The sequence below is a fragment of the Saccopteryx bilineata genome, chromosome 5 (genome assembly GCF_036850765.1).
Source record: "Saccopteryx bilineata isolate mSacBil1 chromosome 5, mSacBil1_pri_phased_curated, whole genome shotgun sequence".
Lineage (NCBI taxonomy): Eukaryota > Metazoa > Chordata > Mammalia > Chiroptera > Emballonuridae > Saccopteryx > Saccopteryx bilineata.
Window position 1 is genome coordinate 241,318,940 of NC_089494.1, and position 144,179 is coordinate 241,463,118.

The window sequence follows — 144,179 nt, forward strand, 5'->3', positions numbered from 1 at the left end:
GCCCTGTCAGTAATCAGTTATCTATGAACATCTAAATTTACATCTGGATCTTTATTCTCTCACCCTGATTTATATCTCAGCCTTATGTCAGTACTAAGCTGCCTTGATTTCTGTAGCTTTGTAGTTAGTTTTGAAAACAGAAAGTGTGAGTCCTCCAACTTTTCAAAATTGTTTTGACTATTGGGGGCCCCTTGCAATTCCTTATTAATTTGATGATGAACTGTTCCATGTCTTGAGATACTGTTTAGTCATTTATATTCTTTAAAAAATTACTAGAAAACTTTCCAGAGAAACAAAATTAAGTCATTATCTTTCTTATTTAAACAATGATCAACACTCAGCTACCAGCATTTAAACATCTATCTTTTTACCTTACTGCTGTCAGAGAATATGAGTACCTGTGGTGTCGCAAGAAAAGAATTTCAAAGGGCACACATGTGGGAGAAGTTTAAACGTAGTGGCAAGATATTGGAATGGAAGGAAATAATATATCTTCCAAGAAGTAGAGAGCAGGCAGGCTCTAGTAGCAACTACTCTGAGGTCCTGAATAATCTGCCTTTTTTTTTTTTTGGATTTTAGAAACAAGCAGTCTGTTATTCAAACTATCCAATCTACTTCCTGGGTTTTCCCAGGCGTTGCTGGCCCCTCCTCTTATCCAATTCCTTTCCCTGATCCCCTGGGGTTTCCTGCCCTTATCCTATCAATTCCTTTTTCAGATTTTCCCAGGATGGAATCCTTCTTTTTATGTATTTTGGCTCCTACCGTGAATGCCTCAAGGTTTGGCTTCCTCATTTGGCTTCTACAGTGTATGTGCTTTAGTAGAACCCCCACCACTCCCATGAAATCTTGGTGCCTACTGCACATGTGCTCAGCAAAGGAATTTCCCCACTGTGTCATTTCTCCCCCCAGTAATCCCAGCTAGTGGGCCAGTTGTCCCCGAGGGAGACAGGAAAGCCAGTCTTCCCTGCCTAGTGGAGAAGTAGGGTAGATTAGCATTAGTTTGAGGGTGCATTTTTTTGTCCTTAATTTCCCCCCTTTACAATTATTATAATTTTCTTTTTCATATCACAAGAAACAAAGTTACCAAGTAGATTTAGACATAGGTATTTTTCAGAGGCTTGATGATTAATGATCAATAATAGGCTCTTATACTTACAGATATTAAATGTACCTGATAATATTGTGCAGTTAAAAAAAACTAGCAAGTGAAAATTAAAACAGACTAAACAAAATATATATGAACAGATAGAAAAGGTGATAGATAAAAATTTAACATTGTGTACTCATTACATCACAGACTTTGAGTATTTACATAAGAATTTATCAGTTTTAATAAATTAAATAAAGGGACTAGTGCAGTCAAAATGTTTTCCTGCCTTGAAAGTCCTTGAACTTTCCATTTTACCCATTGTCAATAGGGTTTATCATAGCACTTATTAGACACTGCTTTAATAAACTGTGACATTCAGAAAATCAGAAATTGGTACAACGTGACATAAAACCCTTGATACATGTTTTAGTGGCTAAGTTGTCCCTCAAGAGTTAAAACTAATATCACATAAAATCAGTTTTGTGGCAAAAATACTATATTTAATACCTTTTTATATTTGCTTTCTTTTTCTGAGTCTTATAGGTTAGTTTTTATTTTTTATTCAATTTATTGGGGTACAGGTTTCAAGTGTACTTGCCTGTTTTCTTAATAAAGTAAAGGGTAAGATAAAATGAGGAAACATTTCTCTCTCTTAGCCAACTCTACACCTTTAGTGAATTAGGAACATCCAAAAGTCTACCTAACCACCATCAGCAAAAAAAAAAAAAAAAAAAAAAAAAAATTTAAAAAGAAGACAAAAGTATTCACAGTCAGAGACAATGTTTTTACTATTTTATTTTATTAAAACATTATAATTAGTCACTATGTAATCTGGCAATATCTTCTTATATTAATACATGAAATAAGTGAGTTTTTGAAAGCAGAATTGAAATTCCTGACCTTCAAAAGTCTTGCATAGTGTTAAACACATCTGCTATGATACCTATGTTGCCTCATCTTGCTTTCTACTAGGATAAACAGTCTTTCTTTTACAGCTGTAGTGATTAAACTTTTCTTTGAGGCATGAAATATAACTACAGTAAAATTAGAGAGCATTACTTAACGTGTGTTATAATTGACCATGAAATTAGCAATTTTCTACTAAAAGTACTTACAGTGTTTAATACATTTTTTTATGCATCTTACTGAACTGGGAAGAGTTCAGGTTTGTAGTTTAGATTAAATGATTTTTAAAAAATAATTTTTAAATTTCACACTATTGTGCAATAGTTTTATTCTTTACTAAAGAAAATTAACTGTTAGATGCCAAGTTTAATTATTCCAATTTGTATTAATTACAATCCAGTCTGAAATCCCTAGCTGAAGACTTACTAAAATGTCATCCGTCCTAATGAATATGTATAAAATAAACTATAGCATAAGTCTGACAGAGGATTTTTCACAGTACAGTACTTTGGGCTTCTGTGGAATTGAATGCTCTTTTGCAGTTGATTTCATTGTCAAAGACACAATGTTCATAGTGTCACACTGTCTATTTTAATGGATAAAGCCAGAGGGTGATGATTGTTGAGGAGAACGAATGCAATGGAAAGTTTTATGTAGAGAGGAAATTAAAGATTATTTGTCAACTGTCCTTACTCGCCTTACAATGAAAATTTTACTGACCAGATTAGAAACCTAATAACAGCCTGCTTATACAGAGAACCAATTAAGTCAACATCCTCCTGAATGAGAGTGGAAAAACAATTATCTGCATTTTCACTGCTTCTACCTAAATTGCAGACCTGTATCATTTAAGAACTGGGCTATGGCAATCACTTTCTATACACTGCTTTCTCCAGGTTAGCTCCATCCTAGCCATTCTCTACGCTATCTCCAGAACATATATATCTTTGATCATGTGACTTTCCTAATGAAAATGCAGCAAACAGGAAGTGGCTCATGAGGTCTACTTTACCATGACAGACTGTCAGAGTAAAGGCACCTCCCACTAACAAATGAAGACTGGAGGTAGTTAGGATTAACTAGAGAGGAAGCACCCAAGGGACTCTGGAACCTGGAATCGTATAATCTCGTGGAGGGCTGGGCTACCCAAGTAAGAATAATAAATTTACATGGTCAATGCTCCTTCTTTTTCCATTGAATTCTGAGATCAATGTTTATGTGTGGTAGTTTGCAAATCAAATTATACTTTCTAAACATATTTGGGAGCACAGAAAACTAATATTTCTGACGTCCCCCCCAAATTTCATACATTAAATACCATTTTATTGAAATTCACCGGTTCACCCTGGCCAGATGGCTCAGTGATAGAGTGTTGGGCCAGTGTGTATGCCCTGGGTTTGTTTCCTGGTCAGGGTACACAGGAAAAGTACCCATCTGCTTCTCCACCCCTCACCCTCTCACTTCTGTCTCTCATTCTCTCTCTCTCTCTCCTCCTCCTGCAACCATGACCAGTTGGAGTGAATTGGCCCTGGGTTCTGAGGATGGTTGCAAGGCCTCCACCTGAAGCACTAAGAAGAACTCTTGCTGAACAATGGAACAATGCCCCAGGCAGACAGAGCATCACCTGCAGTGGGCTTGCTGGTTGGATCCCGGTCAGGGTGCATGCGGGAGTCTGTCTCTGCCTCCACTCCTCTAACTGAATTAAAAAAAGAGATTCACCAGGTTCACACGTTTCTCCCACCCGAGAATTACAGATTCCAATTTGCTTTTCATTCTTGTCTTACACCTAAATGTAAGTACAAAACATAAATTCACTTGATATTTAAAGAACATTTCCAACTTGAAAAACTGAGATCAAAACCAAATAAACTTGTAGAAAGCAATGGTAATTCAGGGAAAAAAAGTTAAAAAAATATATATCATACACATCTTCAGAATCCTGAGAGTTAAATAAATCTATTATATTGATGTAATAGTGGAATGCACTTATTTTTATAAGACATCCTGAGAACAATAGTAATATATTCTGTAGTAAAAATGATTGTTTACATTTCCTCTTGAATAACAGGACTCAATTTATATTGCACTGATATTGAAGACTAGATTTTCCAGTGTTTTCTTTAGACAGCTATGCCCATGTAAATACATTTTAACCAAAAAGATGTAGACAGAAGTGGTGCTTTGGGGGCAAGCTGATTTAATGAATTAGTTAAAGTTTAAACAATATTGGTGTTCCAACAATAACAACAAAATATACAACTGTGAGAGGCTATGGAGTCAAAAAAAAAAAAAAGCAAGAATATTTGCTTTGTGTGGAGGAAAAGAGATGAAGCACCATCACCTTTAGTAATTTTAATCCGTGTGCATCTGTTTTCTAACATGTATATTAATTTTCTTAAAATTACAAATGTGACAAGAATTTTCCATTTCTTTTTTTTTACATTTTTTTAGATTCCACATATAAGTAAGAATGCACAGTATTTGTCATTGTCTGCCCAACTTATTTCACTTAGCATAATGCCCTCAAACTCCATCAATGTTGTTGCAAATTGCAAGATTTCCTTCTGTATCATGGATGAGAAATAGTATGTTGCATTGTTTGAGTGTGTGTGTGTATCTCATGTCTTTGATACAGCCATTGGCAGACACCTAGGATGTTCCCATACCATAGTTATTGTGACAAACACTACAGTAACATGGGGAAGCATATATCTATTGCAGATTCTGTTTTTATTTCCTTTGCATATAACCCAGAAGCAGGATCACTGAATTATAGGTTACTTCTATTTTTATTTTTGTGAGGAATTTTCATACTGTTTTCTGTAGTTGCTGAACTATTTTACATTCCCACCATCAGTGCACAAGGATTCCTTTTTTTCTATATCCTCACTAATTTGTTATCTCTTACCTTTTTAATGCTAACTTTCTCACAGGTTTGAGGTGGTATTTCATTTTGGTTTTGATTTGCATTTCTCTGATGATTACTGATTTTGAACATCTTTTCATTCACCTATTTGCTGTTTGTATGTTTTCTTTGGAAAAATGTCTATTCAGTTCCACTGGCCAGTCTTTAATTGGATTATTGGTTTATTTATTGTTTGTTTATATTTTTATTTGTTTGTGGGTGTTTCTTTTTTTTTTTTTTGCTATTATGTTGTTTGAGTTCTTATATAGTTTGGATATTAGTCCTTTATAAAATACATTATTTATAAATATCTTCTATTCTATGGGTTGTCTTTACATTTAATTGTTTCTTTTATGCAGAAGCTTTTAAATTTGATGTTATCCCACTTATTCATTTTTGCTTCTGTTGTTTGTGCTTAGGTGTATTCAAAAAAATTTTTGCCAAGACCAAAGTCAAAGAAATTTTTTCTTTTTTTTTTTCTAGGAGTTTTACACTTTAAGGTCTTACTTATTTAAGTCTTTAATGCATTTTAGTAATTTTTTTTGTGGCTGGTCTAAGCTAGAAATCCAATATTATTCTGGTCTTTTAAGTTACTATCATTGTATGGCCCAGTTTGCCTAGGAAAGTTCCACTTTATGACTGATGTCCCAGCATAATGGTTCCTAGTATCCACTTTCACTTTCAAAATATCATTGTTTGGAAAATAAATTGATTTTTACCTACTTACAGTCCTTAGTCATTGGAAAACCCTTAAAGATTTTTTTTTAAGTGAGAGGATGGGAGATAGACTCTCACATGCACCTCGACTGGGATCTATCTACTGCCAATCCCATCTGGAGCTGTTGCTCTAATTGCCATATACTGTATTTCCCCATGTATCAGACACTACCATGTATAAGACGCACCTTAACATTGGGGCTTGAAATTTGAAAAAAAAAATGTATTACATAAAGTTAATGAATTTAAGATTTATTCATTATAAAATTCAAACAGCTCCTCATCACTGTCAAAACTCCCATCCATTAGCTTGTCCTCATCTGTGTCTGATGATGAATCACTGTCTTCAACAATGAGCCCAAAAATAAGCATGGAAAAGTGGGAAATGCAAGTAAAAATATCTACAACCACTGTATAAGATGCACCCAGTTCTTAGAACTCAATTTTTGGAGGGAAAAGTGCGTCTTATACATCAGAAAATACAGTAACTGGATTCTTTTGAACTGGTATTACTTTGCTTTATTTTTATCTTTTCTTTGAAAATTTAAGGGGAGTCTGTTGGTTCACAACCTCAGGAATTCTCTAGTTAAAATTTGCAATTGGATCCCATACACAAGGACAGCTGAAGAAGGGGCAAACCACTTCTGAATAGGAGGTGGCAAACTTAATAAGCAAGGGAACTTAAACATGAGGCTCTACCTTGGAAGGCTGCAAGACCAGTAGGTCTTCCCACCCACCTTCCAGAATCTTAAAAGTTTATATACAGGCTTTAACAGGTTTAGTCATATATTCAGTTCAGATGGTCTCAACACCAGACTCTTTCAAGGCTATGTGTGGGAATAGTAAACAGAATGGACATTCTAAGGACTTGAGGTGAGGGAATGAAGACCCTCTAATCACAGGGTCCAGCTCACAGGTCACCTGACAGTCATATCTCTCCATGACCTCTCTCAATGAAACCACAACTTCTTGATGTGGGGTAATTAGTAGTAAAATCAGTTGCATAAAACACTCGAATTTGTTCCACATAATAGCAACATGCAGTAAGTGAGTACTGAAGCTGTTTATTATAGTTATCCCACTGAAAGTGCTAACAAAATCAACAAAATTATCCTACTTGATTTTCTTTTTTATTTAAACTGTTCTTTGAAATGCCAGGGTACTGGAATTGTGTTGATCTTCTGATTCCAAATAATTCTACTAAATTTTCCCTATAGTAAGAAAGTATTTTAATATATTTTAACCTAAGCCTATGAGCTATTTAAAATTTTCTTTTACCCCTAACCAGAATAGGAATGCTAAATAAAGAACAAATTATCAAATTTCTAGTTTTGAGCTCTATTTAAGAATTAATAAATATTTAACAAAAGCATTAGCCTGAAAACCAAAGGGCTTTTCAAGCCCAAACACTTGAGTGAATCAAAGACTTTGGAATCCTTAAAGTATGGTTTTCCATATAAAAGACCAAAGCCAGATTACTTACAGTAGTGTTTTTCAAACACTGGTCCACCAGAAATTTTGTGCCAGTCCATGAAAGAGTTAACCACCCGGATGTTGTATGAAGATTATAGACCCAATGGTTATTCTTGCCAGAAATGAAACCAGAAATATTGAAGTTTATACTGTTTTAAAAATTCTTGTGGCACACCAGTATGCCTACTGCAGCATACCTGTTGAAAATCACTGTCATATGCCAAAGATGAGAAAGAAATGTCCAAGAATTTAAGAAATTAAGAATTTATAGGTTTTCTCTATAAGGTAAGAATACAAAATTGGGCTAGCAAAAAAAGTGGGAGTCTGAAGGAATATGTGGAAGTTTTGATGTTGGTAAAATATTAAGAAGTGGCCCAGCACAGCAAGCGTCACCCACGTCTGGGTGACAGTGGGTTTTCTAATTGCCTAGTTCTGCAGTGAAGCTTGGATCGCCCTGACCTTTGTAGAGTAGTTCTGTCCCTCACGGTACCTGATTAGCTGGGGCTAAAGGAGATGCCTGTGATAATAGGCCAGAAAGAACAGTTTGCAGACCACTACCCCAAATCTGCTATGAGAAGTTTGCCCAGGCTGTCAGAGAATTAGCCTGAGCTTGGAAAGAAAGAACAACACAGAGCATGGAGCTAACATTTGAGAGGGGAGTATAGACATAGACATCACCAGATGATAAAGTAAGAGTCCACTGGTCAAGGGAAGCTGTACCTCAGGGCCCGAGACACTCTAGAAAGGAACAGCTGTGCCTAGACAGAGTCCAGTAACAATAGATAATATCATGTGATGGTCAGCATGGGGGAAGCACAGGTAAGTCTGCTGGAAAATTTGAATATTCTGAAGAAATTTCTGATCCACCCAACACTATCAAAGTGTGAGTTTTCAATTTTAAGTGACTAGATTTCTTGTACACTGTTTTCTTTTTCTGCCATCAATGATTTGTTTACTTGTATTAAGAAGGAAGGTTGTTGGCCCTGGACAGTTGGCTCAGCGGTAGAGCGTCGGCCTGGCGTGTGGGGGACCCGGGTTCGATTCCCGGCCAGGGCACATAGGAGAAGCGCCCATTTGCTTCTCCACCCCCATTGGAGCAAAGATGGCCCGGGCGCTGGGGATGGCTCCTTGGCCTCTGCCCCAGGCGCTGGAGTGGCTCTGGTCATGGCAGAGCGACGCCCCGGAGGGGCAGAGCATCGCCCCCTGGTGGGCAGAGCATAGCCCCTGGTGGGCGTGCCGGGTGGATCCCGGTCGGGCGCATGCGGGAGTCTGTCTGTCTCTCCCCGTTTCCAGCTTCAGAAAAAATACAAAAAAAAAAAAAAAAAAGAAGGAAGGTTGTTAAATATATGCAAATCTGTTGAAACTGTGCCTGCTCTACATACTGCTTTTGTTCCTAATAACGATGGAGAAAAATATTAGACTCCTTTTCAGATGTTTGTAGATCTTTTTAAGTTATCAGCAAATGCATTGAATTTATGCCCCTGGTACTTAAAATATATATTGTGTCTTTTGTGATTTCTAATACTTACAGTGAGTGTTCCTTGTGAGAAGTTTTCTGATACTTACAATAAAGGAAATAAATGAATCCTGAGATTTCCCTTTGCCCTGTGGGGAAAACAAACCCACTGAAAGAGCAATACAACTTATTTTTACTTGTTTGAAGAAAACAATCATTGTCATTTTAATAAAGGTTTAAATATAATTGTCTCAAAATTATGAAAACATATTTTTTAAAAGTAAAAAAGTATGAAACAGGCAAAAACGATTACTGGCAGGCATTTCTATAAAATGTGTACATAGTCTAATAGAGCCTTAAGGAACTCTTATTCTATGGGGGGTCTGTGAATTTCATTGGTTTGATCTACTCTGTACTCTGTAGAGATAGAATATAATTTATGGAGAGAGAATGAAGTCTATTATGTTTTTTCATTGAGGTAATGTAAATGGTTTCTACCATATTGATTGTCTTTTAAACTAACTTTAACTTTTTACTGCATCCCTCATTAGGTAATTATTTAAATAATAATTTTAGCATGCTTACACTTTATATCAGACAAGTGATTTTACCTTTTCTTTTTTATTATATTTTACTGTATTAAAATATTATCAGGAAAGAGAAATGTCATTTTTTCCTGGAAATAAGTATGACTCAAGATCAATCTTTGATTCCATAATATATGCACACTTAAGTATGCATAATTTTATCATGGAAAAAGCACAGAGTTCAAAACCATCACTTCATATAAGTTTTAATTTGGGTTTAACTGATGTGCCACTCAGAACTTTTCTTTAGCTTCAGGTCTTTCTTTTTAGCTTTTACAAAGCTATTAACACTGGATAGTTCAACAATTTACCTATTATGCTTGTGACACTATGGATTGATAAATTCTGCTCTTACTGACAAAAAAATGAGTTGGAATGGGTCAAAGAAACTGAAATGAACTTTAACAGGGTTTATTTCTCTATCATGAGGACTATTAAAGGTGTTATCAATAGTTCAAGAACCATATACTTTCTTCAAATTATAAAGTCAGTTGTAATCACTGGATTTAGATATGTATTCATGTGTATGTGTGTATGTGTGTGTGTACAATTATATATATGTATGTTTACATTGTATGTATATTATATCTATATATAACATACACATGATATACACAGATATATTTGTATGTATGTCTTATGTAGAAATATATATACATGTAATAAATATATATATATTTATATCTGATAGTCTCTGAACAAAACAAACTTTAGTGAGTTTTAAAAAACTTATCAACTTACGAGGTGATAAGATTGAATTCATGGATAGGAAGGAATAAGACTTTGAAATGTTATTTAACTTTGACTTTTATATAATGCATAGTGATATGCATAATATTTTGAAATGATAATAATTTTTCTCTGATTTTATTTATATTGTAATATACTTCTTCATTTTCGTTTCTCAATGGAACTTTATTCTCATTTGAGTAAGTTTAGAAATCACCCTTCTTCATTTAGTTCTCCAGAGAAAGGATTAGGAGCTTCCTTATTTATGCCAGTAGAGCCTTGTAGACAATTTTAATGTTTTTCTTTCCATACAGTACTGCACTTATTTATATATTTGTCCTCATTGAAATATTAGTTCTTTCAAGGTAGAAACAGTCCTACTTATATCTCTTACTATTACCTTTTAAATTTTATTTAAAAAATTAAATGTAATGGGGTGACATTGATCAATGAGTACATAGGTTTCAGGTAAACATTTCTATAACATTTGAACTGTTGATTATGTTGATGTCTCTTACTATCATTAACACATTATCTAGCACATATTGAGGGGTAGCCAATGGCTAATATAAATAGCCCCAAAACATTAAGACTAGTAAGTAAAATAATTTCTTTTGTTTTGTGGGATTTTCTTTTTATTATTAATATGGTTTCTTTTCCTAGAAAAGAAAGTGGTATTTTTTATGACGATATTATTTGTATCTGCATGAAAACAAAATGTGTGCTTAAACATCATATGGTTCAGAAATCAAAAAACAGCTGTTCAGCCTCTCAGAGTTTATTTACCCCTGGTTTGTTAACATCTAGAATAGCTGCACATGGTCAGGAAAGAGCTTAGGCAGTTGGAGGCATTCACTTTGGGCCATGGGACCTGCAAAAAAGAAGAAGGATCAGAGAGATTTTAAAAGAGCAAGACTGCAGGCAAGCCTAAAGCTAACATGTTAATCAAATAAGCAGAAAGATTTGAGAAATAATAGTAAACAGACAATGTTTTGTATAGGCGGGAGTGAGAAAAAAATCACCAGGTTGCTTCAGGGCTTAAATATCTAACCAAGACTTTAAGGAAGTGAAATATCTGATGTCAATGATCTAAGAACAGCACTCATATGGCCTTTAGTTTCCATGCTCATAAAGTTTTTAGGAATTAATTTATTTTTAATGTTTACTTTGTTTAATTTAGTTGTCCCCGGGGGCAGCTAATGAGAGCTAAAGACAGCTGCTGAAGCATTAATAACCAACCATTCAAGAGTACGGTTGTTTCCTTTAGACAGAGATGGCACTTGGTTTGTTGGTGGTCTGTAGCTTCAATGAATTTTGACCGTTCTGTGTCACGGAAGGGGTCTATTTACTTATGGCAGCATGCTACAAAGGAAAAACACAGTCTATGCCCCAAAGCATTCTTCTACCGAGATCCTGGCTCTGCTCCTCACGGTCTCTGTGGTCAATGAGCAAGAAGAGAATCTCAACTTCAGTATCTTCACTGACATAGTGAACAACATGTCATATCCTTGAATCATATTATTGATTAAGGTAGGGTAGGAAAATCCACAGACAAAGCAGATAATGTATTTCAAAACTGGTAATTTCTCTATGCTCTAAAGTTAATCACTCTGCCTAATGTGCTGCTAGACATTGTGCCGCCCACTATTATAAGAATTTTGTTTTCAGTACCAACAGAGATAACCAGCAAACACATGTTCTTGTGGAAGATTTTGAAGTGATGTTTTTTAGTTGGACAGCTTATCATGTGGTTTTCTTTGGCTAATAAATAGATGATGCTAAAACATGACACAAGAAGATACTTTTAAACAGTATGTGCATTGAAATTTGTCCTCCGTTACTGCTGGAGGAACTCTGCAGATTTCATGTGAAATAGCCTGGGCTCACATGTTTAACGATAAGAAAAAGATGACCCAACAATTTTCATCTCCAGATTGACAGCCAGATGTAATCCAGACAGGTGAATGTGGTTACCTGGCAAGACAGCCTCCAGCCATCTTGTCAACTGATTACAGAAACATAAATGCCAGTTGAGTCTGACCCAGATGAGAAATAGCACTCGGATGAGTCCAGACCAGCACCAACCTGCAGAATTATGAGGTGAATAAATGTTTGATCATTTAGCCTTTAAACTTTGGTGGTTTGTTACACTGGAACAGGTAAATGATAAATCTTTTAACACATTTTTAAAAATAATTACTTGACTGGCTAAAGGCAAAATTATGGAGAAAAAAAAGAGGCAAAAGAAAAAAGAATGAAGCAAAGAAGAGAGGGAGAGAGAAAAGATGAATGAGACAAAGGGAAGATTTGTATCCTGGATCTTGACATTATCCCAAGAAAGAGCAAAAGAACACTTATTTGCCTTCATTTTGTGCTTGCTTAATCAAATTAGCATTCCGATATGGAAATGTCAGATATGTTAATATAGGAGATTTCAGGTGAGAGTTATGAGAGAAAGAAACACTCCAAAAGCCCCCGGGAAAGGCTTTTTTTCTTACATGAGGAATGTGATTTAACATTTACGAGCATTTTACTATCATTAATTAGCATAAATAACTTATTCCATCCATCTAAGAACTCATTGGCAAAACTGAATGTCACAGTAATAATGAAAAGAGCAGTTTGCCAATTGGTGCAAACTTACCCTTGAGGAGAACAGGGAAGTTAGGATAGGGAAGATGAACTGTAATGGGACGCTAGTGTATATATATTCCTGAATTAGTATGAGGTATATTTCAACCTTTTCTAGGACGACATGGAATTAGACAAAGATAAAAAGGAATTCATGATAACTCCATTGTAGCAATTGGCTGTTCTTACCTCCTACCAACAAATATATTTTCTGGATATAAATTATGATCTCATATTTGATGTTACGTGTCTTGGTAAATGAAAAGAGAAAGTGAGCACGATACTAAGTTTACAGTGAAAATGAAAAATTGCAAAAAACAAAAACTATACTTTTTTAATAGTGGCTTTTCTTTGAAATAATGGATTGTTGTGGATAGAGTTCAGACATATTTGTAGCACTTAGTTGTCTCTTATAGTCAGCTTATTGTGGAAAAAATATTCAAAATGATATAAAATGTAAACATACTTATACTGATTACATCTAAAACTATTTCATCAACAAATGTGATATGATTTATACATTAAATTAGTATTCACTTTTTATTTTTATTCTTTTTTTCTTTCAATTTTATTTTGTGTTAGTTTCAAGTATACAGCTTAGTGGTTAGACAGTCATATGCTTTCCTTAGTGTTCCCTCAATATTTCCAGTGCCCAACTGGTCCTATAGTTATTGCAACAGAAATAAATGTATTCCCTATACTTCACTAACATCACTTTCACTATTTTTTAACTACCAGTTAGTGGTTAAGGTTATGGACTGCTAGTATCCACTTTTGATACAGTTATACTAAGAGACTATATAACTATTTTAATAATATTGCTGTTATATATAACATTATTTGGAATGGCTTCAAGAGCCCCAAGTTCAAGGTCTGTACTGTTTACCAATTTTTAGAGATGAAATTCTTTCATGCTGCTTAATCCTATGTTAGTAAACATATACTATCTAGATTGATAGGACTGATGTTCACAAATACCATAACAATCACTAATACATATTAAATATGGTGCTGGAGATAACCATTCAGACACTAGTAATATGTGGTTTGCCTCAATGATAGGTCCTCTGGAATGCTTTCCATCTGTAGTAGATAGTCATACTAAAATTGCATACCCATGGTCCCTACTCATCAAACCCAAACCCAAAGCAATGACAGTGGTGAAAGTATGTCTCTGACAAGTCATCACTTAAGTTCCAAACAAGTGTACTTAGATCCTTTGTATTTTGACCACAAATTCATCTGACTGCTTTACCTCTGTGCTCCAGAAAGTAATCTTAGCATGCTTCATCTAGTGCTAGAAACTGTGGAGTCAAAAAGAAAATATGTAATTCTAGTGATGGTAGCAGTCTCATTGATGCTGCCTTTGTAAAACACATGGCTAAAAAAATAAATAAATAAGCAAAGCAAAATATTTTATTCTCATCATAAAAAATGGAGTTCAAAACTTTAATTGTGGCCCTGGTTGGTTGGCTTAGCAGTAGAACATTGGCCCAGCATGTGCAAGTCCCAGGTTCATTCTCGGTCAGAGCGCACAGGAGAAGCAACCATCTGCTTCTCCACTCCGCCCCCCTTTCTCTTTCTATCTCTCCCCCTCTTCTGAAGCCATGGCTCAAATGGCTTGAGCAAATTGGCCCTTGGTGCTGAGGATGGTTTCATGGCTTCGCCTCTGGTGCTGTAATAGCTTTGTTGCCGAGCAACAGAACAGCAGCCCCAGTTAAGCAGAGCATTGCCCTGTAGGGATCTTGCTGTGTTGATACCAGACTGGGCACATACAGAAGTCTGTCTCTCTGCCTCCCTGACTCTCACTTAATTTAAAATTAAAAACAAAAGAACTTTAATTGTAAGGTAGTCATTGAAATGATTAATAGAGATAACAAATAAGAAATGTTATTTTTTAGAGTAACTTATCAATTATTTTTCAAAAATAAACTAATATTTTTTGAATCTTTTCATATTTACTCAACCAAGATTAACTGTGGGCTTGTCTGTTACATAAGGAAAGAAAAAAATGAGAATAAAAATAGAGGAAAAAAGACATCAGCAATCTTGAATCAAGTGACTTAAATGGTTTATCTCAGATGTGCAAATTTTTTTAGACTCAGAAAAAAAATTACTCAAGGCTTGCATATTTAATTACAGCATTCACATCTTTTTACAGTAATGCTGAGTTGAAAATTCTCATATCTGTATGAAAAGTAAATAAATGTGAATATAGTATATATCCAATGGCTAAGTAAAATGGTTCATGTCTATATTATATACACACACAGTGCTATATATGTACATTGTTGATAGATAGAACACTAGCTCGTTATCTTCATATCATTTTCCTAAATGATTATTCTCCAAAAGGAGAAAGAGCTTAAAGTAATTTTGTAACATAGTATTTCTGAGGTGGATGTGAATAAAGGTGATATTTAGAGGTTCAAACTCTGCAAGAACAAGCTGACACTAGATATGTGGTGAGGTTAACATTAAGAATGAATGCACAAGGTGTTCAATAGAGCTTTACCATTAAATGTTTTAGTTATTAAACCACTCTAAGCCTTCATTTCCTTGCCTGTAAGTGTAAACAATAAACTAAATTATCTTTTCTAGAATGTAAAACCTCGGCAAGAGTTACTTTGTTTTATTCAATACTGCAAACCCAGAACTAGAACAGAACTTTGCATACAAGAAATTTTGAAGAAATATTGTTGAATAAATGAATAGAAATCAATGAGTCATTCAATTAATGAGTGCCTTTCCCAGAGAAGTTTGAGTTCATCTTTGCTAATCATTTTTCATAGTGCCTACCATATAGTAAGTACCCACTAAATATAATTTTTATTATAGTTTTTACTATGATCATTAATACTATAGCTTTTCCTGGTCTATATTATAATCAACATAGGCGTTATAAAATTGGAGATCATGCCGCTTTCCTTTATAATCAGTATGTATACCTAAACCAATTATTAAAAGAGTATATCATTGTTTTGGAAATTATTAGTAAATAAAGAAAGAAAAAAATGATAGATCCTAAAGAGGGTTAGAGAATCTAGGAAATGCAAATATTGGGAGAAATTAGAATAGTACAACAATAAAATTTTTAAATTTTTTTTCTGGATACTACATTAATCCTCCTGACTTGTTTCTGCCACTATTAGTTAAGAAGCAGACAGCTAAGTTTCCATGAAAAATTTATCCTCCCATTCCATGGCATGAATTTGTTCTTAGGAAGCCGCTGCTCAGTAAAGGACTATTTCCCAACCATTTCCTTCTGTTGTTCTGAGCTGAGCCACAAACAGAAGAAAGCAATAATTCCCAATCACTATGTCAAGAAAAATCATCTGTTCAGCTTTATTGGTTCTTTTTTTTTTTAATCACTTATTATCTTCTAACAGACTCTGTATTGATGGTTTTTAGCCAGAAGCAATTTTGTCCTCTAGGAGATATCTGATAATACCTGGCAACATTTTTGATTTTTGTAACTGGGAAAGAAGATCTTGTATTTAATGAGTAAAACCAGGAATGCTGCAAAAAACCCTGTAACACAGAGAGGATGGTCCCCACAACAAATAATTGTCTGGGCCAGAATATCAAAAATGCTAAAGCAAGAAACTTTATATTTTACTTATTTATATTGATTAGACTCTATCTTTCATAGACTCTAGGATCTAGAAAAAAGTGTCTTTTGTATCCATAGTTCCTAGAACAGAGTCTGATACATAGTAAAGGGTCAAAAACTAATAGTTAAAAGAATGAATAGATAAATGAATATAGGAAGTTTTAAAGTTTGCATATGATATTTTTAGATAAATTTACTTCATTCCACAGACTAATAGTTATAAATATATTACAAATAAATCTAAAGAAAATATTTTTTCTAGAAAAACTCTTTTAGAATAATATTTTTAATTAATAGCTTTTAATTTTTTTGAATGGGGACATTTTTAAAAATCTTGATATTTATGACAAAATGTAAATGAATAAAAGAGCTATATTAGCAATGGTTAAGATACTTGAGTGGAAATGTTGTGTTGAGATGTTCCTGGGTAGCTCGTTTTATTGCTTTGATAAAAGGTTTGTCCAAATAATCCTTACCTTTTTCTTTTCTGACCCCCTCTAAAACTTTTAGCTACTACCACCCATAATCATCTTACTAGTGTTAGGATATAGTCATGTTTTAAATAATGGCAGCAGGTTTTATTAATACAGCTAGACATTGGGAGACCAATGGTAAGAATTTCTGTTTAATGCACTAAAGACAAAGTATCATATTGGCGACACAGTATTAGCATGACTCAGCTTAATTTTCTATAAAGCACATAAACTTTAAATTTGATCGTCTCTTAGAATTACAATGTGGGTTGCAAACTTAATGTGAGAATCCCATTTCAACTGCATTCAGTATCTTCAGTTCAGAAGTAATTGATTTTTCATCTTCATTTGGAAGCATAAAGCGTGAGAGAAATAGATGTATTGCCATAAAACCAAAGAAGTGTATGGGAACATTTTGAAAAGCTTGATGGAAATTAGGGTAAAAACTTCAAAACATTAGTAACTGCTTTGATTATGAAAAGCATCATTTTGGATTCTATTGTTCACAGTTTACTCTGAGTAGTTGTAAACTTGGCTTTGTTTTTTTTTTATGGCATTTCTTGTACTAGAGCTATAAATTAATTAATTAATTATCCAATAATGAGTCGTTAAGCAATGTTTGTTTCAAATCCCTGTGATAGTTTCTTGGCAGAAGTGACAGGATGCAACAAAATAAATGACATGTAAAAGAGCTTTTGTTCTAATGGGAAAAGCAGACACAGGCGATAGTATATGATGGTATGTGGATTCTTGCATAATCACATATCTACTTTACAACTTGATCCTATTAATGGATTCTGATAATTGCCTAGCACTTTCTATTACACGCAATAAATTGAATTACATGTCAGCATTCTGAGCCATTTTATCTTAATTCTTATAGCCTATATATTTTAAGAAATAGAGGTTGATTTTATTTTCTGGTTTGAGCTTAACACCTGTTTTCAAATCTCTATTTGAACTTACACCTGTTATCAATCCCAATTTTCATTGATTGATTTCTGTATCTGCTCTTACAGTCGAACTCTCATGCCTTTTTTAGATTACATAATCTGAATAACACAATTGTTAAAAATGGGAAAATGTCCTTGAGACAAGTCTGAACAAAGAGCTGAATATGAATGAATGGAAATGTTTTTTGGAAATATAGTGTAGAAGCGGTCAGTTTCTGAAAAATATAATTAATGGTATAATTAAATTTCCTACAAGTAAAATAGATACCAAAAGCTTAGCTCAATGAGAAGGAAATGTAAAAGACAATGTGTGAAAGACAATTTACACTCTTTAAATGAAAAATCACTTGATATTAAAAGAAGTTTTTAATAACTGAATGAAAAGCATAGTTGCACTAGGGAGATATAAAATTGACTTCATTCAAAGTAAAGGAGAGAAGAAAATAAGTGGGAATGTTACACAAAGTAGAAATTACGTCATGTCTCATGGTAAAAGTCCAAGAACTGCTCAATCGTGTAGCATAAGAGAAGATATAGAATATAGAAGATAGGACCATAATAGGAGCGTAGCTCATAGTTGTGTGATACCAACAGGCCACGGATGGAAATTGTGTAATCCCAATAAAATACAAGTCAATATATGTAACACAAACTTAAATATTTTTTATTATTTTTTAGCTTTGTAATTATTTGTACTCTTATTAAATATCATGAATAAATTTTAACCAGGATGTGAATTTGGAAATAGTGAATTAGAAAGAAAAATGAATTAGATTTACTACCAAGCATACCCCAATTCTGACCTACTTCATTTAAGTCAGAACACTTAATCCTTAAAATATTGCCCTATTACTCTGTGAGTCATCATTCAAACCTAACTTTTTATTTTTCTCCCCATATATACTAGACTTTTCTGCTATCAACTTGGATATTGGGATTTATGTTTCCCAGGCTCCCACTCCAGAAGATAGTTGGACAAAAGTGAAAATATGCAATATTTAAGAGACAAAAATAAAGCAGCCGCCATTTTGCTCTGAAGGTCATTGTTGATAATGGGAAATGAGAGACTAATACAGTTGTGCTGTGGGGTACATTTCTTGCTCTTAAGAGCTCTCCTTTCTGAGTGCTGGCTCTGCTGATATAACAGTCACCCTTGGCTCAAAACCAGAATTTTAATTTAGTTGTATTTTATTTTACAAATTTGGAAAGGCAGTTGCCACAAATAGACAAACACAAAGCCAGAATCAATAAAAGTAAATAGAGATAATTGAAAAACTAAAGTACAACAAAATAATAACCATCTTTAGACACATAACAGAAACTATGATAATAGTTAGAAGTGAAATCACAGGCATATAGTGTTCTTCATTCAAAAGCAGGCAGGAGAAGCTGGAAATTTTTGTCTTAAGAGTAAATTTTGACTGATAATGCTCTAGAAGAAAGTAATATTATTTTATTTCACCAGCAGTAAATTTATCTCACTTTTTTTTTTTACTATGTTGGCTGACATTCTTAATATTAGTGTTTATTTCCTGTTTTGTTTTTTGAATTTTGTTTGCACATATAGATAGAATGTATGTGAAGCAGGGTGCTGGATCTCATCAACTGAGGATGGCAGTAGCAACAAAAAGAAAACATTCTGCCATGGAATTGTGCTCTATATTCCTATAATCCTTTTCTAGTAGCTGAATGTACCTAGGCTGTAGATTTCCCTGGAAACCTAGACGGTCACCTGCACATGGGCTAGTTACTGCCCTAACTTGATCTTCCTAATCCCTCTTCAGCTCTTTGTCACCTGCTCTAAAAGTGTGTAACGCTCAGTCCCTTACTTCAACATACCCATAGTTTCTGTGCTTTGCTAATTGAAGTCTAACACAAGTAAACATCATATTCTGTTAAGTTCCATTCACTGACAGTTTCTTATTTTATAACTATCTTATCACCATTTTCTGTTGTTTAAATTAAGTCACACTACTAAAATAATTTTTTCTCTTGCTATCCTACACTAAGATTTGAAAAGAAATAGTATCAAGCATATCTCTGCTTTGTAAATCAAGGTATTCATCAGAATCTCTGGGGTAACTTTCTTAAAAACAGATATTTGGACCTTATTTCTGAACTTTGCAGTAAGAATCACATGATGTAGATTGAAGGAAATAATTTTTTTTAAATACTAATCGGTGAAGTAAAAATCTCAACTCTGTTTACAAACTGCAATAATATAGAATTTTAACTAAATTTATGTTATTTTAATATTTTTATTTTAATATTTTAATAATAGTATTTGAATTGTTTTATCCACTGTATAACTTGTGAATGTTTCTTAATATCTCTAAACTTTATTTTTCTTATATTAAAATATTACTTAACAGAGTAGTAACAATGCCAATTACAATGTAACAGTTATTTTTCCTAACAGATATTATGACAAAATAAGGTAAGGACAATAGAAGTAATTTTATTATAATATAAAAAATGATGCACCATAGTACAATAATAATCAGTCTAAAACACCATGTGACCAATTTACAACTTAATTTACTCTAAGTTATCCCACTCTTACCACTGACAAAAATAAAAGTTACATTATTCTTTTGACAAAAGTAGTAGTTATTCTAGTATTCCTATGCTACCCATGCTAGAAAACTTGACACTACACTAGAATTTTCCATTTCACTAGAATAACCATTTGTTCTGAATGCCAGGGTATCAGTGAGAAAACAAGCAATCACATGCTCTCATGAAACTTATATTTTTATTGAGGAAAAGAGCAAAAATGAACAAAATAATTAAGAAAAAGTAGTTAGAAAGTAATCATTGTTAAGAAGAAATATAAGGAAAAGAAAGTAGGAGTATCAACTATGCTGAGGACAGAGTCAGATGGGATAACAAAGTGGCTGAATGTTGCATTTATGCAGAAAGATCATAAAAATATTATAGGCAATTTTGATTAAGTGATACGCACAGCAAAGTTCATATTACCACTTATTCTATGAAAGGACCAAGTTTTCCTAAGAAATTTGTTAAAAAATACTAAAAATTGACTAATATCTTAACTGAAATTAAAAAATAAATTGGCAGTGTCATTCATGCAACCTGAAATATTGGTCTGGATTGTAGACATAGACATTTGCTGTCATTAAAGTAGGATTCTAAAGAAACATTATTAAGATAATTATATTTTAATACTCCATAATATCTGACAAAACACATTCTAAAAATAAGATACAGATAGCAGAACAAATACTATAAAGCAATGATAAAATTTAGTCCCCCCTTCATGATAAAAACACTAATCAACTTAATAATAGAAAAGAATTTGCTATAGTTGATAAAGAGTATATATAGAAAACATTAAAATGATACTTAATGGTGATCTGCTAGAACTTATTCTTTCAGTTTGAAAGTTAGATAAGAATGCTTATTTTTCACTACATTTATTTAACAATTTACTCAAAAAGTTCTAGCTGTCATTTCCTGTCAAGAATCAATTGACAGAGAACAAGTAAACATGGAGATAAGAAGAAAAGCAACTATAATGAAAAGACAAAAGAGTTTATATCTAAAGAAGATATCACTTTCTCAAGTACTGCCTACACATCTAGTAAAATGAGGACCAAAGATTAAAGTTTAGATTTTGCCTTGTAGAAGTCATTGGTGACTTTGATGGGAGAAGTCTCAATGGAGTGATAAAGCAAAAATCTTGACTGGAGTGGATTGAAGAAAGAACAGAAGAAATTGGAGACTGACTTTAGAAAAAGGTTTTAAGAAGATCAAAATAATAGGACAATAACCATTGTGAGATGTAGAGTCGATATTTTTGTTTCTTTTTAAAGATGAGAGAAATAACTACTTTTTTGTTGACCTCAGTGATTTAGAGGAATTTAAAAATTGCTAGATGAGAAAGAGAATTATTGGATAAATGTCTCTAAGAAAGTAAAAAAAAGAAATCTAGTAATTATATGGAAGGTCTGATTTTAAAAGGACCGTGTATACTTTATTTGTTTTGCATAGTGGAAATAGCTTAAATGGTGAGAAAGGAAGTATAAAGTATGAGGGTGAAAATGCTGATCGAAGAGAGCAAATTCCATGAGAATATAGCCAAGAATCGACAAAATACGGCCTCTGTGTCAAACCGGCCTACCGCCTGACTTTATAAAGAAAGTGTTCATTGAGACAAAGGTAACTCTGTTCACTGACCTATTATCTATGACTGCTTTCCCATTACATACACTACAACAGAAGACAAGTAGTTGTGGTGGAGACTGTCATGGACTGAATAGTCTAAAATATTTACTATCTATTTCTTTACTGGAAAAGTATGCTGACCCCTGGTATAGACTGTTCTTTCCAGAAGAAGAATATGAGAGTGGAAAAAGAAAATTTGACAATAAGAAGGGAAGATACAAGATCTAGAGATTTATTTTTCTTCTTGTGTGCTTTTGATTGTTTTTAAAGGATAATTTTTTGTTTTGGTTAAAAGGCAAGAGGAAGAAATTGAAAAGATGGAATATATAGTTTATGGGAAAAAGGAAAAGAACAAAAACTCTAGAAGCGTCAGCAGTGACAAATTTTAAGAGGAAATAGCAGCAGCAGTTAGGCTTGTCAAAACAGTGGAAGGTAGGAAACCTATGTACTCCTCAATGGAAGTATAAATCTTCTCTCATATCTTTCTGTTATAAAACTGATTACTTTCATGCCATGGACTGAGTTATTGTTTTGAAGCAGAATGTTTATTAGTGTAGTTTATTAGGGTAGTTTTGAAAAATTATGTTTGTTTTATCCATTTGTGTGCACCTTCATCATCCCGCCCCATTTTTTAGGACACGAGTTCACTGTGTTCTATCAATCACCTTTAAGTAGCTTCTTTATAGCTTTTAAATAACATTGAATAGAAATTTGAAAAAAAAAATCTGCTTATGCATTAATAGGAAGTGTCCAGATGACAGGAAAAAAAAGAACAAAACCCCCAAAGAGTGTATGTATTCTCAAATAGAAAAGCACAGCATTTCTTTGAACAAGTCAGATTGATTGACACTGCTTCCCTCCTGAGAAGTCAACACCTGTCCTTTCATCTGCAGTGGATAGCTGTGACACCGGATTACCCCCCTTTGGACCTCTGTCAACCTGCTAATAGATCGCTGACCTTCAGTTCACTCAGAATATCTTCAACTCTCATGTTTACTGAGAACAGATCTGTGGCTTCCAATCAACTTTGTTGACTGTCCTCTGACCTGCTACCTGTGTAGTGATGGTGCTCTGATTATTCATCACCCTGTAAAGTGCATTTCTGCCATTATCTTAGACGCTGGCTGGCATGACCTTTGTACTGGTACTGGCAGAGCACAAAGGTCAGAGCATACCATCTACCAACTCAGAACACCTGATTTAAAAATAATGATATCAATACCCGTGCAATACTCTAAGCAGAGCGGGAAAATGAAGCAATGCTGTGACAGTGTAACACTGGGAGACACAGGGTGTGGAGTATTAATAGCAGTAAAATAGCAAACAATGAGGGAGATAGAAAACAGAGTGATCTATGCAAACAGAACTTTTAGAATCTTATTTGTTAGTTTCTGTTTCTTCCTAAGTATGTTCTTATATTAGTCTGTCACTTTTTAGCAAGTCTCCTTTTGGGGCCATTTCCTTCAGATCCATGATTTTACACTCTCCACCTGTTTCATTTTGAAGACACGTTTAAGGCTCTCACTCTCCACATTCTCTAGTTTAGTTTCTGATCACGACCACTACCCTTAACTCAAACCAGGGTTCCTGGATTTGCTACTTAAAGACTTTTCTTGACTCAAAGCTGAAAAATACTCAAAATTCCTTTGACTATTATCTGAAAATTCTACTTTTTCTAAATTGAAGAAGTTTTATATCCAGGTTTAAACTCTGTTACCACCCATCTTAGAAAATACACATAGCCTAATATTATGTTGACTAGATACTATATTTTTACAGAAATCTTATCATGATAGAAGTTCTTACAGAAATCTTATCATGATAGAAGTTCTTATTAATTCTGGTATAATAAAATTTTGCCCAAGTACATTTTGTTTAACTCTGAATGGGTTGGGCTTGGGTTACACAGTAGGCTGCTTTTTATTATTAACCTAACGTCTTTGTCACAAAGATGTGTGTAAATACAGATTTCTGATTATTTTTGAAAATCTCTCCATTCATCACCATAGGGCTCCCATGCCTTCATAGAAACAAGCTAAAGCCAGAGTGACAGCCTGCTTTAGACTTCTTGTGTTCTATCTAGAGTGCCCAGCATGGGTATTGTTCATCCAACTAGCTAAAATCTCATTTACATTCTCTCCCTGGTTTCTACAGTTTCTTGACAAGAATAACATCTTTCACTGAAAGCTCCTGGAATGCAAGATAGTATTTGACATACTTTCAACAACGATAACAAAATACACAGGCATTGGGAACATTTGATAATATTTAAATGATGCATATTTTGCCTGGTTTTCTATTAATGGATTGTTAATTAAATTCCATCTTCAAATGCCAACATTTTTATTATATTCAATGTTCTGTTAATTGCATGGTATGTCAATAATTAACACATAAATTTTTCTATGTAAATAAAAACCTCACAAAAATAAAATTATTCTTTCTAAATTTAATTGTTGCTTTACTGCATTCCTGTGTGCCTTTTTTTTATTATAAAAGACAAATATTGAAGTCTGTTGACATTTGGGCAGGCAATTAAGAATGGCAGTAAACATAATGATTTTGATTTTTAAACATTTAAGGGAATATTAAAATCAATGATGTATGACATCCATGAACAAAAATTGGTGGGAATACATAAATCACTCCTATGTTTAAATTTAAAATCATTACTATCTCCAAAATCTTTGAATCGGAATTGACAAATATTTTATAAATGGAATTATAAACATTTAAACTTAGAATATATTTTACAGCTCCTAGAGTCCAACACATCTTTATTTTTCAGATGAGGACTTACATTCAAAGAGATTAAGTAACTTGTCTATGGTCAAGTTAAAAAAGCAAGATTTTTTAATTTCCGATCCACCAAGAAACTCTAGTGCTTTATCTTTAAAAATATGAATGAATTAATAGTTCTTAACTGATTTCAAATAAAGTAATCTATAAGTAGACTAATAGCTTGAAGGCTGATATTTATTTAGTTTTCAAATAGTTTTTAATCAGTTTTTACATGTTCTGAGATTTTTAATAAATAAATTTGGAGAAACAATAAACATATCTTGATATTGAAAATAACATCACATCATATTTAATTCTCCTTAATTGATGCATTACTGACTTATAAAACCCACAGTGATTTTGTAACAGTTCATTGGATAAATTGAGCCAGATGGTTTTATTTATTAATTCAATTTTTAGTTTTAAGGCTATAATGTTTCTATAGGGAAAAAATTTTAAACATGTTTAATGAGTCTCTGCTATGTATAAATAATGAATTATTTTGATAATTTGAGCTCTCAAGATAAAGAGTGTAAAAACACACCTATAAAGAGTAAAAGTAGTTTTTAGTACTACTATTATTTATAAATTTAAATTATATATTGCCATTAAGTTACATCATTTCAGCATGTACACCACATGGAAATACACAGATACATTATCTTTTTTCTTTTTATTAATTGAATTTATAGCAGTGACTTTGTTTTATAACACCATACAGGTTTCAAGTGTACAATGCAACAAAACATTATCTGCACAATGCACCATATGCCTATTGCCTCAAACAGAGTCTTTTCTATTCCCTATTTTCCCTGCTTTGACTACCTCTACCTAAACACTGATAATAAGATTTTAGGTATGTGGCCAGTTGTCAGTTGTCTCATGGTCAGTAAAGTGCATTGAAATAAATAAATTGAATTATTTATTTTACATAGTTCATAATATCAATTCTTTATTAACTGTGATTGGAACTAGTTAACCAAAAAATATAAGTCATCATAATTTGAATGTGGATTTGATTGTTGTGTCTTCTTTCATTCTTGCTACATAAGTGTACCTTCCTTTTTATCAGTAATATAAATCTGCTTAAAACGAGGAAGGGAAATTTTTACAAACTACATATATGAAATAAGACTATAATTTTTCCTCTAGTTTTTTCTCTGTTACTTAGGAGCCTTGGTGCCTTACTATGTGTACTTCTGGAATGATGAGAGCAGTGACTTGGATACTGTAGGTCCTCAAGAAATATCCAATGATTTGCTTAGACAGCCAGAGGAACAAGAGCTGCACTTTGTAAATAATGTAGTAACTGCCCACACTGATACGAGGTGTGAATACTCCTTCATAAAGGCTATGAATTTAATTCTGCAACTCTGGAGATTTTATTTCTACAACCTTTTCATTGTTCAAATTATGTGCTGCTGTATATAGCCTTACCTCTCTGGCTTAGCACACATAACACTATTCTAAGTACTAAAACTTATCAAGAAAATGTTTCTGGAAAGCCCTAAATCCTATTCAACAGTCAATGATAATTATATCTAAAAATTTATGGCAAAGAATTTATGCATTAGAACACGTCTAAATGAATAATTTACCAATAATTTAATTTCTCTTTAATAAACTTTTTGGAAGTTAAAATAATATAGAAATATTCAAAATCATGTGTACATGTTGATGAATTACTACAAAGTCAACACCCCCCATGAATCATCATCCAGTCCTGGAAATCAAGCATTACCAGCATCCTGTAAATTGTTCTTTGCCCTTTTCCCAACCACTAACTATTCCTCCTTAGATGGAAACTATCCTTATTTTTAAATGCCTGTGTTAGACTCCACATATAAGTGAAACGTGTATGATTTTGTGAACCAATGTCATCCCAATAAGTTCAATAAAAATACACAATTTGTTTCACACTTTAGCAGGATTAAGGTATTTAAAATTATATTATAATAAAAAGAATGCCTATGTTAGTTTTCCCTCTCTCCGAACTTTATATAATTTAATCTTTTGTATCTGGCTTTTTTTTCAATATTTTATTTGTCAGATCATTAAATCTTTGTGCTATAGTTATATTTTATTAATTTTATATTGCATATTCTTCTAATGTAAATGTAAGTGTACAAGACATTATTTGTAATTATATTGTCATTGGTATTTGAGTTGTTTCTTAGTGCTTGTATATTACCATTATTTCTTCTTTGAACATTCATGAACATATATTTCACTGAATATATCTGCACATGCTAAGTTGATATAAATCAGTAGTAGATTTTGCTGGACACATGCTATGTATAGGGTTATCGTTAGTATCTATTGCCCGCAAATGCTCCAAAACAGTGGTGTCAATTGATAATCCCAAAAGAATTGTATAAAACTTCTCTTTGCTCCACATCCTTAACAACATGTAGTGTGATCAATCTTTTAAATTTTTAGACATTCTGTTGCCTGTGTCGGAGTATATTATTATATGAACACTAATCTTTTGCTGAAATGATCAGCACATTTCTGCCTTTCCTCAAATACTAGAGGCACCAGAAAGCTTTCATTTTCTAATGAATGCTTCATTCAGATGAAGCCTTGTCATTTATAGGTTAGAGCAGGGGTAGTCAACCTTTATATACCTACCACCAACTTTTGTATCTCTGTTAGTAGTAAAATTTTCTAACCACCCACCGGTTTCACAGTAATGGTGATTTATAAAGTAAGGAAGTAACTTTACTCTATAAAATTTATAAAGCAGATTTACAGCAAGTTAAAGCATATAATAATAATTACTTACCAAATACTTTATGTTGGATTTTCACTAAATTTGGCAGAATAAATCTTTATAAAAGAACTTACTATAGTTAAATCTATCTTTTTATTTATACTTTGGTTGCTCTGCTACCGCCCATCATGAAAGCTGAAACGCCCACTAGTGGGTGGTAGGAACCAGGTTGACTACCACTAGGTTAGAGACTATTTCTTAGTTATCCTTAATAATAAGCTAAAATGCTCTCTAAGGATATGTGGACAATCTGTAGATCTAGGAGTCAAAATTAATATTTTGAAAATTTTTGCACTGATAAATAAGAACAGCTAAAGTATCCTTGTGTCCCATCTCATAATATGAGTAGTAATTGCTCAGTAAGGAAAGACCAAGCCAGAAAACAGCTGTCAAAAACCCCACAGGCCACAGTCATTAAGGCAAATCAGAGTGAAAAAATCAGAGAATTCACCTAAGGAAAGAAGTGATTGCAGGAAAAACATATGAAAATAAGCAAGGGTTATTTAAAGAAAATAAGAAAAATTAGAAAGGACTAAGAAGAGAGAGAGCACTAAGAAACTAAAGCCCTAGAATCCAGAACAGAAGAATTTTGGTACCCAAGCATCAAGGTAGCAATTAATATAAATAACATATCAAAAATTGGACCCTGAAACTAAAATATTACTGAATTTGTTTCATTTTTATAGATGAAGGTGCAAATTTTGACAAGTACATTTATCATACTGCAGTTGAGGGTGCAATGGAAAGGAACCTGGCAATAGGTATTCTCAGCCACTGAACAAAATACAGGAAAGAAAACCCATGTTGTAGATATGCACTATTTTAGAAATGGACTGATTTAGTCATCACGGCAGAGCGCATTTCTTCTGCAAATTTATAGAACTCAAGTTTTCTATGTAGGCTTATTATTATTCTTCATCAACGGAATGAGTCAATTAGAAGTTTTAACTTTGCAGAAATTCAAACCCATAGCAAAGTTCCATTTTAAGTATATTGAGCTGCCCTTGAAAGTTTTTTAATTACATAGCAATAGTGTCTCATTCATGGGAATTACAACAGTAAATGACTTTCAATAGGCAACAACAAAGTTAACACTAAAAGGTAAGAAAAGGCTTTCTCCTACATTCACTAACATGTCCACTGGGGTGTATCTGAAATTCTTTTATAGCAAGATTCCTGACTCAGAAAATGGAACAAAACTGAATGCTTATGTTTCAAAAGGCTCCTACAGCATTTCCCAAGTCAGTTCTTAAAAGCCTCCTTTAGAAACTCAAGGGACATTTTTAAGTTTGGAAGGTTTAAATGTGTATTTATTTATTTTAATCTTTTGACTATTACCTCTGCATAAAGGATGTGATGACACTAGAATGTTTTCATTTCCTAAACATCAAAACAAAACCTAATGTTTAAAGAATACACTATCATTCATGGCAAATAGTTGCATTTATATACCAGTTTACAATATTATAATGACAGCCATGTAGACTTTAACATATCTTTCTTTAAAATTATAGTTATGACAGCTTCTCACAGTCACATTTTTTCTAAATTTATATTTTGTCTTTGTATTTTATGTTTAGAATAAATTATTTGGGAATTTTGCAGTTATTTATCTTTACATTTTAATTTCAAGTAATAAAGCATATAAACTATATTTATTTACATGTATACACAGTATATATTATATATGTATACCTCTCACACATACATTTTCAAAAATAATTAAACTTCTTGGCTAATTTGGGTATTAAAAAGAAACGTTTTCTATTTCTTTATAATGTATAGATAGGTGTAATGTAGGCTGGGAATTGCAACACTTCAAGAAGGACTATAACTTCCCTTTCATGCTAGAGCGCAGGTAAACAGTGCACAGTTGGTGTTTTCTCCGCAGCAACAAGGACTCACATGCTTTTCATGTCTTTTTGCTTTGTGTCAATCTCCATCCCCAAGTGGTTCAAAATAGCTTCTCCAGCTTCAGTTGCTAAAACTTCTATTGGTGTTGACAAGAAGACAAAACAGAAAGAAAAAAAGGACCCTCTTGCTAAGACACTTCCGAGAGTTTGCACTCAGAGTTTCCACTGACATTCTTCTTGTCACAATTTAAACTTATGATTATGTCCTGAAAAAGAGTCTGGAAAACACCATCTCTATTCTAAGTGACCATGTGTGTAGATAAGCATGCTATTAATATAAGACAGGGGATTATGATGTTTGAGGAACATTCTGCAGTCTATGATAAACCTGCTGTCAGTAGTGGTAAAGTTGGCTAGTCTGTGTGTTTGAGTGTGTGTGTGTAGTAATAGTATGATAGTGTACTAAGTACAATTGATACATGAATACATATTATATATATGCATACCTCGCTTTGTTTTAGTGTGCTTTGCTTTATTGTGCTTCACTGATATTGTGATTTTACAAATTGAAAATCTGTGGCAAGCCTGCTTTAAACAAGTCAATAGGCACCATTTTTCCGGTAGAATTTGCTCCCTTTGTGTCTCTGTATCACATGATGCCAATATCTGCAAGATTACAAGCTTTCTCATTATTATTATATTTGTTATGGTGATCTGTGATCTCTAATGTTATTGTAATTGTTTACAGAGCCATGAATCGTGCCCATATAAGACAGTGAATTTAATAGATGTTTGTGTGTTCTGACTGCTTCACTAATAAGCCTACCCCCTCTCACTCTCTCTTCCCATGGGATTCCCTGTTCTGAGACACAGCATTGAAATTAGGTGAATTAACAACCCTTCAGTGGCCTCCAAGTGTTCCAGTGTAAGAAAGATTACACTGTATCTGGCTGTAAATCTAAAGCTAGAAATTACTACCTTTACTGAGAAAAGCATATGGAAGACCAAGACAGGTGGAAAGCTAAGTCTCTTTCACCAAACAACTAAGATATTATTGCAAAGGAAATTAAAAGGCTTCTTGCCTGACCTGTGGTGGGACAGTGGATAAAGCATCGACCTGGAATGCTGAGGTCGCCAGTTTGAAACCTGCACTTGTCTGGTCAAGGCAATATGGGAGTTGATGCTTCCTGCTCCTCCTGCCTCTCTCTCTCTCTCTCTCTCTCTCTCTCTCCTCTCTAAAATGAATAAATAAAAAATAAAAAAATAGGCCCTGGCCGGTTGGCTCAGCGGTAGAGCGTCGGCCTGGCTTGCGGGGGACCCGGGTTCAATTCCCGGCCAGGGCACATAGGAGAAACACCCATTTGCTTCTCCACCCCCCTCCCTCCTCTCTGTCTCTCTCTTCCCCTCCCACAGCCAAGGCTCCATTGGAGCAAAGATGGCCCGGGCGCTGGGGATGGCTCCTTGGCTTCTGCCCCAGGCGCTAGAGTGGCTCTGGTTGTGGCAGAGCGATGCCCCGGAAGGGCAGAGCATCACCCCCTGGTGGGCAGAGCGTCGCCCCTGGTGGGCGTGCTGGGTGGATCCCGGTCAGGCGCATGCGGGAGTCTGTCTGACTGTCTCTCCCCGTTTCCAGTTTCAGAAAAATAAATACAAAAAAAAATAAAATAAAATAAAAAAATTAAAATATATATATATATATATTTTTTTTTTAAAAAGGGCTTCTTCATGAATACAAATGATAAGAATTTGAAACAGCCTCATTGCTGATATGGAGAAAGTTTTAGTGGTCTGGCTAGAAAAAGCAAACCATCAAACATTTCTTTAAACCAAAGCACAATCCAGAACAAGGCCCCGACTTTATTTAATTCTACATAGACTGAGAGGAGAAGATCCTGCAAAATAAAAGCCTGACACTAGCAGAGGTTGGTTCATGAGGTTTAAGGAAAGAAGTTGTTTAACATAAAAGTGCAAGGTGAAGCAGCAAGTGCTGATGTAGCTACTCCAGCATTATCCAGGAGATTTCAGTTCATGAATATGGCAACACTAAATCATACTCTTTCAATGTATACAAAACAATCTTCTCTTGGAAGGAGATGCCATCTAGGGCTTTCCTAAGGAGGGAGGAGAATCAGTGATCGGCTTCAAAGCTTCAAAGGACATCCGGACTCTCTCGCTAAGGGATATGCAGCTGGTGACTTTAAGTTAAAACCAGTGTTCATTTACCATTCTGAATATTCTGGCCCTTGAGAATTATGCTAAATCTATTCTGCCTGTGCTCTGTAAATGGAAGAAAAAGCCTGGATGACCACACATTTGTTTACAACATGGTTTACTGAATATTTTAAGCCTACCATTGAGACATAGTGCTCAAAAAAAAAAAAATAGGCCCCTTTCAAAATAGTACTGCTCATTTCAATGTACCTGGGACCGAATGCAGGAGTCTCAGTGTTGAGTACAGCCAGGCAAAATATGGTTATTGATAAAACAAGGGCAGAACCACACTACTTGGGAGATACTGAGAAAACATGTCATTCAGTAGAGTCCCTAATTAAAGGTTGTGGCATTTCAGATAGGCAGTAAATCAGAAGGAAACACACACGTATTCTCTCTCTTTGTTTCTGAATAACTTATTTTTAAAAAATGTTTAAAGTAAGGTGAAAAATTATACCCTAGTCTATGTGTAAGGCAGAGTTATACTATATCTGAGAAAAGAAAAACAATTCTTAATATACCAAAGGTCTTACACACTCAGAGCCGGAGCCAGATTCACTGTTAGCTAAGAGGCTTGAGTGTCAGGCTCCCCACTGTCTGGATGGGTTCCCAGCACCATCCAGGACCCTAGCAGTATGTTCACATGGTCATTCATCTGTGTAAAATAGGCAAAATCAAGATCGCTTTTAATTGCAATCGATAAAACAAAACTGATCCTTTTTGTTCTTATTTCCCCTTGTGCTAGTTGCACTAGAATTGCTGAGGGCAGTTTTGGGATCCAGTTAATAGGAAGTTGAGTTCAGATTTCAATTTCTTTGTGTTTCTTATGGGCCAGAATATTCTCAAGGGCCAGAATATTCAGAATGGTAAATGAACATTGGTTTTAACTTAAAGTCACCAGCTGCATAGCCCTTAGCAAGAGAGTCCGGCTGTCCTTTGAAGCTTTGAAACCGATTCCTGACTCTCTTCCCTCCTTAGGAAAGTCCTAGATGGCATCTCCTTCCAAGAGAAGATTGTTTTGTATACATTGAAAGAGTACGATTTAGTGTAGCCATATTCATGAACTGTCTTAGCTAAATCTCCTGGATAATGCTGAAAGTTTATGTGGGTTATCATTGCTTTGTCAACATCTCTAATGTGGAAATGAATCCCGGAAATATTCCCAACCATCTTGCTGACATTCCCATATTGGTTCATGAAGGTTCAAGGCCAGAAATAATTATATGGCAGTAAAAGCGTATCCCTTGTCAACCAGCACCAGAAGTAGAAGGTAGAGAAATAGAAATATTTTATATTTATTTCTATTTCTCTACCTACTAAAATACAATATAATATAGAGCCAGAAACTACTCTGACAGCAATTCTTATAATTTAAAAGAGAAAAAAATTTGGTATGGGTTTTTCCAAATTTGTCCTAAAATTTATTATGGCATCTCCAATAATGAGTTTAAAAGCTTTTTATAATAAACTACCAAGAAACAAGTTTTTGTTAAATAATACTAGGCTAAATATATCCACTCTACCCTCAAGAACTATTGAACATAATACTTTACCATTGCATATACATGCATTTTATATACTATATTTATATAGTATTTACTAACGATTTAAATGGCTTAGTTGAAAGGATTTTTCCATATAACTAGACTCTCCCAATTCCTGAACTAAATTTACTATTACCAAGGTTATGACTTTATTAGAAGAAAGAACACAGTCATTGCTGTCATGTACAAAAGTATTACCGTTTCTGGCTGAGCAGTATTGAAGAAAGGCTATTTCCCAAAATACTCATGGTCTACTTCGTGACTCTGCCTCAAACCTATTTAATATAAGTAGTTATATCTCTGAATTTGGACTAAATAAATTCCAAACAAAACCAAAGTTAAATTTGTGATATTTCAAACACAAAAGTCTCAATTTTGATAACAAGGATGGACCATTTATGCCATTGGAAGAACTGTCCCACACAAGATGTAAGTTGCATCTTGAAGGATAGGTGTTGATGGAGTACTACTGATTAATTATAGTGTCAAGGAATGAGCTACAATATTATTAGTTTAACTCTGGGTCAATCAGAGCTTTGGGCCAGGTGAGTCATTTGACCCATGCTGCATATCCAATAAAGGTCTCAAATATAGATTTTCAAGTTATATAAAAATTTGTTTTATATATAATGACAGTCCAACAGGATTTAAAAGTATTTTCTTCAATAAATTTTAAATTTAAATATTGTTTCTATATTTACCATGTAGAGTCACAATGAGTTAATTTTATTATAAATTAAATCTAATAACTATAAAGTTAAGGGCAAATTGTACTGTATTTTGTAGTGCATATACATTAGACATTTTTCTAACTGCATAAATTCATAACAGAAATTAGAGAAACCCTAGTTTAAGATAAATAATGATTCATTTCTAAATATCAAAAGACATCAGGCCCTGGTGAGCTGGCTCAGTGGGAGAGGGTTGACCTGGCATGTGGATGTCCTGGGTTCATTCCCAGTTAGGGCGCACAGGAGAAACAATCATCTGCTTTTTCACTCCTTCCCCCTCTCTCTTATCTCTCTTTATCTCTCTCTTCCTCTTCCACAACTTAGTTAAAGCAAGTTGGCACCAGGATGTGGGGATGGCTCCGTGGCCTTGTCTCAGGCGATAAAGTAGCTCAGTTGCCGAGCAACAGAACAACGCCCCAGATGAGCAGAGCGTCACCAGGTAGGGAGCTTGCCAGTTGGATCCTGGTTGAGGCTGGTGGATGTGGAAATCTGTTTTTCTGCCTCCCTGCTTCTCACTTAAGGGAAAAAAAAATAAAAAAGACATTAGGGAAAATTAAGACCACTTCATTGTGTTTTTAATTTGCATTTCTCTAGTGTTGTTGAGCACCTTTTTATATTTGTATTGGCAATCTGTATGCTCTTTGAAGAAGTGTATATTCAGGTCTTTTGCCCATTTTTAAATTGAATTGTTTGTTTTTTTGGTGATAAGTTCTATAAGTGCTTTATAAATTTTGGATATTAAGTCCTTATCATGTATATCACCAAATATGGTCTCCCATTCAGTGAGTTGTGTTTTAATTTTGTTAATAGTTTCTTTTGCTGTGCAAAAATTTTGTAATTTGATGTAGTTCCATTTATATTTTAGAAAATATATTGCTATGAGAAATGTCCAAGATTTTATGCTTATGTTTTCTTCTATGATTTTTATGGTGTTCAGTCTAACATTTAAAGATTTTATCCATTTTGAGTTTATTCTTGAGTATAGTATAAGAAGGTGGTTAGTTTCATTTTTTGCACCTATTCAATTTTCCCAACAGCATTTATTGAAAAGACTATTTTTATCTTATTGTATGTTTTTGCCTATTAATTAACTATAAAAATGTGGGCTCTCTATTCTGTTTCATTGATATATATTTCTGTTTTTATACCAGTACCATGCTGTTTTGATTACTGTAGCCTTACAGTATATTATGATATCAAGTAGCATGATTCCTCCAACTCCGTTCTTATTTCTCAAGATTGCTGTGGTTGGTTGGGTTATTATTATTTTTTTTTTTTGTTTCATGTAAGTTTTTGTAATATTTGTTCTAGTTCTATGAAATATGCCTTTGGTATCTTGATAAGAATTGCATTGAATCTATAGATTGCTTTAGGTGGTATGGACATTTTAATGATGTTAATTCTTTCTATACATGAACACAGTATATGCTTCCACTTATTTCTATCTTCTTCAATTTATTTTTTCTAATTTTCCAAGTATAGGTCTTTTATATCATATTTGTGTTTTTGTGACTTGCTTATTATACTTAGTACCAAGTGTGGTTTTCATATATGATAGAAGATAATTCAACCTTAAAAAGGAAGGAAATCTAGCAATATACTATATTAGTGAGCCTTTTCTTCTATATTAAACTCTAACTATTCTGACTTTACACTGTAATTTTGATATTTTGTGCTGGATTAAATGGACATTGAAATGCTCCCATTTTAAGAAAGAAAAATATAGGACAACCTTACTTGAAATTCAGTGTCACTAATTTTTATATAAGCCATTCTCACAGTTTATTATATATATATATTTCCATATGTAGAACAAATACAGAAATAGAGATAGATAGATAGATAGATAGATAGATAGATATTTTCATTGCTTCTCAGGCATCTTACAAAATTAAAACAGTGTTCTTGATATATTATATACAAATGCAAAATGGATCATTTATCATTCCAACACCCTAACTTCATTTTTTTTTTTTTTTGCTCATAAGCAGGAGGATATCAAACCTAAAAGTAAACAAAGCAGCACCAATGATAATATACATTTTAGTTTAAGTGCAATTTATAAATCTGAGCACAACCCTACTTGGTGAAAGTCATTGAGGGAAATGAATTTTAAGATATACTGTTTCAAAAACACAGCATTTAGCTGATAGTCCATATATTCTTTTTTGGAGCTATTATGGTCTACAGTGGCTTCCACTTAATTGGTACATCTCAGTGGAAATTGAAATATACCAATTAGACCATGATTGTCTCATTTAAATATATAATTGCTCTTATAAACTATCAGATATGTTTTAAATTAAAAAGGATTTTTTAAAATGCAAAACATTGACCAAATTGTGTAGGTACATAAATTAGTCAAATTAGAAATGCAGATGTTGAGCATAATAGAAAGCATTATCATCAAGTCATATTCCCATTTTTTTGTTTAGCAGTTTAATGAGTATTATAATCCATCTGGTCAACACAAACATACAATATACCTAATAACCCCAGTCAAAACCTGAATTTTAAGTCTAAATTAATACTCTAAACCAGGGGTAGTCAACCTTTTTATACCTACCGCCAACTTTTGTTTCTCTGTTAGTAGTAAAATTTTCTAACCGTCCACTAGTTCCACCGTAATGGTAATTCATACAGTAGGGAAGTAACTTTACTTTATAAAATTTATAAAGCAGAGTTACAGCAAGTTAAAGCATATAATAATAATTACTTACCAAGTACTTTATGTTGGATTTTTGCTAAGTTTGGCAGAATAAATCTTTATAAAACAACTTACCATAGTTAAATCTATCTTTTTATTTATACTTCGGTTGCTCTGCTACTGCCCACCATGAAAGCTGGAATGCCCACTAGTGGGCGGTAGGGACCAGGTTGACTACCACTGCTCTAAACTAATATTATTTCAGAAACCCTCCAAAGCCAAAACCATTGCTGCTCTCTCATACTTAAAAGTTATTAAGGCATTGATTTAGAGTGAATTAATTTCTTATTACAAGGACTGAATAATTTTAAAAGTTCAAAAGAGTTTTTAAACTATACAAGTCAATAGGATGCTCTCTGATGTATGCACTGAGATCATTAATACGGGCAAGTGAATTTCATGAAAAATGTCCTATTTGCTAAAATGAATCATTACAACAAATTTATGAAGGAAAAGATAGTGAGAGCTTTTCCTAATTGTCAATAAGACATTAATGATATACCAAGAATATTTCTCTTAATTTACTTCACCCACAACTTAATTTTTATGCCTATATATATTCTATATATCTTTATATACTACATATATTCATATATTATCTGTATCATATATACAATGTAAAAGGACAATGTTCTGGTGTTTTTAAATCAAAAGAATTTTAAACAATAAAACATTGTACTTTTGTGCAGTTACTTAAAATGTAGTGTGTATGTGTTAATTATATTTTGTGCACTAGAGACAAGCTATCATCTTAATATTGTTTAACAAGTAATATTATAATATTGTCAAATTTTAAAATTTAGAAAACAACCAAAACTGTTTAAACAAATGGCTATTAACACTGTCAAATCAATCATTTATCACCATTTTCTTTGCCTAATTAATATCCACATTGCTTACTCTCTTTTTTTTTGTTAGCATTAGTCAAATACTCAAAATATTGAAAACATGATATTCATCACTTCACAGTACTAAAAATCTTTGTAATTAATCACATACCCTGAACAATTTAATTTTTAATCTGATTTTATATCTTATAAAATACTTCAGTGAATAGCATAGCAGATTATTTATTTCTTCAAAATGTGGAATTATTCATCAAATGATGTGAAAATTTATTCCTTTGACCTTTTATCCTTTCTATTTTACCTCCCTAAGCTAAAGAAAAATCCTGATTGAACCCACACATCTGCCTTCTTCACCAGAATGTCCTGTGCTAGGGCAAGTGAACATGGCTGTATCCCATTATACATCTTCAACCCCATCTCTTTTGGTCATATATCCAATGGCCTTTTCATAGTTCTTTCTAAGTATTTCAGTGACTATTTATATTCAATATGTGCATACCTTGTTCATGTTCACACTCCTAACATCTGATCTAATTCTTGTTCTCCCCCACATAGTAAAGGGCATTGTCAGACACCCACTCAGCTGCTCAAGCCAGAAAACTAGTCAGTACTGAAATCTCAAGTTCCTCCGTCCCATAGCCTTTCAATCATCAAGATGTAGTAATATTATCTAACTACTATATGTAAAATAGCCATTCTGTCCAGGAATTGCTATACATTGGAACATCGTAAGAATAAAAGATTAACTTTTGATGTGTCAAGCACAGAAATTCAGAGCTGTTAATACAATAGTTAGTATACCATGAACAATGCAGTGTAGGTTTCTTCAGTAGAATGCCACATTAATAAAGCAAGTTTTATGACATTTAGCTTAATGGAAAGTGATAGTTTCACAAAACAGTAATAAAGAAAGCTTGAATTTTGAAGAACCATTATGCCATGATAATCCTAGGTAAAAAGCAAGCACCCAAAACAAACAAACAAAAAACAAAAAGTGTTTGCCTGTAATAACATGAAAGGTAAAATGCATGCCCGCTGAGTCTATGACTCCAGAGGAAGAGATTAGAAAAGAGAATCATAGAAGTGTGTGTTTAGTCATTATTGACTACATTTTTTTTATAAGGAGTTAGAAGAAAAGGAAGAACTCATGATAGGACTAGATAGTTTGAAAAAAGAAATGAAAAAAAAAACCATAATATTACTTAAAGATGGACCTTGCATATGTGAAAATGTTTCTGCTTCTAGATTGCAATGAATAGGAAACAGGATTGAAGAATGTATAATAACAGAGGCCCATTAAGATGGATTTTACCAGCAAAGATAAAATTAAGCTTGTGACTTTTCTACCTAAGCAATGCTATTAATTTGTAGAGAGGGGCATGGGGCTAAAAAAAAATAATAAGTATTGAGAGTTATATATATATAGCTAATGAGTTTGGTATGATAATTCATGCAATACTGACTGGAGGCAAATGGATCAGAAACATTCAAATACTGATTCTCTGACCTCAAAGAGGTAGAGACTATCTCCCCATTCCTTATGTATGGGATGCTCATAGTCACTTCTAAAAAGTACAGTTGAAAGGGGAGGGGAGGAAAAGTAACTTCACAGTGGGTGAACCTAACACTACTTCAGCCATGTAAAAAAGATCAACATCAACAGTGATGAGTCTTGTTGATTGTATGTACCCTTTATACACTGTGATGAAAATGATACTGGCCTGACCAGGCAGTGGCGCAGTGGATAGAGCATCGGACTAGGACACAGAGGACCCAGGTTCAAGACTCCAAGGCTGCCAGCTTGAGTGTGGGCTCATCTAGTCTGAGCAAAAAAGCTCACCAGCTTGGACCCAAGGTCACTAGCTTAAGCAAGGGGTTACTCGGTCTGCTGCAGCCCCACGGTCAAGGCACATATGAGAAAGCAATCAATGATCAACTAAGGTGTTGCAACAAAAAACTGATGATTGATGCTTCTCATCTCTCTCCATTCTTGTCTGTTTGTCCCTATCTATCCCTCTGTCTCTGTAAAAAAAAAAAAAAAAAAAGATACTTAAGCCCTGGCCAATGGCTCAGTGGATAGAGCATCAGACCGACATATGGATGTCCCAGTTCAATTCATACTCAGGGCACACAGGAGAAGCAGCCATCTGCTTCTTTCCCCTTCTCTCCTCTTCCCTTCCCACAGTCAGTGGCTCAACTGGTTTGAACATGGTCCCGGGTGCTGAGGGTAGCTCCACTGGAGCTCATCAGCCTCAGGTGCTAAATATATCTCAGTACTTGAGCATTGGCCCCACCTGGGACCTGTAGTCCCCTGGCTTGTCCTTCTCATTACTTAAAGACTTGAGCTATAGATCACAAACTTCCTCTTCACTCAACTCCTGTCATCATTCTTTGTGACGTCAGTATTCTGACAGATAATCACCCAATAAGGTAGTGCTTGTTTTGCACAGGTCTAAATGTACAAATTTTAGTTATCACAGTCTAAGTTAAATAACATCAGTTTCCTAACAACATGGTTCAAATTTTAGCTACCACAGTATGTTAACTGTGTGAGTATACCAGCAAAACAACAAATGGCTAATCCAAGCTGAGCTGACCCACAAAATGATGAGCAAATGCATAGCTGTTGTTTTAAGCCGATGAAAATATATATTAACCCGGCTTGTATCATATAAAAATTAATTTGAAATGGATTCTAGACCTAAAAGTAGCACATGACATAATAAAACTTCAAGGTAAAAATACAGTTAAAATTTAAACATGAGTTTTCTTTGATAGGACACAAAAACGTTCAAGAGAAAATTGATGGATTAGGCCAGGCATGGCCAACATAGGGCCCGCAGGCCAAATCCGGCCCACGTAATGAGTTTACGTGGCTCATGATTAAATTTTTAATATTCTCCGCTACTTTAAAATCTCAGCTACTCAGAAGTGGAAGCATCTTTGATTATTGGAAATTGATATAGATATTTAAGAAGATAGTGATATGTGGAAAAGAATTCCACATGTGACTAATCTAGGGTTAATTTCTAATAATTGGTCAAATGGATTCACAATACTTCCTTTTTTTAAAAAAATTTCATTATAAAGATTTACAACTTTTGTACTCATCTGTACTCGATATGAACTGTTTGACATTTAGTGGCAATGTGAAACCCACTTTCTTTTAGGCGGAGTTTGCCAGTGCGCACCCAAGGTCAAACAATTCATTATTTTTGTGATCAACTGTGCTGAATCAAGTGGCATTGTAGCATAGACAATAGCTGCAGCTGATAACTGAACATGTGTCCAGGCTGTTTGTAAAACAAAATAATTGTTTTATTTGTGATATAATCCCTTCAAGCTCATTCTATTAATTAAATATTGGTTTGATTGATTGTGATACAGTTTGAATATTTGTACGGTATGTAATTATATTTTTATTAAAATACATTTTTATTAAAAATTTTCACTCATTTATATTTATTCATAAACAAATTACATAATAAAGTTTTATTTACTTAAACAAATCATTTTTTTATTTAACATATTTTAATTTTAATATTTTTTCTGGTCTGTGAAAAAAGTTTTCTTTCTAATCAGGCCCGGGGCCAAAAACTGTTGGTGATGCCTGGATTAGGCTATATCAGAAATAAAAGCTTTTGCTCATTAAAAGAGATTTTTCAAAGGTAAGCCAAAGACTGGGAGAATATATTTGTAAAATACAGAACTGATAAAGAACTGCTATCCAGAACTCTCATAACTCAGTCATAAGAAGACAACCAACTAAGAAAATGGGCACACTATTTTACAGACAGTTCACTTCAATTAAGATACCCATATGATAAACACGTGAAGGATGATAACCTTTGTTACTAACCTCGTCACTAATAGGTAATGATTAACATTTATTTGTTATTAGTGAAATCCAAAATAAATTATAATATCATACCTTTATAGCATGCACCTATTAAAATCATAACACTAACAGCCTGACCAGGCGGTGGCACAGTGGATAGAGCATCGAACTGGGATTCAGTGGACAGAGCATCGAACTGGGAGCCAGCTTGAGTGCAGGCTCATCTGGTTTGAGCAAAGCTCACCAGCTTGGACCCAAGGTCTCTGGCTAGAGCAAAGAGTTATTCGGTCTGCTGAAGGCCCTCAGTCAAGGCACATATGAAAAAGCAATCAATGAACAACTAAGGTGTCACAACGAAATACTGATGATTGATGCATCTCATCTCTCTCCGTTCCTGTCTGTCTGTCCCTATCTATCCCTCTCTCTGTTTCTATGTAAATAAATAAATAAATAAACAAATAAATAAATAATAACATTAACAATACCAGTGCAGATGAGCAACTGGAACACTCATACATCATCACTGGAAATACAAAGTGACACGGCCACTTTGGAAAACAGTTTTGCAGTTTCTTATGAAGTTAAGCAACATTTACATATCATAGCAAAAACATCTCTTAATATTTATCCAAAATAAATGGAAAGCATATGTACAGTTTTTAGGTTTCATTGAAACTTTAATTATTTGACATTGGGTGACAGGTGCACAACATAACCCACAGTTCAAATGCTACAGAAATGTTTACCTGAAACCTGTGTACTCTTATTGATCAATGTCACCCCCTTCAATGTAATTTTTAAAAATAAAATTTGGAAAAAAGAAATGTTATTTATACTTATCTAAGACTAGAAATAGCTCATATCCATCAAGTGGTGAATTGATAAACTGTTATATCTATGCAATAGAATACATACAAAGAAATAAACATTTCTAAAATTTATTTTTTTCATTGCTGAATCATGTATTTTACTCTTTTTTTTCTATGAACTCTCTTTAGCTACCTGAATTATTTTAAATTTACAAAAATGTATGGATAAAGTTTTGCCACATCTGCAGAGATAAGCATACTAGAACAGATGAAGCTTAATTATTGCTTTATGTTCTTAAATTACTTAATTCTTAAATGAAGTGGGTAAGTAGGAGGATTGGTGTCTTTGTTTTAGTTCCAGAAGCATAAGCTAATTTGTCAAAATCCAACTGCGTATGAGATAGAAGGGGAAAATTTTTCAAAACAGGTAATGAGGTCAAATATCCTATTATGAGATGTACAGAGTTAAGATTAACCAACATTAGTAAATCAGGAATTTATTTAAGACAGTCAAAAATTAATATGGTGAGTATTGTAGTATATTCTCTTCTTTGACTTTTAGCAAATTTTAAAATTTTTATATATGGCATAGCTTATGGTTTGACTTTGTCACTAGATAATTTAGCACTCAGATGTAGAGATAATTTAAATTTTAAACTATTTTTGGATAAGCAATTTGATTAATAGCAGATACTAATTTATTAGTATCTTTCCTGATGTAATTTCTCAGGATAAAAAACTTAGCGTCATTTTGATTCCTCTGTATTTCACCCTCTGTTCAACCTTCAAGTCTTGTTGTCTCTATTGAAACTCATATAGAGTACAATCTCTTGTCTTCACATCTAGTCTGGTCATCACCTTGCCACCCTCCACCATTCACTATCATATAGACTCCAATATGGTTTTTCTGCTTTCACCTTTGACATTCAGACTACCCCCAACGTGACTGCTAGAGGAATACTTTTAATATAGAAGTAAAGTCATGTGATTTTTTCCCACTCAACGTTAATGGCTGTCTGTCTTAAAATCAAAGTCAAAGTTCTAGAAGTGGTCTAAAATATCTGATGTTATCTAATGAAATGCTTATTATTTCTGGGGCTCAACCTCACCCTCCGTTATTTCACTCCAGTCACTCAATCTTTTGGCTGTTTCTGAAACATCCCAAAGATTTTATAGCTCAAAAATTTTCTATTAACCTTGATTGTTTTCCCAGACATAAACAGGAGTGAGCAAAAGTAGGTTTACAGTTATAATACCAATAAGTAATACAGTAATAAATAATAATGAATAAACTGTGTTTCATAAACTCACAACTGTAATCCTATCTTTGCCCACCATGTATAGTCACAGTTCACTTGCTGACCACATTCAAATCATTGTAGTTATGTCACTTTATCCATAGATTAATACTCTATTTGAAATTTAACCCACTCCCTCCCACTAACTCACTAATAATGCCATTCCTCTCTGACTTATTTGTTCTGTTTGGTACTTACCTAAAATACTACATGTTTTACTTATTTGTTTATTAACCCCCTTACTAGAATATCTTCTTCAAGAGGGCTATATTCTTGTGTGTTTTGTTTACTGTATCCTATAGAACAGTCCCTGCCACAATAGATAGATGCTTATTTAATATCCTAATATGAATTCATAAACATAAATCTAAAAAATGTAATTCTTGTTTTTAATTACAAGATTAAAACCAATTTAATATATAATAAATAATCCTTAGTCTATACCTTTTAAATATTGCCTACAGTGTCTAATTAAACCAATATAGTGATGTAAACTAGAGTTAAGGATATCTTACTAGCGATTGTACTTTTAAAAGCCATATAAAGAGAATAAAGTTAACATGAAACTCAGAACCAAGTAATTATTCATTGAATTAATTGGTATATATCAAGTGCATGAATTATGTTCTAATGAAATTCTCATTATTCTCATCATTAGAATGTTTTTTAATCTTTATGGGTGTAGTCCAATATTGTGTTCTCTCTACATCCTTTTATACCATCTCTTCATGTCATGCATAGAAGGTCACCAAGTTAATTGGCTGTTGAGTATTTAGAGTAGTTAATTCCATCTTATAACTTATCTGATTTTCAATTTTAAGTTATTTGGTTAAGGTTAGAAGATTAGCATAAACTCAAATCAAGAACATGTTGCTGGGCACAACAAGCTTCCCTAGTCAGTAGATCAAAGAAATGATCGATTTTGATGTAATTGCATCAAATTCTAGCTGCATTTACCTAAGCAGCTGAGTAAAACATCTGCTTTTCTGTGATTCTTATGTTAGGCTTGTAACACTTTCCAAGGTATTGTGACTGGGGAATCAGGAATCAAAGGATGGTGGTTAAATAAATATCATAAGTTTGGGTTTTTTTAAGTCTTAATTTACATTAGTAAATGTGCATGTTTAGAGCTATTTTGGTTTATTATGCATACCTTCTAAATTAGTTTGTTCAGAATATATTAACTCATTTAATGCTCACACAAATGCTTGAAACATACCTTGTTTTATCTTCATGGTACAGATTAGGGCTCCAAGATTCTGAGTATCACAACAGTTACTGTTAGGAATCTGAAATTAAAAAAAAAAAAATTGAATTAGATACCTTTACTCTTTCTATACATGTTGCAAATTCATTCAGCTCACCAGGTAACAGTAAATCAGTGAATCATACAAGGTGTATAAAAATAGAAAAGTGAATGAAGCAACTTCAATTCAAGAGTATATGCTCACTCAATACGGGTGGCTGATGCTTAAATTCAGTGCACTGTTGCCCTGCAGTATGTAGTAAGCCCAGAAATGCAGAATTTTCCGTATTAGGCCAGATTTCAGATTTTTAAATATTCTACACTTATTCGTAAATGATGTAGCTTATTTCTGACTGTGTATACTCAATGAACTGTTGAGTTGAAAAGTTGCACTGTACCATGTTCTTCTTACTAACAGGTAAGTAGCTGATAATATTATGCTTAAAGCTGTCAGTTTCCAGAGGACTGTGATTATCATAACTCATTATACTCTAGCCTCTTGAGGTCCTCCAGATAAGTGGTTTCCAAACTGAGTTCCACTCCACTCGGGCTCCACAGAAATGGCTGAAACATCAGTGTAAGGAGTGGGAATGCTGAGTAGACAGGATTGGTGATTCCCTGACCTTTCTTCAACCAGTATAGCTTTTCTCTGATTTGGAAAATATGGCTTAAGAAATACTCTGCTGATAAAAATTTGAAAAATTAATGTTCAGTGCTGTGGTTACCAGAACTATAATTACCAAATAAAGTGTTCATTCGTACCAAAATAAAAATTATTAAAGGCATTTAGTGACTTAATTTTCTACTTTTAAATTTGTCATCATATAACCCCAACTAGTTTAATGAGAAGCTTGATTGTATCCCTTTAGCTACTTTTCCTACAGCACGATTTATTGGGGTCAGAGTCTCTGACAGGCAGAGGCTGCTTGATTCCATTTTATTTGGTGGCTTTATACCCCGTGTGATGCAAAGGTGGAATTCTCCCAGGAAGAATAATCTATGCATAGGTGTATGACTTTCCTACTAATTAAACTTGCTTCAGGATAGTTTCTGGCCATGTGACAAATTTTTACTGTGCCTAATATTTATATGTTTTCTGTAAACAATTTGTGTATTCATGGTGTCCCACCTTACTTGTAAGATGCAATAACTGCTTTCTTCCCTATAGAATGATATGAAATTCCTTTGCCTTGACTATTTCTCCATGGCTGAACAGTCTGTATTTTTTCTTAGCTTGAAATACTATATATTTTTTTATTTTGCTTCATTTATATTTTTTAAAAGGATGAAAATAATTTATTTGTCATATTCTATTTACCTAATTAAATAATTAGTTATTTCAATATCTAAATAAACAGTAAGTGTCACATTGTATAAATGAACTCTTCTGGAATTTTTGGTTTGATGGTTTAGTTACAGGTCACAGTAATGAGGTAAAAAGTGTCAATTTAGTATATCAATTGAACACAAGGAACTAAGGAAAACTTGACAAGCTTTGCTCAGGATATGACAAGACAAAGAGATTTAAAAAGTAGTATCATGAAAAAAGACACAAGAATGGTTTCAAAATGAAAAGAAGAAGGGGAGGGATTCTTGCCTTTCTTTTCTTTAAAAAAATGGAAATGACCTAATTTTGCTATGGTTTTTTTTTTGGGGGGTTTATTTCTTTAAGACAAACTGATATCTTCACATCATATCCCAACTGATCTTATAACTACTCTAAACCTATACCCAGGAAATGCCTATGCTTATCTGTTTTGTATTTATCTTAATTATCACTAACAATAGAAATCTTGTTCTTTGCATTTTCTATTTATAGTCATCTTGTTGGTTGTTATATCTCACCTTCTCCTAATAGTTTTCTCCAGTTATCTTTTACTATATCTTGCTGATGCTGCCCAGCTACACTATACACATTTTTTTTATTGAAGAAGAAACTTTAGCCTCATCTGAGCTTTACAGAACCTAATCCTTTATATTTGATCCATATCCTTTCACTCTTACAGTTTAGATAATTTGCTGCAAGTCCATTATTTTGTCCCACCTGACAAGAGGAAATTCACAACATCTTTACCCACTAAACTTGGATAGCATGATGAAATATATAATCAATCTAACCCCATTCATAATTTCTATGAAGACATGGCCTTTTTAATAATGTTCCAATCATTTTCTTGGCAAATTTATTTCATTTTATCAAAGAATTTTTCTGTCTCCCAAAACTATTTTATCACCAACAATCATTGCAAGTTGTATTATGATATTGGAAAATATTATTTGTCCTGGCCAGTGGGTCAGTGGATAGAGTGCTGGCCTAGACCACCAAGGTCATAGGTTTGACTCACAGTTGCCTGGCTCAAGTTTGTGATAGCTGATCCTGAGGTTGCTGGCTTGATTCTGGGTTCTAGACCAAGTCAGGGCACATAGGAGAAGCAATTAATGGCATAGCTAAGTGGAACAACAAGTTGATGCTTCTCTCTCTCTCTCCTTCCCTCCTTCCCTCTCCCACCCTATCTCTCTTCCAAATAAGTAAATAAAATATTGTTTACAACTCCTCCTCTTTGTAGCTACCTGTCCATGAACCACCCCTCATGGTATAATTGTTATGAAGAACTATCAAGCAGACCTGGGGAAAATGCCTACACTACTATGAGTCTATTAGAATGAAATTGAAACTTGCATCCCCATACACTCTTTGCTCATGACCATGTTTTCCTACAACAATTTGCTGCATATACTTCTGCTCTTGAAACACCACTCCACAATAAATACACCTTCTACCAGGCCACGTTTGTGCAACAAAACACCAGTGTTTAATCCGTACCCAGATGATACTGAGTGAAAGCAGTATGTACAAAGAGAGCAGGGCCCCTGACAATATGTTGAGAGAGTTACCTATTATATGCTGATAGAAATTGAATTTTCAGAGATAAAATGTGATTTGCAAATGCCACCTGGCCTTCCACCTGACACATTCATGCCACCTACTTGTGATGAAAATTGAAAGATTGCTTGCTAGGGCTGAGAAAAAATTACCAAGTCAATCAAATCCACAGCCTCCTATCTTCAATTGCCTCAAAAATGCAAATCTTCTTCATCTTTCTCCATTCCATGCTACTCCTAATTCCCCTAGACCCAGTGCTGCCTTCTGTTTTTATCTGCCAACCTCTAACATGGACACAGTAATTAACCTTAGAAATTAGTCATGCCAACTTACCAAGGTTAAAGTCATTTTTCAAGAATGCCCCATCCCTGCCTTTATTCCAACTTGTTTACTATCATCTGCATTCTTTTTTTTTTTTTTTTTGGCTAAGTTTTAAATGCTTGGCACTGTGACTCTGACATTAGTCTCAGATTTAGCATTTTGTATTGTTTGCATTAGGTCTCACTGGTATCTGAATTTTCATTTGGCCTAATTGATTCTGACTTTGCTTTTGGATCTGTTCTAGGTTTAAAAGAACAAATGTCCCTCTTATTCTCAACCTTATTTGCGGAAGAAAAGAGAGATAGTATCATAAACAATTGAATCATTCAGGCACTATAGTAAGAATAAATATGATTTTTATCACTGAGGCCTTAGAGGTGGTACTGTCCCTTCAATCATGTCTATGAGTTATAGACAAATAAAAAATTCTATTTATGGTTTCTGTAAGAATGTGATATTTAAGTTCCATATTTTGAACTGTTTTTATTAAGTATTATAGTTTCACTTTAAAACTGCCTTTTTCAGCTGTGTACAGGAGAGTGTGCAGGGGATGGGGATTTAGGAAACATGCTAGAAATGGCATTTTTTCATGTTTCCCTGGGGCGTTTTTCAAAGAAGACTTCGTTAAAGATGTTGATGTTGATAGTAATCAAGTAGTCTGCTGACTCAGAGGAAGGAAGGAGAATGATTGTATCTCCAGCAGACTTGGACTCTCATCCACATTGACTAGATTGGATGTTGAAGAGGTCAAATTAATTAGGATATAATATCAGTAAGTCAGTTTATGTTTTGTAAATACAAACATTCAGGTTTGCATCCAAAAACATGAGTGACAATTATAGTCTATCAATAAATAATTCATATTTAAGAATATAAGGATGTTAACAGTCTCTTTATTTCTGTTTATATTTCTCCTAGGAATACTGGAAGCGACAGACAAAATATATGACAAATTTATAAAGATCAGATAAAAATTTGCTAATTAATTGAACCTCCCAGGGTGTGAAAACAGCCTTATCCTATTTCTCCTAAGTTTGAGAACTGATTAAATTGAGTAGTTCTCAAAGAGTAGTTTTACCTAAATAATTAATGCAATGATTTTCAAAGTATTTACCTCCAGGATAATGCCTGCCCTATAAGCTTAGGGATACCTGTGTCTTCTTTCGTAGATAAATGTTTGGAGCAGAAATCCATTAAGACTAATCAAACCTGAGGCATTGTTGCAGGACATTAATTTACCTGAACCTATTAATTCTTGTCTGTTTTCACTCCATATTTACTTAAACAGAGGTCTGGAAACTGAGATAAAAACACATTGCATGCACATAAAATGGCAAAAAAATCATCTATATGTGTGTAATAAGAAAATATATATGTGTGCTGTGTTCATATATGTCTATATGCAATTCAAATATTAGGGATTTAGCTCAAATATAATGTAAGTTTATTTGCAAATAATTGTTAAAAAGTATTATGTTATGATCCCAGAAATTAGTAGATTTTTTGTAATCTGTTAAGTGTACATTTGCTCCAAATGGTGAAATGAGATTTTAACCCACTGCTTCATATGGTAACACAGTAAGTGCCACCTAAAGGCGTAGTGCTGTACATAGGTCCAACAATTCTCTACAGCGCCAATTTGCATGCTAAATATGTAATCTAAAAGCCAGCATTTCCCAGACACATTAAGAGCAGCAATGGGCCCTTTAATGATACATGTATTCCAATTTACTTGGCGATACAGAAAATATTAACCATTGGAATACTATCAAGGTCCATGGAATCCAGTGTTAGTTTTTGAGACTTGTTTGGAGGTTCTGGCAGGGGAGCACAGATACTCCTATATCCTTGACCAAAGAACGATCCTCTCCTCTATTGGAGAAGGTCATCCTCTTCGATCAAGCACGCAGCTTCGGGAGGGATGCACATGGAGCGGTGAGAGAGGAAGGGGGACACCCTCCTAGCCAGCCAGATCAGCCAAATCAACCCTGGCGATTAATGGAATGACAGATGTCGCAGCCAGATCACCCTCACATCCCCATGTTAGTTTTTTTTACTTTTGTTTTTTGAGGTCTTAAAGCTCTTTTTAAGGATTCATATTTCATAGCTTTTATTCCTTTAAAATATTTTCTAGAAAAGTAAAGAGCAGAATTTCAAATAAAATATAAAACATTCTATTTAGCAAGTACCATATGCTATCATTGGATATTTTATAAATCTATGCTACATCATAAAGTTTTGATATTGTTTTTCTTATGCATTAGAATATTTTACATTTAATCATACTAGGAATAATTTCTTTATTACTCAGCAATTATCCCATCTATGCTAAAAATGGAAAATAATATGAAAAGGGAAGAGTGATGAAATTGCCCAGAAGATAATATGATGTTGGAATAAATCATAATTTTTTTCATTATTCTTAACTTTTTTTAATATGTTTCTAAAAAGTCTGCCTCAGCTTTCAAAAAAGATATTAAAAGGACTCTGGAGACATTATTTGTAGTACTATGTAATTTTTTTTAGGCTTCATTAAACATAGACGTAGATTCAGAGTTTCCATTTTCTTACATAATAACAAAGAAAAGAAAATTGGCAGAGAAAAATTTATCACAGTTATTAGACAAACTAGAAGATGAATGCAAAAGAACAGGGAACTGTACCCTAGCCTCCAGTGGTGATAAAGAAATTGATCATCTAAGCACAATCTCAGAGTATGAGTCTTCATATGATACTATCTTAATTAGGTTTTTAGTATTAAGAATTAGTAAATGAACAATGCATTTTGTAGAATTTTTTTTTTACCCATTTACTTATGCAATAGGAAACACTTCATACTGTTGGTAAAATTAGTCTGAATCATTATATCATGCCAAAATGATTTATGATAAGTGTATCTTTTGTGATGATCAAAATGTACTTGATACTGTTCATAAGTGGACAAATGCTGTAGGTAGGTGTGTGTAGAAAAGTAATTGCAAATAAACATGATGTAGGAGAGAAAAGTAACAGAATTTATATATATATATATATATATATATATATATATATATATATATATTTTTTTTTTTTTTTTTTTTTTTTTTTTTTTGTATTTTTCTGAAGCTGGAAACGGGGAGGCAGTCAGACTCCCGCATGCACCCTACCAGGATCCACCTGGCATGCCCACCAGGGGGTGATGTTCTGCCCCTCTGGGGCATCACTCTGTTGCAACCAGAGCCACTCTAGCGCCTGGGGCAGAGGCCACGGAGCCATTCCCAGCGCCCAGGCCATCCTTTGCTCCAACGGAGCCTCAGCTGCGGGAGGGGAAGAGAGAGACAGAGAGGAAGGAGAGGGGGAGGGGTGGAGAAGCACATGGGCGCTTCTCCTGTGTGCCCTGGCCGGTAATCGAACCCAGGACTTCCGCACGCCAGGCCGATGCTCTACCACTGAGCCAACCGGCCAGGGCCAATAATTAAAATTGGTTTTGAATTATCTGAAATTAAGTATCTTTTTTTTTTTCAATTATGGAGCAAGAAGCTGGCCATTCTCTCTTCAACAGAATCTTAGACCCTTAAAGTTTTAAAAAGTTTTGCATTTCAATGGTGTAAGTGGAAGAGAAACCTAAGTAATAATAAGCTGGAACGTATCAGAGCTATGTTGGAAACCTATATTCAGTATTTACAGGATGGCTATGTTGCAGTGATATGGATAAGAATTGATTAGCAGTGAATAGCATTCCAAGGATGTTGCCCATTTCAGATATATTTATATATGCTTTTAAACCCAAGAAATTATGAAATATTATTTATGCTTACTATATTTAAATTTATGCTTACTATGTATTAAACTTTCTAGTAAATATGCTTTTCACTATTGATTTACTTTTTTTTTTTAATTATTCATAAACTTAAATTAAAAATTTATTAAAGCATAGTTGGTACACAATATTATATTAGCTTCAGATATACAACATAGTGATTCAGCATTTATATAACATTGATGTAGTAACAATAAGTATACTAGTAAGTGTATTAACCATCAATCACCATACAAAATTATTATAATATTATTGTGCTGTATACTATATCCCTATGGTTTAATTATTTTATCACTGGAAGTTTCTATCTGTTTTTCCCTTCACCTTTTTTGCCCAACCTCATAGCACACCCCTCTTGCAATCATCAGTTTTTTCTCTATAACTATGAGTCTGTTTCTGTTTTATTTTGTTGGTTCTGTTGTTTAGGTTTGTAGCCCACATGTGTGTGTATGTGTGTGCATATACAGTGTGTTCGTAAAGTCATGGTACATTTTTGACTGGTCACAGGAAAGCAACAAAAGATGACAGAAATGTGAAATCTGCACCAAATAAAAGGAAAACTCTCCCAGTTTCATACCTATTCAGTGCAGTTCGATGTGGGCTCACGCACAGATTTTTTAGGGCTCCTTAGGTAGCTATCCCGTATAGCCTCTACAGACTCGTCACTGACTGATGGCTACCAGAATGGGGTTTCTCCACCAAATTGCCGGTTTCCTTCAACTGCTTATCCCACCAAGTAATGTTACTCCTATGTGGTGGCGCTTTGTTATAAACGTGCCAATATTCACGTTACACTTTGGTCATGGATTCGAATTTAGCGAACCACAGAACACACTGAACTTTCCTCTGTACCATCCATATCTCGACTGGCATGGCCGTGGGCTGCTCCGCTGTTTACACAGTGTTACATCATCATCTGTGCATGTGCACATGCTGCCACATCATCCTACAGAAGCTGGGAGGGTTTTCCTTATTTGGTGCAGATTTTACATTTCTATTGTCTTTTGTTGCTTTCCTGTGACTGGTCAAAAGTGCATCATGACTTCATGGGCACACTGTATATGTGTGTGTATGTGTGTGTGTGTGTGTGTGTGTGTGTGTAATGGCTTTTGGTTAGAATGGCTATTATTAAAACATCACCAATTAACTAGTATTGGCAAAGATGTATAGGAAAGGGAACCTTCACACACTGTTGGTGGGAATATGAATTGGTACAGTCAATATAGATAACAATATGGAGGTCTTTCAAAAAATTAAAAATAGACATACCATTGACCTAGCAGTTTTACTTCTGGATATTTATCCAAAGAGAATAAAAACACTCATTTGAAAAGTTATATGCACCCCTATGTCCACTGCAGCATTATTTACAATGGTGAAGACATGAAAGAAACCTACGTGTACAACAGTGAATATTGGATAAATTTGTGTACAATGGAATATTATTAAAATAAAATGACTATTTTTAAATCTAATCCTACTTTGTAATACCTCCACCATACACAACCAAATAATTGTAAGCTTTAACTAATACTGCAATTTAAGAGAAAGAACCAAGTAAAACAAATATACTTAATATTTGCGATTTATTTTAAATTATGATCATTAGTTGCTATCACATCAGGTTGGCTAAATTGTTTATAACTAATATAAATACATTTCAGTAATAAGAGTAGATTAAAATGATAATTTGAGCAACCATATATCAATAGTAATTCAAATAAACTTATATTGGACTTCAAAACTGGAATTCAAAGTACTTTCATTATTAATTTATAATTATTCCAGAATGCCCAGTCATCTCCATTTATTCTGTTATGTTTTTAATATTCTTCAGTCCACTTTTAAGCATCATAATAAAAGCTAAAATACTCATAATCTTAAAAAGAATTTCAGTAAAGGAAAAATGAAGTTGCACGGGAAAAGAATATTTTAAAAATTACCTTGTCAATTCAGATTATGCCATTACTTAAACCACACAGTACTACCTCAGAATATCTTAGTCTAAAAGCAAACTCTCCACAGAATTTTTACCTACATATCTTATCAACTTATATTGATCTAAATCCTTAATTTTACAGTTTTTAAATATATCTACTGAGATAGCTTATAATTTAGCTTTATGATATTTATTTGAGGTTAGTGCTCTTGTTTGATTATGAAGTAATGCATGTCTTCTGAATGAAGCATGGCAGTAATGTCTCATATATTATCTTGTTATCTCTATCTAATAATTAATATATTATTTATTCATTCAGCCAAATGCAAGGCATTATCCAAGGGATGGGAGATAAAGGGGTGGGGGGGGTGGGGGTGGGGTAGAAAAATCCCCAGTCCCCATGAAGCATAGAATTTAATAAGCGAGACAGATGGGGAACAAAAGCAACAAAGATGTATGCTGGCAGCAAGTGACTAGTGTTATAAAAATAATAATGTATGAAAAGAGAGAGTGTCTTGGGTGGATGATTTATGTGGACAGAATTCCTGTCCCTAGCTGTAGTACATGAAAAGGCCCAGGAGGAGGCCATATATACGGTATATCTAGGAACAAAAAGGAAATCATTATGACTGTAATTGAGCAAAACGAAGGACAGTGAGAGGTAATGATTCCAAAGGGACTGGCTTGCGTATTCTTTGTCAGCTTGTAACAGATCTGATGGTTTTCTATGTGTAGAACAATTTGATTGCTCTGATTAATTGCTCTGAGATTTATGTTATGAAATAATAGTATTAACCTTGTAAACATTGGAGTCACTTGAGGTTTTTCAAAATACCACCAAGATTAGTTAAATCCGAATCTCTGGGAATGTTGCTCTATATTGGATTGGTATCCCCAGTTAATTCTAATACACAGCCCAGGCTGAAAAATAAGCTGTTTACAAAAAAACAGGAATAGTGTATGGCATTCATCTCTATAGGACACAAAAACAACTTAATCAGTAACAGAAATTAAAGAACAAATGGATAGCGCCTCAAACTACATTAGCAAAGCTTTAATAAAAATCTAAAAAGTTTTCCGAAGTGACCCCTATGGTTTAGGTACTAAGGAATAATTTCTGACAGGGTTTTCTTTTCTTTCTTTATTCTGCACTTCTTTCTCCTAGTTACACATTCCCTCAGTCTTAATAATCATTGTACTCAGATTTCATGAACATGTACAGGTTAGGGCAAAAGTGGGTTTACAGTTTTGAGAATGTGAAACACCGCTTATTCTTGTATCGTTGTTTATTAGTTATTGTATTATTTTCCATACAAACATCTGTAAATATGGATTTCACCATCTCTTAGTCTGTTTGTTTTATTATAAAAAAATATTTGGACTGGATGGCTTATACACAACAAAAACTAAATTTACATAGTTCTGGAGGCTGGAAAATCCAAGGTCAAGATACCAGCAGCCAGTGTCTGGTGAAAGACTACTTCCTGATTCATAACTAGTCAAATATTTGCTGAACCTCATGTGGCAACAGAGGCAGAGATCTCTCCGAGGTTTCTTTTATAAGGGCCCCGATTCCCATTTATGAATGCTCCAACCTCATGACATACTCATCTCCCAAAGGCCCCACCTACAAATACACTGGGGATTAGGTTTCAATCTATGAATTTAGAGGGGACACAGACATTCATCTATGGCACACTCATATGGGAAGAGAATAAGGTATATGCAATAGGCACATTAATATCCCCCCAGAAAAATTTACCCTAAAACCTTAAATGGCAAAAGGGACTTTGCAGATAAAGTGAAGATTTGGATACTGAGATAGGAAGATTATCCTGGAAGGTCTGTATGTGCTCACTGTAATAACAATGCCATCCGTGGTCATAGAGAGATGTGACTACAGACGAGAGGTATAGGGTTTCAACATGGCTGCTTTTTTAAATGGCAAGAAAAGGGCCATGAGACTAGGCTTGTGTGTGGGCCCTAGAGAACGAAAAAGACAAGGAAATGAATTCTCTCAGACAGCTACCAGACAGGATTGCAGTGCCCCCAAAACATTGATTTTAGCCAAGCGACTGAGTTGATTTAAACCATTATGTTTGTGATAATTTGTTATGCAGCAATAAACATGAAAACACTATATAAAGGTGATTTCCTCAAATCATACTATTTCATGTTTTGCAGTCAAGTAAAATTGAGACTTTATTGATGTAAAAATAAGAGGATACAGCCAGGGCAAAACAATAGAAGAAAATTATTAAGACTATATTCTGATTTCTTAACATAATGAGCCACTACAGCTTTATGTCTGAGCTAGTGATTCCTTGAACGATAAATAGCTCTAAACTGCACTACATATGGAGCATTGTCTTACGCAGTTTTGCATGCTTTTCAGATAGTTTCCCTAAACACATCTGTCCATTTCCAAAACCTCTAAGCTCAGTCTCTAGGTGAAGTCTTTCTGAGTCACAACAGGAAAGAAATTAACAGCATTTTATGTTTATGTCTGTTTTTATAAGCACATTTTGCTTAAATAATGTAGGCATAACCCTTAACCCCTCACTAATTAACCTTTGAACATGATACTGTGGTTCTTCTTTCATATCAAGGATATTCTTCCAAATGTACATTACCTAGATTTTTTCAAGTATTTAAAGCTTGCAGAAAACCAATGTTGAATTTCTTTACAAAAAGGTATATAGCCAACCCATCTGTCAATGTCAGCAATCGCTTTGAAGATAAATATCTGAAGAAAAGTCTGTTGATAATTAGATTACATGATTCATTATAGAAAAATTCTGAGAAAAATAATTGTATTTGTCAAGACCTACATTTCTGGAGATTATACATGACTGAACCCATTTAAAGCCGCTATATAAACTTTTAAGATTTGGGCTGGTGGGTGCAGAGATCTAATTTATCCCGCAGCTCCCTAAGAAAAGACTGTAAGTTCTCTTATTAAACCCACCACCTACCAATAGATGTGGCAGGACTCCGGTTCGTTATTTCTTGCCCTCCACTTACAGGGGACAATCTCAGATTTCACCCACAGAAATTCCCAAGATTTCCAACCAACTGTATATTTTCTGTATATGCATGTACATGTATATTACATATCTGAACCCAAACAATCATTATTCTACTTTTATACATGAGTGACATTGTGAGACAGTCCTCTATGAATAGTTACACATTTCTGCAAGGTTGGCCAAGAGCACTGACCTCAATTTATGAGAAGTAAGTGAAACTGAAAAAAATATCCAAGTTTTAATAAAATGCAAGTATAAATTATTTTAGGTAAAAAAGGAATTGGCTTCAGAAAAGTTGAAATACTAGCATTTGCCATAACATGGATGGATCTTGGGAATGTCATGCTAAGCAAAATAAGTCATATAGAAGAAGTCAGGAATCACATGATTTCACTTATATATGGGGTATAAAACCGAAGGCAACAAACAAACAAGAAAAATAAACCTCAGACACAGAAAACAGTGTGGTGTAAAGGGTAAAGGATGTCAAAATATGGCGACAGAAGATCTAAATTTGGATGCTGAGTACACAATGCAATATACAGATGATGTATCATAGATATGAACACTTGAAACTTATATAATTTTATTGACCAATGTCACTTTGATAAATTTAAATCAAAACAAAAAATATATTTAAAAACAAAGAAAACATTCTAGTCTCTCTTGGGAAATAGATAGCTGATGTGGTTAAAGAATAATAGTAGGAAAAGGGTTATGAGATGAAGTCAGAGGTAGCCAGACCATGGACTATTAACAGAGACACGGCATCAAAATGAAATTTTGTTGTTTGTGCAATGGGAAGTCATTTGATGTTTTAAGCAAGAAAAAAATTCAGTTCGATATTTGTTTTATGGAGAGCTCCCTGGTCACTGTGTAGATATGATTAGAAGGCAGGGATATAGAAGCAGAAATAAAACAAAAGAAAACTAGAAGGCATTTTATTGTAGTCCAGCTTAGGAAGTTTTAAAGTTGTCCTTTTTAACCTGCTAAATATTTTATAACTTTTATGATCAATGTGTATTTTCATTTTTCAAGTTAATTTTCAAGGATTTTGTACAAAAAGAGAATTGCAGTTGTCTTGTCTCTAACCATTATATTTCTGCTCTTTTCTGTGATGTTTCTCAACCTAAATATAATCTGTGATTTGGAAGATGAGAGTTTGTTCCTCATTCCTCATCCTGTTTTTTTCATCTTCTCAGCCAGAGCTAAAACAAGATTTCATGCTTTCTGTCACCCAAACTTACCCCAAAATTGGCTGCAACTTGAAACTCAGATGCAAATAAAGTAGCTAGGTATTCTCACTTCTTTTTTGTTTTTTACATCAATTGGGTTCATTTTCTTCTTAAGCAACTTTATTTGTTTTGGTCTAAATATTTTTATTCTGATAAACAAGTGCTGAAATTATAACAATTTAAAACTGCTCTAAAACCAAGCCTTGCTTATAAGACATGTAATATTTGCATTGAATTCACTATTATTTTATTTTTTAGCATTTTTAAGGGTGATTTATTAGTTCATCCTTCTATTTATGTCTCTTTTGGAAAAATTCATATATATATATATATATATATATATAAAGTGACAGAGGAAAAATGTAGACTCACTTTCTGTGCAGTTTATCTTCAAATTAAATATTTAAACCTTTCTCTCTCTCTCTATATATATATATATGAGATATATCTATATATCATATATATCATATATATATGAGTTGTAATGACCTGTTAAAAATGCCAGATATCACCCATCAGAAAACACTCTGAATGTGAGTTTTCTAATATGGAAATCTGATGGTGATTTTCCCTTTCTTACAAATCTTTATTGATTTTTTATTTCTGTTGCTCATATAGTGGTATCAACATTTTATTCCAATGGGGTAGGGAGGGAAGAAGACTTCCATTATTTGTCTTGTAATTTAAATCTTTAAATTCATCATAAGCAATTTCCAAATCTTCCCTGTGTCCCTGTCACTAATGGATTTAACTTTGAGAATATGCCATGATGTTTTACTCCATGTTTTTGCATATACAAATCATATTGTCTCATATGCTTTCTGACTAGTGAATCCCTATTCAAATATGAAAACTTGATTCAGTAATTCTAACTTGAAAAGCTTTTAATAATATTTCAGAAAAAATTCAGAGTTTCTGTGCCATTGAATATGTTGTATGTGACTTAATTATCACATACAAGATATTATAATTGATATTTCATCTGTTTCCAATCCAGGACTGAATTCCTAGTGGGCAGTTATGAATATATTATATTCACTTTAGTATACCCAGTGCTAGCTCTGACAAAGATTTGATTTCAAGGAAATGTTATTGATGCTAACTAACTAAATGATTAAACAAGTCCTTTTCTTAGGAATACATTTTGTGTAATCTACTTTGCTTCACAAAATAATCATATATAATGAATTAGCAAGAAAATTTAAATGCAGAAAATAAATATTTTTAAAAGATAATTTTAGTTGATTGAAGTACTTAATTTACAACTTTATCTTTCTTCTTTTCTCATCATGTGTCTATATCTGTTTTCCAGTTAGCAAACTATGTTTTGTTTTTTTGTTTTTTTACAGAGACAGAGAGAATCAGAGATAGGGACAGACAGACAGGAATGGAGAGAGATGAGAAGCATCAATCATCAGTTTTTCATTGCAACACCTTAGTTGTTTATTGACTGCTCTCTCATACCTGCCTTGACTGTGGAACTACAGCAGACCAAATAACCCCTTATTCAAGCCAGTGACCTTGGGTCCAACCTGGTGAGCTTTGCTCAAACCAGATGAGCCCGCACTCATGCTGGCAACTTCAGGGTCTCGAACCTGGGTCCTCTGCATCCTAGTCCGACGCTCTATCCACTGTGCAACCTCCTGGTCAGGCCAGTTAGCAACCTATCAAAAGAGTAAAAATCAGATTTTATTTCACTCATCTTTTTAACAAGTTGCTCGCTCTTTAAAACTTTTGTTTCTGTGGTAGAATTTAGTTTTATGTATGAAACCTGAGGCATCTGCTGTGAAAAGGAAAAAAGCACAGGCTTCACTTTTTTCCTTTATCGTCTTCACCTTTGCTTTCAGACCCTTCCATGGACTAATCACTTCAAGGTCAATTGTGCAGTCATTACTCCTCCTGGCAAAACGTCTAGCTGGAGTCAATTAACGAATCAACTGAGAAAGCAGTAGCTTTACTAAGACTCATAGTGCTTAATCAGAAGACAAACCTGCTTTAATTCCATTGCCTTTGATCGGGGGCAGAATCCCAGCGAATATACCAATCTCTGGACACGGTTTGAATCAAATAAGTTTTAACTTGAATTAATTAATTAATTAATTAAACCAGAGAAGAATATAACAAAAACAATAAACAAAGTTGCTTCGGTGATAGGTTTCATAATCGACAGAAGGTGTCCTTCCTGAAGCTGGTAGGAGGCAGGACACTTACCCTTATGTTTCTACTCTCTAATGGCTCCCAGGCAAGACAGTATAACTTTCCTCTTTAAATTTCCCTAACTGTGCCTTAAAAAGAAAGCTGAGATTCCTGATAAGAAGTTAAGTAAATAAAAAATCAACTAAGCAACCAACCAACTAAAAAAAAACAACCATTATATTATTACTATTTGAAATTATATAATACATTGTGTCTTCGCGGAATCACAAATCCAAACATTTCTAGTTAAATATTAAGCTCAAACACCACTTTCACTACTATTAATTATATGATGGTGCAATAAGCCACCCCAAAATTTGAGGCTTAAAATATAAAGTATTAATTTACCTCATAGCCTAAAGGTCAATTGCTGATGGATTCAGCTGCTTGATTTTGATAATCTAGATCAAATTTGGCTGAAGTCAGCAGGTCTCTTTGTGCGTCTAAGTCAAGTTCAGGATAACAAAACCGTGGTGTTTTAGGGTGGTTGGCTGACCAAATCTGGGTGTAGAGGGTTTAGGATTAGGATGGAATCTCTCACCGTTTTGCAGTCTAGCCAAACTATTCACAGGATAGCTTGGCTTGTGACCAAGAAGGAGTGTGAAAGTACTCTAGATACCTTGAGGCCTATAGTCAAAATCAAAATATATTGCTTCTTCCACATTTGATTAACAGACCAGATTACAGATTACAGGAGCAGAGAAAAGAAGTGTTGCAAAATCACATGAAATAAAAAGGCGTGCATATGAGGAAGAATTCAAATTTGTGAGCATTTTTACAATCTATAAACTATTTGATAATTCCAAAGACTTATTGTTATCTGCCTCTTAAGGTCCATATGGCTCATAGCATTGTAATTTCTATGATGCATGTGTGTGTTTCTGTGTGTGTGTGAGTGTGTGTCTGTGTGTAGAGAAAGAGAGAGAGAGAGAGGTCTATTTGTTGAGGAGCTTAAATAGGAGTAGTCAGAACTTTTCCAGCAAAACATTGTGTTGGCTCCTTTGTTCACCTTAGACATTTGACAAATGGCTTGCCCAGAAAAATAAATTACTTTACTCATTCCAAATCAAGAGAAATAAGAATAAAAGGATGTACAAACACAATAGAAAAAAAGAAAAAAGAAAACAATAAAATGGAAGATTATAATTACTTAAAAATCATTTGGAAAAAAATGCTGCCCCCAAGCAGATATAAATTATGACTCGACATATTGGCATGAGTCACAGAAATAAATTAATAAGCAAATTGTATTCAGCCTGCCAGCTTCCACAACATTGTGAGACAATTTCTTGAAATCAATCTCCTCTCTCTCTCTTTATATACATAAAACATGTCAACTACCCCCTCACCACTATAATAAAGCATTATGTTCATGGAAAACAATGGAAAAGCAAGCCAATTCTAATGCTATTTATAGTATCTCAGATCATAGAAAGGTGGAAAAAAATCCACAATTATTTTATTAAGTTGTGAAAACCTAGCCCTAATCAGATGTCATGAAAAATATCTCTTGACCCAAATCACATGTAATATGTTATTTAATGTCTAAATGAATTATCAACAATCAGAATACCTTAAGTCATTAAATGATATATACAAGGCAGATTCATACCAAGAACAAAAGGGGTATGAATCATAATTGGCAAAAAATATACAGTATTGTTTTATGATTATAATTGTTTGTATTGAAAATTCTTGATTTTTTAAGACAATGCGATTACTATAGAGACAAAATTAAGGGTAAAAAAATAAGCATTTTGCACTAGGATTGGGAAAAAGTAGCTAGCCACTTGGGGTAAAAATGTAATGTCTACCGTGCTTCTAAGAAAAATAAATTCGAGAATGAAAAAAGTTTTCAACATTAGATATAAAATCCCAGAAGGATTAGTAGAAAACATGTGAGAATTTTGATGTAATCTACCAGTAGGAAATAATTTTCTGAGGAATTCTCCAAATTCACCCACAAAAAAAGGTATTAATTAATGTGAATATAATAAGTACATGCATATTTATACACATATATACATATATTTGTAGGGGGGGTTGTTTTTGAAATCTTAATTATGATAACAAATAACATTTATTGAGTGCACTGTGTGCCAGACATTTCACATCCATTTTTTTTATTTAATTATAACATTAGGTAGAATGGTATACACCAGGTTTTCACATAGAGAAAGTGACCTTTAAAAAGACTAACTAGCAGTTATTCATGGTGGAACTTAAACCTAGTGCTAATTCTAGAGGTGATGCTATAAGGCTGTTTATGAAGAGACTGTTTTGCTTGAACTTAAATTTGCTGCAGAACTTGACAGTGTAGGAACTTTGAGTAAATGTTTCAAGTGGTTTGAGTTGGAAGAATAATAAATTTCAGAAAAAATGTCTATGTGAGAAAAAGAAACTGGTGAGAGAAACTGACTCTATCTAGGTTACAGATGGAAATTGGGTATTTAGAAGTAATAGGTAAAATCAGAAAAATTTATAATATCTTTGTGGGTAGAGAAAGCAAAGCAAGTTGTCCAGGCTAAAGCTATGTGGAATACCAGGCTGAGGTGCTAGGGAAGAGAAATAATCTGAGAGGAGAGAGAGAAGGTTCTACAAAAGAGGTGAGAACAGACCAAGATAAGAGTCTGTTTTCACTACTTATCAGAAGTATTCAGTAGGTCTCATACTAACGTAGGCAACAAATGAGATTAGATTCCCAAAAGTGCTGCAGTAAACAGTAGTAACTGTGGGAAAGTTTTAAAGGAGAATTTGGGATGGAAAGCAAATTTCTAAGTGTTATAAAAGGATGTACGGGCCTTCAGGCAGTGATTGTCCACAACAGGTGATACCTGTCCACAACGTTTTTACTCGTTTGTGACAAAAGAAGTTCAGAACTTGAAATAACCTTTTCTGAGGCCCTGGCTGGATGGCTCAGTGGTAGAGTATCGGCCCAACATGTGGATATCCTAGGTTTGATTCCTAGTCAGGGCACACAGGAGAAGTGTCCATCAGCTTCTCAACCCTTCCCACTCTCGTCTCGCCCTCTCTCTCCCTCCTTCCTCTTCCTCTCTTCTCTCCTCCAGCAGTCATGGCTCAGAGCACGTTGGCCTCAGTCACTGAGGATGGCTCCATGGCCTCGACCTTAGGCAGTAAAAAAAATGGCTTCAGTTGCAATGAAGCAAGGACCCCAGATGGGCAAAGCATCACCCCCTAGTGGGCTTGCTGAGTGGATCCCGGTAAAGCGCATTAAGGAGTCTGTCTCTGCTTCCCCTCCTGTCACTAAATTTAAATAAATAAATAAACAAACAAACAAACATAACCTTTTTTAGAAAATTATATATAACAACTTCACTTTGCTGTTCTATCCAAAAGTGATATATCTAGGCTTATATATGTGTTCCTATTCCTAATCATTCAGTTTAATGTATTTTACAAAAATGTTAATCTACAAATTATAGATCAGAGCAAACAAAACAAGAAACAAACAAAACCCTTTTGTCTTTCACTGCATGAATTTTGAGAAGCACTGCCTAGGAGATAGCCCCCTTATTGACCATGAGAACACGGAAAGGAGAAAAAAATGGAGAAAATGGATTAAAGAAGAGTATTTTTTATTTGTTTTTGTTTTGTTAAAGAAATATAGGAAAGAAAATAAGGTAGAAGAAGACAATAACAGTATTAGTGGTGTGGAAAGTGTAAATAAGATCAGGGACCACAAAGGATTAGATTTAAAGAAAGCTACTTAGAGCTAACCAGGTTAGGTGATTTTCAACGATATGACAGAATTTTTTTTTAAAGAATACCAAAGAATTTGGATGACCAGTATCAACTTTAACGGAGTTTTAACTGTAGAGCAGCTAGTGGCAAGCAAGTACATTCACTGAGAGTCTGGTGGTGATGATGGTGGGCAGCGTGGAGGACTAAAGAAACCAAGGCTGTCCTGCTGGGCATCATACCATCGTGTGACACTGGCACCCCGGTTGTCTTTCTCCTGGATCCATGTAACCAAAAATCAGATTGTGGTTTCTTTAGTTTCCAACAGCTAAATATCTGCAAAGAGGAAAAGAGGATTAGTAATTGAAGCAAACAGTCCAAATGTGTTATAGGTTAAAAATTTGCTATACCATATCTATGAGCATTAGTTTGGTACGGGAAATAAAACACTGAATTGTTTTTATTGTTTTCATGTGCACTCCCTAATTTTTAAAAATATATTCTAAACAGAAGGTGAGAGTAATTTCTATTTTTACTTATTTTTCTTTTCCCTCATTCCCAAAAGTCTTTTCTTAGACTGTGAATTAATTTTTCTTTTTCGAAAACATTTTATGTACTTCGTGTTTAGTATTGTGTGCGTCTGTATACCTTTTTATTTTAAATTGAATTTATTGGGTGTATATGTGTTTAAGTGTATATATATTTTTTAGTTTGAAACATTTTATGGCAAAAACAGCACAAATAATTTAAAAGACAAAAACGGAAAATTATCTTTGTTAATGGACTGTCTTAAAACTTAAAAACATATATTTATAATTGACCATGTTTTTGTACATTATATAATATATAATATGTGATTTTCAAAACATATGTAACATATAGCAATATATAATGTCATCCATGTATCAACATACTCTGTTTCATATTAAGGGAATCTACATATTTTTAAAAATATATTTTAAACTTAAATATTAAATGGTTTATTTTTTCAGATCCATAATATATTCTCTCATAAATATTGCTTATTAAAATTTACTTGAAAAAGAAACCTACCTCATAGACAAAGAGAACACTACAGAGATTATCAGAGGGGACGGGAGGTAGAAGAGGGTAAAGGGGGATAGATGGTGCTGAAAGGAGACTTGACTATGGGTGATGAGCACACAATACAATGTACAGATGATAGAATTGTACACAGGAAACCTGTATAATTTTGTTAACAAATGTCACCCTAGTAAATTAAGTAATTTAAAATTTATCAGAGAGATAACTCCTTCTAATACTTATGAAATCATAGGGGTAGCTCACTGATTGCTACAAAAATAAATAAAATTTTTTCCCATTTGTTATTTTCACATGGGAAAAATTTATACAAATGTTTATATCTTTAAATATTTTACGATCCTTTAATCATGTGCATAAAGAAAGATTAAAAGCAAATTATTTTGTCTTGACGAGTGGCATAATATTTTTTACTTTATAGAAACATTCCTATTTTAATTCATCTTTTCAACATCTTGATAATTTATCACTGATATGGTGTTATGAACTGTGAAGAAAATCTGATTAAAGTGCAATTCTGTAACCTGATTTTGTTGTAATAAACTATAAATGCTGATAGCTCTTAAAATATTTAATTAAAATTATAAATGATTGATCTACTGAAAAAGAAATTAAGTCAAATATATTTTCTAGCAACAAAGAATCAGTTGAAATACTTCTGGAGGCTCCAAGGATAGATTTTTCTGTCTCTGGTTGAAGATCTTGTTGAAATTTTGGGGAGATTTATCGATATCGCTCCTTATGGCGCCATTTCTCTGACGTCATGAAATACTTCATAAATTGTTATATTTTTCTTTTGTTGTTCTTACTCCTCACTGAAGATTATCTTTTAACAACAAATTTTTTTTTTGGTGTGTGTTTGTGTGTGTGTGTGTGTGACAGAGACAGAGAGAGGGACAGACAAACAGGAAGGGAGAGAGTTGAGAATCTTCGTTGCGGCACCTTAGTTGTTTATTGATTGCTTTCTCATATGTGCCTTGACTGGGAGCTACAACAGAGTGAGTGACCCCTTGCTCAAGCCTGCAACCTTGGGCTGAAACCAGTGACCTTTGGGCTCAAGCCAGCGACCATGGGGTCATTTCTATGATCTCATGCTCAAGCCAGTGACCCTGCACTCTAGCTGGATGAGCCCGTGCTCAAGCCTGTGACCTTGGGGTTTCCATCCTGGTCCTCAGCGTCCCAGTCTGACATTGCACCATCGCCTGGTCAGGCTTAACAACAAATCTTGATCATAGCCACAATGATTTTTCTTTGCTTACTCATCAACAAAATAGTATGGGAAACAAATACAAGTATACCTTGGCACAATCCATCCTTTAGTCAATTTTATTATGAGTTAATTATTAGAAATGTAAATATAAAATAGCCTTCAAAATTGAAAGTTAATCACTTTTGATTGTTTCACCGAGAGGAATAAATAATTTGTAGAATAAAATATATTTAGGCCTAACTTAATACCTTTGCAAAAGAAAAATCTCCTATAATGAGAAGAGTTTCAAATTGAATAGAGGCTACTCTTTGTAATATGACAATGTAGAACACAACATACTTTAATCTATTAGAAATATTATGTTTGGTTGTTAGTATTTGACTTCAATCATACATTTTTGAATTGAGTTAAGTGACCCTCCCCATCATGCAAGAAAAAAAAATACAAGGCTCATAATACCTAAAAAATTATAAAGATTAAAAAGTGACTTCATATATAAAAAATTCACTGCCAATATTAATGAGTTAATATAAATTAAATAAATAGAAATATTTGTGAGATTTTTTAAACAACCAGAAATAAACATCTAAATTCCAACTTGTCTCTGGATCTCCTACCAGTAATAAAAAAAACCCATTTTACTTAAAACAATAGTTTTCACAGAATATAGGTACAGTTTTCATACATCAAAATCATATAAGTAGAAGATTTGAAAAAAGCTTATCCCATGTACTCTGAAGATTACAACAACAACAAACTACATTCGCGATACCAAGAATAGTAGGTACAACTTTCCTGGCGGGAGGGGGGCAGGAAATGAGCTCACCTGGAGTTTTACTGTGCATATTTTATGTCCTTCCCTAATGAAAATAATTAATGTATGCAAAATACTTTAAGAGAAAATGGAAAGCATATATTGATTTTCCAGGCCAAATCTGGTTTCTTACTTTATGATTGAGTACATATTTAAAAATATATTTGAAAACAGAATAAAAACATCAATTTCTATACACTGCACTCTCAATATGAAGATACCATTTACTAAAAGCAATGAAGTTGAATTTCCAGTAATAATGATATTCTTACCCAGAAGCAACATATTTTATGGGGCAGACTTCCTTTTGACAAGTGTTAAATATTTACAAGGGTGCAGCTTTGATAAAATGCTTCTGAATATATATGATGACACTGACCCATACAAGAATGAAATTTTTTGTCTTAGTAACTCATTCTAACCTCAAAACCTAGTTGACTAGTTGATGAGTAAGAATAATTTCTCCTTAAGTTTATATTGTGATTAAATATCATTTTCCAAAAGCATTAGTTAACAATATAAACTATTCTCTTTGAACCACATCTGTAGTCATTGACACTAATTATAAATTATTTATTCCAGACCATGTTCTAAATTGGTTTCAGTCAAAAAAATCACTTATCTGGACACACATACCAGCGTATTCTTATTCAAACTATGTTTAGAAGTGTTTATATATACAAAATGAAGAAAATCATAGTAATTTGATTCTCAAAATAATTTTAAAAGCATGTGTATGTATTTTTGGTAATTGAACTTTATAAAATTAAGAAAGTTTTTTATTTCTAGTTTGCTTACAGTTGTTTTTTAAATCATGAATGGGTGTTGGAGTTTGTTAAATCTCTTTCTACATTTATTGATTAAAATTATACCATTTTTTTTAGCCATGTGATAAATCACATCAATTGATTTTTGAATATTGAACCAGCCTTGCATACTTATAATAATCATTTGGTTAAGATGTATATTTTTATATACTGTTGGATTCTATCTGCTAATAATTTATTGAGGATTTTGCATTTATGTTCATGAGAGCTACTTATCTGTACTTTTTCTTCTACATAATTGTAGACTCAGAGAATGAGTTAGGAATTGTGCCCTCTACTTCTTTCTGAAAGAAATTAGAAAAAATTGGTATTATTTCCTTAAATATTTACTAAAACCATCTGGAACTGGTTCTTTTTATTGTTTAAAGTTTTTAATATTGGTTTAATTTATTTACTAGATATAGGTATATTCGGATTATTAATTATTTTGTGTTTGAGTTTTGGTAGATTATATCTTTAAAAGAATAGGTTCATTTTACCTTATCAAATATGTGACCGTAGATTTATTCACAACATTTGAACTTTTGAAAGAACCAGTTTTTGGTTTCTATATTCAATTTTATTATTTCTCTTATATTTATTATTTATTCTTTCTGCTTACTTTTTCTTAATTTATTTTATATAAGTATAGTTATAATACAAGCTTACATTGGTTATATTAGTATCAAGTATACATAGTGTTTTGACAACTTTATACATTACAATGTGATCACTCACAAATTCTAGTAATCATCTATACTGTGTAAACTTCTCACAATATTATTGAGTATATTACCCTTACTCCTCTCACCCATACCCTCCTCACTTCTGGTAACCATCTGTTTCCATGTCTGCTTTTGTTTCCTTTATATCTTTGCCTTGTTATATTTTTGGACTCCACATATAAGTAAAGTACACATTGTATTTGTCTTTCTCTGTGGTACTTATTTCACTTAGCATAATACCCTCTAAATCCATGCATGTTGTCACAAAAGTCAAGGTTTTAGTCTTTATGTCTATATAATTATTCATTGTGTGTGTGTGTGTGTGTGTGTGTGTGTGTGTGAGAGAGAGAGAGAGAGAGAGAGAGAGAGAGAGAGAGAGAAATATGTTTTTTTTGCAATTAACCATCAATGAACACCTAGGTTGCTTCCATACCTTGGCTATTGTAAATAATGCTGCAATGAACTTAGGGGTGCATCTATCTTTTTCAATTAATATTCTTATTTTCTTTTACTAAAAACCAAAAAATGGAATTACTTAATTTTGATTTACTTTGTTCTTTTTCTAGGTTCCTAAGGAGAAAACTTAAGATTACTGATTTTATTTATTTAATTTAGTTATTTTTATTTATTTATTATTTGTTTTTTAGAGAGAAAGAGAAACAGGAAGGAAAAGAGGGTGTGGGGAGAGAGATGAGAAGGATCTACTTCTAGTTGCTCTGTTTTAGTTGTTTATTGATAGCTTCTCATATGCACTTTGACCAGGAGGGGGTTCAAGTTCAGCCAGTGACCTACTGCTTAAGCCAGTGACTTCAGGATCAAGCCAGTGATTTTAGATCTTTTTTGATGATACACACTTCAAGTGCTATAAATTTACTTCTAAGCACTATTTTTGTTGCACTCAACAAATTTAGGTAGGTGTAATTTTGCTTTTATTTTCTGCAGTGTTTTTTTAATGTCTCTTGATACTTCTTTTTTTATTGAATTTATTGAGGTGACATTGCTTCACAAAGCCATACAGGTTTCAAGTGTACAACTCAATAAAACATAATCTGCACATTGCATCATGTGCCCATTGTCCTGAGCAAAGCCTCTCTCTGTCTCCATTTTCCCTTATGCTCACCTTCAGCTACCCCCACTCCCCTTTTCCTCTGGCTGTCACCACACTGTTTTCTGTGTCTATGTGTTATGTATATGTTTTTTTGGTTAACCCCCCCCCTCATCTTTTTTCATCCAGTCTGGAACAGACTGACAGCTGTCAGAGGATAGAGGGTTTGGGGACTAGATTCTTCTTGTTTGACCCATGTGTTTCTTAATAGTGTGTTGTTTAATCTCCAAATACCTTTGTCTCTTCTAGTTATCTTTTATTACTAGTTTTTTTTTATTTAATTTCATTGTGATCTTGTAGGAGACCCTGTATATTTTTATACTTCAAAATTTAAGGTGTGTTTTATGGCTTAGGACTGGTCTACTTGATGAATTATCCATGTGTACTTTAGAAGAATGTGTATTCTTCTGTTGTTGGATGAAGTATTATATAAATGTCAATTAGATCCAGTTGATAGATAGTGTTGTTGCTCAGTTCAATGATATCCTTACTGAATTTCTGCCTGTTTTACTGTCAATTATTGATAGAAGAGTGTTGAAGTCTCCAGCTATAGTAGTGGATTTGTCTATTTCTCCAGCAGTTCTATCAATATTTGTCTCACATATTTTGATCCTCTGTTTTGGGGTAAATAACACAGTAAGAATCATTATATCTTCAATAAGGGGCCTGTAGAGAGTTGACCTACTTATCATTAGATAGTACCCCTCTTTACCTCTGATAAATTCCCATGCTTTAAAAGATGCTTTATCTGAAGTTAATATAGCTTTTTGTGCTTACTCTTGATTAGTATTAGCATGGTATATTTTTCTTAATCACTCTACTATTTGTTTATGTCATTATTTTTAAAGCATTTTCTATGGGAAACAGAATTTAATCACATTTTAAAATATTTTATTGAAGTAAGAGATACATAAGGAAAACACAGATGAATGGATTTTTATAATTTTAATATACTCATATAATCTTCACCTAGATCGAGAAATAAAATATTAACCCTGTAAGAGGCCTTGTTCTGTCTTCCTCTCTTGTGTCTGCTGACGTCACTGCATTCTTGTCAGCCTCCAACCTGCTCTCTCCTTGAGACCAACAAGCATGATTACCTTTATGTTAGTTCTGATGGGAAGATATTTAAAGTTGATGTTGAAATTGCCAAAAACTTTCTGTCTATCAAGACCATGTTAGAAGATTTGGGAATAAATGATAAAGGCAATGATGACCTCTACTAAATGTTAATGCAGCCATATTAAAGAAGGTTATTCAGTGATGTATCCACCACAAGGATGACCCTCCTCCTCTTAAGGATGATGAGTACAAAGAAGAGTGAACAGGTGACATCCATGTATGGGACCAAGAATTCCTGAAAGTTGACCAAGGAACACTTTTTGAATTTATTCTGACTGCAAACCATTCAGGCATCAAAGGTTTGTTTGATGTTCCATGCAAAACTATTGCCAATATGATCAAGGGAAAAACTGAAGAGATTTGCAAGACCTTCAACATCAAAAATGACTTTACTGAAGAAGAGGAAGGCCAGGTACGCAATGAAAAGCAGTGGTGTGAATGTGCCTGACACTGTAACACTGCAGGGATTGTTCTAGATGCTAGTTGCACCGCTCTGCTTATAATCGTTATCATTAGGCAACAGTAGACAAATGCAGCAGCAAATCAGTTGTAGTAGCAGAATATTATCCTCATTGCATGTGTAGTTTGGGTAGATTCCAAACCTGTGGGTGAGTTTTTTCCACTATGATAAACAGTTTTTTTTTTCTTTGCTCTCAATGAAACTGAATTGTAGGTTCTATAAATAATAAAATAAAATAAAATAAAATAATAAAATAAAAATTACTACCACTCCAGATGCCTCCTCAGACTCTCTTTCAGTCATTACACCTCACTGTGTATAGCTGCCGCTTAGTCTACTCAGGCATCTGTGACAAAATATTACGGACTGGATGACTTAAAAAACAAAAAGTATTTCTCACAGTTCTGGAGGCTAGGAAGGTCCACATGCCAGCCCATCCAGTTGCTAGTAAGGGTTCTCTTCTTGGCTTGCACATATGGCTACTTTCTTGCCGTGTCCTTACACAGACAGGGTTGGGGAAAAGAAAGAGCAAAAGAGAAAGTGCTAGCACATGGGCACAAGCTCTCCGGCCTCTTCTTTTCCTTATAAAAACACTGATGTCATCACAAGGGGACCACCCTTATAAAATCATCTACACCTAATTTTTCTCAAAGGCTGAACCTTCAAATAGTTTCACATTGGGGCTTAGGGCTCCACATATGAATTGGGGAACAGAAACATTCAGTTCATAACAGCCACTATCATGATTCTAAGAGCATGCATTTGATATTCTCTTTTAAATTTTATTTTTTTAAAAATGATCCTATAATAAACCACTCTATCTTCTGTCAGGAAAAATTATTGTAGTAGTTGAAATAAGGGGATAAAAGGAAGAAAACAAAATAACTGTGTGTCCAGGATTACACAATTCCAGGTTTCCCTCAGTTTCCATTTCTCTTGTCTCTATCCCTATTGTGGAAGCAGACAGTTTTGTATCTCTTTCTACATTAATTTCAGCACTCAGTATGTATTGCTTTATCTTTTCTTTTGAACCAGTTGTAACAACTTACCATTCATTCCCTCATTAATTAATGAGTTACATAACACTTTGGCATTTGTTTATTTTATATTTGCCGGAGAAATATGATTCGAATTTTATGGAGATTATCTTTCAACAAATTGGGAGGTTGTTCGCAGAGCTGCCGAGCGGTGTCTGAGCCAAGTAAGCTGGGCGATCCGGAAGAGCGTGGCATGTGCAGCTGGGTCTCCAGCGAGGCTTTTTCTGGCTGCCAGGGAGAAATCTGAGCCAGCAAGAAAACTTTGCTGACCTTCTGTTTATCTAGTCAGTTTCTCTCAACTAATTTTGTGCTTTGCTTTTGTTACTTCTTTGCTGATAGCCAGTAAATTATTCCTCATTGGTAGTAGCAATAGTTTAAAGTTTGGTTTTATGGATGGACCATTTCAACCTCTCTATAAATAAATTAATTGGTAATAGAACTCTATTATCTATTTGGGAGATATGGCAGGGAATATATATAGTTTTTTTATCTTTATCTTTTGTTTCCTACTCTTAGCCCCTTGCAACTAAACACTGTGTATCCACCATGCAGGATGAAGGCTTTCAGATGTCTGGATCTGTGATTTATATATATACTGTTCACAAATATTAGAGGATATTTTATAGCTTCATATTCATTTTGAAATATCCTTTAATTTTTGTGAGTGTTATATATAAATATTTTTATTTTCTGTGGACTTGAGGTTCAACTCGTAAACTTGAAGCTATGAGCTTATCCTCCTATACCTGCACATTTTTCTGTCTGCACTTGAGAAAGCCTTTATGTGTAATTGAGTGTTTGTAATATTTTATATCTCCAAAATATATTAATAAATTAGAATGTAAGTTCTCTTGAATAAAAGGATTTTATTTTTGTCAAGACAAATAAGAGCTTACATAAACTATATATTTATAAAATTTCTACAAAGAATAAAGTTAAATCTTTATAAGTACTAGTCTTAAAGATATCTCATGGAAATAAACTAAAAAAACTATTTAAAAATACAAATTCATAACATTAAGAAAAGAACTGGCAAACAATACTAATTTAATGATATTAATTTAATAGAAACATCTGTTTTCTTTTATTTTCATCAGTGTTAGTATAATAAAAGTATATATTATTTTACTTGGATAATATGGGTTTGCTAGCTAATAAGTTAGAATTGCTCTTACTCCTAATGTTTTTTTAAGAGTAAAATTTATGTTATGTTCAACTAAGTTGAATCATTTTTACTAACACGTTATTTCAAAAATAAATTTGGAAGTATATCAGTTTATAATAATTTCCAAGATCTTCAGGTAACTTAAAACCTAGAACAAATATTAGATTGAATTAAGTCATGAATAACCATGAATATCTAGATAATTTTTAGGAGCAAACACTAAACCTGATTAATAAGTCTAATATTAAAAGTATATTTATATAATTTTTTTCTTATGATTTAGAGAAGCTGTTTCTTTGGGTCATGTTAATAAATGTTTATTTTCTCACTTTAAGACATAAAAAGAATGTCTGCGTTTGTATTATATAAATTAATAATGTTTTGCTAATCTTCTAAAATGTTGGTAAACACAGAAAATTTTCAATTATTCACTCCCATAAATATTCTGTGGAATAGAAGTAATTTATGTTGATTAAAAGTTATCAATTTTTGCCCTGGCCGGTTGGCTCAGCGGTAGAGCGTCGGCCTAGCATGAGGAGGACCCGGGTTCGATTCCCGGCCCGGGCACACAGGAGAAGCGCCCATTTGCTTCTCCACCCCTCCGCCGCGCTTTCCTCTCTGTCTCTCTCGTCCCCTCCCGCAGCCAAGGCTCCATTGGAGCAAAGATGGCCCGGGCGCTGGGGATGGCTCTGTGGCCTCTGCCCCAGGCGCTAGAGTGGCTCTGGTCGCAACATGGCGACGCCCAGGATGGGCAGAGCATCGCCCCCTGGTGGGCAGAGCGTCGCCCCTGGTGGGCGTGCCGGGTGGATCCCGGTCGGGCGCATGCGGGAGTCTGTCTGACTGTCTCTCCCTGTTTCCAGCTTCAGAAAAATGGAAAAAAAAAAAAAAAAAAAAGTTATCAATTTTTAAGGTGTCTAGAGTCTGCTAGGAGCAATAGCAATAGAAAAATACTGTGTATGTGATTTTTATTGATCAAGAAAAAGAGTACTCTTTTCCTAAATGAGTGGTTCTAGGTAGCTTTTCTTTGTGTGAATTTTAGCTATTAATATTTGCCATATTAGAAAAAAATCTAAGAAACTTTTACAACATTTATTGATTTATTTGAAGACAGAATAGATCATTTAATTACATGTTAACATATAGACTATTTAGTAGTAATGTGAAAACAGTGGTGGGATTCACATAACAACTGGTTCTCTGCTCTGATGATGATTTTAAGGATAAAAAATGATATATCAAAAGGTAGTTTATTATTTAATGCATTTAGTACTTAAATAAGAACAATAAAAATGGTACACAAAACTAGATTGTGTTATAAAAAAGAGTTTTAAAATATGATGAAAAATATTAAATAATACCTGATAAAAACAATAAAAAATATTATTTAAGATATTTCCATAATGCTTCTTGATTGGCGTCCTCATTTGCAATTTTTTTCACCAATGGATGGAATGAACATTACTATGGGCACTTAGAATACACTGTTGTACAGATAAACATTAAAAAAGAGTAAGGAATGTAAATTTTTCCACATTGGGCAGCTGCCCAGGCACCCATCTTAGAGAGAACCCTAATTACAAGTGCCATTTTAACAACCAGTTCACCAATATCCAACAAAATAAATTGATATCAGTTCTGTCGAACCGGTGCGACATGCACTGTTAGTGGGAATGCAGATTGGTGAAGCCACTGTAGAAAACAGTATTGAGTTCCCTCAAAAAATTAAAAATAGAATTGCCTTTTTTTGACCCAGCAATACCATATCTGGGAATATATCTGAAGAAACCTGAAACACTAATTCAAAAGAGTATTTGCACTCCTATGTTCATTGCAGCACTGTTTATAAAAGTCTCAAGATTCAAAGCAGCCCCAGTACCCATCAGTAGATGAGTGGATAAAACAACGGTGGTACATGTATGCAGTAGAATAGTACTTGGCCATTAAAAAAAATTAAGAAGAAAATTTCACCATTTGCGACAGCATGGATTGACCTGAAAAGTATAATGCTAAGTGAAATATGACCAGCTAGAGGTTTCTTCTTAAGGAAAAAAAAAAAAAGATAAAATTGCAAATAATACGAAACTACTGAAGCTTTCTATTCCTGTTAGAACAAATATTTCAGTACGTTTTTACCCTTTGTCAACCTGCCCACTGTTAAAATGTTTCTCTGGGTGCTTTTGACTAGGGAACCCGAGTTTCTTGTTTCCTTTCTTCTTAATTTATGGTTCTGTTGTCTCGGTCATCAGGTAGCCAATTATCTCTTACTAAAAAGACTTCTAAAAAAAAAAATGGGAATCATTGCTGACTTTTCCTTTCCTGGAAGTATTCTTTCAACTCCTGATTTTCCCTCATAACAGTTCATTCCTTCTTTTCTATCGTGGAATCTTCACCATGGCATATGACTTATCACCAAAATTGTAGACCTGAAGGGGAAAGGAGGAGCAGATACAAGCTTTATTTTCTGCGCAGGCAAACATTTCCTTCTGGGCCGTAATCAACCTTAAAACTAGATACGGAAAAAAAAAAAAATCAATAACCTAAAGAATGTGGGGCTGCTGTAAAAACACACCAATGGAATTGTGAAATGTTAAATGGCAAAATGGTGGCAGCAGTAATCAAATCAATGCTTGCTGGGGGTTCAGGTATGGGGGAGGGGTAAATACACGCAATGCAAGCTATTTTCAGGTGAGTGACGCTGTGCTGTGATACTGCAATAACAGATAACGAGACATTGTGATTTTTCAAAACTCATTGAACTATATAAACCCAAAGTATGAAACTGTAATGTGAACTGGCTACTTTAGTTATTCATGATATATAAATGAATTTTGGCTGATCAAGTACAACAAATGTAGCACACTAATGCAAGATGTTAGTAGGAGGGCAATTTGGTAAGGGAGGGGAGATATGGAAACTCCCTGAACTTTCTGTAACCCTAAAAACACTTTAAAAGTAAAATACATTTAAAATATATTACATTGTCTCAATCATATGCAGAAAATGGACTGTTTGCCAGGTACTGAGGTTTAGCCAACTTTACTGACATTAAGAAAATATTTTTAGACTTGTTTTACTCAATAGCTATTAAAATGGTAGATTTCTGTTTGTTTATTTTAGCTATTTATATTCTATAATAATATGTTTAATTTCTTTACTAATTTATATCTGCTATTTTAGTTACTGTTGATTATATTGATGATCTACAAAATGTATATGTAGGAAGATATTAGGCATTATACTATCAAAGTTTTATTTTTTGTAATGAAAACAAGTTAAATGTTCAATGTTATTTAAGAAAACTTAACTCCATTGTACAATGATAGAAAAATAGCTTCTATCATTTAATACATATATAAGTAGAGAAGAAGATAGGGCTCAAATGATCAAATTACTCAAAAGCACTTTCTTATTGGAAATATGATATAAAGTACTTTTTATTGAGCTTAGTTGAAAAGCCAGAAAAAAGAAATGATCACAAATAATTCACTGATATCTGATTTCATCCAACTGTCAAAAAAGCAAAAGTATTTGGCTTTTTCACTTGAAACTTAACTGTAAAATTGCTTGCTGCTTAAATTGGTTGAGAAAATAGAGCAAGTAGATTCTCTAAACTTGAAATGTGATAGACATTCCTCTTTGGGTTGAAGTAAGCAGATTTTATCTTTAAATTACTTAGTTGCACAGCATGCTCAACTTCTGTCTTTTCTACAAGTTGAATCTAATGACACTTATAAATATGTAAGATGTTATTTCTAGAAATAATACTATAGAAGCAGGACAATAGTTACTTCATGAGAAGTTTTCCTGGGACTTCACTACACTATAGAAACACAATGTCCCATAGTATACAGAGGCTTCTCAGTACCTAGGTAGCCATCTCTCTGAACTCTGATTACCAATGAAGATAACACCCCTAATGCCCAATTTCTGTGGGAGAATAGGAGCTTAACTTGCCTTTGTGTCCTGCTCCAAGTTGCATCACTATCTTCCGCCATAAGAGATATGAGAATTTTACTTTTCCTTTGGAGAAGGCCAATTAGCAAACATAGTTCCTCCAGTACTTTTTTGCTAGTTCACTACAGTGCTTACAAATCCTCTTGCCCTATATTTCAATGGAGTTGAGTTTAGACTAAGATAATGGTACCTCTTCTTTATTGCAATCACTTTGAATGTTCTTCCTTGATGGTTAATCTTTGGCTTTGTTGAATCAGTTATAAGAACCGTAGCTTTTATCAAGTGGGATGGGAAGAAATTTAAGAATTTTGAGCAAATAAGTGACATCATATGCTTTGTGTTCATTGAATCACCCTGGTCCCTATGTGGAAAATTCATGGGAAGAATGAAAAGGCATGAGTAGTTAGAAGAGTTGGGAAATTATTACAATCTGATCTAGATGTGACATTGTTTGAGTGAAGAAAGTAACAAAGGAAGTAAATGCTCAAATATAGATATATTTTAAAATTATAGACATAAAGATTTATTGGTGGAATATATAGGTTGTATGGCTGAGAGAAAGAGGGATAAAAAATGTGAAAGAGAGAAAGCAGAGAGAGAGAGAGAAGGAGAGACCAGTCTGGGATGACTCAAAGTTATTCTTTCTGAGTTTAATAAGATGAGAAGATTGCAGAAGGGACACATTGGGTGGAGAAGAGAAGTCCATTACTTCACATAATAAATTTAGGTGCCTCAGAAATAATGAGTATTATTTGGATGTTACGAATTTAAATTAAATGACAAGGACATGGTGAGGAATATAAATACGGCAGATAGTATTATATAAAAGTTATTAAAGAGAAGAGATTCAATGAAATCACCAACTAAGAAGCATAAGTACTTATATCTATAATCTATATAGATAGATGAATATATCTGTATATATAGAGAGATATAATAGATGTATCTGTATTGATATAGATATAGATACATACATATATAATGTCCAAGAATTAATCTTGGAGCATTTCAGCAGATAATTACAGAAGAAATAGCAAAGGCATTTTCTGGAAGACAATTAAAATGTGTCAATTATGAGAACATAAATGTTATCAAAGACTTATTAGAGGTTAAATTTAAAAAGGTCTAAAAAAATGGTCTTCAGATATGGTAAATTGGAAGTCACTAGTTTCCTTGATCTGAGTAGCTATAATGAAATTCTGGTGACAAAGACTGAAATGAATGCATTGAAGAAAATATGAGAATATGGGTTATAGAGATCAATTTTATGAAAACTTTTAGTAAGTTTTACAGTAAATAGAAGGAAAAAAATGATCCAAAACTCTCATAAAAATTGGGTTAAAAAAGAATTTATAATGAGACTTTAACATCTGGTCCTGTAGAGAGGATATTGAAATTACAAGAATAAAACAGTGGGATCTCAGGAGAAAATTCTTATGTTCTCACATGGTTGAGATATGATGAAGTATAGTGCAAAATGGAAAATCTGCCCTTTGCTAGAAGGGCAAACAGGTCATTCGTTTTGACATAAACTCACAGTAGATATGGGCTCAGGTGCAGGTGAGTGGATACTGCAGTAAAGTAGCAGGAACTTTTGGATTTCCTCTTATGATTCTCTTCCGTCTGAGGAGAGGGTGAGGATAAAGAAAGATGTGTGGGTTAGAGAAAAAGAAAATCACTAAAGGGGTCACTTAAAATAAAGGGGAAAGAAAGGACTGGGGAATTATTGTTCAATCACCTCTCAAACTAAAAGAAAGTATTACCACTTAAGGTGAGTGATCATAAATTGAACTGGAAATTGAGTGGTTATGTGTTTTATTCTAGCCATGTTCCTATGTGTAGATGCAGATGTCATATGGGTAGGGAGTTGATTCATCCAGGGTTAGATTTAGCCACACTAGTACAGAAGAGCAAAATGGGAAAGGAATTAGATGGAACACAATGGTTGAACATAGAATTAAAGCTGTAAGCAAAAATAAGAGTTAGAAGCCAGAGGAATAAATATGAGTGGAATCAATCCTTTGCAGGAATAATTTAAGGTTGAAAGTATACTCAACGAGGAAAATTGGAAAAGAGAAGGTAATGGCTCGTGAGCAAAGTGCTTGAAATTGAGTTAATAGAGTAGCTGGAACTATTGATAACGACACATCTAGGATATGAGCATCTGAGATAGGGTCAGAGATCTGACAACTGAAAGAGAGATAACATCAAGGTACTGAGAGGCCATGGTTTGGGGAGAATAATTTAGATGGGTGTTAAAATTACAGAGATTTATGACTGTGATCAGGTTGGAGAGTGTGACGGGAGCTACAGGATTTATTTAGATCGTGAGGGACAGTGACCCAAGATCAGCAGATGATGAAACACGCAGCAACAGTTGGTGGTAGAGTCTGGTTTCACAACTGGATGACTTTTTTTCCTGGTAGAGAGAAAAAGAACAATTTGAAAGAGATAAGGAAGACCAAAAGAGAAGACTAAGACTACCCCACCTTAAGTTTTAGTAACTAAATCAGGAAGTATGGAGAAAACAAACCACTGACTTTTTTTTTTTTTTTTTTTTTTTGTCATTGAAATAGCTCAATGCAGAACCAGATTTCAGGATTCTTTAATAGGAACAAACTATCACAAACATTGCTGATGATTGAGTATGAGTTACAGATAGTCTAGTACCATATTTTGGTCATTGATGGGGGATAGGGAATGGAAATAAGAAACTGGGGGTACAGAATCCAATGCGGATTGAAATTCCTGGCAAAATGAGTCATCTGAGAGAAGCGGGGTTCTTGTGGGAAATGACAGGGATAGTTTTAAAAAGTATAATGAGATTATACCTCATGTTTACAAGACAGAGAATAGTGGGGAGAAAAAAATGTTGGAAGAGAGAGAGGAGTAGGTGATCTGGCCAGAAGCATTCAGTGTCCAAAAGGTTGTGCATGACTTTTGTTGCCAGGTGTCCAAGACTGGCAAAATGAGGATCTCGTTCCTGTATTATAGGCTCCTTTTGGTGATAGAGGCCTGAAAACCTACTGTGTCTGAGATTGGGGACCTATCATTTGACTACTGCCAATCGAGGACTACAAGAGCTGATCTTGAAATGGACTGCCATCCTCTTGATTTCTGCCAATATGAACTTTGTTAATATAAGCCCTCTCTGAGATTCTACATAGTATTTCCCTCAAATACTATTGAATGCAGATATATATATGTATTGTATTAAAAGCTAAATAAGATGCTATATTATATAATAAGTTAAATATATATATATTCTTTTTTTGTGACAGAGACAGAGAGAGAGACAGATAGGGACAGACAGACAGGAAGAAGAGAGATGAGAAACATCAATTCTTCATTGTGGCTCCTTAGTCTCCTCAGTTGTTCATTGATTGCTTTCTCATATGTGCCTTGATCGGGGGGCTACAGCAAAAATAGTGACCCCTTGCTCAAGGCAGCAACCCTGGTTCAAGCCAGCGACCTTTGGGCTCAAGTCAGCAGCCATGGGGTCATGTCTATGATCTCACACTCAAGCCAGTGATCCCGCGCCGATGCCGGATGAGCTCACACTCATGCCGGTGACCTCAGGGTTTGGAACGTGGGTCCCCCCCAAGCATCTCAGTCCAATGCAATAGCCACTACACCACCACCCAGTCAGACAAAATATAAATATTTCTAATGTATTTATTTAATTAAACATATTTACTGGGTGCCCAAGGAATACACATTGACTAAATGCAGGGGAAATATGACAAAAAGATCATTGGCATATCTTGCTTTAAGGAAGACTTGAAAATAATATATCAGAGATCTCTAACCCCATTTAGAACTTTAAAGAAACTCAATACAGGGGGCTCTTGGGTTACGACAGTCTCGATATATGAAGTTTTGAGTTTGCAATGCTCACTCACATAAAAACTTTTAAAAAATGAGATATGAGTGTTTTGGCTTACACTGTTAGTGTCATACTTTTTTTATACTCCTTTTTTGTCATTTTTTTTCTGTTACTACAGTACAATGTACAGTGTACAATATAGTATATTTATGTTCTTTCTCTTTTTCTGTGGCTTAGTTGTGTTCCTATGTTCCAGATTAGGATTTTACAACTATTCTAGGATAAGTAAATGACTTAGGCTAGGTTGTGTTTTGATTTACATTAAAATTTGTGTTATGTCACTGTCATAGGAACAGAACTGTGTTGTAACACAAGAACCTCCAGTATTCTACATTTACTTTATAATGCTAACATGCTTTGGGTAGACTATAAAGAAAAATATTTTAAAATAAAGTCCTATTACTAGTTTCAAAAACACAAAGGTTTTTATTACGTGATTCAAAAAAAGTGGTTCCACTAGAAAGTTTTAGTAAACTATGAATAATTAGTAGTAACTTGTAACAGTGTGTTTACCAATTCATTCAACAATTCATTAAACAATTCAGGTATTGTTTAAATACACACAGCAATCAGAGATTAGTAGAAGAGCCAATTAGAGTAAAAAAAAAAATCCTACTAACTGAATGATGTGTTCAACCTCTGAGTCGAGCCCCAAGAAAGAGTTGCCTACTTTCTTGGCATGAGGGTGAGGAGAATTAGGCTTAGAAAGGATTGCTCAAGAAGAAAATATTTTAAATGTTTTAAATAATGTTTAGAATTAAAAAATATGTCCAAGTAAAATCATTAATAAAACAAATAGCATTTATTCTTTCTTTCCGTTTAATAAGATGCCAACTTTGTTCAGGTGCCACCTTTCCCAAATATCTTCATGATCCCCGGTTTCCACTGCCCAACTCAGACCTGCCCTCAGGGAAGAGGTGGCCCTGAGTATTCTGGAAGTAATCCCATGCCTCTTGCATATGACTAGTTCAGAAATGATCATACTACATAATTCTAACATACCTAATGATATATGAAAAAAATATATACAGATGGTAATCTGTAGACATCTTCCTGGATCCTAAAGAAAATCACAGAAAATTCTGTTACCTTTTATTTTAGAAATATTGCTGTGGGTGAGGAGTGAAGTATGAATCTTGAATAGCTCTGAGACTGGAGGTTAAACCCAGTACCAAAAACGACAGAACTGAGAAATTGAATATACCTAGGTAGATATAGCTGACATTGTTGTGCAGATGAATCAATCAACTCAGAACTTTGCCTTACTTTCTGGATTCTTGTTAAAGGCAATATTAAATCATCTTATTATTTAAGCCAGGTTGAGTAGAGATTTAAGACACATGCAGCAGAACACACCCTTTGTGTAGTCCCATGTGGGAGGAGATACTCATTTGTGTGTCTCATAAAATTTCAACAGGTAAAAATGAGTTGTAGGCATAAGCAGGGTTGCATATTTACTTGTGCATAATAATAAAGAGCCCATATTCACATAGAAACTAATGGAGGCATGCTGAAGGGTGACAAGTAAGATGCCAACTTTAAAATTTAGAGATCAATTCTTGACTTTAGGAATAAAAGAAAAAAATAACTGGAATTAGGAAGAATAGTAAGAAGTTAATATAGTAGTTTTAGGCAAATAAAATATCTCAAGTAGGGAGTTAGTGAAAGAATAAAAAAGAAGAGTGTTATAAAAGCATTTAAGGAGTTAAAAATAGGCCCTAGCTAGTGGCTCAGTGGATAAAGTGTGGGCCTGGCATATGGACATCCCAGGTTGAATTCCCCATCAGGGCACACAGGAGAAGTGACCATGTGCTTCTTCCTCCCTCCCCCCTCTCTCTCTTCCCCTCCCACTGTCAGTGGTTCAATTGGTTCATGCATGGCCCTGGGTGCTGAGGATACCTCTATTGGAGCACATCAGCTTCAGGCGCTAAAAATAACTCGGTACTTGAGCATTGGCCCCAGATGGGGGTTTGGGTAAATCCCAGATTGGACACATGTGAGATTCTGCCTCACTATCTCCCCTCCTCTAAATTTTATTTTAAAGTTATTTAATGTGTTCTAAAATCTGCATGTATAAACTTAAAAAAATATTTTCCTCTCTATCATAGTTCCCAACTAAATTTTAACATAATAGTTAATAATCCCTGGCTAAAATACAGAATTTGACTTGAAAATCAACTATTAGTAGTAATTATTTTTACTTTTTTTTTATTGTGTTGTTTGTTTCACATGCTATTCCCAACCTTTACAAATATTAAGTTTTAAACACATGGACAAGTTTGAATATAAAAATAAAGTGTTTCTACTGGATTATACATTTGATATTTTTTAATCAGGGTGTGTGAAGATTTTTCCACATAGCAGCATTATAATATATTGTATTTTTTATGGACTCTGAAAGTCTTGATAATTTGGGATGGCTATTTTACTGGTCGAGATATACTTCAGTGACCTGAAGTCAATGCCTATTTGTCACCACTTCTTTCACTTGACCTTCCCGCTTCCCATTGTCTCATTGTTTGATTATATAGCTAAGCATCAAAGCACTTCTCACTCAATGTTCTTGACTGGATTATCCAACCCTGATGTTTTTGTGTTAAAAGAATCTTTAAAGTCCAAGAGTTTAACAGTAGATTATGTTACGCATTGTGAGGTTTTCTTTTTTAAAAGTGTTAACTAATGCTGAGATAAATCATTATTAGTTTACTTTATTCAAAGATAGAGCCACAGTGTAAATTCAAGCTGTCATGCGTATATATGAAATTCAACATGTTTTATTTTTTCACATTACTGAAAAAAATTATAGGGGGGCATACTAATATCTTTATGAGTTGAACTATAAGTAATTATTTAAAAATTTAATATTCAGACAGGCTTTTAAAAAATATTTTTATTGGCTGTTTTGATGCAAAGGTTTCCATGTGTAAATAAGATAGTGATATACAGAAGACTATAGAGAGGGCGTATCTTCAGATCTCAGTTTCCTTTGAGGCTGCCTCTCTTGCTTTGTGAGCCAACCATGGGGCTCTTTCATGTTCACCAATCATCGTACTGCCGGCCTGCGTATTATTTCAATGACAAGCATGAGAACTAAGTGGGTTTAGCTAACACCTTCTCTGCCTACCACATACGGATTTACCAATCAGAGAAAATGCAAACCTAAATATGGCAGTGGTCCTGTTCATCACCAAGAAATTTTCTCTGGGAAATGAAGCCAGCCTACAGAAAAAATCAGAGAAAGGAATAAGAATATCCCTCGTTGATGTAAATTTTGCTCTTAGATTCAGAGAGACATCCCGTAGGCAATTTCTACTATAGACTAATTGATACAATAAATACCTTCATAGAAAATTTGAATAGGGTTTGTATTACTTAAATATTTTTAAAAGCTCTGGTTAGTAGAACATATTTCTCTATCACATGACATCACAGAAACTTTTTAAGGTTAATTTGCATCATGAATCTCCAAGAAGTTTGGCCAAATTTATTTAACTATGGAATATATTTTTATAAATATTTTCTGAGAAGAACATGTTAGATTATGCCACCTCAAAGCTGTGCAACTAAAATCCTGCATTCGACTAACTAAGTCAGTAAGGTAAGACGGTCACTGAGACAAATGCTTACATAATTTACAGGTATGCTAATTTTTTTTTCTTTACTGTATCTTCAGTACATACAATATGTCTCTGAATGTGGTACTGGGAAATAATGCTAGCCATTGGTGCTTCCAAGGTGGTACAAACTGGCAAGATCATACCAGCTTTTAAACTCACTTTTCATGAAAAGTTTATGCAAGGCAACAAAACTCTTCTGGAGGCTGTGTTCATTCTGTCTTATAAAAGGACCCATGCCTGACCTGTGGTGGCACAGTGGATAAAGCATCGACCTGGAATGCTGAGGTTGCTGGTTCAAAACCCTGGGCTTGCCTGGTCAAGGCACATATGGGAGTTGATGCTTCCTGCTCCTCCCCCCTTCTCTCTTTCTCTCCCTTCTCTATAATGAATAAATAAAGTCTTTAAAAAAAAAAGTTTAAAAAAATAAATAAATAAAAGGACCCAGATACCCACTGTCTTCTAAAGCCTGTCAGGACACAGGAATCATTCTAAAGAACACTTGCACAGAATTCTGAATGATAAAAAGTGAAGGGCTTTTAAATTGTTATACCCCCCTCCACACAAATTCAACAAATGTCTACAATACTTTAGCCATTCAACATACTTTCACCAATTCACTTAGGTAAACAGTGAAATTAAATTGATAACATCAGTTTTGCTGTTTAACAAGCTGTTGACTTATTCCATAATAATATATTTTAAACTCTTATTTCATTAATTAGCAAACATCTCTGGGACTACTCAATGAAAAATATAGCTGAATCATGAGATACCGACATCAGGTTGAATAATATAACATTATAGAAACTGGCAACCCCCTGGATGTAGATTTAAAAACACACACAAACATTATTACACGTAAGACCATAATTTATATACTACTTAACAGTAACTTTATCCAGATGTGGAATAAATTTGAATAGCGTAAGTCCATAATAATCATTTCTCTTAACAGTCATTGTTCTTTAGAATCATAATTTGATCCAGATTGGGCCACACGAGAAGAGTTCTGCTACTGAAAGATGTCCTTTCTCTTAAAAAGAAACACATGAAAGACAGATATCCCATTTTTCTGTTTTATATTACAGCACTATATGGGATGTCAGGAATTATAATAGCCATGTTGTGCCTATGATGGGAACTAAATTAAGGAGCACACCCAACACGCTATGGACAACACAACAGAAACATGAAAAGAGCTCATGTGCTTAATGAAGCCATCAACACAGAATTAGAGTCCTTAGCAGCTTTCTTAATTTGTATCTCTGAATGTGAGATAATAAATTTTTATTATTTAAAGGCAGTATGTAATTTACTTTTTTTGTAACCTGGCTAGGAGACATTCCATCTGATATAAATTTGTGTCTAAATAAAAGGCCTTATTTGCATGCCTTCTCAGAGTTCAAGATAAAGCTACTTATTTAGGAAGCAAACTTCTAAAAAACTCTCTTCAAAGATTGTTTAAATATGAAAGGTACAACAATCTCTACCATCTTGATAAAAACTGATTTTGATGTTCTGATCATATGCCAAAGTCTAAGCTGGCTTATATTTGTAATCATATATACAAATATGAGATGAATATTAAGAATGTAAAAAAAAAAGTTGTCAGGTGTATTTAACAATATATCTTTTGCATTATCTCTGACATTTTTTTTCTCACTGTATTGAAAGATTATTCTATTCCCTTAAAAAACATTGTTAGAAGTTTGACATATATATATTATATTTTTATAGGTATGGTAAATAATTGGTTTTGTAATATATTATCACCTTTTTTAATTAATAGAGTGAAATATATGTACAGTTATTTAATATTCCCAATTTCTTTGATTTTGTTTTTGAAAAAAAAAATGAGTAGTACTTTTCTATTATAGTTTACTCCTGGAAGTGTTGGAAAGGATTAAATCACAATTTAAAACATCATGATACTTCTAGTTGTGCCACAATGTCAGATATACTTTAAACTCTGTTTATTTTTGTATTCATTTATTTTAATATCTTCTGGTAAAGTTCTTCCTTGCGATGAAGAATAGAAAATACCACTCTTGAAAACTGTAAGATTGGAGTGAAGAGTGGTTTACAGAAATGTATGGGGGAAAATCGTTTCACAGATAGAGATCTGCTATAACATCTGAGAACATAAAGCTTAACCAGATTTTGTTCCCAGAAAAGAGATACAAATGTTTCAAAAAGATTAGTGATGCTGTGGCTGCTACCACATAACAGGAATAAAGGCTGATATGAAGTTTCAACATTCACAGATCTGGGTCTTCCCACCTTCCGATCCCAAGTCTGGAAAAAAAAAAAAAAGTGAGAGAGAGAGAAAGTTAAAAGGAAGAAGAAAATAAAACTACATTGAAAAAAGAGTATGAGGAGACATCAAGAATGTAATTTCTTCTAGTTCCTTGTGGAAAATAGTGTCAAACAATGCTCCTCAAATTCCTTCTGTCTTTGTGCACCCCTCACACATTTCTCACATCAAGACGTGGAGGTTATTTTTTCTGCCCCAAATCTGGAGAGGTCTTGTCACTGACTGGCCTTTGCAATGAAATCTATCATAAGTAACATTAACAGATTTTCAAAACCAGCCTTCAAAGGACTGCCAGCTTTCACACTGTGCCTCTTAGAACTGAGCCACCACTCCGTGAGAGGCCCATGCCCATTCAGGGGACAAGTGGTGAAGAACAGAGATGTTTCATTTGACACCTGCAGCTGAGTCCCCAGCTGATTGTCTGAACCAGCTACCATTCATTTCGGATGTTCCAGACAAGTCAGCCCCTTTGTTCACTGCAGTCCACAGTAACAGGAAAAATAATAAAATCACTCCTGTTTAATCCACTAAATTAAGCAGTAATTTTTTTTTTAATTCAGTAAGAGGAAGGGAGGCAGACAGACTTCCACATGCACCCCTATGGGGATCCACCTGGCAAGTACACTAGGGGGCGATGCTCTGCCCATCTCTGCTGTTGCTACGAGGCTCAGCAACTGAGCCATTTTTTTAGCACCTGAGGTAAAAGCCACAGAGCCATCCTTAGTGCCAGAAGGCAACTCACTCAAGCCAATCAAACCATGGCTGCAGGAGGAGGGAGGGAGAGAGAAAGAGAGAGAGAGAGAGATAGAGAGACAGAGAGACAGACAGACAGACTGGAAATTGAACCTGGGACTTCCACACACCAACAGATGCTCTACTGCTGAGCCAACTGGCCAGGGCCTGTAATAAATTTTTATAAAACAAAGATAATTGAAAAAGTCTATAAGATCTGTATTCTATAAGGGTTCATCACTTTCAACTTTAAGAATTGTTAGTTCCTAAAATTTGGATTGACCTGCCTACCTTTTATGTTGTTACTATCTGACATTTGAAAAGTTAAATAAAAATAATAATAAGATAGCTATTTACAAGATATTGTGCAAGGAAATTAGTGATAGATGAATAAATTGCAAAGACATTTTTTCTTAGTAACTTGTGGTTTTAGGAAAGCTCTGAATTGTAAGCAAGAAATACTTTATGTATGTACTGTATTTGCACCTGATAAGAACATAGATAAAAGAAGGGAAATCCAATGGAATTTGTGGAAAATGGTGAATGACAAGAAGCTAAATGAAGTTAGAATTGGGTGGGAAAACTCAATATCTGTTTGAGAACCCTCCCATTCTTTTCACATAGTACATTATATTTAAATTGATATATTTTCAATATACTTTATATATGTTTCAATACAGTTTCAATATAATAAGAATGAAATCTGGAGAGGTAAAGAGGGGCCAGATCTAGAAGGGTGTTTAAACTCAGAAAATATGAATTCTTTGTATAAAAAAAAAAAGATCAAATAACGAGTTTAGTATTTTAAGAAGACACTGTCATATGTCAGTCTTATGGGGAAAAAATGTTTGGCAAAAGAAAAACTACTTTAAAGTGAGACAAACCACTTCTATTTGTGCTCACAAGAGAGTATCAGGGTCTAGAATTAGTTTTCTGGTATAACTTTTTACAAAATGTAACAAAACATAATGAAAAATCAATTTGCAGATATCAAGCAATGACCAGCACAGAACAGAAATCTCTATGACAAGGAACATATAGTAGTTGAGCCAGGTTTCTGCGTGAAGGCATATACCATTGCTCAGGTTTCTGCGTGAAGGCCGTTTTCAGTCTGTGATATAGGAAGGAACATGATTTGCTTACTGAGTTGAGGAGGCAGAGGTCTGAGTTCAAGGAGGGTGAAAGGCTAGAATATTTATACAGTACAATTCCAGAGAGGAGGGAGCTATGCGAAGAAAGCATTTCAGAAAATAGCTTAGGGTTACTTCTGAGGCTTTATCTGTATACCAATCTACATATGCATAGACTTAAAATTCATGAGGCTGGGCAAGAATTTCCAAAGAAAAATGAAAAAAATATAGAGGTCTATAAAGCAATTCCTAGTACTCAAGGAGAGCTGGAAATTGCTCAAAGTCCCTTTAGCCAGGAAGCAAGTACTTATTTATATGTCACATTTATTGCGGACAAGAGAATGACTGGAAAAAAGTGGTTTAAATATCTTTAAAAACAACACAAATTTTTACTCAGCAATAGAAAATTAATTATGTTCTGTATCAAAAACAACAAATGAGGAAGCAGAACAATATGGCCCATAACCAGCAGAAAAATCTCTGGGTAGAACAAAGCCAGAAATGAGAGAAGTGATAGAACAGGCAGGTAAAACTGTGCTAGTAAATGTAAGTTATTATGTAAAGAAATCTTTCAAAGACAATCAAGTGCTCTAAGCAAAATATTAAAAAGTTGTGAATTTTAAATTAGTAAATAGTAAAATAGATCAATATACTTCAAACAATGAGGTGGAAAATGAAAGTATAGTGCTGCAAAGCTTCAATAATATAAGAAAAAGCAAGGTAAATGAAAAATTACAAATATGAAATGCAACTGAAAATTTTAATGCCCCTCTCAAAGCAATTGATAGAAGAAACTTCAGAAATTAATAAAACTATGAAATATTTGATTAATATTATCCAACAATGAAGTCAAATGTACATTCGTAAAATACTGTGCCCAACAATAGAAGAATTAACATTATGATCTAGTGTATAGTGACATTGATTGTTATCCTGAGCCATAAAATAAATTTTAACAAACTGACAGATACTGAATTTATGCAAAATATATCTTCTAACCACTGTAAAATTTAATAAGACATTATTAACAGGAGAATATTATAAAAACCTTCAAGTGTTAAAAAGTTAAACAATATAATTAAAATAATCTGTTTAAAAAAAAAGTAAAATACATGATGTTTTTAAAAATATTCTATACCGAATAAAAGGGCAAAAAAAAATGTCCAAATCTTTGGGATGAAGATAAATCTATGCTTAGAAATGTGTGGATTTAAATATTTATATGTGAAAAAATGGCCAGAGATTTTAAATATTATAAAAAAATAAGAAAAATGTTAGCCTTAGGTCTATCTTCCTGTTTTTTAATACTGAAATAACATACCTTTACTGTATTTGTCTTTGTTCTGGTTTCCAGCTATTTGGCATTTACTTCTGATCCAACCACAACAGAGTTGCTGGCTAGCTGGTCTCAGCTGGAGCCTAACGTGCCTTAGAGTTCTTATGTGCACCTGAACAGTCCTCCAAACACACATCCTCTAACTGTTACCCTGATGCCCTCCAGGTTCAAGCATCCACTATTTTGTCTAGGACAAAAGCAAGAATTCACCCTGTTGGGAGATCTTTGTTTTATTCCCTGTGGCTTAACTTTCCATAAGTATCAGAGTAGATAAGAAAGCTTATAAATACTGTAATATATTTATTAGTATTTGAAGGGCATTAATTCAATGGACAATGCAAGAATAATTGAAATCAAAAGGCAAGTAAAAATTAAATCAGAGATTTATTTGTATATTGCTTAAGAGTCTATTAGAGTTCAAGTCTTAAGCCTTTCAAATTCAACCTGAAGGTTATTATGTACGCATTTAAAAAATAATCTTACATTTGAAGAGATTAGATAATTAGCATCATGAACTCATACCATGAATTTTTCAAGGCTTTCTTTTTCTTTTGTTTTATTTTTCTAACTGTAATAATAAATATAGGACTGGATATTAGGTTTCACATAAGAGAATGAAAGTTTTAAATTATGTTTCTATTTGCTAAAGTGAATAGCAGAAAACTTTGTACGTGCAATACTGTTGAAGAACCATGGAGAAATATTTACTGACTAGACTTTGACCCGGCTTCCTATGTATTATATATCAAAGACAAGGTGTTGCTGGCATTCAGGGTGACAAGATGATACTAAAGGTTTTCCATTAAAATCTTTTTTTTTAAATGTATCTAGGGAAAAATAAAATGGTTTTTTGTTATAAAGAAACAAACAAGTGGGAATAAGAAATAACAAAGAACAAAAAAATGAAATTTTAAACATTTATGTTTGTGTGTACTACTCTACCTTAACCATGTTCTTCCTTCTTTTCTACAGGGGAAGTAACTGTAGACTTCCCCTCTTTACCTGTTATCTGTTTATCAATTTATGCAAATAAGTATCTGTGAGCAGTGAGCTAACAGTTAAACATAGCCATTCAGACGTTGAACTCCTATTCTGTTCTGTATACTATAGAGCCTAAAATTGATTTTATTCATTACAGAAAATTTATCTACAACTAATATTGCAAGTATCACTAATAATAACAAAATGAAAGCAATTCAGAAAAAATCCATTCCAAATTTTGACATCTATCTGAAAGACTAAAAACTAATGATCAGCTAATAACTTGAATGTACAACTACTCAATCATTCATTTTGGTGATAAATCTCTAAGGAAACATGACAAAATGTACTATTAAAGAAGTATAAAGCCCTGGCCAGTTGGCTCAGTGGTAGAGCATCGGCCTGGCGTGCAGGAGTCCCGGGTTCGATTCCCAGCCAGGGCACACAGGAGAAGCACCCATCTGCTTCTCTACTCCTCCCCCTCTCCTTCCTCTCTGTCTCTCTCTTCCCCTCCCGCAGCCAAGGCTCCATTGGAGCAAAATTGGCCTGGATGCTGAGGATGGCTCTATGGCCTCTGCCTCAGGCACTAGAATGGCTCTGGTTGCAACAGAGCAACACCCCAGATGGGCAGAGCATCGTCCCCTGGTGGGCATGCCGGGTGGATCCCGGTCGGGCGCATGCGGGAGTCTGTCTGACTGCCTCCCCGTTTCCAACTTCAGAAAAATACAAAAAAAAAAAAAGTTTCTATAGGCAGTTTTGATAAGTATTTATAAAGTAATGAATGGCTTTTGAAAAATTCTTTTCATTTCTGCATCTGTCTATAAACAAAATACCCACTCAGTAATAGAAAATTAAATCAACACAAAATGTACAAATGACATCTTTATATGTTTTCCTAGTGTTTCTTTAGAGGAACACATTCATTTCTGTTAATGAAAGTGAGTTATTTCTTGGCAAAAATATAAGTAACTGTATCTCTGAATGTTCAAATACAGCAATATTTTGTTCTATACATGTAAAGTAACTAAATAATAAAGATAACTAATTTTATTCTTTGCAAATTTTTTTTTTTTTTTTTTTTTTTTTTACACAGACAGAGAGTCAGAGTGAGGGAAAGACAGGGACAGACAGACAGGAACGAAGAGATGAGAAGCATCAATCATTAGTTTTTCATTGCACATTGCGACACCTTAGTTGTTCATTGATTGCTTTCTCATATGTGCCTTGACCATGGGCCTTCAGCAGACTGAGTAACCCCTTGCTTGAGCCAGCGACCTTGGGTCCAAGCTGGTGAATTTTTGCTCAAACCCGATGAGCCCACGCTCAAACTGGCGACCTCGGGGTCTCGAACCTGAGTCTTTCGCATCTCTGTCCGACACTCTATCCACTGTGCCACCGCCTGGTCAGGCGTCAAATTTTAGTTGTCATGTAGATTAGTTGTATAGATGAATGATCTCCTAAGATTTTTATTGAGGAATGACATATTTATGATTATTTAAAACATGTAACTTTGTAGTAACTTTCAAAATCATTATACATAATAATTAACCTGTGGACTCCCATTCTGCTATAAAGATTTCTATGACATTTCTTAGTATCTATAACCATGGTCATTAATGTATAAAACTAAATGTAGAACTCTAAGTTACAACACCAAAACTTCATTAAGAGCAATATTCATCTAGTTATTTTAGACAGATTTACAAAATGAAAATAAAGTACCAGTTTTGCTGGACCAGGCAGTGGAACTGTGGATAGGGTGTTGGCCTGGGATGCTGAGGAACCAGTTTAGAAACCCCGAGGTTGCCAGCTTGAGCAAGAGATCACTGGCTTGAGTGCAGGGACGCTGGCTTGAGCGTGGGATCCTAGATATGACCCCATGGTTGCTGGCTTGAAGCCCAAGGTCTCTGGCTTGAGCGAAGGGTCACTGGCTCTGCTGGAGCCACCTGGTCAAGGAACATATGAGAAAACAATCAATTAACAGCTAAGGTATCTCAGTGAAAAATTAATCAATGTTATCTCTCTCCCTTCCTTTCTGTCTCTTTCTGTGTCTGTCTGTCTGTCTCTCTCTCTCATTAAAATAATTTTTTTAAAAAGGTAGGGGGGAAGTTACAAATTAAAATAATTAAGTGATTTTAAAGAAATTAGTAAATATAGAAGATAAACAAAGAAGGGCCAAAAGGAAGTTACAAATTAGGAAACCAAAGCTAGAGAATAAATGTATAATTATATACTCTTGTATACTTAAGAAAGCCAGGCCTTTTAAAGTAATTGCATTGTAACACAACTTTAATATTGTAAATAAATAATTGATTTCGCATTACACTTTATCTGAAAATCTTATTACATATATGTAAAGCCAGCAGCCAGGGCCAGGGCCACTATCACAGCAGCCTCCTGGCCTATGCAGGTTTGCATTGTATTCAAACAGTCGGTAAAGAAACGGTGGAGCCAAAAACTGGTGGGCCGCCATCTTTAATTCTAGCTTGCACCCGGCGGGCAAGTAAAAATACACACTGGGCTCCAAAACCCACTCACATTCAGTGCTCACAAAGCCACTGACTTATCCGAGTTTCCTAGAATCAAAGGTTTCTAGCTCACCAGCCTTATTCTCCTCAGTTCCCCATCTCCTTCCTTCTCCCAGATACAAACTCTACACAAACTGGCCTCTCACTCAGCACTCTGCCATCTTGGCTGCTTCTCCTGGCCTCCTCCACGTGGCCTCCTTCTGCTCTCTGCTCTGCTCTCTCCTCTAATGTCAGGAACCAAGAGGGCAAACTCTTGTTCTGCCCCCATTTTATATTGTAGCTTCACAACCTCTAATCCAATATACAAAATAGGGAAGTCTCTAATACAAAGTCACTTCTCTGAGGCATGATTGGATTGTACCGCCCCACATCAAAAAGGGTGGGAAAGGCTTAATCCCAAAACCAAGCCCAGGCTACAGGGATTCTCAACACACATTAATATCACCTGGGCAACGGCCTCCACATGGGCAGCATTATCTTTTACAAAGTGAGCATAATATATTTTATCTGCCCAACAATATATATACATATATGCCACTACAACATCAAAAATTTAGGTTTACTGTATGTGTGAGTTATAGTTAGTTGTATTGATAAGAATTATATAGGTGCATAGAAGACTAAAACTGAACATGAATTCTAAAGAATAAACAAAATATATAAATTTTATTTAATACATTGAAATTGGTTTGTAGATGAGAACAAAATTTACTCAAAGTATGTTAAAATATGCTAGACTCATGCAGAGTCCATTAAGTTTTGCAAGCCGAATTTAAAAACCTAAGATGAAAGACCATGCTAAACAAAATAAGTCAGATAGAAAAACTCAAGAACCATATGATTTCACTAATAGGTTACAAATAAAACTAAAAGCAACAAATGAATAAGCACACCAAAACTCAGACACAGACAAGGGTATTCTGGTCACCAGAGAAAAAAGAAGGTTGGGGTAGTGAAGGGCAGGAAGAGTCGAGTGTATGATGATAGAAGATTTGACTTTGAGTGGTGGGCACACAATGCACTACATAGATGATGTATCATTGAATTGTACCCTTGAAATCTAGATGATTTTATTAACCAATGTCACCCCAATAAATTTAATGAAAAACAAAGAAAAATCTAAGATAGAGGTCAAGATTTGGAACTGCAACTGTCATAAATTGAATACTAAATGCTAAAATATCTGAATAGACTTTTCTACATTTAAAGTCACCTTGAGGACAACAAAAAGTTTGCACCAATCAGCTTATGAAGTTTTAGTCCATGGGACATATATATGCCCAAGAATATATAGATGGAACCCATGTAGAGGCTTTTCTAGAAGGTGATCTCTTAAATCTGTTTGTGTTAAACTAAGAAAAAGAATAATTATGAATTGTAGAAAGCATTTCCCCCTTTTGCTATAATTTTCTGTGGGAAGATGTCTTGTAAAATATGTTCCCTGCTTAGCAGAATGTCCCCAGCTGTGACTTTCATTTTGCTCAGTAGAGGTAGTGCAGAACTGAAAGAGGCTGTAGAGCTCAGAACATTTAGGCCAGGGGCAATGAGCCTGTACATTAGCACTTCAATGGATCACTCTAAAGAAATTAGCATCCATTTGAATGATGCCTGCTTCTCTGGGAGCAACTGCTCCACTTCCACCACCCCTCTTTTTTTGGAACTACACACATGAAAGAGACCACTATTTCTTCAAGAGGTGCCCTGATTTGAGGAACCAGGAAAGACCCCCACAGCACTAAATCTGTGAGGGAAGAGTGATGACTTACATTTCAAGGAGAGTGCTTTATTCTCACAAACGTGTGCATCTGCTGATAGACACCAGTATGTCAATACACAAATATGAATGTGTTCCTTAATCCAGGGAGTGAGATACTGATTAGAAAAAAGTATTTCAAATCTAAAGATCCAACCAAAAGGAACAATTCAGAATGTGAAATCTAGAGGGGAGAAAACTGAAAATTATTGAAGCTCACTTTCTCATTGAATGTCAGTAGCACAAAATAGATTAAATAAAATTTTTAATTTTATATCTAATAATCTATTAGATAGATAGAAAAGTAGGTAGGTAGGTAGGTAGATATTTATAGATTACTAGATAAAAGATAAATAATGGAGTTTTTTGGTTCAATTGATGATGTAGGTGAGCCTAAAACTCCCCAAAATGCCTTTAATCTCTAATTTCTGGGGATGACCTTTAGAAAATTAGAAAAAGACATGCAAAGCTAATAATCTTCTTGAATTTCTGATGAGCTCACAAGGATAAAAAGAAATTGCTTTATTTTGAAATATTCAACAAAATATACTACTTTCCCTTAATATTTGATCATTTCTTCTTCGAATAGCATTCCTTAAAAGAAAAGCAGTTCTTCATCACCATGTATTCATATAAACATACTCATTCTATATTTTTTAAACAACTGTTTATTGAACCTATAGACCAATTTTTATAGCTATATTTTATGGCTATATACAGCATACTGTAATGAAAGATAATTTGTGTAGCTACAGAAAGAAAAAGATACTCCTGTGACAATATTCCTAATTAGGTGTTGAAAAGTTGTAATTATCTGTCAACAATTACTCATACTTCAAAATTGTTTCTTCAAAATTAATCATGCTTTAACTATTTAGAAAATAGACGATATCACTATTATTTCCTCAGGCTTCTCTAAGCAGACCAAAAAATTACAATCTGATCCTTCTAAAACATACTTCCAACAGCAGAAAACACACAAACATTTTCAACATCAGATTTCAGGTGCTGATGGTAAATGTAAATCTTAACATCTTATTTATAAAATGAAATGATAAGACAAACATATTCTGTAGGTAATGAATGAGATGGGAGGTAAAGAAAATAGCAATAGAACAGATTATGTGAATTATAATACTGCTTAGTATTCCCTTATGGCACCAGGAATCTTTATATAAAAATATAAAAATAAAGCAAAAAGTCACAAATGTTAATAGATTTTAAATAAAATTAAATACATTTATATAGCTATTCCTTGAGGTGTTTGCGTCCATAGAAAAATTATATGAAGCAAATAAAGAATGCAAATTAAACAAGAATAGATGAAAGTAGTTGAGTGGTGGCAATGCTATTCGTGTTGAGTTTCAGATTATGAAGTGTGGTATTAGCCATTGTGGAGGGGAGATTCTAGGTTAATCTCCTATTAGATACTGGTGTTTATGCCTTTTGCAATTCTTTCCCTTTAGAGTGTGAACAGGTCCTGACTTCTGCTTCTAACTAATAAAATATGGCAAAGGCAATGCTATGGCACTGTCATGATTAGGTTACACCTTATAGCCAAGGCGATGGGATGTCACTGTCCTGAATACATTATGTTATATACCTTCTTTCTTAGCCTACCGAAACTAGAGATTTACCTTGCAGAATTAATGAAGTAAATAACTATTTTTCAGAAGCCAAAATAAGGAACTGCATGCAGTAGCCTAAGAATTTTAGGTGATTTCCATGATCTGACTATGACCTCCAACTATAGCCCAGAAAGCATACTTAACCTACAATCATAAGAAAATTGCTTCTGCCAACATCATTAAGAAAATGAAAAGGCAAGATAGAGAGTTGGAGAAGGAGTGACGTCACGGAAATGGCGCCGTGAGCAGCGCGTCCGACAGCTCTCCCCTAAATCACAACAAATTTATCAACTAGAAACAGAAAAATTTATCCTCGGAGCATTCCGGAGTTCCACACAAACTGATAGCGAAAGGACTGTTATCACTTGAATCTGAGAGACGAGGGTGTGGAGGAAGCTACCGCAGGACACTCTTTCAAACCGCAAGGAAGTGCGCCTGTGGTGAGTCAGCCCATATACTTGGGAACCGCGAGCCGCCACCGTGAGCCACCACGAGCCGCCACCGCGAGCCCCCGTGAGCCACCACCGCGAGCGGCCACCACGAGCCCCCGCGAGCCGCCGTGAGCAGCCGCACGCGCGCCCGGTCCGGTTGAGCACCGCTGACATTCCCAGCAGCCCGCACACTGCGAGTGGGGGTCGCCGGCCACCGGTGCCCGGAGTGCCCCATTCGCGCGCGTGCCTTGGGCATTCCACGCGCCCAGGGCGCCCTGCTGGCCCACACACCCAGGGGGCTCCATTATCCTGTGCCTGGTGCGGTCCAGCCGCCAGTGGTGGGGCGAGCGGGAGAGGCTTGGGAGATTCTCTCCATGGGCGGGGCACCTCACCCAGCCATTCAAGCTAACAATCAAGAGTTGGGGGAGGGGCGCGCGCAGGCAGCCTAAAATACCTTTAGAAGCACAGCTGCGACCCAATCACTGAAATTAGCTTAACCCATAAAATCTGCGCACCCTCGGTTCTAATTGATAAGATCTCTCTCAGTTCAGCGATCCAAGACAAGAGGCGTGATATTTTTTAGTGCCTCTCGCTAAAGGGGTGGGGGCAACTTCTGATTGATAGAGCCTCCATATTCAGGGATAAACACTAACAAGAAGGACTTGGCAGATAATAAGGTCTATACTACACTAGTCATAAGCAGAGACTAGTGCCTCTTCTTCCCTGCAAAAACAGGCTACAAAGTGTGGAAAGCCTGGGTTGAGAGGTCCAACTAAATGATAGGCACTGAACAGTCACCTTGACAACAATTGACTCCCACCCCCGCCTGATTACACTGGAGGCCCTGACTCTCAGAGCCTTTCCCAAAGCCTTGCACTGAGTGGGGATAGAGTGGGGATTTCCCAGCTCTTTGAGCCTCTTACTCCCCAGGCAGAAGCAGTTGCAGCCTTATAGCTGGATTACCAGGCTGCTAATTCAGAAACGGGGGACTAGGAGAGAGAATCCAGGAAAGCAAACTCTCTCATCGTTGGACCCTGCAAACGCCAACAAGCCTTTACTTCCAGCAAGACTAAAGCCAATTATATGACATTGCCATAGAATCCCATCAACTGCAAATCCCTACCTAAGAGTGACACAGGGGCAGAGCCTGGGGTACAGAGTCACCGACCAGGAAGAGGGAGAGAAAAGAAAAAGGAAGAAGTTAACCTCTCAAAATCAAGAAAAACCCACAGACTTTACAACTTGATCCACTAATTATTTTTTTTGTTGTTGTTGTTTGTTTCTTCTATCTTTTTGCCTTTATTTCCTCCACCTCGGTCCTTCTATTCTCTGCCCATCTTATGCTTCCCCTTTCTTGAACTACACTACCCATGAGTGTTGCATTTTATTTTTCTTCTTCATCCTCACCCTCCATTAAGGTTATACTCCAAAACACTTAACTCTCACTCTCTCCTCTTTTGTTGTTTTTTTTTTTTTGTCTTGCTTTATTTTGTTTTTTTCTCCTCCTATTTTATTTCTTCCTTCATTTTTCTCTTTTTCTTATTTTTTCTTTTCTATTCGTTTTATCTTTTCTCATTTTACTTTCCTCCCATATAATCCTCAATCACGAACAAATTAGTTAATTTGGCTCAAGGCTTTTTTTTTTGGCTTTATTTCTCTTTTTTGCTTTTGTTTTTTTTTTTTTTTTTGTATGTTTATTTTTGTGGCATTTTGGGTCCTCCCAACCCAAGGTCTCCATTGTATTTAGTCTTCGCTCCACTTAATACAACAGATTTTTACTTATTATTTTTATTTTTTCTTCTTTATTATTCTTTTTTGGTCCCTTTTTCTGGTTCCCTCTTATCCCTCTCATTATATCTCTTAGTTGACCATCACTTACAAGCAAATCATCTTATGCTTGTCTAAGATTTTCTTCCTTTTTTTTTTTTTTTTTTTTTGCATTTAGTAGGTCCCTACTCCCTTTTTTTTGCCCCTTGAACTCTTCACCCCAAATCAGGCCCTCCATTATAGGCACGATATTTCCCTGAGGAGGGGAGAGGAGGGAAAGAGAAGAGAGAAAAAAAGGGGGAAATAATAAATTATTACTGTTTTTTTTTGTGGGGTGTTTTACCTTTTTTTTTTTTTCTTTTTACCCTTTATTAATTCTAATTAGTGCTATCAATAAGACCACCCTCAGATGCCGATAAGAAAGAGGAAATCGAATATTATGGATACAAAAGAAAGAGAGGTAACACAAATAGATGTGGAAAAATCTATGGAGAAAAGACTTAACATATTGGAAGCCTTGGAACTAAATGACAGAGAATTTAAAATAGAAATCTTAAAAATACTCAGAGATATACAAGAAAACACAGAAAGGCAATATAGGGAGATCAGAAAACAACTCAATGAACACAAAGAATATATTACCAAGGAAATTGAAACTATAAAAACAAATCAAACAGAAATGAAAAACTCAATTCACGAGCTGAAAAACGAGGTAACAAGCTTAGCTAACAGAACAGCCCAGATTGAAGATAGGATTAGTGAAATAGAAGACAAACAACTTGAGGCACAACAGAGAGAAGAAGAAAGAGACTCAAAAATAATAAAAAATGAGAAAGCCCTACAGGAATTGTCTGACTCCATCAGAAAGAATAACATAAGAATAATAGGTATATCAGAGGGAGAAGAGAAAGAAAATGGAATGGAGAATATACTCAAACAAATAATAGATGAGAACTTCCCAAGCCTGTGGAAAGAACTAAAGCCTCAAATTCAAGAAGCAAACAGAACACCAAGTTTTCTTAATGCCAACAAACCCACTCCAAGGCACATCATAATAAAGATGACACAAACCAATGACAAAGAAAAAATTCTCAAGGCAGCCAGGGAAAAGAAGAGTACAACATATAAAGGAAGGCCTATTAGATTATCATCAGATTTCTCAGCAGAAACTCTACAAGCTAGAAGAGAGTGGACCCCAATATTTAAAGCCCTGAAAGAGAGGAACTTTCAGCCAAGAATACTATATCCATCAAAGCTATCCTTCAAGTATGAAGGAGATATAAAAACATTCACAAATACAGAAAAGATGAGAGAATTTATCAACAGAAAGCCCCCACTCCAGGAAATACTAAAGGGGGTTTTCCAACGAGATTCAAATAACAAAAGAAAACAACACCACAAGTAACAGCTCCACCAAGAACACAATAAAACCAAACTTAAACTGTGACAACAAAAGAAAAAAAGGGGGGAGAGGATGGAGATTAACAGTAGCAAAGGATGATGAAGTGCAGAAATACTTATAAGATAGGGTACTACAATGAATATGGTAGGTACCCTTTTCATTACTTAATGGTAACCACCCTTAAAAAAACCACCACAAAAACACTTGACTTAAAAAAGGTAGCAACAGAGGAAAGAAGTATGGAACACAAACAAACAAAAACAAATGATAGAAAAACAAAAGAGAAGAATCAAACTAGATACAAAACTAACAGAAAGCAATTTATAAAATGGCAATAGGGAACCCACAAGTGTCAATAATTACACTAAATGTAAATGGATTAAACTTACCAATAAAAAGACACAGAGTAGCAGAATGGATTAAAAAAGAAAATCCAACTATATGCTGCCTACAAGAAACACATCTAAGCAACAAGGATAAAAACAAATTCAAAGTGAAAGGCTGGAAAACAATACTCCAAGCAAACAACACCCAAAAAAAAGCAGGCGTAGCAATACTCATATGTAATAATGCTGACTACAAGACAGAAAAAGTACTCAGAGACAAAAATGGTCATTTCATAATGATTAAGGGGAAGTTGAATCAAAAAGACATAACAATCCTTAATATATATGCACCAAACCAAGGAGCACCAAAATATATAAGACAGCTACTTATTGACCTTAAAACAAAAACTAACAAAAATACAATCATACTTGGAGACCTCAATACACCGCTGACGGCTCTAGATCGGTCATCCAAACAGAGAATCAATAAAGATATAGTGGCCTTAAACGAAATACTAGAACACCTGGATATGATAGACATCTACAGGACACTTCATCCCAAAGCGACAGAGTATACATTTTTCTCTAGTGTACATGGAACATTCTCAAGAATTGACCATATGTTGGACCACAAAGACAATATCAGCAAATTTAGAAAAATTGAAATTGTACCAAGCATATTTTCTGATCATAAAGCCTTGAAACTAGAATTCAACTGCAAAAAAGAGGGGGAAAAACCCACAAAAATGTGGAAACTAAACAACATACTTCTAAAAAATGAATGGGTCAAAGAAGAAATAAGCGCAGAAATCAAAAGATATATACAGACAAATGAAAATGAAAATACGACATATCAGAATCTCTGGAATGCAGCAAAAGCAGTAATAAGAGGAAAGTTCATATCACTTCAGGCCTATATGAACAAACAAGAGAGAGCCGAAGTAAACCACTTAACTTCACACCTTAAGGAACTAGAAAAAGAAGAACAAAGACAACCCAAAACCAGCCGAAGAAAGGAGATAATAAAAATCAGAGCAGAAATAAATGAAATAGAGAACAGAAAAACTATAGAAAAAATCAATAAAACAAGGAGCTGGTTCTTTGAAAAGATCAACAAAATTGACAAACCCTTGGCAAGACTCACCAAGGAAAAAAGACACAGGACTCAAATAAATAAAATCCAAAATGAAAGAGGAGAGATCACCACAGACATCATAGAAATACAAAGAATTATTGTAGAATACTATGAAAAATTATATGCCACCAAATACAACAATCTAGAAGAAATGGATAAATTCCTAGAACAATACAACCTTCCTAGACTGAGTCATGAAGAAGCAGAAAGCCTAAACAGACCAATCAGCAGGGAGGAAATAGAAAAAACTATTAAAAATCTCCCCAAAAATAAAAGTCCAGGCCCAGACGGTTATACTAGTGAATTCTATCAAACATTCAAAGAAGACTTGGTTCCTATTCTACTCAAAGTCTTCCAAAAAATTGAAGAAGAAGCAATACTTCCAAACACATTTTATGAGGCCAACATAAACCTCATACCAAAACCTGGCAAGGATGGCACAAAGAAAGAAAACTACAGACCAATATCTCTAATGAATACAGATGCTAAAATACTAAACAAAATACTGGCAAACCGAATACAACAACATATTAAAAAAATAATACATCATGATCAAGTGGGATTCATCCCAGAATCTCAAGGATGGTTCAACATACGCAAAACGGTTAACGTAATACACCATATCAACAAAACAAAGAACAAAAACCACATGATCTTATCAATAGATGCAGAAAAGGCTTTTGATAAAATACAACACAATTTTATGTTTAAGACTCTCAACAAAATGGGTATAGAAGGAAAATATCTCAACATGATAAAGGCCATATATGATAAACCATCAGCCAACATCCTATTAAACGGCATAAAACTGAGGACTTTCTACCTTAAATCAGGAACAAGACAGGGTTGTCCACTCTCTCCACTCTTATTCAACGTGGTGCTAGAAGTTCTGGCCAGAGCAATCAGACAAGACAAAGAAATAAAAGGCATCCATATCGGAAAAGAAGAAGTAAAGCTATCACTTTTTGCTGATGATATGATCCTATACATCGAAAACCCGAAAGACTCCACAAAAAGATTATTAGAAACAATAAACCAATACAGTAAGGTCGCAGGATACAAAATTAACATACAAAAGTCCATAGCCTTTCTATATGCCAACAATGAAATATTAGAAAACCAACTCAAAAAAATAATCCCCTTCACGATTGCAGCAAAAAAAATAAAATACCTAGGAATAAACATAACAAAGAACGTAAAGGACCTATATAATGAAAATTACAAAGCATTGTTAAGGGAAATCGAAAAAGATACAATGAGATGGAAAAATATTCCTTGTTCTTGGATAGGAAGAATAAATATAATCAAAATGGCCATATTACCCAAAGCAATATACAAATTTAATGCAATTCCCATCAAAATCCCTATGAGATTTTTTAAAGAAATGGAACAAAAAATCATCAGATTTATATGGAACTATAAAAACCCCCGAATAGCCAAAACAATCCCAAGGAAAAAGAATGAAGCTGGGGGCATTACAATACCTGACTTTAAACTATATTATAGGGCCACGATAATCAAAACAGCATGGTATCGGCAAAAAAATAGACACTCAGACCAATGGAACAGAATAGAAAGCCCAGAAATAAAACCACATATATATGGTCAAATAATCTTTGATAAAGGGGCCAACAACACACAATGGAGAAAAGAAAGCCTCTTCAACAAATGGTGTTGGGAAAACTGGAAAGCCACATGCAAAAGAATGAAACTCGACTACAGCCTGTCCCCGTGTACTAAAATTAATTCAAAATGGATCAAAGACCTAAATATAAGACCTGAAACAATAAAGTACATAGAAGAAGACATAGGTACTAAAATCATGGACCTGGGTTTTAAAGAACATTTTATGAACTTGACTCCAATGGCAAGAGAAGTGAAGGCAAAGATAAATGAATGGGACTACATCAGAATTAAAAGTTTTTGCTCAGCAAGAGAAACTGATATCAAAATAAACAGACAGCCAACTATATGGGAACTGATATTTTCAAACGACAGCTCAGATAAGGGCCTAATATCCAAAATTTACAAAGAACTCATAAAACTCAACAACAAACAAACAAACAATCCAATAAAAAAATGGGAAGAGGACATGAACAGACACTTCTCCCAGGAAGAGATACAAATGGCCAACAGATATATGAAAAGATGCTCAGCTTCATTAGTTATTAGAGAAATGCAAATCAAAACTACAATGAGATACCACCTCACTCCTGTTAGATTAGCTATTATCAACAAGATGGGTAATAGCAAATGTTGGAGAGGCTGTGGAGAAAAAGGAACCCTCATTCACTGTTGGTGGGACTGTAAAGTAGTACAACCATTATGGAGGAAAGTATGGTGGTTCCTCAAAAAACTGCAAATAGAACTACCTTATGACCCAGCAATCCCTCTACTGGGTATATACCCCAAAACCTCAGAAACATTGATACGTGAAGACACATGTAGCCCCATGTTCATTGCAGCACTGTTCACAGTGGCCAAGACATGGAAACAACCAAAAAGCCCTTCAATAGAAGACTGGATAAAGAAGATGTGGCACATATACACTATGGAATACTACTCAGCCATAAGAAATGATGACATCAGATCATTTACAGCAAAATGGTGGGATCTTGATAACATTATAAGGAGTGAAATAAGTAAATCAGAAAAAAACAAGAACTACATGATTCCATACATTGGTGGAACATAAAAATGAGACTAAGAGACATGGACAAGAGTGTGGTGGTTACCAAGGGTGGGGGGGGAGGGAGGACATGGGAGGGAGGGAGGGAGAGAGTTAGGGGGAGGGGGAGGGGCACAGAGAACTAGATAGAGGGTGACGGAGGACAATCTGACTTTGGGCGAGGGGTTTGCAACATAATTTGATGACAAAATAACCTAGACATGTTTTCTTTGAATATATGTACCCTGATTTATTAATATCATCCCATTACCATTAATAAAAATTTATTAAAAAATAAATAAATAAATAAAAATAAAAATTAAAATTAAAAAAAAAAAAAGAGAGTTGGAGAAGATGCTTACAAAACATATCATCTCCAATAGCTAGAATATATGGGGAACTCCATTAAATCAATAAGAAAATATAAATTAGTAAAAGGAAAATCTGGGAATGTGGTGAAACACTCTTTAAAGAAAAAATAATTTTTGGCTTAAAATTACTGAAACATATAGAGGAGTATGCTATGATCTGAATGTTTATGTTCTCCCAAAATTCATATTTTGAAAGCCAGCCCCCAAAGTGATTATATTAAGAGGTGAGGCCTTTGGAAAGTGATTATGTCTTAAGGTTGGAGCCCTCATGAAGGGAGTTAGTCCTCTTACAAAAGAGGTCTTAGAAACAACTTTGTGTCTTGTGCCATGTGAGCTTCCAGTGGAAACATGGCCCTCTAGAAAGTGACTTCTCCCCAGACACTGAATCCGCTGGGTCTTCGATCATGGACTTCTACTCTTCAAAACTTTGAAAATATCGTAAATTTCTGTTGTTTATAACTCACCCAGTGTAGCATATCTTTGGTTACAGCAACCTGAATGGACTAAGTCAAAAATATTGTTTATTAATGGTGATATGAGAATATAAAACCTATAGGTAAAAAAAAAAAAAAAGGTGAAAGTCAGTTTGCACTAAGGAAGAAAAAGAGTGCCCCTGACTTTAATCCATGTGGGAGAATAGACAGAGATAAAGCCCGAAGCAAAGTGAACGAGAAATCTTGTTTCTTCCAAAGTCCTGCAGTATTTGTAAAATGCCATATGAATCTTATTTTTGAGTGATAATTTCTTTCTTAAGCACAATACTGCCAGAACTACTTTGCTTTTTAGATTCATTATTATAGGTACCCAATTGCTAAACTTCTTATACCTCATGACATCACCCCACTTTTGGTTATTATCATCTTCTACTTGCATCATAGAAACAGAATTCAGTGTGGTCTGTTCCCTTTAGACCCTCCTTGTCATCTATCAGCACACACTTAGACCACAGAAAAGACACTTCCCTCCACTCTTCTGAGGCAGCTTTTTTCTTTTCCTGTGACACACCTTCCTTCATTGCATCATGTCAGAGAGTCTGACATTGTCAGATTACAGCCTTATCCTGGAGTTCTTGGCTGACTTTGTTTTAAAAACATGAACAAAGTGGTAGAGCATTGGCCTGGCGTGCAGGAGTCCCGGGTTCGATTCTCAGCCAGGGCACACAGGAGAAGCACCCATCTGCTTCTCCACCCCTCCCCCTCTCCTTCCTCTCTGTCCCTCTCTTCCCCTCCCACAGCCAAGGCTCCATTGGAGCAAAGTTTGCCCGGGGCGCTGAGGATGGCTTTGTGGCCTCTGCCTCAGGCGCTAGAATGGCTCTGGTTGCAACAGAGCGATGCCCCAGATGGGCAGAGCATCGCCCCCTGGTGGGCATGCTGGGTGGATCCTGGTAGGGCGCATGTGGGAGTCTGTCTGACTGCCTCCCTGTTTCCAACTTCAGAAAAATACAAAAAAACCCAAAAAACAAACAAACATGAACAAGATGCCTTTCAAGAGCTAAGAAATTTATAAAACTAAAAAGCTAAATATCATAGAGTTTGAATTAAAAATAAATATATTTCTTCTAAAAAATCAAGTAAAATTTAGCATATATGATAAGAATAGAAATTTAGAAAGTAATAGTAATAATATTATAGTATAACACAATCACTTTGTATTTATGTTTAAAATTCTTTTGATTAGATTTAGATGGCTATCAAAGTACTTTTTTCATATATCCTGATGGAGTATACATTCAATAAAAACTTCAATACACTTTCAGATTATGTGATTATATTAGAATAATATAATAAAGTCCAATAAAATTCTATAGTATTAGACTAAAATAAATATTCTGAGAGCTTTTACATACGATTTTAATCTTTAATATCCTTTCCTTTTTTTCTTCTTAACAGTAATATCTATAGTAACCATTAAGAGAGGATATTAAATGTTCTATTTATATATAATATTCTAGCATTAAAAATATGAGTTGGGGTGTTATAAAATAATATTAAATCTTGTAAGAATATTTAAAATAAAGAGAAATGCTTCATAAAATTTACATACAAAAAGATATCTGGTCTCCAAAAGTGGAAATGCATACAAATTTAAGCACTTTTTATTAGCATTTTAACTCATGCTTTTTTTTCCTGCTTTCTATGCCCTAAATACCAAGCACTTAGTTGGTAATTAGTACTTTCACAAGAAAATTGCTTCTTTGCTTCAGGTCAGTGATCAGCAATAATTAAAGTAGCTAAAACACTAGGAAATTAGGCTAGTAAATAGAAGTACATGGTAACTCAATCCAATTTTTAAGTTGTTAATTAAAATAGGCAGAGACATGTGCAAAAGAAAATACACCCTTCAATCAGTGCCCATAATTCCATTTTTGTGCTATGGAATACTCATGGCTTAATTTAACCTTTATTGTTCTTGATGTTTTACAATATGATCTAGTTAAGCAAATGATACAAGGATGAATTTTGCTTTGGCTGGTTTCATCAAAGAAAGTATCAAACAACTAATAATTAAAATTAAATGGCATATATCAAATAATCTAAGCAGTAATTGAAGATTCCAAGCAAAGACAAGAGTATGTAAGATTAAAAATATTTAGACTGTAAGATAGAAGGTCAACTTGGGAAGCATGAAGTTGCAATATTTGGAGAAAATTATTCTGGAGAAAGGATTATTTGAAGAAAATACTTAGCTTTCATTAAAAATATTTTATTCATTATTTTCTCTTCATTTTTCATTCTTTAAAAAAATTATTTGTTGTCAAGCATTGTATCTGTCCTTGAGATACAATAGTGAGAAAAACAGAATCAGACTCTATCCTGTGAGAGTAAATACTGATTATACAGATATGTAGAGAAGAATTCATATGCTGCACAGGAAAGCATATGGAATATATTTTTTATAACATAGATTTTTAACACAGGTTGAATATAGCATTATATTTTATAACCATGTTCTAAAACTTTAAGATATAGAATGCTAACCAAATTATGTGGTACTTTAATAAATTGGAATTAAACAGTTTTATACACCTGACAACTTTTAGAATTGTAATATTCTTTTTGATATTCAAAAGTACAGTAAAAAAAATAACACTAGCAAATAACTTTCAAATCAAATAAAATACTTTAAAAATATAAAGATAATAGTAAGTCTTTCAAGTCACCTGTTTTTGTTATATTTCTAAGTGGAGAATAGATCTGTAGAGAAATATAATCAACTCTAATATTTCTCTTATTTTTACTCAGTAATAATATAAATAGGAGTTGCTAAAATAAGAAGTTTTAAGCACTTATAACTATCTGCACTGATCTCACAATTTAATACTTTCATATAGATTTCCTTAAGCATGTGTAAAAGGTGAGCATTTTGAACATGAGATCTAACATTTGAGGTTTAATATAGCCCATGATTCTGTGTGTTTATCTTTAGTTGTCAAGAGCTGTGTTACTGTCAACCAGCTATTCAGAAAAAAAGTAATTAAATTGAAAACACCCTAATATAGCATTTGCCAGTTCTATGGTATCAATACTCCCATAATGGTCAATTTTAATCTATCAAATGTTGTCATTGAAACCTGGAGTTGGAAAGAACATGGACAATTGGCACTTGCAAGCTAAGATAAGCTGGTTCCAAAACAATATAGCTTTCACTTTTTATGATACATCTCAACCTAGTAAATCAATTTACTTCTAAAGCTATTGAAGAAATTATAATATTTGGAAAACCCATTTTAAAATAATGTGGAAAGACATTATTCGGTACAGAACTACATTCAGGCTTTTTCATTGATTTTTTTTTAAATTCCCCACCTCATTTGCAAGAGACAAAATGTCTTTTATAAGACTGAGTGTGTGATTATTTTTCTATGCAAAAAATAACAAGTAACACTGTAAAACAGTGCTCACGTTAAAAGGTTGCAGAGTTTTGGCAAACCACACCATTCTATTGGCTTTCTTCCCATGGAGGATAATATTGAGCTACATGTTAATTCGTTTTGGCATCAGTTCTGTTGATTTCAGCTTTGGCAATACTGTCTGGAAATGTTCAGTTAAAATACAATTACTCTATATATCTTATGCCTTCTTGGATGGTAACTGTTTCTAGTAATAATGACAAAAATAATCAAGAACATCAAATAGAATAAAAAGAAATATCACCAATACCATAACATATTTTTCACAATGCATCATAGTTCAGAGATTAAGGATGTGAGAAGGAGGACAGTAAGAAAATAGTCTACAGAAGGCAGCGTGGTCTCATCGTTTCGCAGTGCATGCGGGGAGAAGGTTCAAAAGAAGTTGCAATCACTGTCACTGTCCCTTGGAGGCTAGTAACATATTGGAGAGAAAGGGTAATTTGAAATCCATATTTATAAACCCAAAGGAATGGTACATTAAACAAAATCTACATGCAAATAAATTCAGAGAACATAAATGAGAAGTAAAAACACTATTTGAGAGATTGAAAAGATAAGTTGTAACTGATTCTTACCCACTAAGTGATACTATATTTGAGCAAGTAAGAAAAAATGAGATGCTTCCTGGAACAATTGCTTTGCTCAGAGGTTAAAATTGACAGGATATTAGGGGATGGTGGGAAGGGAGGACTTCTGAAAGATAGAAAAGAAAGAGTAGATTGTATTAAAATTTTTCAAAAGTTTAATAGCTATACAGACATAGGGGTTGTTAGGTATTGAAGGATAAATCAAATGAAGGAAAGCCAGTCCCAGTCATGTTCTAGCATCTGAAACCTTCGGTATTCTCTCCCTTACTAAGTGGTTTTATCTTTGAGCTATAAACTTCATGCCATTGCTTTGTGTCCTGAATCTGATTGTCTGACTAGCTTTGGAGTCGTAATCTATTTTATCTCCCCTTTTTCAAGTGCTATGTAAACTAAGAATCTCTGTTTGTAAAACTTTTTTATAAACTTAATTCCTAACTGTCCATCAGTTTGGTTGCCTGATATATGACTTAGAATTTGCTTCTTATGTAGGGTTTATCCAGAAAAAAAATAAATAACTCAGTAGAAAGACAACAAAGCTTTTCCCCCGAAAGCCATTATATCTGAAAAGAACCAAAAGGAGATACAGGTATACTTGAAGCAGACCAGAGCCAAACAGTTATAAATTCATGTACAGGTATATCCTTATATTATCAGAGAGCTAGTTGGCATGTTAAATGTCCTTTCATCCTTTTAAAATCTTTGATTTTGCAAATCAAAGTGCATATCTTACAACAAAACATTAAGCCGTTTTAAATTCTTTCCTTTCATAATGCCATAACTATCAAAATTTTCATTAACTTTAGATCTTCAAGATATATTGCAAAGGATATATTTAGGGTAATTAAAAGGCAACTTACACAAATTGTCTACATCTGTAAAGAATTGTGAAATGTTATAGATTTTGCCCTATTTGCAAGCCAACAGCTTAGTATGCCACACTTTCATGGATGCTGGTAGGAGCCATGAACCTCCTTGGTCAGAGAAAAGAGAGAATTTATCAGTCACAGCAATGACACCAGTCACTGCGTTATCATTTTTCACTAGTCTTCTAACCAATTTTTATAGAAATATGCAAAGGGGGCCAGAGGATACTTGCACATAGAGGAGAGAAACTCTGAGATTAGAAAACTCAAATATTTTCTAATGGTCGTAAACTTGCCAGCTCTATGTTGCACAGGGAGACGGCAGTCTCGGCCGTGTCTGCTCACTATATGGATCTCCTTGAAAAACTAGTCTGGAAAAGATTAAATCAGCACCCCTGCCCCAAGATATTCAGAAACTTGAGAAGCTCACAGAGAGCTGTCACCCACTCAAAGGTGAGGGTATACTGTATATAGAAGGAAAGCAATACACTTAAAGTCTATTTTGGTGATACAAGATTTGATGTTAAATTTGCCTCTGTAATTTTGCAGTTATATATTTAATGGCCTTCAACAAATTACTCATTTTTTTAAAAAACAATACCAGAAATACACACACACAGAGAGAGAGAGAGAGAGAGAGAGAGAGAAAGAGAGAGAGAGAGAGAGAGAGAGAGAGAGAGAGAGAGAGAATGAGAGAAAATTAGAAATTAGTGCAGTGGTAAGAATCATGTAACCTAAAAATGCAGGTAACAGATATCTTGTATAAATGTTCCATTGAGAATTGGTATGTTAACAAGAGCCTGAATGGCTAAATTAAGACCTAGGTAGGCTGGAAAGAGACTTCATTATTATAGTTTTGCCTTTGAAAATATCTGAGTCCCAATGATCACCTCTCAGGAGAAAGTGTAGATTGTTACTGCTTTAAGGAAATGAGCCCACAAGTTTGGAAGTAAACATCCTTCTCAAGATAATGGCTAACAGTTCAGAGAGTGCAAGAAAAACATGGAAAACGTGTTGTTTAGGATGTATTGACAAACTTATATTGGTAAACTGCTGTGCATTTTTGAATTCTAAATATATATATATATAATATATATTATATATATAAATGTTCCATTGTATTTAATTTACTTGAAGAAGAGGAGTGAAGAAAAAGGAATTTGACTCTGCAGAGACCAGATCAACCAAAGACACATGCCAAGATAGTGTTGGCACTGATTAGAATACAATTTTCTAAGGACAGGTGAATACCAGAAGCATTGAAAATTCCATTAAGTTAATACCAAGAACTTCACATCCTATTATCAAATTCAGATATTCAGGTTCTGTTTTATTAATAAAGACTGTTTTTTTTTTTTTAGAAGAAGTGAACAGTAATGATGTATAAGTAACAACAATAAAGCAAAATTATTCTAAGGCATTTGCCTCTAATGTCTACATAACTCAGTGATATTTACCTAAATTTACTTACGTTTTGGATTAAAAGCAACAATACTACCTTGATTTTACTTGTCTATTCAGAACATTATGAAGTAATAAGGAGCAGTACTCTTTTAAGGTTATTTTTGTTATGGGGATTAACTAATTAAATTTACTATACTGGGGTTTATTTTAGGTATTTGTTTTTCTTTTAAAAATTATTATTTCAGAGCACTAAAGAATTGTTTAATCTCATTTATAGAAAGAATACTTATTTTTTACTTAAGTAGTTAAGAAACATTAGAAACAAAATGACTTTATATTTCATTTCCAGGCTATTACCATTTTTATTGAGGCATTAAGAAAAGTTCACTGGGATTGTTTATTTCTTAGCCACATGACTTGTGTTTCCAAAACTTGACATATTTTCATACTCTGCCTTATTTCTACTAAATCGAAGGAAGGCCTCAGGAACCTGAACTTTTAACAAAAACAAAAACAGATTTCTATCATTAAAATGTTCTGCCTCAGAACAACTGAACTTGTGGCTTCATACATAAATGAAATAAAAGGATTGAGCCTCAAATCTGAATCATTTAAACACTAAAATCCAGGAGTTCCTTGTTATAACACTCTGCTTTACTAAGCTCTGCCCCTCTGGTAGATGTGTTGTTAAAAACTTTAAGTGTCTTATCAGGGTTACTACTCACACCCACCCCATGAGGTGGGACAATGTTATCACAGCCATCTTATCGATTGTGGAATGAGCCCAGTGAAGTAATTTGTCTAAAGTGAAAGTGGGGTAATAGTTTGAAACCACCTCTGCTAAAAATTGGAGTCTGAGCTCTTAACATCCTGTCTTAACTAGTTATTTGTGTCTTTAAATTTTAAATGTATAAATATAATAGATATGATCTGACCTTCCTTCACTCCTTAGTCCAAGTTCATCCAGACACTGTAATGCTAAGGATTACCTCCTTAATCAGTCTTCTCTTCCTGCCTGACTCTTAATCCTAAATGTTAGCTACACAAAGATATACAAGAGAATGCCTATTCTCCCAAATTATGCTGTCATTGTAATGTGCATCTGTAAGTGTCAGAGATTCACAGGTTAATAGCAACTTCTCATTTTGTTTATTTGTGAAGAGGAAAGAGAACCCATTCTGGCCATATGAGATTCCTTAATGGAAAATTCTAAATTTATGTTTCTTGTTTCACCTGTAGCATTAACATAACTGCGGCATACAACTGTAAGCTTTCTTTGCGTACAGCTCTGCTAATATTTTCTTGTGTTTTAATGGTGCTTCAACTTCTAACTACAGGCAGATTCTATGGAGGTGGCATTAAATGAACCATTCTTATCAATGGGAGTTTTGAATGTGACTCGAGGGCTCTTGGTACACAGCAGAGGGTAACTAAATATGGTAAAAATAAGCAAATGTTGCACAGATGCTCATAGCTGACTTCTTGGTTTCCAACTTATTAAATGGTCTTTTTGCAAACCTATAGATCGTTATTCATGCAGTCTCTCTATCGAGGGTGCTTCAATAGAGGCGGCCTATTCTGAGTTAATGAGAAAAGTCCTAATTAAGCTAGCCATATGTTCAATTGCATTTATAAATGGAAAAATAGCCCTTTTTTTGCTGCTGATACGACCGTTGTTGTCATCTCCTGCTGCTATGGGTGTCACTGAAGCAGTTAGTGTTTTCAACAGTCTCCTCTGTAGTCCAGCACGTTCATTCCAGGCCGGCACTCTATTTCATGAGATATTCTTGGCATACGCAGCCGAATGCCTGCAATGCTTGCTTATGAAAATATCTTTCTGGAGATCTATGTCTGTACTGAATGCAACTATGTCTTCAATTTTGCCCTGGGGATACAGATCTAGCAATGCTGCCAGAACATATTCTTTCTTTTCAAGCATTAAATCTATTCTGGAGCACATGGGGAGCCAGGAGTCAGGCTCGCCCTACACAGCCCTTGTCCTTTTTGCCATGATATTTCTTTAGGCTTCATTTGGGGCCTTTTCTTCTGGAGCAGGTGCAAAACATTTGTTTGAACTTATAGCTAGCCTGGAAGTCAGATAAATACTAAAAATGTAAAAGTTGCACTACCTCGAGCCAGACTGCTCAGAGAAACATATTTTTTCTTTTCAGCTACCAATGCCTGCACATTTGAAAACTATAAAAGAAAACCTTTTATTTCTGCTGGTATCAAACCAATATTTAACAGTATTATATTATTTGTTTATTCTATATTGTTACTTATATGATAAACATGTATAGTGCGCCTATGATGATCCCTATATTTTCTTGAGAATTAAAAGAATAAGTAGCACCAATTTGCAGGAATCGCACAGCCATAGTCATTAGTGGTTATTGTGCATGTAATACATGAGTTCCGTGACACTGAATACATAATATAGCCATATTAAAGATATATAAAGAAAATGAAAAATATAACAGCATATATATACTCTGAAAAATGAGATAATTTAATTTTAATTTTTTTTTGTGTGTGTGTGTTTTTCTGAAGTTAGAAGTGGGGACAGACTCCCGCATGCACTTGACCGGGATCCACTTGGCATGTTCACTAGAGGGCAATGCTCTGCCCATCTGGGGCATTGCAGCCAGAGCCATTGTAGTGCCTGAGGCAGAGACCATGAAGTCATCCTCAGCACCTGGCCCAATTTTGCTCCAATGGAGCCTTGGCTGTGGGAGGGGAAGAGAAAGATAGAGAGAAAGGAGAGGGGGAGGGGTAGAGAAGCAGATGGGCGCTTCTCCTGTGTGCCCTGACTGGGAATTGAACTGGGACTTCCACACGCTGGGCTGACACTCTACCGCTGAGCCAACTGGCCAGGGCATATTTTAATTTTTTATTATTACCAAACTAATATTTTTAAAACGTATTTTGTTATATGCCATGGGATAGAAAATTTTTTGTGTCTGTTTTCTGAAATTGTTGTCCAGCTGAGTGATGACAATCAGTAAACTATTATTTCCCAGTACATGAAGTCAATTAATAGTTCTCCTAGATTTAGTTTATTGTCTTTGGTATTTCATGAATTATTAAATCAACTGCACATGTTGATTTTGACTTCTTTCAAAATCTATCCCCCATATGCTTTTTAAAAGTATGTGAGCTAATTTTCAGAACAATATGTAATATAATCCCCTAACAGCTTTTTTGATTGTGAGTAAGTGCCTGAGGATAGACACTCTGCCAACCACACCACTAGGTAAAGAGCCAGGCCACCCCACCCATAATTTTCTCTTTTCAGAGAGCTCTGGCTGAGTTAGATAACTGACCATTTCACTGCTTGCTTTTCCCTTCCTCACTTTAATTCCATGCTAATGTTTTCAATTTACCATAAAAAGTAAACCAGTGAAACCATAGACATCCCATCCTCAACTTCAATAAAAGCTGTTAAACCCAGGTCTACACTCTCTCTCCCTACCTGGGACCTCTCTGTGTGACACCAGGTATCCTGTGTACCCATGAAGACCCATGAATAATAAACTGTCTTTTAGACAAAGTTTTTTTGTCTGAGTGTTTTTGCTGAGGTGTGTCGTGTAATCATAATAGCAACCACAATGGCTGGTCCAACCATGACATTGAATCAGGTCAGAGAAATGTCTATGGGGACTCCCACAAGTGGTACAGGCTTAGATGAGTGCCCCAAGCATTTCTAGCCAAGAGTGTCACTATCAGTAGGCTGAACCAACACAGAATACAATGCAACATGACATTCATACTAAGTATATTTATCTTGTATGAGATTTTGTTGAAAATTCTACATTCTTGATAAATTTGATGCTAGTGTTTGAATTAAGATAAACATTTATTGGTGTGTTTAAAAAGTAAATTCTCATGAATAGGTAATCAATGTTTTCTTTTTGATCAGTAATGGATGTGGAGATTTAATAAATGCTCACTCTCAATATGATTCTCTTTTTTTATTTATTGATATGACACAATGTCATAGTCTGACATTGTAAACTATGTGAAGTTGTTATTCATTCAATAAGTCATATATAATTTGGTATTTAATATTTTAATATATTGCTAGATTTGAATTAAGATAATACTTCTTAAAATTTGAATTAAGATAAATATTCCTTAAAATTCTTGGAATGACATACTAGTCTTAGCCTATCTTATTTGACTGGTAATTAGCATAAATGAATAGTGGAAAATGAGTCCAAGCCTTAGTTGTTTCATTTTCTTTTTTTAATGTCTTAATTCCAAATATTAGGATTATATATATATATGTATATATATATATATATGTGCTTGTGTGTATATATACATATTAATCATAAAACAGCTGAAAAGGCACATTTATGAGTGTAGCCTTACAAAAACTTGTTTCCATTGGTTTCCCAGGAAAGAGATTCTAACATGGAGATTTGGATCCAGGAAAATAATTTCAAAGTACTTATAGATCAACAATGGTGAGGAAGTGTGGAGGAAATGATTGAGCAGAGTAAGAAGTTGAAACACAGTACAGTCCCAACAAAGATGTTGGCTGATCCTATGATTCTATAGGGAGTTCTGGACTGGATTGTTTTTTCATCATTGTTCCTCTTTGGTGCAAGGGGGCCAGGTTTATATGCCTTGTAATTGACCAGTCATTGTGGGATGTTCTGGGGAGTCCATGAAAGAGGTATCTTTTTCAGCTTGAAGCAATTCTGAAAGTCTTTAACCCCCAATTATCCCAGCAGCTGAGGCCATGAGTTCTGCAGTGCTGAAGGAGGAATTTGAGAGGAATATCACAGGCTCTTCTGTAACTTCTGACATTTTTAGTTGTTCTTTTAACAGAGAAACTGTTCAAACACTATGTATCAGGTACTCAGGTACCCTTTTGAGTATGGAGAATATGGCCTTGAACCATGTAGACAAAAACCCATGAGTTCTGAGAGGTTATAGTGTATTTAATAAGAGAAAACATATATCTTACTATTTTTAACATATATTTACATTTTCCTTTTCTCCCTTTATTTGAATTACCAAAAATTGGTTTTCTAATTAAATTTATTGGGGTGACATTGGATCATAAAATTATATGGGTTTCAAATTATGCAATTCTATGATACTAATTGTTTTTATAATTATTTTTGCTGACATTATTTTTACTAAACTGATGTATATACATGATCATGAAAACATGTCTCAGATTTTCTGCTGCTGGGAACATAGTTGATGACAGTAGTGTTTTGTTTTTCCTTAAGTCACAAATTCAGTTTGTGACATGCCTGTGCTCACTGTGGGCTCTAGTGTTGGCCTCTTACTGAATGATAGGACTCCAAATTTGGTAACTCCATTGTTAGGCAAGTGAAAAAGATGGGAATAGGGTCATGGCAGTATGTAAAGTGAAAGCCACGAAGGTGAAAGAAATCGTGATTGCTCTAATGAGTCATAAACATTTAGTACTTAATTGCTTGATATTTAACTATATTACACTGGGGAACATTTTTTTTTCATTTTCTGTTGTGTGAGGTTTTAGAACTGTTTCTGTATATTTCTGTATCACTGATTTCAAATCTGAAATCTGTTTTTTGGTGCATGCTCTAGTTTTTATGCAATTTTAATTTCTTTTTGTTACAGTTAATGGCATGCATTAGTTTTTAAATTGGAGTTGAAGGGCAACAACTCTTGGATTGAACATAACCATAAGGCAATTAATGTTTTACAAACATCATTTTACATAATTGTAGTAGTTTTTAAATGTAAAAAATTATTATCTGACAAAAACACCCTCTTATTTTGTTTTAAGATTGAATCATGGCTTCTTCGAGTAGGCTAAATGTAAGAATAATCCTGACACCTTCTGTTATATGTGGCTGTTACACACTTCAACATCATCATTTGTGACATGTGCATATATTTCCTATTTTCAAGTTCCCATTGGCAATCAAGACAAGAATTGGTCTCCTCATATTGTATGTCGTAATTGTGAAGAAAATGCAAAGGAATGCCTTTTGGTATTCCCATGGTTTGACATGAACTTAAGGACCATAGCAGTGACTGTTATTTCTGTCTAATCCATAAAAAGGGCATCAGCAAGAAAAAACAGCATATGATCACATATTCTAATATTCCTTCAGCAATACGACCTATCCCACACTCTGAGACACTCCCAGTTTCAATTTTCAATGGTTTTATTTCTTCTAAGGACAAAGAAAGTGAACATGGTGATCAAGTGTATTTTGATAAGATGCACGAGGAAATGGTTGTAGAATCTGAAGGGTCTTCTTCTGATGCTAAGCAGTCATTAACCCCTCAGCAGTTTAGCCAACCCAAATTAAAGAAAGCAGCTGAGTTATTAGACTCCAGTCTTCAAGAAAAGAATGTACTTCACCTGTCAGCTAAAGTATCCCATTTCAGGAAGCGTGAACAAATTTTTGTGGATTTTCTTTTTTTGAAGACAAACACTTTGTTTACTGTCATAATATCAGTAGTCTTCTCATCCAGCTAGGTGTTACCACATACAGTCCAACAGAATGGCGGCTATTTCTTGACAGCTCTAAACGATAACAGACTACTGCTGGAGCACCAAATGAGATTGTCCTCAACAAGTACATAAACACAAGAGCTACAAACACAAATTTTTACCTGAATAGAATTTAAATAAGTTTTGTGCAAATTTTATGATAAAATAAGTGTTTTAATATGTTCTATTTTGAAATTGTAGAGAAATTCTGATGTAATCATATCTTTTAGTGTATTAGTGTATTTACTGCATTAATATAAATTATTATATTTTCACAAAGATAACGCCCAAGAAAACATTCTACTTCATTATGTTAAACTAAATGTTGGAAACTTTACAATAAGATGAAAACCTAAAATCTTGAATTGCAAAAAAACTGTAGCTTACAGAGAAAAACTAATGTCAGATTTGAGATCAGCATACTCGAATTAGGTAAGAAGAGGTGTTTTTCTGGATGCAATAAAAATTTTGTTCCCCAGTGTTCTTTTTTGTAATTGTTTCTTTGAAAATTAGCTAATTTGTTAAATTATAGTGATTTTGTTTTCATGTTTGCGAAAACATGTATTAGATCATGAGTGACATTATAGCCTAAAAACACCATAGAAGTTTATCTCTGGTCTAAAGGAGTTTTTTGGAGGATTTATCACTTGAGCCAGGACAATGTTGTAAACTGGGGCTAAGATCACCTTTGGGAAAGATCTAGTTTTGGTCTGTTTTCCATAAATGTATCCATAAGAAAAATTACTCAAATAACAATAATTAGATAAGGTTTGAGAATTTGAAAAGTACCCTAGTTCAATTTTTTATTTCCAGCAGTGACTGATATTTGAACATGATAAAACAGAATCAATAAGTGATGTGAACTGTGTCTTCCTTGCTATACATACCTGAGCATGCTTGAGAGCCAGTCTTTCTGAATATGATACATCAGATTATTTTATTATGAACATCTGTCTCCCGGGATTATATTAATATTTTTTCACATTCAGAGATGATATAAGACTTGTAAAACTGAATCTAACCAGTTCATTTAATGCACTCGAGTTTTTTCTCTCTCAAAATAGTGTATAAACAGTTATTAATTAAAAGGAAAATTTATGTCACACAACAATTAGGGTTAATTTTTTATGAAATGATTTATTGAAAATAATTCTATATTTTTATAAATTATACCGACACACTGATTTTTATTAAGGCAAACTTTTTAAAAAGCCACATATATTTGCAATCCAATATAAGGCCCTAAGACTGGGTAATAAACTTTTAAAATACAGAAATAGTTAGTCATTTAATAGTGCAGTATTATTATAAAAGATTGACCGGATATTTAAGATATCTATTTATCAGTAAAATAAATACTTGATTTTTTTTCTCTTTGAATCAAGAGGCAGTTTATATACAATTGTTTATGGAGTCACTGAATGCAATATATGACAATCTGTAATAATGTTTATGCTACTCAATTTTATATTATTTAGTAGAAATAATTTTTATTGCATTATTGGAATATAGTGTTATAAATACAATCTTTCTTTATAAATCCAGGTTGTCTACTTATAAGATAACATCTAATCAGATGTGTTTTGGAAGACATTATGTACAATTTCATATTTTAAAAGTATCTAAAGCCCAAGTATTCAACACTAAGCTATCTCTAGAAGAATAAATTTAATAGGGTTAAAAAAACAACAAATTACAAGAGTAATATAACTGAGGACCTTTTCTTTTGGAAAATAGAGATGATAAAATGAGATTTTTGAAAGTTTTATATAAGAAACAGATATGTAATCTATTTTAAAGACTTTAAAATGTAACATCTGAAAGTTTTGATAATTTTATAAATATTAAAGAATATATAGGTAGTATTTTTACTAGAGAAAATAGAATATATAAAAGAACCTTAGTTTAAAACCAGTGTAAACCTAAATTTTTGTTCTTTTTGAAAATAACAGAAACTGTAAATGTCATAAACTTAGAAATGCCTTATTTGACCTAATAATGTCACCATTTGCAACATAACCATAATTTTTCCTGCCAATATATTTTTAAATATAATTACTCTGAAATTCAAAGGTGTGCAAAAACTTTAACAAGCATAATCCAATCAAGTTTTGAAATGCTTTGCTAGAGTTGACCTTTAAACATGTATTCTACTCAATAATGAAATTTTATTTTGCACTCTATAATAGTATTCTGAATGGCTTAATAGAGTAAAAGAGAAAGAACACTTGAATAAATAAGTTTTCACACATCAAAATACATTCTTAGAATACATTTTTATTGTAGAGAAGATATAATATTTATGTTACATTTATGATAAAGTAATAAATTCTAGTTGTTTCTTAGAATTTTAAAAATTCAGATTTTTTGTGAAGTGTTATTTGTTTCTGCTATGATTTCCTAAGAGAGTCCTTGTGTAGCTATAAAATGTTTACTTTTAGAATTGTTCTTTGTTTTTTTTTGGAATAGATACAAAACTAACTTCCTGACCATTTGTCAGGCACTATGAGCCAAAAATGTTCCCTCAAATACATGTTAAGGCAGAAAGAGATTATAGAGAAATAAATGACACAAGACCCAGATCACAATGAAATCAGGAGAGCACAATATATAGCAGTCACTGGCTGAGAACAAGTCCAGTAAGCAGAGTTAATAACATTCATCGGATAAGAATGTATAATGGAATGCTGACATGATTTTCTTTGATTAATAGTATATGATAGCACTCAGAAGATGATGAAAATAATACTAGTATATATGTACACCTATATATATAAAATATAGATACAGAGTTGTGCAAAAGTAGTTTTTTTAATTGTGATACAAATTAACAATATAATAATTAATGAATAATAATACCAGAATAAACTTTTATATATACTCAAAGCTGTAAACCTACTTTTCCCCACCCCTGCATATATATTTATATACTTTTTAAATTTTTAAACTTAATTTTTAATTTTTGTATAAATAGATGCCTTGAGATCTGGAATTCTTTATTATTTTCCATATTTATCAACTAGTCTTTTATTTTCTAAGCATTCTTACATTTCCTATTGGGTGAAATAAATAAAATAATGGATTGGTGAGGACAGTTAAGAGGCAGGACATTAGAAAATTTTGATTTCTGTCAGAAAAGTTTAGGTCTGTGGTCCTTGGGAAATACGTATATTTTAGTGGCATTGAGGATGAAAACAAGAAGTCTAATCAACAAATATTTTAGATGTACACATAGCATAAGTAGATGGCTAATTGGAAACTTCCTACACATATTCTCATATGGTCTGGGTTGATATTTAGTTTTTTAATCTGAATAAAATTAAGACAGTTTTATCTTCTTTGCTCTCTGTATCTCTGGCTAATATTCTTAGTATGCAATATGACCTAGAACAATGGTGAAGCCATTGGTTTGAAATGATGATTACAAAAAGAAATATAATTCTGGTGAAATAAAGTACTTTTGTCTTGATAAGAATATATTGAGCCCTGGCCGGTTGGCTTAGCAGTAGAGCCTGGTGAGTGGAAGTCCCGGGTTCAATTCCCGGCCAGGGCACCCAGGAGAAGCGCCCATTTGCTTCTCCACCCTTCCCCTTCTCCCTTCTCTCAGTCTGTCTCTTCCCATAGCCAAGGCTCCATTGGAGCAAAGTTGGTGCAGGTGCTGAGGATGGCTGCATGGCCTCCACCTCAGAGGCTAGAATGGCTCCAGTTGAAACAAAGCAACACCCCAATGGACAGAGCATTGCCCCTGGGTGGGCTTGCCCGGTGGATCCCCATTGGATGCATGCGGGAGTTTTGTCTCTCTTCCTCCCTGTGTCTCACTTCAGGAAAAAAAAGAATAAATTGCATTTGAATCACTTGCAACACAGTTGATTGAAGATTTTTTCTAGTGTTGAAAATAAATAAAGGACAGTTTTAAATGCATTAACTGATGTTGCAAGGATAGATCACTCAGAAAGCAAGAGTAACTAGGGAAGACTAGACATAGAGCTCCATCATTACTTCACACAGCTATACTCTTTTTAAAGGAGCAATTGCCATATTTCTAACACTGGATTAGGAGCTAGATGTTCAAAGAGCATTAAATCATAAGCATGATTAGTGGTAGGATTTAAATAATCTAACAACTGTTTCTCTGCCCTAATGGCCATTTTAAATATAAAAATACAATATACTGAAAGGTAGTTTATTATTTCATGCATTTAATACTTAAATAAGAGGTACACAAAACTAGATTATGTTATAAGAAAGAGTTTTAAAATATTAATGAAAAAATAGTAAATAATACCTGACAAGTAACAATAAAAGTGTTAGGATATTTCCATATTGCTTCTTCATTGGTGTCCTCACTTGCAATTTTCTTTGCTTTTATCCAAGCATCATCAGTTGTGTGATTTATCCTTAACCATCTTTTCATTGTAGGAGTAAGATCCCATTCCTTTACCTAAGGATGAAGTGAACGTTTAGGATGGGTGCTTAGGATACACTGTTGTGCAGATAAACATTAAAAAAGAATAAAATATGTTAATTTGTGATTTCCACATTGGGCAGCTGCCCAAGAAGCCACCTCAGAGAGAATCCTGATTACAAGTGCCATTTTAACAACCAGTTCACCAAACTCAACCAAAAAAATAGGTATTGGTTCTACCAAACCGATGTGAACTGGCTAAATCCCACTACTGGGCATTACCCTCAAAAAGTTTTGTGTGGTAAAGAAAACATAAAAGTTAATATAATATAAAAGGATTTATGAAAGTCACAGTCTAAGTGTATTGTTTATGTAACAAAATATTTTGCCTGGCAAATTCGAGAAATCTATGTAGAAAAAATTGACAAACTTTTTCTTTAAAACACTGGTTAGTAAATCATTTCAAGTTTGCAGACCATATGGTCCAGTCTCAACTGCTGCACTCTACCAATGGAGCACAAAAGCAACCAGAAACGATTGGTAAAGTTTCAATAAAACTTTATTTACATAGACATTGAGATGGTTTTCACCAATAGGCTGTAGTATGTCAGTATGCCACTCCATCATGTACGAGTTTATGAGTAGGCTGCAACTGAAAGAATAGTAGGAATTTCCCTTACATATAAAGATAAGATCAGGTACAGTATTCTTTTTTTTCCCCTTCTCAAATTCTATTAAGTTACTTAACCATATTAAGTATAGACATGGTTTATTCATTGCTCTATAATCAATGAAAAAACTTTATACAGAACAGATGCTCAATAAATATTTGTTAAAGAAAAATGCATTTCTTACTGGAGCTGTGATGGCAAACTTGATAAAGCATCAACCTGAAATACTGAAGTCCCTGGTTTAAAACCTTGGGCTTTCCAAGTCAAGGCACATAAGGAGAAGCAAATACTACGAGTTGGTGCATTCCACTCGCCCCCCCCACCTTTCTTTCTCTTCTCTCTCTAAAATCAATAAATAAAATATTAAAAAAACAAAAAAATGCATTTCTCAAAAGTACTCAGTAAATATCTGTTATAAATAAACATTTTAATTTTGAGGTTAGTGTGTTTACCTGTCAGTTAATAGTATTAGAAAAATATTTCTTCTGGCTTAATCTTCAAATTTTTAAAGAAGAGACACTGAATTTTATCAAATATACATTCTACCTCTATTGAGAAAATAATTTTATCTTCTAAAGTCTTAAGGTAAACTATTGCTGCATTCTTCAAATTAATTACTTATAGGTATGTGCAGTGGTTTTTAAAAAGGTGTTGACAAACACTTGGGTTCTATTTCCATCAAAAAGTAGAAGTCTATACCTCACCCCTTGAATATGGGAGGCTTGTAACTACTTTGACCAATAGGGTACAATGAGGTGCCCATATGAGATTTCCCAGACTAGGTCTTAAAAGACCATGTAGCTTCCACCTTGGCTGCAGGGACATTTACTTTTGGACTCCTGAGTTATAATGTGATAAGTTCAACCACACTAAGATCACTTCATAGGGGAAGCCATGTGGAGGTGCTGCAAACGACAGTTTCAGAAATCCTGCAGCCAATAACATCAATGACCAGTCACGTGGGCAAGTCATCTTTCATGGCTAGCCCCCTTGGGACTTGAGAGTAAATCTTAATGACATTCAACTGTAACCATATGAAAGATCCAAGAGAGAACTGACAGCAGAGCTCTGCCTAAAATTTTGACTCACCAAATTAAGAGCCAAGCAAAGATGCCTCACTAGGCAGTGGCACAGTGGATAGAGCATCAGACTGGGACACAGAGGACCCAGGTTCAAACTGAGGTCTCCAGCTTGAGCTCGGGGTCACTGGCTTGAGCACAGGGTCACTGGTTTGAGCATGGAATCATAGACACGACCCCACCCCATGGTTGCTAGCTGGAGCCCAAAGGTTGCTGGCTTGAGCCCAAGGCCACTGACTTGAGCAAGGCGTCACTTGTTCTACTGTAGTCCCCCAGTCAAGGCACATAAGAGAAAGCAGTCAACGAACAGCTAAGGTGCCGCAATTAGGAATTGATGCTTCCTATCTCTCTCTTCCTATCTTTCTGTCCCTATTTGTCCCTCTCTCCGACTCTGTCTCTAAAACAAAACAAAACAAAACAAAACAACAAAGCAAAACTGGTGCTTTAAGAAATTAAAATTCGGTAAATTGTATATTTAGTTTATGTTTCTATATTTTTTGCTAATATTGATTTTAAAATTATATAGATTTATAGAGTGCATATTGTGTGAGATAGTCTAACAGTTTGATATCTTGAAGTTTTGAAGTAATGGTTAGTAAAATCAAATGGACATAGTCTTTAAGGAAGTAGTGAGTGGATATAATATGACTATTAACTTAAATGCTAAGCAGCACACTAAAAACTTTATTTAGACCATTTTAAATTCATACAAGAACAAAAAAATTGTATTATGAATAAGGGCAGGTATTGTTATTATGTTCATTTTTATTAAGATGTGGGAACTGGGGCATAAAAATTATCCAAGATCACATAGTATGAAAAAATCTTATTTTAACAGCCATAATGCTTGATGCTACACATTGTTGTTAAAATTCCATTTCTTTAATTTATTGGTAATTCAGTCAAGTTGTTGCTGTTAACTTTTTATGCATATGTCTTGTGCATATAGATTTTCCTAAAATATCACTTATTTCATTTCGATTTAAAATTTGTTTACATATATATATCCATTTCCTTTTGAAAAATCTCATTATAAAAACTTTTTTCTTTATTTTTATTTTTTAACTTGATAGTTATTTATATGTTCTATTATTTTAAAAAGTAGACCCCCCTGCCTGACCGGGAGGTGGCGCAGTGGATAGAGGATCTGACTGGGATGTGAGGACCCAGGTTCGAGACCCCGAGGTCACCAGCTTGAGCACGGGCTCATCTGGTTTGAGCAAGGCTCACAAGCTTCAGCCCAAGGTCGCTGGCTCGAGCAAGGGGTAACTGAGTCTGCTGTACCCCCCGGTCAAGGCACATATGAGAAATCAATCAATGAACAACTAAGGAGCCACAAAGAAGAATTGATGTTTCTTATCTCTCTCCCTTCCTGTCTGTCTGTCCCTATCTGTCTCTCTCTCTGTCTCTGCCACAAAAAAAGTAGACCCTTGTATTATCATAATATATATAATTTGCTTTTCTATCTTCTTAAATAGAAAGATTGTATTTTCTCTCTCCTCAAACATCTAACTTATCTTTTGCTGTTCTCATTCTCTGCTAAAGAATTTGATTCTTATTTTAGTACTTCTAGGATTATACTTGGATGTGTATCAAAATACTACACTTATTTTCCATCTTCATGGTTGAACAATACATGTTACTAAAAATGTCTTTGTGTTTATGGACTGAAAAGTAACTACTCCTACCAGCCGTTTCCCCATGATTCTGCTGTATATTGGGGAAAAAAATGTTTCCACTTTACTCTTCAATTCTTCATTTTGGTGTATAATTATGCCACTATTTCTTCAAGGTAAACAAACTCCTTTTTAATCACATTTTTTCTTTTTCTATCCTCTATTTTTCTTCTTCCAAAACTCCTTGAAAGAGCCATTTACATTGCTGTCTCATATTTTTCTCCTTTCATTCTTTTTAAACCTATTTCAATCTAACTTTCAACCAACCTGTCCTAATAAAAGTCAAAAATCACCTCCACAGTGTTAAATATAAAAGTCAATTCTTAGTCCTAACCTTTTTTAATCTATTGGTAGACATACAAAACATTACTCACACTTCCTTGAAACACTTTATTGGCCCAGGATACAACATACTCCTCCTTTTTCTCTTCCATCTCTGGTTCTTATTAGTATCCTTTGCTGAACTGTTTTGATCTCTTCAGCCTTTAAATTTTAAAATGGTACAGGGATGTTTTAGTTTTCTATTTTATAGCTACACTAATTTCTTTTTATATATCATTTAACTTCATTGTTTTAAATGTATATATCCTGATGACTCTCTATGTCTCTGTTCCAATTCTTGGGAAATCCTAACTTAAATATCTAACAGTGAGCTAAAAATATCCAACTGGATAGCTAATTGCATTATTAGATTTATTATGGCTTGAATATGAGCTCTAAGTACTCGCCATATTTGTTTCTCTGAGAGACTTTTCTGCTGCTATAAATGGCAATTTTGTTCTTAAATTCATTCTGTCCAAACAAGTTCAATATGTCAAGAATCTCATTAGATATAAGTTAAAAATATAAAGAGAATAACAATGCACCACATTCAGGCTGCCATCCATATTTTGTTTAGAATGTTGTAATAGCTCTCTAACTAGTCTCACTGCTTCTGCCCGGGGTCACCTTTAGTTTATTTTCAACCACTAGCCAGAAAAATAATCGGTTGAAATATTAACTATAAGTCACATCCTGTCATTCCTTTCTTAATAGTCCTTCCTCACTTTTGTAATGGCCCAAATCTTATCAATAATTCTAAGTATATACATGATCTAATTTCTTCCTTCCTTATCCCCAACCCAAGCTATTTCTCTGACATGACCTTTTGCTAAATTATTTATCTTTTTCTTCAACCACATGGGCCTCTTCATTGTATCTTGAACTATCCCAGTAATTCAATAGCTGTAGTTCTTTCTGCCTGAAATGTTATTTTTCCAGAATATTGTTCCTTTACCTACTGAGTCTTTTAACTGAACAATCTGTCTTCAGGGAGATTGTTCATGTCTTTTATTCATGTCCTTCCAAGTATCTTCTAACTCAGTCTTTGCTTATTTTTACCTTAGAATACTTAAATATCACTGTGTTGCAGAGCAGGTTTCTAGAATTTATTCACCTTATCTCACTTTAATTTTATACCCACTGATATTTAATGTAGATGTTGGAAATTTTTGTACTGTATATAAGTAAAGAAAGAGCAAAGTTGTAGGGTACACCACATGAGGAGCAGATGCGTGAAGAGACACCCTTAAGGGGTGTGTGAAATAAGAATCAAGATACAAAAATGTGTGCAACTCACTTTATGGAGATACTCACTTTATTATGGAGCTCTGAAGCCTAACCCTTATTATCTCTGAGTTATGCCTATAAATTCAAGGATTTCGACCATTATGAGGTCCACAATATTCTAGGTTTTCCCTGAAGTGGTAAGCAAGATGATGTTTCCTTCAAATAGCACATATCTGAATTCTCTGAAAAAAGTAAGGTAGCTCTGAGAGCAGGGCCTCAAGACAAGATGGCAGAGTCATGAATAGGCTATACACAGACCTTGAAATCTAACATTTTTATCTGGGCTGGATTTTGGAATTGACTGACCTCTTTTTCTCCTCCCATTGTCTCCTTTTTTGAAACAGGTAAATCTATTACTGGGATCCTATATTTGTCCCACCACTTTATTTTATGAGTAAATAATTTTCTCGTTTCATAGGTTCACACGTGGGGAAACTACTTGTCTCAGGATGGATCGTACCCTGAGTCTCACTCATATCTGATTTTGATGGTATAAACAATGAGCTATGGGTATTTAGAACTGAAGCTGTATTGGATTGAGACTTTGGGAATGTTAAGGTTAGGTCAGTGCATTTTGTGCATAGGAAGGATATGAATCTTCAAAGAGCAAAGGATGAACTGTGGTAGGCAGAATAATTAGTCAACCTCCGGTTCCAAACATGTCCATATTGTAGTCTGCAGAGCCTATGAAAAATTAACTTACACAACAAAAGAAACTGTGTATATCTTGAGATGGAGGAGTTACCCTGGATCATTGGAGTAGGCCCAGTAAAATTACGAGGGTTCTAATGAAGGAAAGAGAATGTCGGGAGAGTCACAAGGTGCTATGACTATAGAAGAACTCCTTCAAAGTGATATGATTGTGGAGAAGATGATCGGCCAAGTAGAAGATAGCCTCTAGACACACTGAAAAAGACAAGGGAACTTTGTCTTCCTTCTAGCTTCCAGAGGGATGCAGTTTTATCAACACCTTATTTGAGTTTAAATAGTTGTATCGGTATTTTGGACTTCTGACTTTCAGAACTGTGAGGTAATGAAATTATGTTCCTCTGATCCTGTGATCACCTCCACAGTGTTAAATATAAAAGTCAATTCTTAGTCCTAACCTTTTTTAATCTATTGGTAGACATACAAAACATTACTCACACTTGACACCTCTGTTGGTAGTATTTTGATACACTATCAATAATGAATACTACTATAGGCAAACCTCTTACCTTTTCTTCAAAGGGGCTCTTTAAACCATCTCCCTTTCCTTCAAACATCTCACCTTGACACCTACTTTCTTGCAGAAACCCTTACCTCCTACTTTATAAAGAAGATATTTATTCAGAAAATCATTCAGCATGCTATAAGTAACTGTGTTTCATAAACAAATTTATATGCAAGGTTCACATATACTGCTCACAAAAATTAGGGGATATTTTATTGCTTAATATTCATTTTGAAGTATTCCCTAATTTTTGTGAGCAGTATACATTTTATTAATGAAGTGAAGGAAAGCATGCTTATTAGAGTTATTATAGATATAGAATCAAGGCAATTCAATAGAAATATGAGTCTTCAGTCGAGTCAGCATGAAGTGGAAGATGTAATATTAACACACACACATAATATATGTGCAGAGGTGTGTATGTGTTATGCACACACTGCATAACATTTATCCCTGAGTATACTAACAATAATTAAAAATTATGTATGTGGGAGATCATAGTTAAGAATAATCTAGTTCAATTATTTGTTTCTAATATGAGCAACATAACCTATGAAAATTAAGGGACTTGATCTAGGTCAATATTCTTTTAAGTGGTAAATCGAGAAATGACTTTTAAATTATCTAATGATAACTCAGTTTGCTTAAACTATAGTGCCTCTTTATTGTTTCTCTATTTAGGATACTTTTTCTCCCCTGGACTATCGCTAAAATTTTCACTAAAGTAATGTATTAACCTCATTAGCTACTTTTATTCCTACTTAGAAATTATATTTTTACTTTTTCTTATCATCAGTACCTACCATTCAAAAATTTTATTACTTTTGCTTATTGGGAAATTATGTATAATTTTCTCTTTTTATAAAAATATTTGTTACTGCAATTTTAAAATTCAAATTATCTATTATCACTCACTAAACACTGCCAAGAATGATAGTTACAACATTTGCTCCTTTTCAGCATCTATAATTTTGTGACAAGATATTGCATGCACTCTGTAGTTTAACTTGACAGATTCACTATCAATAGCCCACTGAATATACATTTCAGACTATACAGTAATAGCTACACCCTCATTATAGTCTTTAGACTATTAGCTTCCACTATCTCTACCTGTGGTCAATTGCCAAAAATGCATGTTTCCATAATTCCATATTTATTTTATAAAGTTTGTGTTTATACTTAAAATGTAGACGCTACAAGCCAAACTGAATCCAAGAAACAACTACAATTTAGATAACAATTATGTAATTAACTTCATTCTACCTCCTTAAAATATTTTCATACATGATTATAAAAAAATATTTCATTTTAATCAGCAAAATATCACTTAGAGAATAAACCAAATAATAGATGTAATATATAATGCATTCAATTATTTTCCTTGAATGGTTCCAATTTTATATAAATATGTACTGTTTTATACAGTACTTCCATAATCCATTAAAATTTTCCAACATTTTCATCTTTTAGTATTCCAGCTATATATACTATTGCTGAATCATTTGATGTCAGAGGTACTTTTGTATACTAGAGGAAAACTTTTACTAGTATTTGTTCAATGCCCCAAGACCCATGTTGATTAAGATATTGAAAACTGCTTTATTTGAGCCTTTAGTCATTGATTATAAATTTATTAATAAAATCAATACACTTGAAAAATAGAAATGGTAATTGAAATGAAATATTTAGACACTGAAAGATACAGATTATTTATAGTGACCACAATTATTAGTGTTATTAATGCTATTAAGTTAAAACTGTCTGCACAAATGCATAATTATTTTTCTTATAATATACCTTCCTTTGTTGCAACTTTTATAGTGTCTAATGTTATGATAAATTGGCTAGGCATTGGGTTTTGTTGTTATTATTTACTCTGTCTTCTTAGAAATCTGGATCTTGTGGTACGGTCAAATCTCATGTCTGGTTCCCCCAGACAAAAACTTTACTTGTTATGTAATAACAACTTTAGATTGTTGTCTTAAATATCAAGTGTAAAATTTTAAATTATTGACTTTTCCATAATATAGGTATATCCTAACTTTTTGTATAGACAGAAATATCTAACTTATAATCTTATAATGATTATATGTAGAGCTGATTTATTAGCATTATTAAAAATGTATCTTTTTCTTCATTAGTATTTTATAATAATTAGTATGGGCTATTATAATTAGAGAAGATTTAATTTCCTATGAGATGAGGAATTATACCTACATATTAACTATCATCTTTTAGGATATTTGTCTCATTTATCATTTAAATATACTGTTATGGCCTATTTCTAATTAATTTTTGTGTAACATCCACCAATGTGATCAGATTGTGGACTTCCCTTCCATCTTCTACTTTTATAAGATCCCACCAATATTTTTAATAACCAGTGCAAATTACATTTTCTAATGATAAGTACATAGGTAGAAATTAATTTATTACTGATTAGAAGACTTTTTTAATACATTCTTATATTTTTACTGAATAATGCACTCACTGCCAAAATCAAATGAGAAATACTGACATAGAGACATTTAAATGCAGTGAACTTTAGAATTTTATTATTGATTGAATTTTAGAGAGAGAGAAAGAAAGAAAGAGCGGGAAAGAACAAGAAGCACCAAATCATGGTAGTTGCTTTCTGTGTTTGCCTTGATCGGGCAAGCCCAGGTCTTTGAACCTGTGAACTTAGTGTTCCAGGTTAACATTTTATCTACTGTGCCAACACAGGTCAAGCAAAATTCAGTGAATTTTAAAATAATATTTAGGACCTTAGCATTTAGTTTAGAGGAGCAAAAGATCAATTATAAAAATAATAGTTAAGAGACTCAAAAAATTTTCAGTAACTGGCTGATGATAAAAGTTTCAAAAGAATAAAATAGTACAAAGAATTATTTAAAGATAAAAGTGGTGATATTTTTCTAGATTTAAGTAGGACATGAATTCTCAATGCAAAAGTATGTTCTGAATCTAGAGCAAAATGTTTTAATTAAATTAAATCTAGATATATATTTGTAGTATATCAGAAACAAAGTTTTGTTCCTTGTGCTAAGGAAACAATTATAAACATATGGATAATTTGAATCTATTTTAACATTTTACTAAAACTATTGCTGAGAGTTTGTTTTTTTAAAAAAACATGAACCCAAGAACTAGGTGAAATAAAGAGAAATACCAAGAAAACTTGGTAGTCGAAGAGGAGATAAGTAAGTACCACTCAATTTAGCAGAAGCCAAGAGGTGAATACTAACTGCTAGGCAAGTGAAGAACTACTCAGATTATTATATTTCTTTTTATTTTTTTCTACCAACATTTTTATCATTTTCAGTTTGCAAGCCATTCTGTTGAAATAGTTCTTCATTCTACATATTGTAGGAACTCTCTATGTTATTACACATTTAGTTCACTTTTAGTTGGCTATAAGTACTATTTTGTGATGTTTTAAATTTTGTGATATTTAAGCAAAGTTATTAGCTAGCAAATCACATTTACTTTGAAAATGCAAAATAAATCTGGTTATCATAGTTGATAAGAAAAGTTGCTTTTAAAGTATGGGTTTCAACGAAGTATATATACAGTTATCACTAACATTATTTAAAAATTGTATGTAACTGCCTTAATTGATATATTATCACTGAATCATAATTATATCTAATGCTTAAATAAGTTTAAAGCACATCTCATTTTTCATGCAAATTTGGGTTAGTATTTCATAAGGTGGTTTTAATTCTGTGTTATCAAAAGAATGAATGATTTGTCCTAACAATAATAAAACCAATTTTAAATACATGGCTTAATAACATTTATGTTTCATAGCATGTTTATCAAATGATGTGATTTAAATAGTGTGCTTCTGGAATTTATTGTTATCGATGACTGATCATTTGAGGATTTTTGTCACCTGGATGACATTATTCTAATTGACAGTACCAGAAGTCTATTTTTAGAGAGATGACCTATTTCTCAATAGTAGACATCTATAGTAGGAGTGAAGAATGACAGATATTATACATAAAATGGTAGTGTAAGCCTTGAAGGCAGTGTTGTGGACATCAATCTTAAAATATGTTCTGCTTGTAATAAATTTGACTGCATCATGGATTGGTCTTTCCACTCATAATTTTTGGAACTCTAGTCCCTTTAGTATTTATGTCATTTCTTGATTTAATAAAGATATTCATGGCAGAACATTAATTCTTCTTAAATCACTATCATGCCCACCCTTCCTACACAACTGTAGTAGAATAATTCAACCAATGACCACAACATTGTCTCATCTAATCTTTCATCTCATGTTTCCATCTCACCTATATACATCTCATAGGACACTTCTATTACCATTAGGAAATATTACATTAATAAGAAGTACCCTTTTTCTTCAGTGAGTGTGGAATGGAGATGTGAAGAATGATAAATGGATATATAAGCCATTTCATTCCAAGAATGTCTTGCCATGTTGATTAATAACTACAGCTTTGTTTATAAGGCCAGAGTGCCAAAATTAAACTGTACACTAGTGACTGAAATTAATGATTGTGTTTACTGAAGAGTGAGAAATTTGGAAGAGTAAAAAAAAAAAGAAGATAGAAACAATAAGTGAAGACTGTCTTAAGGTGAGATATCCTATCCCTAGGTAAAACAAAAAAGCAAATATAATTATAAGAAAATTTATTAAATTAAAAGAGAAATAATGACTAATAGGTTATCCATATCTTATAATAAAAAATTACAAACATAGTATTACACAGAAGGAATATATTACGCTGTAACTACATATCAAGTGGATTTCTGTTATAGTCTGTCTGAGCTGCTGGTAATAAAATACCGTAATTTGGGTAGCTCATAAACAACAGAAATTTATTTCTTAGAGCTTTAGAAGCTGAGAATTTAAAGATCGTCTCCTGGAAGAAAGGAGCTCTCTCCAGCCTCCTTTATTTTTATAAAGGCATTAATCCCATTCATGAGCCTGTGGATTTAGTCTGTGGGTTGTGTCATGCAGAGCCCTATAGATATTTGGACTGTGTTTTTAGAACCGTGGAAAGCTACTGGCAGGGGTTAAGCACATTGGGAGAAGGAAAATTCCATGATCAGATATAAATTTTCAGATACTGGTTTAGAGTTGGATGCAAGGGCATCAGTCCATAGACATTAATAGTTATCTAAGTGAGAGATGACGTTACTTTGGCATAAGCTGGTAGGTGAAAAAAAAATGCCAAACAGCGCAATGAATGCAGAGTTATTAAAGATTAAAGAGTGAAAAGTTACAGTACTATTTCATGAGTTAACTTGGAAAATTGGGAAGTAAGAACTATCAGGAAGGGTATCCTGGTCTCTATGACAAAAAGCTGAGTGAATTATGAAGAGTACTGTTATACTGTTCCCTCAAAAATGTATAGACTACATCCTGAAAGTGTGAGGCACATTATTCTAATCACAGGATAAAATATCAGACTCTTTTTTTTTTCAATTACTGTTGGTTTACTTTAAATATTATTTTGCATTACTTTCAGGCAGTGAAAGGTACAGCATAGTGGTTGGATGACTATATACTTTCCAAGGTAGTCCCCCGATATTTTAAGTACCCACCTGATACCATACATAGCTATTACAATAATATTGACTATGTTCCCTATGCTGTACATTACATCCTTGTGACTATTTTGTAACCTACCAATTTGTAGTTCTTAATCTCTTCACCTTTTCACCAAACCCCCTAACTCCTCTCCTATCTGGGTACCATAAGTCTAAATATTAGCCACTTTTATTTCTTTAGAAACAGTGACTTCCCCACCATGTTTATGTATTGTTAAGCACATTAAATGATTGTTAATGTTCATTGGGGCTTTCATTTCAATTTATGTTTAGTTGGGGGCTTTCATAATTCTTATTGAGTTTAATAGTGAGGAGTTTGGCTCATTGTTAAAAACCTTTGTCTGGGTTCTCAAGTACAACTGTAGATAGTTCCAAAGTTTGTACCTGTCCGTCCTTGCCGAGGAGCTGTCCTTTGAGCAGAACTGGAGCAGAGCCAGTGCGCCCCAGTCTCTAAAAGGGAGCAGTGGTCAAGGACTCAGGCCATTCTGGAGGGTCATGTCCTTGTGCATTTTGGGAATTCTTGCCTAGGTGCCTTATTTCTAGGTCTTCTTATTTATTTAGACAGAGATCATCCTCGAAGCTTCTGCCAAGGATTCCTTATGGGAGAGGAGGCGAAACCTTGAAGACACCTCTTTCTTTCCCTCTTCAGTATCCAGTAGTTTACGGGTTCTAACCTCCCTCCCCTACCTCCAACCCCAGGATCCAGAACACTAACAGAGTTCTTTGTTCAGGGGATTCTTCAACGAAATAGAACACAGATGTAATAGCCCCACACCTGTGTGGATCCGTCAGACCCTTGTGCCATTCCCTGGGGGAAATAAACAGGGCAGAGTTGGTGCTTCTACCAGTTTCAGCACCATGTTGACTCCTGCTGTGATTCAAGACTTCACTATTGCTCTCAATTTTGCTCATTATGACATTTTTTATCTTATTTTTATTAATAATTTTAATGCAGTGACATTGATAAATCAAGGTACATATGTTCAGAGAAAACATCTCCAGATTATTTTGACATTTGATTATGTTGCATACCCCTCACCCAAAGTCAAATTGTCTTCCGTCACCTTTTATCGGGTTTTCTTTGTGCCCATCCCCTACTCCCACCCCTTCTCTCTCCTTCCTTGCCCCCTCCCCATACCCCCGCCCCCTGTTACCATCACATTCTTGTCCATGTCTCTGAATCTCATTTTTATGTCCCATCTATTTATGGATTCATGTAGTTCTTAGTTTTTTCTGACTTACTTAGATGTCTAATAGGCATATGAAAAAATGCTCAACATCACTAATCATTAGAGAAATGCAAATTAAAACCACAATAAGATATCACCTCACACCAGTCAGAATGGTGCTCATCAACAAAACAACACAAAATAAGTGCTGGCAAGGATGTGGAGAAAAGGGAACCCTCCTGCACTGCTGATGGGAATGCAGACTGGTGCAGCCACTGTGGTAAACAGTATGGAGATTCCTCAAGAAATTAAAAATCGAACTGCCTTTTGACCCAGCTATCCCACTTTTAAGAATATACCCTAAGAACACCATAGAATTGTTCCAAAAGGAGAAATGTACCCCCATTTTTATGGCAGCATTGTTCACAATAGCGAAGATCTGGAAACAGCCCAAGTGTCCATCAGTGGATGAGTGGATTAAAAAGCTTTGGTACATATATACTATGGAATACTACTACTTAGTCATTATGACTTTAATTGACTACTTTCAAAATTTTTCTCTCTCTAGCTCAGCTTAGCTCCTGTCAACTACATACACTTATTTTTTGGTGCTAGTTTATATATTATAACCAGATTATGTTAAATATTAACTTAAACTTAATATTTTTACCTCCAGAGAATATGGAACCAAGAAAGAGAAAAGAAAATACTCCAAGAGAATAACCTATGTTGAATTTTCAATAAACAGCTGCATTTTGAAACACCATATTCTATGGAAAAAAGGTATGTCTTATATAGACATTAAAAATAAAATTTTAAAGAGAAGTATTTACGAATTATTTTTTTGTAAAATTCCTTGGGACACTAAGTTTACCAGGCAGTTAAAAGGCTATATTTTTAGTGACTACTGTATAGTACATACATATGTTTATGTGTATATGTCTATGTACACACATGTATATATGTATAGAAGTGTGTGTATTGGTATACATAACTATATATTCATATATATTATTTATTTTTATAAATAATCAAAGGGAGGCCTGCTGCTTAAAATGGGCAATTGGTCCTGGCTCATCAATTTCTTTGCCTACATTTAGCTTTTCCTACCTCGCTTCTTGGGAAATCTAATTTGTGTGCCGCAGGGGATTGATTCTATTACAATGTTTCAATCAAGTTTCTTTTTTAGTGCCATTTTTCTTATGGTCTCTTACAATTGCAGTTTTCGGTGATTTTTCCTTCTTTGTGTTCTTTTTTGTATTTCCCAATGGCAGTGAGTCATTCTGGAAGTGTTGTGTGATCTGTTCTGTTCAAGAAATTTCATGCCAAGCATGTGCTGGGTCTTTAGCTTCCTTCAATGGTCCCTCCAAATATCGAATTCTTCTTTCCCCTTGTTAAGATCACTGCTTGATGGCAGAGGCGGAGATCTTTTCCTGTTTTATTCACGGCTATGTTTCAAATACATAGATGAGTACTTGACATGTAGTATGTGCTTAACAAATATATGTTGAGGCAATAAATTGCAGTGAGCCTCCACTTCCTATTTCAGTGTTCTATGTCATCTTGTTTGTAACAGCCTACCCGGATTGGTATCATATTCTAGTCAAAACTTTTGAGTTCATCTATTTGTGCTATGGCCTTTGGAGTTTTCCAGACACACTACAACTTTCTCTGCCTTTTTTATTAAATCAATAAATATAACTATAATTATGATCTTAACTCTGAATTAAAGAGTTGATATTAAAACATAAAACAAAAATAGTTTTCATTATGTAATGTCACATGAAGCATACTTTATAATTTTTAACATGGTGCATTCTTCTGTAATTTTGTCTATTATCACTCTCCCCACACCAAATAGTGAGCATTGATGGCAGTTTGGATCTGCATTGGAATAGAGAAAAATTATTTGTTTCTAGATGTATTTTGAAGGTAGAGACCACAGGTCTCACTGACTAATTGCATGTGAAATAGAAAAGAAAGAGGTAAAGTAAGCCAGGGAAAATTTCAAGGTTTTTCTCCTAAAGAAATTTGGAGTTGCAATTGACTGAGTTTAAGCAGACCATGCCTCAATTTCCATGTGTGTAAAATGATAACTCAGAATAGACAATCTCTAAAATTAAAATTCTACCTCTCATATTTTATAATATATAAGCTTTGTAGCTGATGGCTTTGGGTAATATAAGATATACTTTGAAGGCAAGATGGCAATGGAGTAGGCGGATGTACCAACTTCCACCTCCCAGAATAAAATTGGATTACAATTGAATTTTAAGAACAATCATCGGGAAAAACCAACTTTAGACTCAACTAAGAGGACTCTTTAACCAAGGATCATTGAAGAAGCCACGGTGAACTGGTAGGAAAAGCAGAAATATGAAGAGGTCTGTCCAGCTCCCGGGAGTGAGCGGCCGCCTGGAGGGACTTGCGTGGCAGAAAGTGAGTTTAGCACAGAGAAGAGGGTCCTGGGCCCCAAAAATGAAGCCCTAGCCTGCAGCCCCAGAGCCTAGAAGAGGCATATGGACAGTATTTAGCTGCAAAACAAGCCAAGAACTGTTTGTGAGAAAGAGACAGATTTCTCAGACCCAGGATTCATCTTAAAGGGTCCACACAGAAAACTTCTTTCACAACCACTCACTTGGGGCCCCGGGGGAAAAGAGAGAGCTAGAGGACCAGAGTAGCAATAAGAGAATGTAATCTAGGACTCACAGGGAGAAACACTTAGAGGGACAGCCACCCTACCCCCTGGGCTGAGTCACTCCCCAAATAAGGTGAATATTTTTCCTAGAACCAGCAATACCAGCAAAGGGACCAGTCAGGGATTGCAGCCCCGACACAGGAGAGCAGTCCCACCTGTGGGAGCTGGGCAGAGACAGGAGACCAGCCAGGGCTTGCAGCCCAAATGTGTGAAGGCAGTCCTGATCTTGGGGAAGGTGCAGATGACAGGCCAGCCAAGGATTGCAGCCTGGGCACACGAACACAGTCCTGCCTGCAGAGGCAAGGCGGAAGCCGCAGTGACTGCTGCAGGGACCAGCACCGGCAATGCCCATTCCAGAATGCTCGAGACTGTGGCAGAAGGGGTGATGGCCTATAGACAGACCACACCTAAGACCACAGAGGCCACATGCATCAGACTCCTGTGGCCCCACCCTTCTTATACACAGACAAAGTGGAAAGGGAGAAAAATGTAACCCAAAAGATCAACAAGAGAAATCCCCAGGAAAAGATTTGAATGAGGTAAAAATAACCAAATTACCAGATGCAGAGTTTAAAATAATGATTTTTAGGATGCTCAAAGATCTTAGAGCAACAATGGATGGACATAATGGGCACTTAAATAAAGAGATAGCAAGTATAAAAAAAGAACATTGAAATAATAAAAAGAGTCAGTCATAAATGACAAATACAATATCAAAAATGAATACCACACTGGAAGGAATTAAAAGCTGGATGGATTAAGCTGAGGATCAAATCAGCGAGTTAGAGTACAAGATAAACAAAGGCAGGGAAGCAGAGCAGCAAAAAGAAAAGAGGCTCAAAATGTCTGAGGAAACTCTAAGAGAGCTCTGTGACAACATGAAGAGAAATAATATCCGCATCATAGGGGCTCCTGAAGAAGAAGAAGAGAAAGGACAATGGATAGAAAATCTTGAAGAAATCTTATATGAAAACTTTCCTGAATTGATGAAGAAAAAAGTCACACAAGTTCAACAGCAAAGAGAGTTCCATTAAGGATGAACACAAAAAAGGCCAACACCGAGACATATCATAATTAAAATACAAAAGTTAAGAGATAAAGAAAGAATACTAAAAGCTGTAAAAGAAAAGCAATCTATTGCCTACAGAGGAACCCCATAGGATGACATCAGACATCTCAACAGAAACATTAGAGGCCAGAAGGAAATAGCAAGAAATGTTTAAAGTAATGCAAAATTAGAGTCTACAACCAAGACTTCTCTATTCTGCAAGGCTATCATTTAAAATTGAAGGAGAAATAAAAAGCTTCCCAGGCAAATAAAAAAAACCCAAAAAAACCTAAAACAAAAACAAAAAACACAAGGAATTTATTACAACCAAACCAATGCTACAAGAAATGTTAAGGGATCTGCTGTAAACAAAACAAAGGGAGGGGGAATCTAGTAAAAGAGGATGTAGATTTAAAGAAAAAAATGGCAATAAACAACTATATATCAATAATAATCTTAAATGTAAATGAATTAAATGCTCCAATCAAAAGACATAGGGTAGCTGCATGGATAAAAAAACAGGAACTGTACATATGCTGTCTATGAGAGACATACCTCAAAACAAAAGATATACATAGACCAAAAGTAAAGGGATGAAAAAAATTATTTTATGCAAATTAAATTAAAAAAAAAGCTGGGGTAGCAATAATTATATCAGATAAAATGGACATTAAAAGAAAGGCTATAGTAAGGCATAAATAAGGTCACTACATAATGATAAAGGGAGCAATCCAACAGAAAGATATAATCATTTTAAATATCTATACACCTAATATAGGAGCACCTAATTATATAAGGCAGATTTTGATGGGCATAAAGGGTGAGATCAACAACAATACTATAATACTAGGGGATTTTAATACCCCACTAACATCACTGGATAGATTCTCAAGAAAGAAAACTAACATAGAAAAAGCAGACTAAAAGGACACACTAGATCAACAGGATTTAATAAATATCTTAAGAATCTTTCACCCTAGAGCAGCAGAATATACATTCTTTTCAAGTGCTCATGATACATTCTCTAGGATAGACTACATGCTAGGATACAAAACGAGTCTCAAAAAATTTAAGAAGATTGAAATAATATCAAGCATCTCCTGGGATCACAATGGCATGAAAGAAGAAATCAATTACAATAGAAAAACTGAAAAACACTCAAACACTTGGAAATTGAATAGCATGTTATTAAATAATGAGTGGATTAACAAGGAGATTAAGCAAGAAATCAAAAATTTCCTTGAAACAAATGAAAACGAACATACAACAACTCAAAATTTATCGGACACAGCAAAAGGAGTACTGAGAGGGAAGTTCATAGCATTACAGGCATAACTTAAGAAGCTAGAAAAAGCTCAAATAAACACTTTAACCCTGCATCTTAAAGAACTAGGAAAAGAACAGCAAGTAAAACCTAGAGGGGGTAGAAGAAAGGAAATAATAAAAATCAGAGCAGAAATAAATGACACAGAGGCTAAAAATAAATACAGAGGATCAATGAAACCAAGAGCTGGTTCTTTGAAAAGGTAAACAAGATAGATGAACCTTTTTCCAGACTCACCAAGAATAAAAAGAGACAAGACTCAAATAAATAAAATTAGAAATGAGAGAGGAGAAGTAACAACTGACACAGCAGAAGTACAAAGAATTGTAAGATAATACTATGAAGAACTGTATGCTATAAAATTAGACAACCTAGGCAAAATGGACAAATTCCTCAAAACATATAATCTTTCAAAAATCAATATAGAAGAACCAGAAAACCTAAACAGACCAATTCATCAAATGAGATTGAAACAGTTATCAAAAAACTCCCTATAAACAAAATCCCTGGGCCAGATGGCTTCACAGGCAAATTTTACCAAATATTCAAAGAAGAACTAACTCCTATTCTTCTCAAGCTATTTAAGAAAATTCAAGAGGAAGGAAGACATTCAAACTCCTTTTATGAGGCTAGCATAATACTGAACCCCAAACCAGGCAAAGACACTAAAAAGAAAGAAAACTATAGAACAATATCCCTGATGAACTTAGATGCTAAAATTCTCAACAAAATATTAGCAAACAAGATCCAACAATACATGAAAAAAATCATACATCATGATTAGATGGGATTTATTCTAGGAAGACAAGGTTTGTACAATATCTGCAAATCAATCAATGTGATTCATCACATAAACAAAAGAAAAGATATCAATAAAATAACATGATAATATCAATAGATGCACAAAAAGCATTTGATAAAATCCAGCACCAATTTATGATCAAAATTCTCAATAAAGTGGGAATACAGGGATCATACCTCAACATGATAAAGGCCATCCATGCCAAACCCAAAGACAACATCATAATCAATGGGCAAAAATGAAAAGAAATCCTCTTAATATCAGGAACAAGGCAAGGGTGCCCCCCTTTACCACTCTTATTCAACATACTTCTGGAAGTCCTAGCCACAGCAATCAGACAAGAAGAAGAGATAAAAGGCATCTAAATTGTAAAAGAAGTAAAACTATCATTATTTACTGATGATATGATACTGTACATAGAAAACCCTAAAGTCTCAGTCAAAAAACTACTAGACCTGATAAATGAATTCAGCAAGGTAGCAGAAAATAAAATCAATATTCAGAAATCAGTAACATTTTTATACTACAGAAATGAACTGTCTGAAAGAGAAATTAAGAAAACAATCCCCTTCAGTATTGCAACAAAAAAAAAAGTACCTAAGAGTAAATTTAACCAAAGAGGTTAAAGACTTGTACTCAGAAATTTATAAAACATTGATGAAGGAAATCAAGGAAGATATAAATAAGTGGAAGCAAACATTGTGTTCATGGATAGGAAGAATAAACATCATTAAAACATCTATATTACCCAAAGGAATCTATAAATTCAATGCAGTTCCTATTAAAATACCAATGACATATTTCAAAGATATAGAACACATATTCCAAAAATTTATATGGAACCAAAAAAGAACATGAATAGCTTCAGCAATCTTAAAATAGAAGAATGGGGGGTATCACACTTCCTGATATCAAGTTATACTACAAGGCCATTGTACTCAAAACAGCTTGGTACTGGCATAAGAACAGGCATGCAAGCAGAGACAAGATGGCGCTGGAGTAGGCAGACGTACCAACATCTACCTCGCAGAACCAAAGTGGATTACAAACTAATTTTAAGAACCATCATCTGGAAAAACCAACTTTGGACTAAACTAAGAGGACTCTTCAACCAAGGAACACTGAAGAAGCCACACTGAGACTGGTAGGAAAAACGGAAATGTGGAGAGGGCTGCCCAGCTCCCCAGGAGCAAACGGCAGCAGGGAGAAACTCACGTGGCGGGAAGTGAGTTTAGCAGAGGGGGAAGGGACCTGGGCCCTAGAAACAAAGCCCCAGCCTGCAGCCCCAGAGCCTAGAAGAGGCATAAGGGCAGTATTTAGCTGGAAACAAGTCAGGATAGTGTTTGTGAGAAAGAGTCTGATTTCTCAGACCCAGGATCCTTCTTAAAGGGACCGCGCAGAACATCTCTCTCACAACCACTCACCCGGGGCTCCTGGGGACGGGGAGAGAGGAGAGGACCAGAGTAACAGGAAGAGAGTGTAATCTAGGAGGCACAGGGAGAAACATTTTGGGAGATAGCCACCCTAACCCCTGGGACGAGTCACTGCCCAAAGCTGAAGTGAATATTTCCCCTGGAAACAGCAATACCAGCAAAGGGAAGCAGGAGAGCAGCCAAACAAGCTCCCCCTTGGCATTCAGAGCAGAGTCGCATAGAAGGAGGGAGCTTTTGGGACTACAGTAGTGAGTCTTAGGATCCGAGCTGCAACGACCCCGCCCACACGGCTGAGGGCTCGCCAGAGGGTTGGCGGCACCGGGAGACAAAAGCGTGGTTCTGCTGGCAGGGGTGGAAGCCAGCTGGCCACCACTGGGCTCAGGTGTGAGCTCAATCTTGCCCGGCTGGGGAGAAGGGAGTGTGCAAAAGCAGTCAAGCTCAGCTGCCAGCAGCCTGTAATCCAGCCTGTGAGAGAAGGGTGGGAACCCCAGAAAGGGTGGAGACCAGCCCCTGAGCAAGGGCACAGGAGCATAGCCTTGCCCCGCCCATGCAACCCAGGCTTGCAGTCTGACTTGGTAGCTGGCTCCTCCTGCGAGGGTGGAGCCAAAAGCCCAGAAGAGGCGGAGTTCCGCTACTGAGCTGAGCTTGGGCACACAGTCCTGCCTGGCGGCAGAGCCAAGGCTAGCAGCCATTCCTCGAGCGGGCTCCTCCTGCAAGGGCAGGGCGAAAGCCTGGAAACAGGCGGAGACCCGCAGCTGAGCAAAGGTGCTCGCCAGTGCCCTCAGGACCAAGCATAATGTCACACATGGGGGCGGGGCAAAGGCCAAGGCCACCAACCCTTGTGCACCCGAGCGCGTGATCACAGCCACTCTCCTGAAGAGAAAATGTGAAGTCAGAGAAATGCAACACAAATAAACCAAGAGAAATCCCCAGAAAAGGACCTAAGTGAATCAGATATAACCAAATTACCAGATGCAGAGTTTAAAATAATGATTGTTAGGATGCTCAAAGATATTAGAACAACCATAGATGGCCATTACAAAAACCTAAATAAAGAGATAACAAATATAAAAAAGGACATTGAAATAATAAAAAAGAATCAGTCAGAAATGACAAATACAATATCTGAAATAAAGAATTCAATGGAAGGAATTAAAAGCAGGATGGATGAAGCAGAGAATCGAATCAGCGAGTTAGATGACAAGATAAATAAAGGCATGGAAGCAGAGCAGAAAAAAGAAAAGAGACTCAAAAAGTCTGAGGAA

The 144,179-nt window shown here is 34.4% G+C and overlaps 1 pseudogene; it reads left to right on the forward strand.

Annotated features, from left to right (window-relative positions):
• The first annotated feature begins 11,222 nt into the window (after positions 1–11,222).
• LOC136306665 (S-phase kinase-associated protein 1 pseudogene) lies at positions 11,223–70,751 on the forward strand (annotated as a pseudogene).
• Positions 70,752–144,179: the final 73,428 nt, after the last annotated feature.